The sequence below is a fragment of the Phascolarctos cinereus genome, unplaced genomic scaffold, assembly GCF_003287225.1.
Source record: "Phascolarctos cinereus isolate Bilbo 61053 unplaced genomic scaffold, phaCin_HiC Scaffold_4;HRSCAF=312, whole genome shotgun sequence".
NCBI lineage: Eukaryota > Metazoa > Chordata > Mammalia > Diprotodontia > Phascolarctidae > Phascolarctos > Phascolarctos cinereus.
The window spans coordinates 139,374,146-139,518,324 of NW_027555847.1; the positions used below are offsets into that span (position 1 = coordinate 139,374,146).

General features: G+C 38.3%; 1 protein-coding gene across 6 annotated transcripts; it reads right to left on the minus strand.

Annotated features, from left to right (window-relative positions):
• Positions 1–57,321: 57,321 nt before the first annotated feature.
• On the minus strand, positions 57,322–96,377 carry RBBP6 (RB binding protein 6, ubiquitin ligase). Of its 6 annotated transcripts, XM_020995682.2 has the most exons (19): positions 95,077–96,377; positions 87,506–87,605; positions 85,929–85,967; positions 85,004–85,040; positions 80,606–80,650; positions 78,365–78,453; positions 78,077–78,173; positions 74,836–74,975; positions 72,827–72,940; positions 71,539–71,711; positions 68,939–69,042; positions 68,484–68,824; positions 66,297–66,393; positions 66,055–66,133; positions 65,911–65,965; positions 64,400–64,762; positions 64,009–64,110; positions 61,216–62,973; positions 57,322–59,328 (listed from the first exon to the last, which is right to left on the minus strand). In XM_020995682.2, exons 1-19 carry the CDS (start codon positions 95,240–95,242, stop codon positions 57,744–57,746), a joined length of 5,484 nt encoding a protein of 1,827 aa, XP_020851341.1. In that variant the 5' UTR covers positions 95,243–96,377; the 3' UTR covers positions 57,322–57,743. The 6 variants fall into 6 exon arrangements, with proteins under 6 accessions (XP_020851341.1, XP_020851343.1, XP_020851342.1 ...); XM_020995684.2 differs by lacking the exon at positions 64,009–64,110; XM_020995683.2 differs by lacking the exon at positions 85,929–85,967 and having other exon boundaries at positions 95,077–96,376.
• Positions 96,378–144,179: the final 47,802 nt, after the last annotated feature.

Consider the following 144,179-nt stretch of genomic DNA (forward strand, 5'->3'; position numbering starts at 1 on the left):
CTCTTAATACCAGTGCTGTCCTTCTGTTGATTACCTGAAATTTAACCTAGATCTTATTGGCACATAGTTGTTTGCATGTTGTCTCCCTCATTAGACCATGAGCTCCTTGAAAATAGGGACTATTTTTTACCTTTCTTTCTATCTATCCCCAGTACTTAGCATAGTTACAGGCACATAGATAATACTTAATAAATGTCTGTTGCTTGCTTGCCTGCAGTCTAGACTATGTGATTTTCTATTATATGGACAGTCTACTGAGTGGTCTGTGAGTACAAAAATACTGGATGGATATTGTAAATGGAAAATAAAAGGAAGAAGCGTCTGATATTAAAGCTTCCCCAAAAGGGGAAGGCCACGGGTTAAGAAAGGAATAGAAAGGGAGCATGTATGTGTTGATGGGATGAATGACAGGATGGGTATATTTAGATATGCTTCCTAGAGGATTTCAATGTATTCTACTTTGAAATCAGAGTAGCTTCTCATTGCCACATTCCAAAGCTCTGTGCCTATTCCACATAGAAGACAGAATCTGTATTCTTCCTCAAGGGTTCCAGGACCTGAGACAGCCTCCAATCTCCTCCCTCCATAAAAGGCAGAGTTAGGTTTAGGAATGGGCAAGGATTGTATCTTAAATATCTACTGAATTGCCTACCTACCCCTCCCTAACCCTGAACTTAACACAGTATTATTCATATAGCATGCAATCAATAAATACGTAGTGAATAATGAATAACATCTCCCTGGACCTCAGTTGACTCATTTGTAAAATGGAGATGATTACTCTTTAAGCATCAAATAGGGAAGTTGTAAGGATGGATAATAATAGAACTCATATTTACCTTGTGCTTTGTAGGTTAAAAAGCCTTTTTCTCACAACAATCCAGAAAGGTAAGTAATAAAAATATTATTATTACTATTATTATTGCCATTTTAGAGGAAAAAGAAACTGAAGCTCTGAGCCATTAAATTTTTTGCCCATAGATAGATCTAGATCATAAGTATCCTGACTCCAGGTACATTGCTCTTTGAAATGAGAAAACAGATGTGAAAGCACTTTGGAAAAGTGTGTTTTTGGTTTTTTTTAAAACACTAAGCACCCATATACAGATGTTAGAAGACATCATCAGGACAGCATGGTTCAATGTAGAAACTTGGATCTGGATTTCAAAGATATAGGTTAAAATCCTAGCTCTGATGTTTACTGCCTGTGTGACCTTGAATGGAGTCATGTAACTTCCTCTGGCATCAGTTTCCTCATGCGTAAAATGAAGGGGCTGGAATAGGTGTTCTTTGAGGTCCCTTCCAATTCTAAACCTATGCTGCTGATCTGAGGATCTCTCTGGGCCTCAGTTTCCTTATTTTCAAAATGAGGGCCTTGGACTGTATGACCTTTGAGATACCTCCCAGATCTAAGTCTAGGCTCCTAACATCACATAATTCATAATAATATTCTGTTAGACTTCTTCTCTACTGTTTTACCATAGTATGGATGTGACCTTGAGATTTTGAAAGATGTTCCCCTGGAACATGAGCAGATCCTGCCAAGCTATAAAGGCTTTGACTTTCTATTAAACTCACCAGTTTCTCTAAGGTGAGCTGCAAGATACCCAAGAGCCTTTTTATGAAGACTCCACAAAGGACAGCGTGTCCAATTGCAGATTTTATGTCTTGCTACCTAGGGCTCAGTTTTGTTAAATGTAGAGAGGTTCATCAATATAAGGCTGACCTTTTTATTTCAGCCGTAGCATTTCATGATGACCATCTACTTAAAGGACAAGAGGTTATGATCTATATCAATGAAAGGAGGACCACCATCAATGAAATAATAGATAATTAGTTATAACCATATTCATTCTTGCCTTTGTAGATTTTGCTGCAAACCATAATCCTATATACAATGACCTCTTCTTTCTACCTGTCTATATCCTACCATACTTTGAGGACCAGCCCAGGGGGCCTAATGTGATCATACTTTTGTTTAGAGCCATGTTTTCTTCTGAAAACCTGTATCTGAGACTGGCAGGCTTATAAAAACTGATAAAAAATCAACTGATTACTATCAACTTATGTCAGTTCATGTGAAAACAAATGAAACTTGAAGTGTATCAATAGTATTACTATTTGGAGTCCTAGATAGGAATATGAAAGCTTTATGATGGATGGGAGCATTTTCATCTCTTCTTCCAGTTGAAGTGATAGCTTTGGAAAATAAATGAAGTTATATAAAGTGAAGAACTGGCTATGTAGATGGTGTCAAAGGATTTGATTTTTGGACCATGGCTTAAAATATTTCTGGCAAGGAAGTGATAGCATCTCACAGAGCAAATGGGGTATAGAGACTGTCTGACCTGATCAAGAAGACTTAAGAAATTTGAGAAGGGCAGAGTGAGAGAGACAACTATCCAGATAAAACTCAACCCAGATATCTATTTTGGAGAACAATGGTTACAATAGAAAGAAAAATAACAGTTGCAGAACTGCCTAATAATTCTTAGGAGGAAACAGCAGAAAAGAGAGGTAAGAATAATTCCTAATGCCTTAGATAGCCGAATACAAAGCATAGCATATGAGTAATTAAGCTAAATGTTAACACAGGGAGATAAATATGAGTTATCACTGAGCCTTGGTAAAATGGGATTGATGACTGGAAGAAAGCAATGGAAAGATATGTATGCCTTCTTCAAAAGAAATAGATCTAATCAAAGAGGGAGTGGTACTGATTGACAAAAAGTATATATACCTATGCCCTGAGGCAAATATCATTTGAGTAAAGATTTAAAAATTAGAGAAATAGATATGACCTGTTGTGGGACTATAGTAACACCATGGTGAGAGTAGAGATGTGGGTGCTTCAATAACACAATTCCCTCTTTACCCAAAACCGGCACAAAGGTAAAATGTAGAAGTGATGGGTGACTTCAACTATTTGGACATTCCCTGAAGCATTTTTCCACTGAAAGCAGAGCAACTAATGAATCCTTGACCTTCATTGTGGAGAATTTTATTACTCAGAAAACAAAGGAAGACATGAAGGGAAATGTCTGACCAACAGAGAAAAATTGAAAGCGGAGAGAAAATGATGGAGACTGGAGAGAGACTAGCCAAGGTGGTGGAGTAGCAGAAAGAAGTACAGCCAAGCTTTCCTCCAGAACCACTGCACAAAGATCTGGGAAATGTGCTAGACTGAATCCTGACTGCAAAATCCAAGAAGAAAATTCACAATGAACTTTTTTTTCCATCCCAGGTTAGCATAGGGAGATACTCAGAGAAGACTGCTGATACTGGGGATAGATGTAGCCAGGAGTGGCCGTCTTCCACCATGTGGACTGAACCAGAGCCTTCTGAGGGCTGTGCACCAGGGCAGAGAATATCAAACACACATCGAGGGGCCTGACCTCATGCAGGGAGCAGAAATGCATGCTAACTGGATGCTCTGTTGCTAACTACTCAGTACTGGAGTCAAAGATCCAGGGTGGACTGAGAAAGGGATGTGTGCTTAGGGGTGGTGTTCAGGTCAAGGAGTTATTGACCGCTCTTGGTACAAGGAGGAGTAGTTGACCAGATAAGATAGTCAAGATGAAGTGTCCTGCAACAAGAGAGGGACTTACTTCTGGTGCCAAGATGGCAGAGTGAGGAAGGAATCCTGTGAACCCCTCCCAAATTCCCCTCCAAATAACTAGGCAACCACCTCAGAATTGATCTAGGAACAGGGAAGCAGCTTACCAGCACAGCAGGAAAGGTCTGTCTCACTGGAGTGGGATGGGAGTGAGGTCCCAGAACAGCAGCAGCAGTAGCCAGTCTCGCAGCAGGGGCCCTGCAGTAAGGCTCCAAGCCTGAGGCAATCCACCAGTGAGGCTTGCCCTCCTGTGAACCAGCAGACCCCTAGGCAAGTGAGCAGGCTGTGCAGTCAGATAGGCCCATCCCAGCAACCCTATCCCCAGCACAAGCCACCAGTGAGGTGGCTTGACACCGTTGCTTATCAGAAGCAAAGTCGTGCCCTGGGGCCTACCAACAGAGAGCCCCTGTCTCCATAGCAACCTAGCATCAGGCCCCCCCCCCCCTTGGAGCAGGTTGGTAGCCAAACACCACACCCAGGGGAGGTCAATGCCCCACCACCCAGTACAAGCCAGAAGGGAAACTTACTCTGCAGAGAAACCAAGCAGCTAAGCTCTGAAGCCCAGTGAAAGCCAGCAGTAACACCCAGAGCCCCAGCACAAAAAGCTTGGGACAGTGCAGGGCCAGAGCCCAACTCTTGCATGAAAACACCAGATCACAAAAAAAGGCAGAAAAAAATGAGTAAAAAAAAAAGCTTAACTACAAAAAATTACTATGGTGATAGGGAGGATCAAGGCATAAACTTAGAAGAGGACAATACTGTCAAAATGGTTACATGTGAAGCTTCAAAGAAAAATGTAATTTGGCTTCAGGCTCAAAAAGAATTTCTGGAAGAGCTTAAAAAGGATTTTAAAAAGCAAATTACAGAAGTAGAAGAAAAATTGGGAAAAGAAATGAGAGTGATGCAAGAGAATCATGAAAAAAGAGCCAATGGCATGGGAAAACATATACAAAAATTTAACAAGGGGGGTGGCTAGGTGGCACAGTAGATAGTGCTCCGGCCTTAGAGTCAGGAGGATCTGAGTTCAAATATGGCCTCAGGCACAGGACACTTACTAGCTGTGTGACCCTGGGCAAGTCACTTAACCCCAACTGCCACACACACACACACACACACACACACACACACACACACACACACACATTAACAAGGAAAATCACTCCCTAAAAGATAGAATTGGCCAAATGGAAAAGGAAATACAAAAACTCACTGAAAACAATTCCTTAAAAATTAGAATTGAACAAATGGAAATTAATGATTGTATGAGACATGAAAACACTATAAAATAAAATTTTTAAAAAATAGAAGAAAATGTGAAATTTCTCATTGCAAAACAACTAGGAAATAAATTCAGGAGAAATAATATAAGAATTATTGGACTACCTGAAAGTCATGATAAAAAAAAAAGAAGAAATTATCAAACTGCCCTGATATGTTAGAACCAGAGGGCAAAATAGAAATTGAAAGAGTCCACTGAAAGAAATCCCAAAATGAAAACTCCCAGGAATATCATAGCCAAATTCCTGAGCTCACAGATTAAGGAGAAAGTATTGCAAACAGCCAAAAAGAAACAATTCAAATATTGTGGATTGTAAGGATTACATAGGATTTAGTAGCTCCCACATTAAAGAATTGGAGGGCTTAGAATATGATATATTGGAAGGCAAAGGTGTTAGGATTACAACTAAGAATCACCTACCTCGCAAAGTTGAATAGAATCTTTCTGGGAGAAAATGGACATTTAACAAAGTAGAGGACTTTCAAGCATTTCTGATTAAAAGACCAGAGCTGAATAAAAAATTTGACCTCCAAATAGAAGACTCAAGGGAAAGATAAAAAGTTGAAAATGAAACAAGAAAGAGAAAACATAAGAAAGTCAATGAGGTTAAACTGTTTATATTTCTATATGGCAAGATAATATTTATAATTCTTAACAAGTTTATTATTATAAGAGCAATTAGAAGGAGTGTATGTAGACAGATAGTGTGGACATGAGGTGACTTTGATAGGATGATACCCTCCCCCCAAAAAAAACATAATAAAGGGGTGAGAAAAAAAATTGCACTGTAAGAAGAAGGAGGGGGAGATTGAATGGGGTAAATTATCTCATGAAAGAGGCATGAAAGAGCTATTATAATGAAAGGGAAGATGGGCTGGAGGCTAGAGGTGGTGGGGAAAGCTTAAACCTTACTCTAATCAAAATTGGCTCAATCTATCTTAAAGGGTAACCTTTAAGGTGGGGACTGATAAAAGGGAGGATATATTGGGGAAGGTGGTGATCAGAAATAAAATGCTTTTGAGGAGAGGAAGGGTGGGAGATAAGAGAGAGAGGGGGATAAAGAAGTAAAAATAGCATGGAGGGAAATACACAGTTGTTATAACTATAAATGTGAATGGGATGAATTCACTCATAAAATAGAAGCGGATAGCAGAATGGATTAAAAAATGGATTAAAAAACAGAATGCTACAATATGTTGTTTATAAGAAACACATTTGAAGCAGAAAGATATGTACAGGGTAAAGTTAAGGACTAGAGCAGAATCTGTTGTGCTTCAGCTGAAACAAAGAAAGCAGGGGTAGCAATTATGATCTCAGACAAAGCAAAAGCAGAAATGGATCTAATCAAAAGAGATAAGGAGGTACAGCTAGGTGGTGCGGTGGGTAGAGCACCGGCCCGGAAGTCAGGAGGACCTGAGTTCAAATCTGACCTCAGATCAAACACTTGACACTTACTAGCTGTGTGACGTTGGGAAAGTCACTTAACCCCAATTGCCTAAAATAATAATAATTTGGAAAAAGAGATAAGGAAACTATATCTTGCTGAAAGGTACCTAAGACAATGAAGTTTTATCTGTCCTAAATATATATGCACCAAATGGTATAGCATCTAAGTTTTTGAAGGAGAAGTTGAATGAGTTATAGGAGAAATAGATAATGAAACTATACTAGTGGGAGACCTTAACTTTCCCCTCTCAGAACTAGATAAATCTAACAAAAAAGTAAACAAGAAAGAAGTTAAGGAGGTAAATAAAATTCTGGAAAAGTTAGATACGATAGATCTCTGGAGAAAATTGAATGGGAATAGAAAGGAATATACCTTTTTCCTCAGCAGTACATGATGGCACCTACATAAAAAATGACCATGTATTAGGACATAAAAACCTTACAATCAAATGCAGAAAAGCAGAAATAGTAATCGCACCCTTTTCAGATCACAATGCAATAAAAATTATATTCAATAATGGAAAAAGGAAAGAGAGACTAAAAATTAATTGGAAATTAAATAATCTAATCTTAAAAACCAAGTGGGTCAAAGAGCAAATCATAGAAACAATCTATAATTTCATTAAAGAAAATGACAATGAGGCAACATGCCAAAATATATGGGATGTAGCCAAAGCAGTACTTAGGGGAAAATTTATATTTTTAATTGCTTACATTAATAAAATAGAGAAAAAGCAGATCAATGTATTGGGCATGTGACTGAAAAAGCTAGGAAAAGAACAAATTAAAAATCCCTAATCAAATACCAAATTTGAAATCCTGAAAATCAAAGGAGAGATTAATAAAATTGTAAGAAAACCATTGAACTAAAAATAAAAGCAATAAAATATATAAACCATTGGTTAATTTGATTAAAAAAGCAAAGAAGAAAACAAAAACACTAGTATAAAAAATGAAAGGGGTGAATTCACCACCAAGTGAAGAGGAAGTTAAGACAATTGTTGGGAGTATTTTGCTCAATTATATGTCAATAAATTTGACAATCTAAATAAAATGAATGAATTTCTACAAAAATATGAATTACCCAGATTAACAGAAGAAGAAATAAAATACTTAAATCTTAGAAAAAGAAATTGAAGAAGCCATCAGTGAACTAAGGAAAAATCCCTGGGACCAGATGGATTCACAAGCAAATTCTACCAAACATTTAAAGAACAATTAATTCCAATACTGTATGAACTATTTGGAAAAATAAGCAAAGAAGGAGTCCCACCAAATTCTTTTTGTGGCACAAATATGGTGCTGATAACCCCTACCAGGTAGAGTCAAAACAGAGAAAGAAAATTGTAGACCAATTTTTGTACTGAATGTTGATGCAAAAATTTAAAATAAAATACTAACAAGGTGATTACAGCAGTATATCACAAGGATCATATACTATGACCAGGTAGGACTTATTCTTGAGCTTTTGTTCTTCCAGATGAATTCTGGTATTATTTTTTTAGCTCTATAAAATAATTTTTAATAATTTGATTTGTATGGTACAGAACAAATAGATTAATTTAGATAGAGTCATGTTTATTACATTGGCTCAGGAAAGCAGGACTGGTTTGACATTAGGAAAACTATCAGCATAATTGAACATATCAATAACAAAGCCAATAGAAATCATATGATTATCTCAATAGATACAGAAAAAGCCTTTGACAAAATACAGCACCCATTCCTATTAAAAACACTAGAGAACAAAGGAATAAATGGAGCTTACCTTAAAATGATAAGAAATATTTATCTAAAACCATCAGCAAGCATTATCTGTAATGAGGATAAGTTAGAAGCCTTCCCAATACAATCAGGGGTGAAGCAAGAATGCCCATTATTATTACCTTTATTATTTAACATTGTACTAGAAGGGTTAGCCATCGCAATAAGAGAACAAAAGGAAATTAAAGGAATTAGAATAGACAATGAAGAAACAAAACTATTATTCTTTGCAGGTGATGTGATGCTATTCTTAGAAAATCCTAGAGAATCAACTAAAAAGCTATGTGAAATTATTAACAATTTTAGTAAAGTTGCCAGTAAACCCACATAAATGATCAGCAATTTTATATATTACCAACAAAGTCCAGGAGCAAGAGATAGAAAGAGAAATTCAATTTAAAATACTTGGGAGTCTACCTGCCAAGACAAACCTAGGAACTAGATGAACACAACTATGAAACACTTTTTTTTTTCCACACAAATAAAGTCAGATCTAAACAACTGGAAACATATTAATTGCTGATGGGTAGGCTGAGCCAATATAATAAACATGACTCTATCTAAATTAATCTATTTATTCAGTGCCCTACCAATCAAATTATCAAAAAATAATTTTATAGAGCTAGAAAAAATAATATCAAAATTCATCTGGAAGAACAAAAACTCACGAACATCAAGGGAATCAATGAAAAAAAAATGTTAAAGAAGGTGGTCTAACCATACCAGATCTCAAACTGTATTATAAAGTGGTAATTATCAAAACAATCTGGTACTGACTAAGAAATAGAGTGGTGTATTGGTGGAATAGATTAGGTAAAAATTACATTATAGTAAATAGCTATAGTAATCTGGTATGTGATAAACCCAAAGATCTAAGCTTTTGGAACAAAAACTCATTATTTGACAAAAACTGCTGGGAAAACTGGAAAACAGTATGGCAGAAACTAAGTATAGACCAACAATCTCGCATTGTATACCAAGGTAGGGTCAAAATGCGTATGTGATTTACACATAAAGGGTGATACCATAAACAAATTAAGAGAGCATGGAATAGTTTATCTGTCAAATATATGGATGGGGAAGAATTTAGGGCCAAAGAAGATATAGAGAATATTACAAAATGTAAAATAATATTTATTATATAAAATTAAAATTGTTTTGCACAAACAAAACCAATGCAACCAAAATTATAAGGAAAGCAGAAAACGGGGGGATTTTGCAACAAGTATCTCTGATATAGGCCTCATTTCTCAAATATATAGAGAACTGAGTCAAATTTAAAAAATGCAAGTAATTTCCTAATTGATAAGTTGTCAAAGGATATGAACAGGCAGTTTTCAGATAAAGGAATCAAAGCTATCTATAGTCATATGAAAACATTCTCTAAATCACTATTGATTAGAGAGATGCAAATTAAAATAACTTTGAAATATCATATGACAAAAAAGGAAAATGTTGCATGTTGGAGGGGATGTCAGAAAACTGGGACACTAATGCACTGTTGGTGGAGTTGTGAATGGATTCAACCATTCTGGAGAGGAATTTGGAGCTATGCTTACCCTTTGATCCAGCAATACCATTTTGAGGTCTACATCTGTGTATACCCTTTGTTCCAGCAATACTACTGTGAAGTCTATATCCCAAAGACAAGTGAAAAGAGGGGAAAGGACCTATTTGTACAAAAATATTTATAGCAGCTCTTTTTGAAGTGGCTAAGAATTAGAAACTAAAGAGATGCTCATCAATTGGGGAATGGCTAAGCAAGCTGTGGTATATGATTGTAATGGAATATTTTTGTGCTATAAGAAATGACAAGCAGGATAATTTCAGAAAAACCTGGAAAGACTTACATGAACCAATGCATAGAGAAGTGAACAGTACCAGGAGAACGTTGTACATAGTAACAGCAATATTGTTCTACGAAGAATTGTAAATAACTTAGCAATTCTCAGCAATATGATGATCCAAGACAAACCCAAAGGACTAATGATGAAGCATACTATCTAATTCCAGAAAAAGAAATGATATTGTTTGAATACAGACCAAAGAATGCTATTTTCACTTTTTCTTTCATTTTTTCTTTTATTCCAGTCTTTTTGTACAAAATTAATAATATGGAAATGTCTTACATAATTGCACATATATAACCAATATCTGATTGTTTTCCATCTAAGAGAGGGAAGGATAGAATTTAGAACTCAAAACTTTAAATAAAAATGTTAAAAAATTAAAAAATAAAACCAAGAGAGGGACTTGTCTAGCAGCAATGTCAAATTGGGAAGTGAACCTGGTGAGGAGATGCTTTGCAGCATCTGCTTTAAGTTTGAACCCACTCTATAACAGAAAACAGTCACAGGATACCTATACATGTTCTGAAGTGGAAAGCTGGGCCTCTCCGTTCCATACCATCACAAACTTCTGGAAACAGGCTTACCAAACATCCATGTGTTGGCAGAATATCATTGCGCATGCTCTTAGAACTAAGCCCTCACTGGACAGAATCCCATTACACTTAAACTAATTTGATGTAACCCTATTCCCACAGGCTCCTCTCTACACAACCTCCCCACATTGTCCTCTCTCATCAACTTTTCCCTAGTTTTGAGCTTTTACTTACGTATGTTTTCTTTTTCTTTATTTTCTTTACTTAGGTATGAATTTCCCCCTCTTCCCTGTCTTCTTTTCCCTTTCTCAATTAAGTGGTTAACTACCTTCTCTTTTCCTTCGCCACAACTTCTTTTGTTCATGAGATTTTTTTGGTGCCTTTTTCTAAGAATTTCTTTGCTCCATATTCTTTTCTTTTTCTTTCTATGCAGAACTTCAATTCTCTGACTTATGGTCTATATCCTTATTAGTTACTTTTTAAAATCTCTTTGTGTTCCTCATGGGGTTATACTTTCTGAAGTTCCAGGTTTGAATTCCTTTTTCTAACCAATTTTTATATGAAGAAATATGACGTAGTTGCTGACCTTAATAGATCTTGCCTTATAATTCCTTTTTTTCTGTTGTCCCTCACTCCAGAAGAAGTATTATGAATATAAAATATGTGGCTAGAAAGTGTTTGGTGGCTAGAAAGTATCAGGTATATGAAAACATGTAGTCCAATTCTATACTTTCACCTACTGCTCTCCTCATGATCAATCTCCTTTCTGTTGGTTGTGCCATTTCATTTTTTGGTATATCAAAGCCTTGCCTCACCACCCTTTAATAGTACCCCTTAAGACTGAGCATTTTCCTTCTATCCTGAGCCAGGATGTTAATGGAGGCACCACACTCTCTCAGGGAAGGTGATCTCCAAGTATGCTAACTTCCCCCATTTAAGCCCATCATAATGTCCTCATCTCTAATCATTGGCATTCTTCCCCTATAGGAATGTTTTTCATGTGATATCCTCTCTCTTTTGTGTTGAGACATCTCCCTTTTATTTAGCTCAGTTCCAGTTCTTTCTATCACCTCTCTTATTTACCTGACACCTTTCTTATTACTGAAAGACTATAAGAGTTAACATCTCTTTGTGGTGCATCCATACCAGTTGAAAGCTATTGATAAAGGGACATCACAGTCCCCCACATTCTCTACCTCCTCTGCTCCTCATTTATGTATCCTCCCGCTCTGCAATTTTATCCCACAAAATATATTGATTCACCCATAGGGAAGGTGATTGGTCTAGTCCATAATTCTTTAGTTTTGCTCATCTATCTTTACTTCCCTTAATTCTTTAGATTCTGCTTATGTCTGTATGCATTTTTGTATGCTTCTCCCCCCCAAGCCCTGCTGGCAAACAGGGTTAAAAAAATTGGTAAATGAAAATAACAGATAAAGTACAAGCTTGTCCACACAGCTACTTTAACTAATGACCAGAAAGGGGACAAGTAACACTGATTGGGGAGGAATCTCTTGTGTACTTAAAAAACAAACAAACCAAAAAACCCCTCTTTTAAAATTTTATTATGATTCTTCCATTTTAAAAGATTAAATTAATTAAAATTAATTTTAAAAATTAAAAAAAGATAAAATTCTCTTTTTTGTTTCTAGACATAGGTAATTTATTTCATTACTTATTCTTTCCTTGGTAGTTACATGTATTTATACTTTTCTTGCATTTATGTTTTTGGGGTATTTGAAAGTTGGATATTCTGTTCACTTTTAAAAAATGCCTTAAACATCTCTCTGTTGTAAAGTCTTCGTCTATTTTCATTGATGATTAGGCTTATATTTATTTGCAGGTTATGTCATTTTGGGCTGTATCAGGAGCTCTTTTTTTTTTTTCAGAACGCATTGTTCTATTTCCTCCAGCAGTCTCTAATGGGTGTAAAATAGTCTTGTAATATTTTAATTTCTTTCCTTTGTATTTGAAGGTCTTTCTTCTGGCCTCCTGTAGAATCTGTTGCTTGTCATTAGAGTTGTTAAGTTTAACCATTATGTGCCTTAGAGTCTGAAGCATAGGATTTTTTTTTTCCTGGGTGTGACTTATGGATTCTCCTGATTGTTACTTTGTTTTTGTTTTATAAAACTGTGAACATCTCTCATATACGATTTCCTGCATGAGATATTTCAAGTTTTTTTTTTTAATTTGTAGATCTGAGAGATCTATGATCAGTAAGTTGTCTGTACATTTTATCTTTGAGGTCAATGACTTTGGCTTGTGTAGAGATCATATGTGCTTTTGATAGTGTTGCTTTTTGCCTCTTTTCTATCAACTTTTCCTCTAATTTGTCATTTTTAAATTCATTATTTTATTTATTAAATTTATTAAAATATATTCATTAAATCATTATTCATTTATTTGCTCTCTTGCTACATTGGAGGAACATCACCATGGATTCAATTTTTTCTAAGCTTTTTTTTTTTCTCATGTGAAAGGTATAAATTCTGACCTATATTCCAGCTTAGTTTCTTTTCTTATAGATTTTAATTTCTCTTTTGGACTATTCTAGAATTTCTTTTTGATCGACAGGCTTCTACATTTCATCAGGTATTGAATCACTTTTTTGGGGGGATCTTGTAATATTTATTAAGAGCTTTGTATCCTCTTCAAGAGTTTAGTAATCATTTTCCTTCCAGTTTTAGGATCTTCTCCGTTGGTTTATGTTGGTTCAGGTTTTTAAATTGAATTTTCTTCTTGAAACCTTCGATGTTTCAGTCTTTTCCCCTCTACATTACCCCAACACTCACTTCCCACTTGACCCTATTTGGTAGTTGGTTTTAAATCTCTAGTGACCATTTTAATTCTCTTCTCAGTCTTAAAATCATTCCCCTTGGCAGAGAAGACAGAATTAAATTAAGAGTTGAGGAGTTTTGCCTTATTTTTGTAATCCTTTTTGTTTCCCTTACTCTAAGTAGTAGTTACATGCTTTGAGTTTCATCTTGTACCCAACATAGCAAGTAAAACACTTTTTATTGTTATTAGCAGAGAGACTCTACATAGTTTGAGTTTTCTTGCCCTTGATATTATTCTTACTAGACCATATTATGCTTTTGCTTTATATATCCTGTTACCTGTCTTTGTCTCAGTCTTCTATGTGTCTTTTATTTATTTATTTTTAGGCAATTGGGGTTAAGTGACTTGCCCAGGGTCACACAGCTAGTAAGTGTCACGTGTTTGGTCTGAGACCAGATTTGAACTCAGGTCCTCCTGACTTCAGGGCTGGTACTCTATCCCCTGCATCACCTAGGTGCCTCCTCTATGTCTTAAGAATCTAAAATGGTCAATTAGCTTCCTGTACATATACATCAGCCTCTTTTCACAGCTTTCCCTTTTTATTCTCATTAGAATAGTTTGTTTTGTGTCTTCAGAATATCATTCTTGAGAGTTTCACATTCTTTCTGGGTTAAGGGTTCCCTGTAGAAAGGACCCTTAGAATCCTTTATCTGAACTCTTTAAAGTCTGGTTTCCCCAAATCTCCAATGTATGCGGCTAGACTATGCTCCATTTTCTTCTCTTTTACTGTAATGAATTTTAAGATGGAGTGGTCTTCTCTCCTGAAGTTTCCACCATTTCTATTTCAATAATCTGTTTCTCTTTCTTGGTCAGAATCAAGTTTAGAATAGCCATTCTCCCTTTTAATTCCTCTACCTTTTGAAGAATGAAGCCATCCTTAAGATACTTCAAGAATTTATCAGCTCTTCTGTTTTTGACAAAAAAAACCACAACAAAACAAAACCCTTTAGGCAATGTTCAGATAATTAACAACCCTAATCAATATTATGCCAAGTTTTATGCCAGGTTTATGCTTTGTTCTCTTAATTCCTCATTGATTTTTTTCCTTTAGTTCAAGTGGTCTGCAGTATTCTCCTAAGATAAGACTGCTTCAGTTTCTCACTCTGTTTATCTTCACTGAAATACTATGCTTTCTCTCTATAGTAGGAACTGGATTTCCTCATAAGTACATATTTGTTCTTGATATATAATGTCCTTACACCACCTCCTTTTCCCATCCTGCTCCTTTCGAAAAAAGCTGTATGCTTTCACAGCAGTATTTTAGTCATGAGTTCCATCCCACCAAGCCTCAGTAAAAACTTGGAGGCAGAATTTGCCTTCTTGAATGAAAATCTCTCATATTTTGTGCGTTTGTGCACAGATATCTAAGACCAGGGGCTGTTTCTCTTCCTTGATATTGTTTTCTATGCAATGGACGACTGGCCAATGGGCTTCAGTCCTTAGAACATAGGCAATATACTTTGCCTGGTATCAACCTGCACGGAAGCTTGATAAGCCTACTTCTGGAAGCGTGTGATGGAGGCCTTTACTTCCCTGATTCAGGCTATGTGCAGGTATTTGATTATTGTTTTCTGTTAGCTTACTGTGTGATCATGAAAACCTTTTAAAAACTGGCTGTTGAGCTGGATCTGAATATGCATGCAAAAGGCACGGACAAAATCTCTGTTTCCTGGTTGTTTTGGGGGTGAAAACATTTTCCCACTATCATGTTTTTCTCCCCATCCAGGCCACCACATGGCCATGAATGCTTGACACCTAGGCTTCTTCTGTCCCTGTTGTGGTCCTTCCCTCATCTTAGGTAAATTAGTATCAGAGATGGCTAGGACCAGATTACAACCCTGTGAATTGCAAAATAGTTTCAAAAGACATCTGAAGTCCAGCAACTGGAGGCTACCACAACAGAATTTGTTAGTAACCTCAGCAGCCAAACAAGATGAGGAGACAAACCAGGAGAAATAACCTGCGTTGACCCAGCACAATAGCAGCTAAGAGTTGGTGTCCTGAAAACAAGACAGTAATTCATCCATCAACTCTGCCACCACCTAGTAGGGAACTTGGTGGGGTAAATGGTAGTTATGACTTTAAGTTTGAGTTAGTCTACTCTCCCCAGGTATGGAATAGTGGAGAAAAGGGAGAGTGTGCCCAAGTTAGGGTGGAATATCTCATAGCAACTACTTTGAGTTAGAGCCCACTCTCATGGGAACCGAATGGGTGTATAGATGAGAGGGTACTCCAGGTTTTTTTTTTCTTGGGGTGGGGAAGGAGGGGTTGTATTTGTACTTCTGTCCTTGCTGTATGTTCTTAGAAAATATCTCTTTGTAAAAACTTATTGATGTTACTTGGTTATGTTGAGATAATAACTGCCAATTGATATTGGGGAAATATTAACTGACCAAATGGTACTGGAAGGACTTCACCAGATTCACTAGCTATAGTATTAGAAAGACAATTCCACAGCTCCTCAGGCTTAATTCTACAATCTTGAGGGGCAGTAGTAGTTTTCTTCTGGGACCTGCTCTGCCCATGCAAGTGGAAATCAGAGCATGCATTTGCTACACCCATGTGATTTGCCACTATTCTTCTTTCTATGTCATACCTGCTACTCTTTGTGGCTTCTGGCTTGACAGAATTTGACAATTTTCTCCTTCCTTCTCTCTTTTTAACTCTCTTTTAAGTTCTCCTGATCAGCTTAACAAGATTCTGGACAAATAGATTTTTACTAGTCTTTGTTAGATATATTCCTTTTCTGGCCAAGAGTCCATCACTCTTCTATTTTACATCATGATACAGAAATCAGGTCCCATTTTTAGATACCATCTCAGCCAACCATTCACCTCTACCTTCTGAAGCCCTTGCCTTCTGAAATTTGGAGCAGGGATAAAAATACAACTTGTGTCTCTTTTCCTAGGGCTTTATAATCACTAGCCATACTTTCTAGGTTTCTTCTAGAATTATCATTTGACCTCAGATGAATCACAGGAATGGGAAGTGGTTATTAGGTCTAACAAGTCTTCAGATGCTCCCCAGCGTGTCTTAGATGTGTGCCTCAGGAAGACAGCAGGCTTCTCTTTCATTCACCTCTGCATGGAGTTGCCAGCTACCCCCACTTGTCTCTTCTTTCCCTAAATCGGCTTAGTGATGGACTAGTCATGACTTCCTTAACTGAGAGAACTGCTCCTGAATACAGAGCCTGCAAGATTAATCTGGGAGGGAAATTATTTCTGATCTGTTCAAATAGCCACATAGACAGCTAGGTGACTCAGTGGTTAGAGCATTAGGCCCGGAATCAGACAGACTCGAGTTCAAATGCAGCCTCAGACACTTCTAAGCTGTGTGAGCTCGGGTAAAACAGTTAACCTTTGTCTGTCTCGGTTTCCTCAATTGTAAAACGGGGATCATAATAGATTCTACCATCCAGGGTTATTGTAAAGATCAAGTGATATATTTGTAAAGCACTGTGCTAAGTGCCCTGGCACACAGTAGGTGCTTAATAAATCCTTATTCCTTCTGATATATCGGCATGGGATCAAACAGAGGTGCCAGCTCATGTGGTAATATCTCCACTATGCAGTTTCTGCAGTCACAGAGTGAGAGAATTAGGAAGAATGTTAGAACACAGGGTATCAGACTTTCCAGACTAGCTGGTCCAACCCCCTCATTTTAGAGATGAGGTCAATTTCCCCACCTGTAAAATCAAGTGTTTGGACTAGAGGGTTGATGTCTGGGGCAGCTGGGTGGTCCAGTGGATAGAGCACCGGCCCTGGAGTCAGGAGGACCTGAGTTCAAATTCAGCCTCAGACACATAACACTTACTAGCTGTGTGACCCTGGGCAAGTCACTTAACCCCATTGTCTAGCCAAAAAAAAAAAAAGCAAATTAGAGGGTTGATTCCTTTCAACTCTACCATCCTAGGAGCCTATCAGTCTATGAAGATTCGGGTCCAGAAAGGTTTTGGCTGAGACTTTAGACAAGGGAAAGAGATGGAGGGAAGGAGGGAGCAGGCATTTCTTAAGTGCCTACTGTGTGTCAGACATTGCACTAAATGCTTTACAAATATCTCATTTGAGCCTCACAACAACCCTGGGAGGGTAGGTGCGATCATAATTTCTCTTTAAGACTCAGTGAAACGGAGGCATACAGACGTAAATAACTTGCTCAGAATCACACAGCTAAGGAGTATCTGAGGCTATTTGAACTCAGGTATTTAATGGCTATAGACCCAGAGCTCTATCCACTCACTGCACGTGCCTAGGAGTTGTGTGCACGTTGGAATTCTAGCAATTCATAAGAGTTGAGTGCTGCCCAGTCTGTATCTATAATAGGTTTAGTGTCCCTTGCCCAGTGGTCGGCTTTTTTACAATCCAGCCAGGTTTCCTCCACCTCCTAGGCTATTGCAGTGGACGAGAACAGACACAAGGGGGCACTGTTGTAAGATACGAAATTACATTCTGGGAAGGAAGTTTTTGACGGGGGAAAAAAAACCCCAACGAAATTCTCTAAGAGATCTCTTTCCCAAGGATTTCTGTCTCTAGGGACCAACTCGGGGAGAAGATGGATAACGGGCAGGATGGAGTAACTACTCTCCTTCCCAGAGTTTGCCTTGGGATTACAGTTAGGTGGGAGGAGATGAGCTATGGCTCCTAGCATCATGTCTCTTCGTTGTTAGGAGCTCACCTATATTTCCCTAGCTTAGTCCTTGATGATCCTGGGGGCAGGGATACTCATGAGACCCTGATGATCAGAAGGGTGACTCCACATGACAAGGGAAGTGCTGAAGATGAGACATGTGGGGATTGGCTTAGAAAGTGGAAAGAAGGGCGCAGCTAGGTCGCAGGGTGGATAGAGCACTGGCCCTGGATTCAGAAGGACCTGAGTTCAAATCCGCCTCAGACACATAACACTCACTAGCTATGTGTGACTCTGGGCAAATCACTTAACCCCAATTGCCTCACCAAAAAAAGAAAAGTAGAAAGAAATTCTGGATTGGTTGTTCAATAATATAATGGGAAATTTTCTCTCTGGAGAATGACTTCATATACAGAAGGCTAGTCTAAATGACATCTAAGTCCCTTTTAGCCTGAGGAGTATGTGATTTACAAGAACACTCTCCCCCACCCCTGCTAGCCTTCATTGCTCTTGTTGTTATTTGGAAGGAAATATCTCTAAACGGGCCGTCTTGAAATTACTATCCAGCAGAGAAACTATGTTCTAGGCAAACGAGAATACCTTCTGTCTTCAATCACTTTTGCTGATTTCTTCTGCAGCCTCGACCTGCTTACATAGATCCCTAAGCTTGGATTTTTTCTCTTTTTCTCCCCTCATCTCCCCTGATTTCTCCCTGTTAGCATCCTGCCATCCTTTGGGCTCAGTTCAGACGTCATCTCCTCCATGAAGCCTTCCTGACCCAGTCAGAAGTGTTATCTCTTTCATTAATCTCACAGCACTTTATACTTCCATCATGTTCTAGCCTCTGTCCTATTTACCTTTGTACGCCTTATCGCCTGTGAAATCATGTCTGATTTATTTTTGCATATACATTCCATTCCCACTAGTGCTTGGCACAGTGCATTCCACGTAATGAGTGTTTAATAAATGCTTATTAGATGAATGAATGAATGAATGAAGAAATAAATTGGGGATCCGAGGGCAGAAGTAGATACCAAAGCACAGAGAGAGCACTTTTAACGTAGTGCCTAGGGGCGGTATCTTGGGCCACAGCTTTTTGACCCATAATAGCAGGACCAGGCATCAATCCTACCTGTTTTTCTGATTCTAGATGCAGCTTTCCATTCACTTGCTCCTGAGCCCAGGAAGACTCTTCCATCACCTAGAAGGGAGAGGCATTATTACTACCAGGAGAGTGGGACAGGGGGTATAGGGGAAGTGTGTGTTTGGTATGTGGGAGGGGGGATACCTTCCATGGAAGCTTTGTAGGAAAAATTCGAATTTCCCCTTAAAATACTTGTCCTACAACGGAATTTAGGCCAAATTAAGCTAAAACCTTGTGTGCTATTTCTCAAGGAAACCCTGCAAACTGCTTCTCCAAGGTGGATAGATCTGTTGCAAACATAGAGTTAGGGAACAGTTTTCTGATAGACATAGCCCCCCAGAACAGGCCCTCCACCTGCTTTCATTATAAAATCCTTCCCTTTCTCCCTCTTGGCAGCAGACACAATCAGTTGCCCAGCAGACTTGGCAACAACCTCAAATTCTTCCTCCCTGACTCTCACCCCTCCCATGTGCAAATGAAACTTCAGCATCTTCCCTGGAGTACTCAGAATGTACCAGCGCAAGCAAAGAGGCTGTAACTCCAGGAGCAACCCTGGGTTAGAGAAGGACATTGTACAGAATATGGTCTTTAAATCAAGAACTTTGGCATAACCTGGGTGTTTAGTGAGGGAGGGTCACCAAACCTGCTCTTCCTCCTCCTCCTCCTCCTCCTCACTGCTGCTGCCCCTGGATTCTTTCTTCTTCATCTGCCAAGACTTGGGTGGCCTGGTGCCCAGTCTGCTTGGGAGTCTATGCTCTTGCTGCCCTCTATAAACGATAAACTCAGTTCTTGACCTTGCAATAATTCCTAATCACAGCAGTGTAACCTTGAAGCTCTAAGAAGGTTGTGGATATTGCTAGCCTACTTCTCACCTAAATCTTCTGGGATAAATGGCTTTGAGGGGTCCCCTGGTTGGTAACTACCCTCCAGGATGGTAACTACAACGGGGTTTCTTAAACTGGAGTTCAGGAATTTCTAAAAGTATTTTAATAACTATTTAATATAATTTTTTGTGATCTGATATATTTTATTTTATGCTTTAAAAACATGATTCTAAAAGGGGTTCATAGGCTTCACCAGACATATATGACACAAAAATCTCCTAGACTATAGTGAACACCATCAGAAGACTGGGTGCTGTTATGGGGGGAGGATGGATAGGATCACTGCTTCCAAAAATCTAAAGAGTTTTAGATGGAAAATGGAGTAGATTCATTCCGTGTCGATCCTGGGAGCAGGACAAAGATGAATGAGTAGAATTACAAGGAGATAGACTTTGGCTCAGTATAAAGGATTAACAATTAGTTGTTATTGTTAAGTTATTTTAGACTCAACTGACCTCAACTTACTTAGCACGACTCTTCATGACCCCATTTGGGGTTTCCTTGGCAGAGACACTGCAATGGTTTGCCATTGCCTTCTCCAGCTCATTTTACAGATGAGGAAACTGAGGCAAACAGGGTTAAATGACTTGCCCAGGGTCACACAGCTAGTAAGTGTCTGAGGCAGGATGAGTTTTTCTGATGCCAAGCCTAGTGCTCTATGCACTTTGCTATCTATGTGCCCTATAATAATTAGAACAGCTAGAACTACCCCCAAGTAGAATGAACTTCATTATTGAGCAGCCTGGTTACCCAGGGCTGGTGAGTTTCTCTGTCACCACCTGATGCAGAAAAGATTCCTGCATTAGATGAGAGGTTGAACTAGATAATTTTTTTTTTTTGCTTTTTGGTGAGGCAATTGGGGTTTTTGGCAACTGGGGTTAAGTGACTTGCCCAGGGTCACACAGCTAAGGTCAACTGTCTGAGGCTAGATTTGAACTCAGGTCCTCCTGACTCCAAGGCCGGAGCTCTATCCACTTGGCCACCTAGTTGCCCCAAACTAGACGATCTTTAAAGCCTCTTACAATATTGAGGTTCAATCAGCAGAATTATCTGGGTCCACTGAGAATCACTCAGCAAAGTATTCCTGGAGTTACTTATTGTTGTGTTCCCCAGGTCTCTATCCTAGGTCGGCTTCTTTTCTCTCTATATTCCCACACTTGGTGATCTCATCAGTTGTTGTTGTTGTTGACAACCTCATTTGGGGTTTTCTTGGCAAAGATCCAGGAGTGGTTTGCCTTTTCCTTCTCCAGCTCATTTTACAGATGTGGAAACTGAGGCAAACAGGGTTAAGTGACTTATGCAGCTAGTAAGTGTCTAAGGCCAGATTTGAACTCAGGAAGATGAATGAGTATTCCTGCCTCCAGGCCCAGCACCCTGTGCACTAGGGCACCACCTAGCAGCCCCACCAGATCTCTTTATCTAGCTTTAATCTCTCTGCTGAGCTCCAATGCCATATCATTAACTGCCTACCTATTGGACATTTCAGACTGGATGGCCCATAAGTATCTCAAACTCAGCATGTCTGAAACAGAACTCAGTATCTCTTTCTTTTCTTTTCTTTCTTTCCTTTCTCTTTCTTTCCTCTTTCTCTTCCCAAGTTCCCTGTTACTCTGAAGAGCACTATTACCCTTCCAGTCACAATGGTTCAAAAGTTCTGTATTATCTTTGGCTCCTCTCTCTGACAGCATCTAGAATTTCCCCCAGGGACTGTGTCATTAGTGGAAGTAAATAATGCAGCTCCAAGCCAGTGCAAGATGAAGCTTGATGAGTAATGACATTGGCCAAAAGGGAGGGATGTGATCTTCCAGGAATTAGAGGTAGGCCCTTTAAGGATCATAGTTTTAGAGCTGGACAGGATCTTTGAGGCCATTGAATTTAACCGTCCCTTTTCTTTTACAGATGAGGAAACTGAGGCCCATAGAGGGGAAGTGAATTGTGAGGTTCTTATAGGGAGTAAAAGTCTGAGGTAAGCTTTGAACCCATGTCTTTCTAAATTCAAGTCCAGCACTCTATCCATTATGGCATGCTGCCTCCATTGTAAGAGTGGCAGAAGCTAGAACTCTGGCATTGAATGTTCTATCAGACTATGAAAGATCCTGCCTGCAGTGGGAGGTTATTGATACTGCCTGAAGCTCAAAGATGTCTCTGAATACTGTCCATGATGATTTTGGACACTTTTAGGTTTGGTGTGGGCAGGTAGTACTATCTCTGAATGGCAGTGGGTGTATAAAAGAAAGGTAGTACCCCATGACCAATGGACCACCAAGGACAGTGCTATGTCACAAGCAGCTTGCCTGGAGATCTTTGGGGTAGGTGTGCCTACACTTCTTGTCTCTGGAAGGGAGTTGGTCATGACAGGCATGGCAGACCATTTCGTCCAGTATGTAGAGACCTACCTAATCAGTAGCTTCCACAATGGCTAAAGTGTTGTGGGAGAAGTATATATTAATCTATAGCTTCCAGGACAGAATTCATCCCAATCAGGATCAGGATGTTTGAGAGCAAGTGGTTCAAAGAGGTCTTATACCTGGCAGGATTAAGTAGTCTGGAAATGTGTTGTGCCATTCCAAAGGAGACCCACAACCTGCTGAACGTGCTAAGAGCACCGAGCCCTGAGCAGAAAGACTTGTTAAGCCAAGAAGTGATTTTTTAAAAGTGTATTTTTGTAATAATTGTCCCAGGGATTGACTTTCCACATGTGGATAACATGTATAGTAAGCCTTACACTGTTACATACTACAACTGTCTAGTGACTGGTGCTTTGCAGGTTTAGGGGAAGGTGGAATCCATTAGATTGTGAGCTCCTTGAAGCCAGGAAGTGTCTTTGCCATTCTTAGCATCCCTAAATGCTTAGCACAGTGCCTGGCCCATTTTAAGTGCTTCATAAATATTTGTTGACTTGATTTGACCATTTTAAGAGAGATTTATTGCCTAGTCAGGGCTTCAGACCAGAAAGGAAGAACAAATTAGTCAAGGAAGAGAACCCTGCTAAAAAATCTTGGTGTATTTAGAAAACATGAAATATTGAAGCAGGTTGCAAGAAACCCTACTGGGCCTGGGGTGGGGAGCCTGTGGACTCAAGGCCACATGTGGCCTTCCAGGTCCTTGAGTGGGACCTTTTGACTGAGTCCAAGTTTTATAGAACAAATCCTTTTATTAAGGGGATTTATTCTGTAAAGTTTGGATTCAGTCAAAGGGCTGTACTTGAGGACCTAGAGGGCCATATATGGCCTCAAGACCAAAGGCTCTCCACCCCTGTGGCCTATACTGAAGAACTGAGAGACTCAGGTAAGACTCTTTAAGATAACTCCAGAGAATGGTCTGAAAAATGACCTTGTATAGCTACCATTTGTTGCCCATGGTGGGGGACAGGACTGAAAAAGGGATGGAAGCATCAGCCCTATGAAGAAAGGCACTGTCTACCAATTATACCTGGACAGGTGGTGTTGGAAGATGGCCCACAGAAGACAAGCTGGGTCAAAATCTGGTTGAGTTTGAGTACAGCATCAGAGAATGAGGGACATTGCCAAGGCAGCCTAATATGGGGTAGACCCCGTCTAAGCTGGGGAGAAAGGCTGTCACTGTATGCTATGTTCTCTTTGCCTGTTTCTCCATCTTTGGCTATCCCAAGGAGATGGAGTTCACTTTCAGGGTCTTACCCCTTGGGGTGAGAAGATAGCTCTGTTTGCCCTGAGCCATCCATGGAGCCAGTATTGTTCCCTCTTAGTGGATAGAGAGACCAAGTATTCATAATTGGCTGGGAGTCTGAGCAGAGGTTCTCTGGACCATTATGATACCCTGAGGCAAAGGGTGAAGATTTTAGCCATATAACTTTGCTGTCTGCTGGTGCAGGGTAGGGTATTGCTTTGAGGAGGAGTGCATATCAGATAAAAGAAAGTACTTGCAAGGCCTATTGTACATGTGATCCATGGATGTAGTATGATATGTACTTGTACTGTACATATGCTACTTGGTATAATTTTTGGGGAGTGAACACTTTTGACTGGGAGGTGAATGTCAAGGGAGACTTCTTTTGTAGTGAGTACATGGGCTACAAGGAGATGGCTTTACCCTTTCCTCACTCTCTGCTCTATTTTGCACAGAGGTTCTAATAGGGGTGAGGAATCTGCCACCCCAAGGCCACATGTGACCCTCTAGGTCCTCGGGTGTGGCCTTTTGACTGAGTCCAAGTTTTACAGAACAAATCCTTTTGGTAAAGAGATTTGTTCTGTGAAGAAGAAATGGAGAAGAGCAAACCTCAACTTCCCCCTTTGCTGGGATTCAGTTAGGGCAGGAGGTAAGTTGCGGTAGGAGCACTATCCTAACCCTAACCCCCATGCAAGTTAGGCTCGTTTTAAAGGCACAGGTTGCTGACATCACTTCCTGGTTGTCTGTATACAAAACAGCCAGGAAGAACTCTAGGTATTCTCTCTGATACATGGCTGGCCAAAAAAAGATGGGTAACTTAGGCAAAGGTGCTTTGTGTAGGTGAATCAATCTGAGGTGTCCTCAATGCCTACCCTTTTGAAAAATATGTATTTAAAAACATTTAAAAATAATATTTTATTTTGTCTCAGTTAAATATAAATTTTTAACAGCCATTTAAAAAAAAAGTTGAGTTCCAAATTTTCTCCCTGCCTCCCTTGCCTCCCACTCCCTGGTATGGTAAGCAACTTGATATAGGTTATACATGTGCAATCAGGCAAAATATATTTCCATATTAGTCATGCTGTATAAATATTATTATCATTAAACATTAAATATTTTTCTCCTGTTCTGGCTAGGTGAATTTTTTTTTAACTGCTTGACCGAATTTTGTTAACTATTAGATGACCTATGACTATCCCATTTTATTCCAACATTGAACCTAAACTACCAGGAGACTGATAAAACCCTATATTTGATACATTGCAAACCAGAGTCCTTGTAAGAGAATGAATTGTAGATAGATGTTCCCAGTTATCACCTAATTGATCTGGCAAACATGCCAGATTAGTGAGATGAGTGAATTTCCTTTTTTGGGGGAATGTCTTAGACCAATGTTCCCAGGTTTCACCTGGGTAGGGGTAAGTGAACCAGAGAGCTTTTGAAAGACAACAAAGTGTACTTGAGGCTTCTGTGTCAAGAGGAAGGTGCTTACATAAAGGGTCACACTTATAAATATTAATGTATAATGGGCCAGTGATGGACAGAACCATAGGAGAGGAGGAAAGATAAAGGACAAAGCAGATAATGTCATCCCTAGAGAACTGTGGAAAGAATGGTATGAAAAAAAAAAGAATGGTATGAAGTAAAGACAGTGAGTGATTGATGAAAATAAAATAACAATTAGGAAATAACAGAAGTAATTTTGTGAAAAGGCAGGTAGGGTGCTGTTTAAATAAGAAAGGATTAAATTAATTAAGAATAGAAGTCTGGATCATGGAATTAAAAGGTTAGAGCTGGAAAGGATCTTGTTATCTAGTCCAACCTACTTATCTTATGAATGAGGAATCTGGGGAAGACATCAATGGATAGAGACTTTGGTGAGCAGAATTGAACTGGAGAACCCAGACAGAAAAGTCCTCATGTGCTCAATATTCCAGGAGTGGTGAGAACAGCACTGGCCTGGATAGGAATTAGGAGAATGACAAGTATGAAAAATAGATTGAACTAGGCACTGTGCAATGGAAAGAAGCTTGGGATCTCGAGTTCAGAGAATCTGAATTCATGTCTCACCTCTAAACCTTACCACCTATGTCTCTTAGCCTCTCTGGGCTATAGTTTCTTCATCTGTAAAGTGAAGGGATTGGGCTTATCAGGGATTCTTAACCTTTTTTTTTGTATTAAAGACCCCTTTCATGGTCATGGATCCCTTCTCAAAGTCTTGTTTTTAAATGCATAAAATAAAATGCATAGGATTACAAAGGAAACCAATTACATACATTGAGATGCAATTATCAAAAAATTTATATTTTTAAAATTTTAGTCAACCTGGAGTCAACCTCTGGCCAATTCCCTGTACTAGATGGCCTCTGAGGACTGTTCTAGTTCTAATTCAGTCTACTATTCTTAATTAATCTGTCCTTTTAGGTCTTTACTCCCTACCCACCTCCTCACAAAATTATTTTTGCCATTTCCTAATTGTTATTTCACTTTCCTTGTTTATTTAAAATTTTATTTTCCCCCAATTACATGTAAAAACAATTTTTAACACACATTTAAAAAAATTTTTGAGTTCCAAATTCTCTTCCTTGATCCTTCCATCCCCCTCCCATTGAGAAGGTAAGCAATTTGACATAGGTTATACATGTACAGTCATGCAAAACATATTTTCATGTTAATCATGTTGTGAAAGAAGAGACAAAAAAACACAAGAAAAATGAAAGAAGTAAAGAAAAAGTATGCTTCAATTTGTATTCAGACTCCATACACTCTTTCTCTGGAGATGGATAGCATTTTTCATCATAAATCTTTTAGAATTGTCTTGGATCATTGTATTGCTGAGAATAGCTAACTCATTCATAATTGATCATTACACAATATTGCTGTATACAGTGTTCTCCTGGTTCTGTTTATTTCACTTTACATCAGTTCATGTAAAGTCTTTCTTGGTTTTTTTTCTGAGAGCATCCTGCTTGTCATTTCTTATAGCACAATAGTATTCCATCACAATCATATACAACAACTTGTTAAGCCTTGTTAAGCCACTTACCAATTGATGGGCATCCCCTCCATTTCCAATTCTTGGCCACCACAAAAAGATCAGCTATAAATATTTTTGTACATATAGGTCTTTTCCTTTTCGTTTTTTATTTCTTTGGGATACAGACCTAGTAGTGGTATTACTGGGTCAAAAGGTACGCATGATTTTATAGCCCGTTGGGCATAGTTCCAACAGAACATTAGTGTCTCAATTTTCCCACATCCCCTCCAACATTTGTCATTTTCCTATTAAGAAAATGTCATATTAATTGTGGGGTGTTTTAATTTGCATTTCTCTAATCATCAGTGATTTAGAGATTTTTCAAAAAGACTATAGATAGCTTTGATTACTTCATCTGAAAACTGCTTATTCATATCTTTTGGCCTTTTATCAATTGAAGAATGACTCTAATTTCTATAAATTTGATTCAGTTCTCTATATATTTGAGAAATGAGTTCTTTATTCAGAGAAACTTGCTATAAATTTTTTTACAGTTATTATTACTATGTATTGCCCTCCATCTATTTTCTCCCTGTTTATCCTACTCTCTCCTTTCACACCGTCCATTCTCAAAAGTGTTTCACTTCTGACTTTTACCTCCCCCATCCACCCTCCCTTCTATCAGCCCCACTCCTTCTCTTAACCCCTTCCCTTCCTACTTTCCTATATAATCTATGATATAAATTTCTATATTCAATTGAAATCAATTCAAAAGAGTTCTATATTCAATTCAATTCATTTTATTTTGTATTTTATTCCCTCTTTTAGCCAATTCTGATGAGAGTAAGGGCCACATGCTCCCTCCCACATCCCTTATCTTCCCCTCCACTGTAAAAGCTTTCACACCTCTTTTATGTCAGATAATTTACCCCGCCTTCAACCTCTCCTTTCCCCTTCTCCCACAGCATTCCTCTTCTCACCCCTTAATTTTATTTTAAAAAATTTTTCCCTTAATTTTATTTTTTAAAGCTAATTGTCTTATCATATTCAACTCACACCCATGCTCTCTGTCTACAGATACTCCTAACTGCCCTAATAATGAGAAAGTTTTAGGAGTTACAAATATTATTTTTCCATGTAGGAATGTAAACAGCTTAACCTTATTGAATCCCTTATGATTTCTCTTTTCTGTTTCCCTTTTTATGCTTCTCTTGAGTCTTGTATTTGAAAGTCAAATTTTCTATTGAGCTCTGGCCTTCTCATCAGGAATGTTTGAAAATCTATTTCATTGAATATCCTTTTTTTTTCTGAAGGATTATAGTCAGTTTTTCTGGGTAGGTGATTCTTGCTTGTACTCCTAGCTTTTTGTCCTCTGGAATATAATATTCTAAGTCCTCCAGTCCTTTAATATAGAAACTGCTAAATCTTGTGTTATTCTGACTGTGACTCCATGATGTTTGATTTTTTTTCTTTTTGGCTGCTTGTAATATTTTCTCCTTGACTTGGAAGCTCTGGAATTTGGCTATAATTCCTGGGAGTTTTCATTTTGGGATCTCTTTCAGGAAGTGATCCTGGATTCTTTTAATTTGCATTTCCCCCTCTCATTCTAGAGTATCAGAGCAGTTTTCCTTTATAATTTCTTAAAAGATGGTCTAGGACCCTTTCCTGATCATGGCTTTCAGGTAGTTCAGCAATTCTTAAATTATCTCTTGTGGATCCATTTTCCAGGTCAGTTGTTTTTCCAATGAGGCATTTCACATTTTCTTCTATTTCTTCATTCTTTTGATTTTGTTTTATTCTTTTTTGATGTCTCACAAAGTCATTAGCTTCCATTTGCTCCATTCTAATTTTTAAAGAATTATTTTCTTCAGTGGGCTTTTGGACTTCCTTTTTCATTTAACCAGTTTTGAATTTTTTTAAGGAGTTCTCTTCAGTGAATTTTTGTATCTTTTTCTATTTGGTGAATTCTGCTTTTCTTTTTTTTAATTTTTAAAAGTTTTAAAATTTTTTAAAAAATTTTAATTTATTTTTAGTTTTCAACATTCACTTCCACAAGTTTTTGCGTTCCAAATTTTCACCCCATCTCCCCCTCCCCCACCTCAAGATGGCATGCATTCTGAATACCCCTTCCCCTAGTCTGTCCTCTCTTCTATCTCTCTCCCTTTCTCTTATCCCCTTCCCCTTCTATTTTCCTGTAGGACAGGATAGACTTCTGTAACCCATTTCCTGTATTTCTTATTTCCCAGTAGCATGTGAAAACATTTTTTAAACATATGTTTTTAAAACTTTGGGTTTCAAATTTTCTCTCTTCCTCCCTCCCCACCCACAATCATTGAAAAGGCAAGCAACTCAATATAGGTTGTACGTGTACAAAACACATCCATAGCAGACATGTTGTGAAAAACTAACTCTATTTCCCTTAATCCTATCCTGCCCTCCCATTTATTCTATTCTTTCTTTTGACCCTGTCCTCCTCAGAAGTATTTACTTCTGATTACCCCTTTCCCAATCTGCCCTCTCTCTATCATCCCCCTGCTCTTGTCCTTCTCCCCTATTTTCCTGTAGGGTAAGACAGATTTCCATACCCAATTGAATGTGTATGTTATTCCTCCTTAAGCCAAATCCTATGAGAATAAGATTCACTCATTCCCTCTCACCTTCCCCCATTTCCCCTCCACCATAAGAGACTTTTGGTTTTTTTTGTGAGATAATTTACCCCATTCTACCTCTCCCTTTCTTCTTCTCTGAGTATAATCCTCTCTCATCCCTTAATTTTATTCTCCAGATATGACCCCTTAATCTTCAACTCACCCTGTGCCCTCTATCTATCTATCTATCTACATATACATACATATAATTTTTTTCCTCCAACTACCCTAATACTGACAAAGGTCTCATGAGTTATAAATACCATCTTTCCATGCAGGAATGTAAACAGTTCAATCTTAATAAGTCTCTTATGATTTCTCTTTCCTGTTTACCTCTTCATGTTCCACTTGAGTCCTGTATTTGAAAGTCAAATTTTCTATTCAGCTCTGGTCTTTTCATCAAGAATGCTTGAAAGTCCTCTATTTCACTGAATGACCATTTTTTCCCCTGAAGGATTATACTCGGTTTTGCTGGGTAGGTGATTCTTGATTGTAATCCTATCTTCTTTGCCCTCCAGAATATTATATTCCATGCCCTGCTAAATCTTGTGTTATCCTGATTGTGTTTCCACAGTACTTGAATTGTTTCCTTCTGGCAGCTTGTAATATTTTCTCCTTGACCTGGGAACTCTGGAATTTGGCTACAATATTCCTAGGAGTTTTCCTTTGGGGATCTCTTTCAGGAGGAGATCTGTGGATTCTTTCAATTTCTATTTTGCCCTCTGGTTCTAATATATCAGGGCAGTTTTCCTTGATAATTTCTTGAAAGATGATGTCTAGGCTCTTTTTTTGATCATGGCTTTCAGATAGTCCAATAATTTTTAAATTCTCTCCTGGATCTATTTTCCAGGTCAGTTGTTTTTCCAATGAGATATTTCACATTGTTTTCTAATTTTTCATTCTTTTGGATTTGTTCTACTGTGTCATGATTTCTCATAAAGTCACTATCTTCCAATTGCTCTATTCTAATTTTTAAGGAAGTATTTTCTTCAGTAAGCTTTTGGACTTCCTTTTCCATTTGGCCAATTTTTTTTTTAGGGCATTCTTCTCCTCATTGGCTTTTTGGACCTCTTTCGCCATTTGGGTTAGGCTATTTTTTAAGGTGTTATTTTCTTCAGTATTTTTTGGGTCTCCTTTAGCAAGCTGTTGACTTGTTTTTCATGATTTTCTTGCATCACTCTCATTTTTCCTCTACTTCCCTTACTTGCTTCTCAAATCCCTTTTGAGCTCTTCCAAGGCCTGGGACTGATTCATATTTTTCTTGGAGGCTTTGGATGTAGGAGCTTTGATTTTGTTGTCTTCTTCTGGTTGTATATTTTGATCTTCTTTGTCACCAAAGTAAGATAATATAGTCTGACTTTTTTTGCACTGCTTGCTCATGATCCCAGCCAATTACTTGAGTTTTAAACTCTTTGTTAAGGTAAGAGTCTGCTTCCAATGTGGAGAATGTACTGTCCCAAGCTTCAGGGGTTTGTATAGCTGTTTTCAGAGATACTTGTAGGGACCTGTAAATTTTCAGTTCTTCCAAGGTGGTATGATAAGGGGCAGGTGTTTACTCCTTTCCTGGCCTGTGACTACAAGTATCCTTTCTGTCCTGTAACTGTGAGGAGGGTTCCTCTCCACAGTCACTACAAGCTCCACCAAGCCAGCACTCCTCCTCACCCCAGGACTGCCACCCAGAACTGTGAGCCAGATCCAAACACGGGCAAAGCAAGAGATTCCTGCCTCAGCACTGGCAAAGAGATCCCTGTAATCCCTCTCTGATCAGCCACTGGATTCCCCCTCATTCTGTGGGCCGGAAGCTCGGGAAGCAGCTGCCCTCCCACGGCCACGCTCTTGGGGAATGGAGCTGAGACCCCGCCTTCCTTTCTCAGCACCAACAGAAACAGACTTTTCCCACTGACCTTCTAAGTTGTCTTTGGCATTGGTGGATTGAGGAGTCTGGAAACCTCCACAGCTGCTGGCGATTGAGTCCTCTGAGGCCTGCTCCAGGTTCACTGTGGCCTGCGTGCTGTGCTGTGCTCCCAGCCTGGCACAATACACCTTTCTGATCAATCATCCAGGTTGTCTTGGTCTGGAAATTTGTTTCACTCTGTCTTTTTGTGGGTTCTGCTGCTTCAGAATTTGTTTAGAGCCATTTTTTTAATGGGTATTTGGAGGGGTTTGGGGGAGAGCTCAAGCAAGTCACTGCTTTCACTCTGCCATCTTGGCTCCGCCCACCGTGAATTGTTTATTGGATCTTTGTGCCTCTTTTACCATTTGGCCTATTCTATTTTTTAAGGTGTTGTTTTCTTCAATTTTTTTTTGTGTGCTTCCTTTACCAAGCTGTTGACTCTTTTTTCATGATTTTTTTTTGCATCACTCTCATTTCTTTTGCCAATTTTTCCTCTAGTTCTTTAAAATCCTTTTTGAGCTCTTCAGTGGCTTAAGACCAATTCATGTAGCAGTTTTGACTTTGTTGTCATCTTCTGAGTTTATGTTTTGATCTTCCCTGTCACCAGAGTAACTTTCTATAGTGGGATCTTTTTCTGCTATTTGCTCATTTTCACAATCTATTTCTTGACTTTTAAGTCTATGTTAAAGTGGGGTTCTGCTTCTGGAGTGGAGGGGGTACTGTCCCAAGCTTCAGTGCAGCTGTTTCAGAGATAATTCTGGGGACCTGTAAGTTTTTAGTTCTTCCAAGGTGGTTGATCTAGGGAGAGGTGTGTTTACTACTCTCCTGGCCTGTGCTCTGGTCTGTGAGTGACCTTAGGCATGTGTTTCTGTCCTAGAACTGACCAAGGTCTCAGCTCCCTTGTGGCCACAAGCTCTTTTGTGCTAGTAGTCCTCTTTACCCTGGGACTGAGACCCAGGACTGCCACCCTGATCCAAATGTGGATGATGGAACAGAGTTCTGCCTCTAGTGCCAGCAAAGGGACCCCTGTAATCTCCTTTTGATCAGTGGTCTGACTTCTTTATCATCTGTGGACTGAGAGGTCGGGAAACCACCACTGCCCCCAAGGATTCGGTCATACCTAAGGCCTACTTCTGATTTCCTGGGGTATAACCTGCTCTGGACAGCACTCTACTCTTACCATGGTTCAAGAAACCTTTCCTACTGGTCTTCTAAGGTGTTTTGGGCTGAAAAATTATTCACTTTGTCTTTTTGTGGGTTCCGCCACTCCGGAATTTGTTTTGAGGCATAAAGTTTTTTGGAGGGGTTTTGGGGAGAGCTTAGGCAAATCTCCACCTTTTCTCCTCCATCTTGGTTCCATTCCTTGTTATTTCACTTTCACCGTTCACCATCTTTATTTCATCTCTCTGATTCTGTCTCTGTTCTCTCTGTCTCCATCTCTCTGTCTCTCTCTTTCTCCCCCCCCCCCACATTGGGGCCAGATTGCCAGAAATACCTTTACTCTCTCCCATTATATAGTCTCAGCTCCAGAAAAGAGTGATAGAGGCTAGCCAGGACTGCTTTGTGCCCAAGGACCCTTGTTTCTTTCTTTCTCAGCACATAAGATGGAAGGTTAAATATTAATAACAATAATGATAATGAAAATAATAAAATAACAGCTAGCATTTATGTAGCACTCTAAGATTTGCAAAGCACTTTACAAAATATTAGCTCATTTTTATCCTCACAACAAGCCTGGGAGGTAAATGCTTTTGTTATTTCCATTTTACAGATGAGGAAATTGAGGCAGATAAAAGATAAGTTACCTGCCCAGGATCACACAGCTAGTAAATGCCTGAGGCAGGACTCAAACTCAAGTTGCTTCTTATACCAAGACCCACTTGCCATCTACTGTACCATCTGCCTATGATCCTATATTCCCATGACTTACCTATGATTATAGAGCCAATAAGTATCTGGGGTGGGATTCAAGTCCACTGTTCTATCCACTATTCTGTACTCTTTTTCATTCAAGGAACAGAATTGAGTTGGATCTGTTTCCTCAAGGAGGCACAATGGCACATTGGAAAGAGTCAGAGGCCCTGGGTTCAAATCCCAGCTCTATCACTCACACAAGCCCTCTCTGGACTTCAGTGTCTTCATCTGTAAAAACGAAGTGGTTAGTAGACTATTAGATGACTTCTGAAAAATCCTTTCTAGCTTTAAATTTATAATCTTAAGATAGGGACACAGATTATACCTGCCTTCAGCACACCAACCTTGGACTTGAACAAACCCTGTCCGTGATCTCATATGTGTACAGTTTCCTTGAACCTATCCTCCTTTGGGCTGGAACTAGTACTGAATTCCTAAGACCTTTTCCATTATGCCCTTTCTCTTCTTCCAAGCAAGGCGTCATGTATAATGCCTCAGACCATGGAACTAAGTTCTACCACCTGCTGTCCCAATAACATTTGCCACAAATGAATTCTTGATGTCAAATCAAATTCTACATACTGGTTTTAGACAATCAATCATAGCAAAGACATCAAAAAAAGAACCCAACAGGTATAGTAGTGACCTCCTGTATTTTCCCACAACATTTTCAGGGTCAAGAGGTTTCTTGTGAAGAAACAGAAGCAAAATTGTCCTGTTCTTCACTGGCTTTACATTTAAACTGCCAATAAGACTAGGTATGACTCAAAGAGGAATCTACTAGAGTAGGACCAAGCTCAGTTACCTAGAAGTGCTAGCGTGATGCATATTCACCCTATACCAAGTCCAAATACTTTACCTTGCCACCACCTCCAAAAAGAAGTCAGTACCACTACCCTTCCATTTTGGAAGCTATCCGCAGGAGTGAAGATATGAAAACAATTCACAACAACCTAGTATTGAAGAGACTACTCCTGATCTTTTGTTTTCATAGACTGAGCTGGTTGGTTCAGAAATAAACATATACTCTACATGATATTTTTAAAAATTATTAAAAAAATAAAGAACATAAACCTTTCCTCATTTTCAGAGGTTGACATCGTCCAAAATGACTCATAAATGTGGGCTGAATTGGACACAAGATATAGGAGACAACAGGGAAGGAGGAGAAAGGAAAGGAGAGGAATGAAAGGAAGGATAAGGGGATAAAAAGAAAGGGCAAAGAAAGAAAAAAACTTAGAGAACACCATTCCCAGGCATGTCTGCCTCTGAGTTCTATCTGCCCCTCCTGAAGAAGGGGAGACTGCTCTTTTTCCTCCCCCAAGAGTCTTCACTTTGGGGATGGCCTATCTCATTCTGAAGCAATTTCATTGGTTTGGGATCCTTGTAAATATCCTTGGACCTACTCCCTTCCTCATGCTCCCAAGTAACCATGAACTCCCTGTATGTCCAGAGAAAGATCAAATCCCATTATGACCCTGACACCTTAGCTCTTAGGGTCATGATGTTCAGAGTCAGTGGGACATAGTTTTTGCTCCTGCCCTTTCAGACTGGGAGGATAGGGGTTGGCTTGCTTGGTGAATGGGTCACAGATGATGAGCCTGTATCCACTTGGTAGCCACATGCACTCGCCCCTTGCACAATCGACTTGTCTTTCAGAAGAGGGGCACAAGTCACATTCCTTTGGAGTATACAAGGTATGAAAGCTGAACAGAGAGTAAAGACAAAACGCACAGTTTGGCAATATTTGCATTGGACAGAGTTATTAAGCCTGGTACATTGTTACATAGTGACAAGGCTGGCTTTAGGGAAGACTCCTGTCTGTGGTGGTAACAAAGTGTCTGCTCATTAAAGAACTGGATTAAATTATACCAGCTCCATTCCTGGGCCAAGTCAAATGATGGCAAGGAAGTCAGTCCTTTGGGCTTTCCTCAGCCTTAAAATTTCAATTTGTCTGCCAAATAACCAGGGTGGAGGAGGGTAGGGTAGTGGTGCTACTGCTCTTGAAGTTATTTTTGGCTGCATGACAAAGAACTGCAAACCTCCCCTTTTTCCATTTTGACCTTGCCCTTGAGATCTCAATCCCTAGCTTTGAGCAAGGGAGAGACATTCCAGAGAGAGCTTCCACTGATTAAATGACTACTCATACCTCATGATAACCCTAACAAAAATTCATAGGCATTCTTTCTCTCTCTCAGTTGGGGTTAGGTGACTTGCCCACGGTCACATAGCTGCCATGTGTCTGAAGCCAGATTTGAACTCAGGTCCTCCTGACTCCAGGACCACTGCTGTATCCACTGCACCACCTAGCTCCTCCTCCCTTCCATAGGCACAGTCACTGCCCACTGCAGGCCCTTGGTGAAGATGTCACCAAAGCAGAGAGCTTTAGAGCTAGAAGGAACCTTAGAGATCATCAGGTCTAAGTTTCTCATTTTACAGATGAAGAAATAGAGGCCCACAGAAATGATGAGTAGGTTTATGGCAGTTAGGTGGTGCAGTGGATAGAGTGTGGGGCCTGGAATCAGGAAGACTCATCTTCCTGAGTTCAAATTCAGCCTCAGACACTTACTAGTTTACTAATGGTGTGACCCTAAGCAAGTCACTTAACCCTCGGTTTCTCATCTGTAAAATGAGCTGGACAAGGAAATAACAAACCACTCCAGTATCTTTGCCAAGGAAACCTCAAATGGGGTCATGAAGAGTTGGATATGACTGGTGCCTGAACAACAACAACAATTATGTAATGTGATTTGTCCAGGGTCATATGGCTAAATGGTGGCACAGTAAATGGCAGAGAAGGGAACTGACTCCAGGTCTGGGGATTCCAAGCCCCAGAAGGAGAATTCCTCTTCTTTCCTTCTGGCAGAAATAGAACAAATAGTTTTTCAATGGAAAAGGAAAAGTTGGGGAGGGGGGAAGAAGGAGGGGAAGAGATTCATGTGAAACATTAACAGGCTCTCTGGAGCAAACTTGTGCTCCCAATCCTTGTTTCTCTGAGCATTTCTCATGCATTCAAATTTGTATCTATTTGCAAAATAAAAACTTTGCCAGAGAAGAGAGAATATCCCGGTAAAAATTCCCAGATGCCCCTCGAGGCAACTTTACTGCAACATTGGTAGCACATTGCCAGGGCATTTGCTATGATGTGGGCAAAGGCACCTGGGTGTTGTAGTGGATTACAGCACTGGACTTGGAATCAGGAAGACTTGAATTCAAATTCTGTCTTGGTTACTTAGTTGTGACCTGGGGCAAATAATATCACCTCTCTCACCCTCAGTTTCTCCATCTGCAAAATGGGGTTTGTAATAGCCCTACTCCACAGGGTTGTTGTGAGGATCAACTGAGGCAGCATTTGTAAAGGGCTTTGAGAACCATAAAGTGCTATTTTAATGATCGCCATTACTGTCGTTGTTGTTGCTGTTGTTATTAGGAGTACCTCCTTCTGTAAACCCCATTACCATGAGCCACAAAGATGCCCCCAGAACACCCAAAGGCACATCTCAAGCTCATAGCCCCTATTCCCTTTCTTATTCACTCCTGAGCCAACACTAACGCCCTTCCTTGCTGCCAGCCTGGGGTCACCAACATAGTTCTCCTTTCTAAAAACTGGAACTTTATGACAATTGAATTGACCCCACAGATTTGGGGAATGGTGGGCAGGGAAAGGTGTTACAATAGATTTTCAGCAACAAATTCAATAAGCTAAGTGATGCACTGACTAGAGTGCCTGCCCTGAGGTCAGGAGAACCAGAGTTCAAATCTAGCTACTAACTGTGTAACCCTGGGCAAGTCACTTAGCCCCATTTGCCTCAGTTTCCTCATCTGTAAAATGAGCTGGACAAGGAACAACAGTATCGTTGCCAAGGGACCTCCCCCCCCCCCAAATGGAGTCGTGAAGAGTTGGATATGAATAATCTACTCAACAAGAGCAACAATTCAATAAGATTCACAGAATGACAGAGCTGGGGATCTCCTCATTATGTAGATAGAGAAATTGAGGCCTGGGAAAGTTAAATGAGAGAGTGATAAATCTAGCTAGTTTTCACATAGATTTTGACATTTACTACCTGTGTGGGGAATAGAATAAGCATTTATATAGCACCTATTACATGTTAGATGCTTTGCAAATAATTTCTCATTGGATTCTCATAACAACCCTGTGAGGTTGTTGATGTTGTTATCCCCACTTTACAGCTGAGGAAACTGAGGCAAACAAGTGAAGTGACTTGCAGTCATACAGTTAGTTAAGTCTCTGAGGCTGGTTTTGAACTCAGGTCTTCCTGACTCTAGGCCCAGTGAGCCACTCAGATGCCTCACAACTATATGAATCCACCTAGTCAAGTCATTTCTTTGGACCTTGGTTCTCTTAGCTGTAAAACAAAGGGGCTAGACTACACATGGTAACATACTTAATGAATGTCGATTGACTGATTGATTGACCAATGCCTCTGAAGTCCCTTCTAGCTTTATTTAGCTCTATGACCATCTATGAGCCTCCTAGCTCTGAGTCTATGGGCCTATGATTTCTGGATCTGAACCTTCTTTGGCTAACAATTTAGGGAAAGCTGATGCAAATGACCATCTCAAAGACAAAGGATACTAGGACAGATTTTTGGAATAGCTCTTTCCTCATTCATTCTCTTACAAGGAAATCAGAGAATATTCAGAATATACCTATAACCACTCATTCTTATGGGATTTCCCCCTAGTTCCTATTGTTGAGGGGTTCTAAATAAGGGGTCCATGAACTTAAAAATATATTTTGATAATGATATTTCAATATAATCAGTTTCCTTTGTAATTCTACAGTTTTAACTATTTTATTTTATTTATATATTTAATTGTATTTTATTTTATACATTTAAAAACACTACTCTGGGAAGGGGTGATGGGTTTTACCAGACTGCCCAAGGGGCCCATGTCACACAAAAAAGGCCAACAACTCCCATTTCAATCATTTTCCCTTCAGGAAAGATCACCCAAATTACACCTTTTCTCCTTTGAATGTCAAAGTTCACATTAGATTCCCCTACCTACGCAGTCAGAGACCAAAGCTTGGTTCAAAAAAACGTGGCATCTTCAAGAGGTGAGACATGTTTGAATCGATGCCTCTCCCCACGACCATCCAGACCGCAACATAGAAACAGAAAGGGAATAAACCCACACTCTCTTTTGGTCTTCCACTTCACCAATCAACAATCAGGGAGCATGACAAATAACTGTTTGCAGCTGTCAGCCAAAAACAAGGCAAATCTGCATATGCTTAATTGTAATTAGGCAGACTTGGCAAGGAGCCCTCGCCCTGCTACCGAACAACCATCTCTCTTGCAACAGGGCAACAAAAGCAGACATATACACACGTTTGTGTGCGCGTGCATGTGCATAAACATGGAGGATACAAATGTTGCTCAAAAACCAAACTGATAGCAAATAACTGACCAACAAAGGAAAAAGAAGAAGAGGCAGGGCAAACAAGAAAATAGGCTCAGGAATAAGGAGAATCGAGCGGCCATCAAGCATGGCCGAGTTTGGCAGAGGGCTGCTCCATACCTGTGCCACTGCCTTCGGGTTTCTCATGGGGGATGCCTGGGCTACTAGTGAAGGTGTGGGATGCCAATGAGAGTCCTGGGTTAAGGATTCCATGGCTCTTTTGTTTACTTCTTACATGATTAAGAGCCCTGGACTTTGGGAAGACATTCAGGTTGAAGGGTAAAAGGTTCTGGTTTGGGAGTTCAAGTTTTGGAGAAAGGAAGGAAAGGGGGGGAAAGCAGGGAATGAAATTGAATGCAATATTATGTCTTTCTTCTCTTCCCCTTCTACTTTCCCAACAGGACTTGTTCTCGTGCAAATACTCTGGAGAGCCATTGGGAGATTGTCTGGGAGGATCAGTGCATTTTGCCTCATGCTTGGGGGAAAAGAGAAACAGGTCTCCTTCTCTGCTCGGACTGAGCCATCACCCCCTTTTTTTTTTTTTTTTTGCATTGGCGGTAGCATGACGTCAGCAGACACACAATGGAACTTGGGATGAAGCAATATCTGATTTGGCTTCTTGCTGCTTTTTTTCCCCCTTCTGACAGAATTCAAAACCTTGTCAAGGGGCATCTCCTGGGCTGCCAAGCTCTGCCTCTCTAGTCGTTTGGGTTGATTGGATGGTTTTCCCTCTGTGTTATCCCACCTAGTAACGCTCAACAAGACATGCTGTAGTTGTTAACCAGGATTTAAATAAAAGCAATGATGGCTTTGGAAGACTGCCATTTTCTAACTACTTTGGGGCCAAGACCATCTCCAAGGGCTCCCAGGTCACACAGCATCTGGGCTTCTGGCACATGCACATCTTGCTAGCCTGCCTGACATCCTACCCCCGCCCCTTAGACTCAGCTCTCTCTGTTCTCCCATTCCTTTTACTTTATATCCAGCGATGCAAATTCCCTGCAGCATTGCAACACCTTTAACAATGCTTATGTGCATAAAACAAAATCCTTTCTGTGAGAGTTGCACAGATGCTTACGAAAACCCAAAGAATATTCCATGCCTTACCTGGCAGCTCAAACAGGGGAGATGGGAGTGGAGCATCCGAGAGACACCGTCTCCTGCATCAAAACACACACAGCATAGACAAGGCAGGAATAACTTGTCAACGGTGGAAGAAAGCCAAGAGTTGAGGTGATTTAAAATGTCAGCGTGTACTGTCTGGTTGGCCACAAATAAAGGGGGGAGGGAGGAGGAGGAGATTGGATTAGGAAGGAAAAGTGTGGCCATAGGAAAATGACATTCCACAATGCGATGTTTCTGAGAGACCACATGGGACATGGGCAACATCAGACTACAAATGTACTGGGGGCGGGGGTGGGGAGAGGAGATTTGGAATAAAAAGATCATTTGAATATGGGCAATCATAAACAAACCATTATATTAAGCGTGGAAGAATTCAGAGCTGGAATGGGGAATTAAACATCTCAGAAATGTTGTGATAAGTCTTCATTTCAGTTTCTTAAAGGAGGTGTGTGTGTGTGTGTGTGTGTCTGTGTGTGTGTGTAGGAGTGTGGCAGCGGACATTTGACCATTCTTTGCTTTAAAAGAAGAAAAAGCTTGAAGAGATACTACATCCTGTCTTGAAGCCACTAAGCCAGTTTCCAGAAAGGAAGAAGCATAAAAGAAGAATGCAGATGTATTATGGGATCATTTACTTGGAGGCAGAGGCTGGAAAAAAAATTTGTTTTTTGGAAATGAATAAATGAATCTTTTTTTTTTTTTTTGGTTAGGCAGAAAAAATAGGTTTCTTACATTTCTTGTTTTCCCTTTTTTTTTGATAACTTTTTTTTTCATTTATGAGAATTTATTTTCTCTCCCTCTCACCTACTCCCACCCCATCAGAAAAGGGAGGGAGAACAAAACCCTTACAACAAGCAAAAGCAAATTCCCTCATTGCCTAGTCACCCCCCAAATGTATGTCTCCTTCTACATCTTGAGTCCATCACTTCTCAGTGAAGAGGTGGGTAGCAAAGATCATCCTCTAGGATCATAGTTGGTAATTGCATTGATCAGAGGTCTTAAGTCTTTCAAATGGGTTCGTTTTTACAATGGCATTATTATTGCATAAATTTTCTCCTGGTACTACTCACTTCATTCTATATCAGTTCATGTCAGTCTTTCTAGGTTCCCATGAAACCACTCTTCCATCATTCCATCACATTCATATGCTATAATTTGTTCAGCCATTCACCGATTGATGGGTACTTCCTTTATTTCCAGTTCTTTGCTACCAGAAAAAGAGCTACTTCAAATATTTTTGTACATATAGATCCTTTTCCTCTTTCTTTGGTCACTTTGGGGTATCATCTTCCCCCTTTTAAACAAGGACTAAAGCAATATTATAAAAAGGAACTAAACAATGACAGGAGAAGAATTGCTTACACTCCTGAAATAGCTATCTAAAACTGCTAGCCTTAGGAATGATGTATTTAAAGTAGAATAATAGCTCATATTTATATAGTCCTTCAAGATTGCAAAACAACTTTATACAATCAATTTATCTCTGACCAAGGCAATACCAACTGTGTTTAACTTGGAAGTTGGATCAAAACTTAACAAGTGAAAATATGATCATCGCTATCATGGTGGTGGTAACAATTTACATTTATGTAATAGCTTGATCTTGATCTTGATCAACCCAACAATTTTGTGAGGTAGGTAGTACAAGTATTATTATTTCCATTTTATAATTAAGGAAATAGAAGTTGAAAAAGGTGTTACTTGTCCAAAGTCACCCTGCTAATACGCTTGGGACTTGAACCCAGATGCCTCAAATCTACCAAGAAGAATGTTATTTGAAATGTCTAATGATTAGACTCAGTATTGTAAAAGCCCAAATCTGAGGAATGTCAAACTTAGAAACACCCTAACTGGATGAAATGATTTTTAATACTTTTTATATTTGCAGCTTAAAATGTCAAGAACTCATGAAATGAAAGCTCTTCAAAAGCCCTATTTCCTCTCTTTTCACCCGTACATAGCAGCTGAATGAAGGTAATGCATCTGTGTGCATTATGTATACTATAGAATAAATGTGGCTATTAAAAATATTGAATGTCTTCCTTTGTAAGTGAAGTTCTTGATCAGGGAAGTTCCGTGCTCCTCTGAATGAGCTCTTACAGCAGTGAGCCTTTGGGGCATCTCACAGACATGTTGGTGAGGTGATAACATGCTTATCAGAGGCCCAAAGGCTCCCTGCTCATCCAAATGATCAGAAAATTTCCTTGCACTTAGCAAAGCTGATCCTTAGATGATGCCTTCCTGCTGCCTTGTATGAAGCCTTGGATGGCTTTCCTAGAACAGGACAATTGAATCATTCTTCCTCTGGCCCTTCTGATGGGGAATGGTTTTTCAGGCATAAAGTCTTCCTATTGCTTGCAGCTTACCTTTGGCTTAGAAGTAACCGTTTCTATCTTGAAAGGAGAGAAAACCAGCCTGCTCATTCAGCCTTGTGGCATGGTTGCTCTAAGAACACTTTTGGGAAACTTTGTTTTTTTTTCCTTTTATTTTTATATCATATGCATATTTATTACTGAGCCAATCAACTTCATCTATGCAAAAAGAAAAAGGCAGGAACAATCTCTTCAACAATAAGTTTTTGGGTTTTTAAAAAATGCCTATACCTTTGCAGAAATGGGAGAGCATTGGCCTTTACTTCTTAACGGAGTTTGTAGCAGGGTAAGGTGTTTGGACTCGATATGGAATAAGTAGACATGTCATTGTGCTGGCAGTTCTATATAAACTTAGCGTGATCTTTGTCGTGCCCCACTGTCTCCTCTTTGAGTTGTAGCTGATCTTAATGCCAGTTTTCATGCAAATCTTATTTTGCTTTAGCTTCTTTTCAAGGAATCTCTTGATTCTGAAAATCTCGTGGGAAGAGGTGGCCACCTCCACTCCTGTATCAGAATGGCCAGATAAGCTAAAAAGTTGTTTTGCTTTTTTCACACAGCCCTTTCGTGTCCTTTCCAAAGCCCTAGGACTCCAAGGTTGCATCACTGGATGATTAGTTCTCTAAGGCCATGTAAGCAGAGGGCAAATTCTGAAGGATACTACCATGCTGAAAAAATAAATGTTTGTTGAACATTTGATTGATTGATGGTATGCACCAAATGTTAAAAGACTTTGAGGAAGGCCTCCAACATTCAGGGGTGGGGAACCTGTGGCCTTCTAGGTCCTTGGGTGTGGCCTTTTCACTGAGTCCAAGTTTTACAAAACAAATCCTTTTATTAAGGGGATTTCTTCTGTGAAGTTTGGATTCAGTCAAAAGGCTGCACTTGAGGACCTAGAGGGCCACATGTGGCCTTGAGACTGCAGATTCCCCACCTCATATGTTAGGTAAATCTACTGTGGAACATTTCTGGGTGGTGTGTGGCCCCAGCAACAGATTGTGTCTGCTTTCTGACAACTGGACTTACTAAGTACAGCGAGGCTAATCAGTAGTCAGCCGATAACTTGGTGATGAATTCTTTGGCTGTGGTGACCTATGAAACAAATAAAAATGCAAAATGGCCCTTAATATGTCCCCCTTTTTGCTTCTGCAATGATCATATCAGAGTGGTGGAAAAGGAGGCAGAGGGTGTCAAGAATTGCCCATTTCTGAGACCATCCACACGTAAACTTTGACTTGGCATTGGTGCTCCAAATGTAATATCATTGTCCAATGACCTTTATGTATTGGAAGAATTGAATGGTATCAATCTTAATATTCTTGATATAAATGAAACTAGAAGTAAGAAGTTGCAAGTAAATGGAAGGAGGGCACACTGGCTCTCCTCTGAAAGAAGAAAGGAATTGGTAAAGTTAGTTTTTTCATCTGTCCCAAACAAGGTATTTCATTACATGATGTATTTGGTCATCTTGAATTATAGTGTTTATAATAAGTATTTTCAAAAGACCACCATGAAAATAATTTCAGCTTATGCACCAACATTGGATGATGTTGAGGATGAAATGGAGAGAAGGCCTATGAAGAGCTTCAAAAAGCTCTCCAATTTAAATAAAAAAACCCAAAAACTTTGGTACTTCATGAAGTCAAAGACATTATCATGAATACTTTATTTTAGAAAAAAACCTGTAGACACTGAACATGAATAACATCATAAAAATGAAATCAATTCTGTGTATTTTGACAAGAAATGACTCACTTTTGTTAATTAAAAAATTAACAAGCATTCATTTTTTTCTACCTCTCATCTCCACTCATTAAAAAAGGAAAGAAAAATGAGACCCTCATTAAAAATATACACAGTTAAGCAAAACAAATTTCCACACTGGGTACATCAAAAATATATGTCTCATTCTCCATCTTGAATCCATCATCTATCTGTCAAGAGGTGGGTAGCAATGTTTCATTGCCTGTCTCCTAGAAACATGGTTGACAATTGTGATGGCATTCTCAAATCTTTCGAAGTTGTTTAGAAATGACTAAATTCTGCAGTTGTTCTAATGTGACAACCATTCCTGAATTAGCTGCCTGTGTACACTTAGACTATCAGCTTATTAAAACAAAGATCAAAATTAGTACAAAGCAAGAATGTGAGAAAAATATGGCATGCAAATAAAACAATTCAATATTGATCTATTCAGTCAAATAACTGATAATGAAAAATGGTTGATGAGTGAAAGACGAACCATTATTGAGAGCTATATACAAAGCTCTGTGCTAAGTGCTGGGGATACAGATAGAAAAGTCAGATAGCCCCTTCTCTCATTGAGCTTACATTCTAATGGATGAGACAACACATAAGTTTTAGCTTCAAGTCTGCAGGAGAGGCCCCAAGGTCCTTAGGGTATAGCAGCAAAGTAGATGGTAATGCCTCTTCTTTAATGTCACTTCCATTGATGACATGATATCAGTTTCTGATGCTGAGCCATTTGCCAATGCCAGGGACTTAAGTGGCAAAAACTTTCTTTTCTGGGTCTTCAGTAGTTGTGGCTGCAACATTTGCAAAAGCATTTTCCAGTCTTCATCTCCACAGCGGTTGCTTCTCTGAATGATGGCTGTAAAGGCCGGCCTGGATGTATGACCACTCCCGAGGCTCTTGGGCTTACCTGTCTATCAGTGATAGTTGTTCAGCCCTTCGTGTTACTGATGGTAAGGTAGGTGGGACCCTTCTCCACAGTGATTTTTCCCCTTGTTGATGAATGCAGGGTTTGGGCTGGAATCAGGACCCAGTTGTCTGAAGGGCACTGCGCTTTCCTAAGTTATTGGGTTCAGGGCCCTAGGTTGAAGAAGCTGCCACAGTCAGGGTGGTGGTGGCAGTTTGATTTACCTGGCATAGGCTGCCATGGGGGGAAACTGCTTGGCAGTTGGTGGAAATGGCTGACCCCTCCATAGGAGCTGCTTCTCTGGATAATGGCTGTGGAGAATGGTTATGAGGGCTGGACTTAAAACAGGACTGGTGGTCTGGGGCACTCTGCTATTCTCAAGTCAGGGCCTAGGCTGTTTCCATTCTGATCTTGGGGATGGTGGTGATTAGTCAAGGTGGTAGGAGTGGCTTGACTCAGTTGTACAAGCTGCCTCCTTTCTCTCAGGAAGAAAGAATACAGATATGAACTATAATAATTTCATATACAAGTTTAATCAAAGTAAATCAATGGCCATAATAAGGAGATTGAAAGAGTGAAAGAATATAATTTAAGTGTTCCAATGTACATGTAAGCGCTCAAGATTCACCCTTCACACGTAGGCTTACAGAGAAGCTACCCAATGCTTTTTTTTAAACTGACAATTTTGATTTTTAAAATTTATTTTTAGCTTTCACCATTCACTTTTGTAAGATTTTGAATTCCAATTTTTTTCCTCTTCCCCCCTCCCCAAGACAGAATGCAAACTGATATAGGCTATATTTGTACGATCATATGAAACAGATTTCCACATTAGTCATGTTGTGAAAGAAGAATCAGAACAAAAGGGAAAAACCATGAGAAAGAAGAAACAAAAAAAAGGGAGAGAGAGAGAGACAGAGAGAAAATAGTATGCTTCAATCTGCATTCAGACTCCATTAGGTTTTTCTCTGGATGTGGATGGATAGCATTTTCCATCATGAGTCTTTTGGAGTTGTCTTGGATCACTGTAGTGCTGAGAAGAGCCAAGTCTATCATAGTTGATCCTCATACAATGTTGCTGTTACTGTGTACAACGTTCTCCTGGTCCTTCTCACTTCACTCAGCATCCGTTCATGTAAGTTTTTCCAGGTTTTTCTGAAATCTGCCTGCTCATCATTTCTTACAGCACAATAGTATTCCATTATACTAATATACCACAACTTGTTCAGCCATTCCCCAACTGATGGGCATCCCCTCAGTTTCCAACTCTTTGCCACCACAAAAAAGCTGCTATGAATATCTTTGTGCATGTGGGTCCTCTTCCCTCTTTTATGATATCTTTGGGATACAGACTTAGTAGTGTTATTGCTGGGGCAAAGAGTATGCACAGTTTTATAGCCCTTTGGGTATAGTTCCAAATTGTTCTCCAGAATGTTTGGATCAGTTCACAACTCCACAAAAATGCATTAATGTTCCAATTTTCTCATATCTTCTTCAAAATTTGTTATTTTCCCTTTTTTTTGGGTCATATTAGCCAATCTGATAGGTGTGAGGTGGTACCTCAGAGTTGTTTTAATTTGCATTTCTCTAATCAATAGTGATTTACAGAAGCTACTCAATGTTTGAGACACTAAATGGGTCAGCACCCACTCAAACTATAGCTCGTCATCCTCCAGCAATATGTTTCCTCTTACAAATCAGCCATTAAGACACATTACTTTTTTTTTTTAAAAAGACATTTAATCAAGTATCATAGCAAATAAAGTCATGATAACATGAAGTACGTCCTTCACAGGCTGCCACACCATTAGTGAAGGAAGCCACACATGCACACACAGAAGGCATATGGACAACACACATACTTACAAGCAGAGGATGAAAATAAAGGTTACATATATTGAATACATATGGTTGGGGAATATGCATGAAAGGGCATGTGCCAAGGATCCATGTGGCTAGAATACTCACGTGGCTCAAGTAATTCATGCCTTCAACCTAAGAGCTGCCAGCATCTTCTGTTCATACTGTTGGGCTGCTTTCTGCCAGGTGTGTCATCTCTGTTGTGTATATCATCTTTGTGCTGGGTGTCTCATCTGTGCTCTCCATCATGTCATCTCTGCTGGGTGCCTCTGTTGGTTTGGGGGTCACTAAATAGCTGAGCAGCTACCATTGCTGGGTGTTAGCTGTTTCTTCTATTATCATCAGGATGCGTGTCTAGAAAGCGTCTACTTATGAGCAAGGGCTATAGCATTTTTTTTTTTGGTGACGCAATTGGCATTAAGTGACTTGCCCAGAGTCACATAGCTAGTGAGCGTTATGTGTCTGAGGCTGGATTTGAACTCAGGTCCTCCTGACTCCAGGGCAAGTGCTTTATCCACTGTGCCATCTAACTGCCCCTCTTTTTGTTTTAAATATCATAACTGAGGACTATGAAATATCACATGTGGTTGGGCTACAGCTAACAAAGTCTAGCAGAAGCCCAAGGTTAAGATGAGCTATAATTGTAACTATCTATTTTGGATGCTGATTCAGTCTGTGGTCCCAGAAAACAATCTGACTTCATTAGGAACTTTCTTGTAACTCCTGTTACATCCATGAGAGGGATTCTCAAAACCCACTTTGGGGACTCTGCTGAAAAAACAATAGTAATCTCACGGTAGCTGGGTGGAGGTTGGAGCATCAAAATGAACCTCTAACCAATCTCTCTTCTATCCCTTCACTGTCCTCCTACGATCCTTTTTGATCAGCAGACAAATGAAGACAGATTAAGAAGAAAAGCTAGGTGAAGATGGCAGGGCCATCTACCCCTATACAACTTTGGTACCTATTCCTTTCTTTGTTATGCATATCCAGCAACAAACAAAACCTTCTTGTTCCTCTTTTATTTACTGAGTACCTATACAGTACAGACAATAATATTCTTAGTGGAGTTTGTAGTGGCAAGAGTATAAGATTTTGGAGTTATAGAGCCTGGGTTTGAATCTCAGGTTTGCCATTTACTACTTGTGTGACCTAGGATAGCCCCTCTCGGAGCCTCTTCTCTTTTCTTTAAAAGAAAGGATTAGACTTGATCTGTAGGGTTTCTGCCAGGCCTAAAGACAGGATGCTATGAACTTTGGAGAGCCAGGATCCTATGGTCAAAGCCACCTATGAGTATGGCGTCAGCCCTGTGAATCTCAATCCCAACAGTTAGAGCTATCTGGGCACATTGGGCTAGCCATGGACACCATAACTCTAGCTATTGGTCCATATGATTAAAGGACTACAAAGTTAGGACTTGCTTTGTGTCCTATGCCCAGGAGACCCAAATCTCTCAAGGATAAATGAACAACTGGTTGACATGAATAAAAGTGAAAATAACTAAATGTAAGTAAAAAATGTAGAGAAGAGGGACTTGTAGAGATGATTTAATAATCATTGATATGACTAGTTCCTTTCCATCTCCACCTGGGACTGAAGAAATGGGATTAGGCAGAAACAAAATTAGGGATTTAGCTGTCCACAAATGAAACATTGTGTAATCTTGAACAAGTGCTATATATGCAGCCACCTTAATATTATTGCCTTCCATTCAGGAGATAGGGCTAATAAGAAACATAATTGTGTATCTTCTGGAAGAAGAAGGTTGGGGTGGATTGGTAGCCAAGATGGTGGAGGATAGGAGGCAACTCAGATGAACTCTCCCAACATTCCCCTCCAAACAAGTTTAAAATAACGTCTCAAATAAAATTCTAGAGTGGCAGCACCAACAAAAGGTCAGAGTGAGCAGAGGTCTGTGACAGTGGGGGCCTTAAAGGCAGCTGCAACAGCAAATTCTGGAGCTCCCAGCCCAGAGATGGTCAGGGGGTCAGACAACTTGTCAAAAAGAGATTAGAGGAGACCCTTTTTGCTAGCACTGGGTGCAGCTGGCACTGATTGACAACTTTATTGTCCATATGCAGTTCTAGGGCAGCTGGAAAGAAACAATTTAAATATTATGGAGCCACAGTCAGGATCACACAAGATTTAGCAGCTTCCACATTAAAAAAGTGGAAGACTTGGAATATGATATTCCAGAGGGCAAAAGAGCTAGGATTGCAACCAAGAATAACCTACCCAGTAAAACTGAGTATACTCCTTCAGTGGGAAAATGGATATTTAATGAAATAGAAGACTTTCAAGCATTTCTGATGGAAAGACCAAAACTGAATAGAAAATCTGACATTTAAACAGAAGACTAAAGAGAAGCATGAAAAGGTAAACATGAAATAGTAATCATAAGGACCTTAATAAATTTAAACTGTTTACATTCCTATAGGGGAAGATGATACATGTAACTCCTAGCACACTTAGAAGGAGTCTACATAGACAGAGGGTGTGAGTATGAGTCAATTATGTTGGGATGATCTAAAAAAAAAGTGAAGGGAAGAGAAGAAGGATGTATTGGGAGAAGGGGGAAGGGAGAGGTAGAATAAAGAAAATTTTTTTTTATCACATCAAAAAGTCATGCAGGGAAGAGGCAAAAATGGAGAGTGGTGGTGGCAGACAATGCTTGAATCTCACTCTCATTGCAACTGGTTCAGAGGAAGAACACATACACATTCTCTCTCTGTCTCTCTGTCTCTGTCTCTGTCTCTGTCTCTCTCTCTCTCTCTCTCTCTCTCTCTCTCTCTCTCTCTCTCTTTCCTTCCCATCCCTGCCCCCCTCTCTGCTGCCAGAATCTATCTTACCTAATAGCAAAAAAGGAGGGGAAGGAGCTAAAAGATATTTGTGGAGGAAATGATAAGGCGGGTTAAGGGGGTCAGTGGTTAGAAGCAAAACAGATTTTTGAGGAGGGACAGGATAAAAAGAGAGAAAAGGATAAACAGAAGAAAATAGGATGAAAGGAAATACACAGTAATCACAACTAAATATAGGCGCAGCTAGGCGGCACAGTGTATAAAGCACTGACCCTGGAGGACCTGAATTCAAATCCGACCTCAGAAACTGCCTCTAACCACTCCCCACCCCCCACCCCCCACCCCCCAAAAGAACAAAAACAAAATGTGAATTGGATAAGCTAACCCATAAAAGGGAAGCAAATAGCAGAATGGATTAGAAACCAGAATTCAACAACATGTTTACAAGAAACACACTTGAATCAGAAAGATACAGGGGTAAAATAAAGGGCTGGAGCAGAATCTGTTCATGCTTCATTCAGCTGAAGTAAAAAAGGCAAGGGTAACAATCATGATCTCAGACAAAGCAAAAGCAAAAATAGATCTAATTAAAAGAGAAAAGCACATTAAAAGAGAAAACACATTTTGGTAAAAGGTACCCTAGACAATGAAGTAAAGCCAAAAATTTATACAGCAAATTTCTCTGATAAAGGCCACATTACTCCAATACATGGCAAGCTGAGTCAAATTGATAAAAATAAGACCCATTCCTCAACTGATAAATGATCACGGGATATGAACGGTTTTCAGAAGAAGAAATCAAAGCTATTTATACTCATGTGAAAAAAAATGCTCTAAACTATGGTCAATTAGAGAAATGCAAATGAAACAACTCTGAAGTACCGCTTCATACTCATCAGAAATGACATATGCTAGAGGGGATGAGGGAAAATAGGTACACTAATAAACTGTTGGTAGAGTTGTGAACTGATCCAACCATTCTGTAGAACAACTTTGAACTATACCCAAAGGGCTATAAAACTGTATATCCTTTGATGCAGAAATACCACTACTAGGTCTATACCCCAAAGAGATCAAAGAAAAAAGAAAAGGATTTACGTACAAAAATATCTGTAGCAGCTCTTTTTGGGGTGGCAAAGACTTGGAAATTGAAGATCCCTTTACCAACTGGGGAATGGTTAAACACGTTGTGGCATATGCTTGTGACGGAGTGCTATTGTGCTATAATAAATGACCAGGGGACGGTTCAGAAAAACATGGCAAGACCTATAGGAACTGTTGCAAAATGAAGTGAGAACCAGGAGATCATTGTGCACAGTAACAGCAATGTTGTAATGATGATCAACTATAAAAGACTTGGGTACTCTGATCAATACAATGATCAAAGACAATTCCAAAGGACTCATGTTGAAAAAATGCTATCCACCTCTAGAGAGAGAACTAATGAACTGCGTGCAAATCGAGGTATAGCCATGCCTTGGAGATATTGTGGCTTCAGTTCCAGACCACTGCAATTAAAGCAAGTCAGACAGACTTTTTTGGTTTCCCGGTGTATATAAAAGTTATGTTTACACTATACTATTATTATTATTATATAATACATACTATTATTAAGTGTGCAATAGTATATCTAAAAAACCAATACATGTACCTTAATTAAAAATATTGTTAAAAAATGCTAACCATTATCTGAGTCTTTGGTGATTAGCAATATTTTTGCTGGTTAAGAGACTTGCCTCATGTTGATATTTGCTGAATGGTGGTTGCTGAAGGCTGTAGTGGCTATGGCAATTTCTTAAAATATGACAGAAATGAAGTTTGCCACATAGATTGAATCTTCCTTTCACTTGAACACTTAGAGGCCATTGTACAGTTATTAGCTGGTCTAATTTCAATATTGTATTTCAGGGAATAGGGAATGGGATGGAGAAGAGATGAGGAACAGCTGGTTGATGGAACAGTCAAAACACACACAACATTTAAGTTCACCATCTTATATGGGCATGGTTCATGGCACTCCAAAACAATTGCAATAGTAACATCAAAGATCACTGATCACAGATCACCGTAGCAAATATAATTATAATGAAAAAGTCTGAAATATTGTGAGAATTGCCAAATGTGACATGTGAGCCTATGCTATTGGCAAAATGGTGCTGACAGACTTGCTTGACATAGGGCTGCAGTTTTGAGAAACACATCTGCAAAGTACAATTAAGTGAAGTGCAATAAAATGAGATATGCCTGTATAGTTTTGTCTTTTTTTTTTTCTTTTTGCTCTTTTTGTGATATGGCTAATATGGAAATGTTCTGCATGATTTCACATGTATAATTGAAATATTGCTTGCCTTCTCAGTGAGCGAGGGAGGGATTTTGGGGAGGGAGAGAATTTGGAACTCAAAATTTATAAAAAGAAATACATAATAACCCCCCCCCCCAAAAAAACAAACCTCAGGACCCTGTTTAGCTTATTGAATATGACAAAATATACAAACTCTTTGCTCATTTCATTTGATCTGCCTGGCATCCGCTTGTGGATTACAACTCCCTGTGACTTCAGAATCCCAATACTGTCTGTTCCCTTGCCCACTGAATAAATGACCTCCTTGACTAACCAACCTTCTCTCCCTTGCCTCTGGTCCCTTGTACTGGGACTGTACCATACCATTCTAGATCATTCTATCCTTTTCCAGCACCACACACCAGGTCTCATGTGTAGAACCATGAAGGACTACTTCCCACCTGCCACAAGGGGACTGCAGCGTACTTAATCAGTAAGGAGCTGCTAGTAGACATTGCTGGTGATTTCCTCAAACCAGCCTCATAATTCTGCCAAGGTGGATGGAGTGAATGCACAATAGACAAAAGAATAAAAGGATTACGTTCCTTTGTAGCTGGGCAGCAAACCCACGAGGATGCAGATGCCTTTCTTCCCATGGTGGGGGAAGGAATACAGGTGAGCATGACTTGTATGTGTTCCCTTCTTGTGTTGCCATGTCTTTTTCACACCAGTGGCTGGTTACCTGGAGGTCACAGAAAGCATAAATACTTTTTGAACTGGTTCTGAGAATTGATGGTTAAATTCTCAGTGTGAGCATTTTATCTCAGAAATCAGCAAAAACTACAAATCAGGGTTTGATTGTTTTGATTGTCTAGACAAGAAAGTGAGGGAGAAAATGTTAGTAGTGCGGATTAAATTTAAAAGCATGTTGACTACATTTTCGCCTCCAGAGAACCAGCTGTTAAAATTTACCAGCATACCACTGCCTCAATTCTTGGCTTCACCTCTTAAATCTGCTCTTCACCCTTATCAAAACTTCCAGGAACAACTAAAGGAATAGTCATCTTAGCTAGCAAAGAGAACACTTGACTTTTTTTTTCTTCTGGTGGATGCGAAGCCAGTTGAGAGGTTCCCCTCAAAAGCCATATAAAATTTTTTGTAGAGCAGGGCTATGGGATCTGAGTGAAAGAGCACAAATTGGATACCTCTGGGGTTGTCTGAAAGCTAAGTGTGGCCAATAGCTCAAATGCTTTCTAGCTCTACCTCATTCTAAGGGAGCTGTAACTCTTCCTTGAAGAACTCAGCAGATAGTGGCAATGAAATGGCAATGAAACAATGGGAGTCCTGATGGAAGAGACTGGAGGTAGGGATGTTCAAGGTGTAATGAGGCATAGGACTCTAAGCACGTGTTTGTTCAGAACTTTGTACCTCACTTTGCCTCATTCAAAGTAGTACTGTGAGTCTTATGGACCGCATAGACCCAAAGGGTAGGGTTTGAAACTAGTGAACCCCAAATTTGTCCCCTATAGGGTACATAGGACAATGATAAAAAAATGACAGAGGTAGAACTATTCAAGTTTATTTTGCTTCTTTTTTTTTTTCTGCCAAGGACAATGACTTTTGAATTGGAAAGGTTAGATAAAAAAATAGTCAAAGGAAACCCAAGATAAGTACAAAGATATAAAAGAGCTGCACGCAGATGCTTTAGATGAGTTCAACTCCCCAGGTCCAGATGAATTGCATCCCAGGGTATTGAAAGAAGAGACAGATACAAGTGCTGGGCCTGTCAGTAATCTTTGAAAGATCATGGAGAAAAAGAGAGTTGCCACAGAATTGACAAGGGACAAATGATGTCATCATTTTAAACAAATCTTGCAGACTGTAAGCTAATGAGCTCAACTTTGTTCCCTTGAAAGGTTGTACAGAATGTATTATAAAGTGGTGGTTAACGAACATCTAAAAAGGAATAGGTCATGCTAAGTCAGGGGTGGGGAACCTGTGGCCTCCAGGCCCTCCAGGTCCTCAAGTGCAGCCCTTTGATTGAATCCAAACTTCACAGAACAAATCCCTTTAAAAAAAAAGATCTGTTCTGTAAAACTTTGACTCAGTCAAAAGGCTGTACCCAAGGACCTAGAAGTCTCCATGTGGCCTCAGGGCTGTAAGTTCCCCACCCCTGTGCTAACTTCATTTTTAAAAACAGGTTATTAGATTGAAGATGAGGGAAATGTTATACGTATAGTTAGTATACATATACCTAGGTTTTAATAAAGCCTTTGACACAAAAGTCTCATGCTATTTCTGCAGTTAAGATGTGAGATTAAAGGCTAGAAAATTGTACCATTAAGTAGATTCAGGACTGACTGAATTCAGAAGTAGTTACAGAAGGCAGTATGGTATAGTGAAAAGTATCTTGTCTTTGGAGTCAGAGGACTCAAGTTCAAATCCCGGTATGGTCACTAGTACTACCCATGTAACTTTGGGCCATTCATGTAACCTCTTTGGGCTGGTATTTCTTAATTGCAAAGTTAGGGGGTTGGACTAAATAACCTTTATGATCCATTCTAGGTATAAACTTATGATCCTCTAAATTGCTAGATCAAAAGAGTGGTAATTATTGGTATGTCAACTTGGAAGTTTAGTGGAGAATATTACCATGATCTGTGCTTGGCTCTTTATGGGGGGGGGGTTCTCCTTCAAGTTCAATTTGAATAATCATATCCTGAGGTGTCTCCCAACTCCAAGACTCTGTAGGAGACTTAAGGTGGGAAGAACTTTCAGAGGCTATTGAAAATAGTTTGGGCATGAATGCTTTCACAGAGTAGTAAGGAAAAGAAGAGGTTGTTGAGACAGAATAGGTAACCTAGCAACTGATTGGCTTCATGAGATAAGAGACAGAGGAGTCAGAGGATTTTGAAGTTAAAATCATGACTAGCTAAGAAAATAGTATTACTACTGAGGTCAAAAAAAGGAGCAGGTTTAAGAGGGAAAGATAAGTCTTATATAATCATACACACACACACACACACACACACACACACACTAAATGAGACATCCAGCTCTCAATATTCAGTAGGCAATCCCTGGGTGCTATTGACCTTGGGTTTTGGAAGGCTATGACAAGAGTGCAAATTCTGGCTGGACTTTCCAAATTTGAAAAGGTTTGAATATGGCAACAGACTGTGTCTATTATCCAAGGATTACCCTTGCTAAGTTTGGAGAGGTTTATTACTAAAAGTTTGTCCCACAAGTGATGAATGTGAAGTGTAGCAAGGGTAGCAATCCATGAAATACATCTAAGACTTGGAAAGGAATTCCCATGGATCTTATGTATACTTGGAAGTTTCATGACTGTGGGGGAAAATGTTAAAAAGTATTGGTTAAGGCATTAGTAAATTCACACACATCTGTATGAATTTATATATATGTGTATATATATACATATACATAAGCTAAAAATCATATATACATGTGTATGTAAATTTATACACACACAAGCTGAAAAATCACAGTACCTACAGGTAGAATTTGAATAGTTCCCACTCCTCTACATAGCAATTTATATTTTCAATACTTCAAAATATCTGTTATTTCAATGATATGGGTACTCACTACTTTCAGAATTGGATTGCAAACTTTCCATAGCTTTGAATTTAAGAAGCTGCCATAACCAACTGAAATTTCTAACACGATTAGATAGTTTTTTGGTGATGAATCAAAGCTAAAATGGTTTTTGCTAGACTAGGCCACAGTTCAGTTAGGTTCATATTCAAGTATTTGTGTGACCTGCCAGAGATTGTGTTCTGCAAGCATAGCTTTGGAGAACTCAGGCTCAACTCCACACTACAAGGTACACATTGTAAAATGAAAAAGGAGGAGGTTGTTCTGTGAAGTGCCAACCCTCCACAATAGAAGAAATTTTTACAATGTGAGAAAGAACAGATTGTAGAATAAGGGTGAGAAGGTAGTAATAGGGAAAATGGGACAAGTCAGATGTTTTAAAACACCACAGAACACTCACCTTAAACCACTTGTCTAACAAGGTTGTTTACTGGGGATTTTTTCCATAGCAATACAGCTACAATCTTATTTTAAAATTTAACGGGGGAAGATAAAATTCTGTATTAGCTTAATTTCTTAGAATATGTCTGCTTTAATAACAAATACCTTAATAGCTCAAGGTTGATAGCCCTTTACTTCCTACTTTGATGTTCCAATGTTAGTCCTTGAAGGCTATACTTGCAGTGCACAAGTTCCAACAGGCCCTAGACTAAGCTTTAAGTAAGGTGCCTACGACAGACTAAATGTACTACTTGAGGACCAACATAGAAAAATGTAGAAAGGCATACTATTAGTAAATTGGTTACTAGATGGTAAATTTTTGAAAATCTTTTTCTAGTACTAAGTACTTCTTAAAGTTCTCTGAAAAAAGCTTCCATTACAAATATATCAAGGAGCCAACCAAAATTCCAGGACTCTTTTTAAGTAACTCATTTTCAAGCTGGCTGCTACTATGTAGGACCTCTCTCATGTCTGCCAGGATTCATGGAACAATTGGCAGCTTTGCTACTCTACGTTCTTGACTCATAGGATCAAGTTCAAATTCCTAAATTCCTCATTCTAATTTCATCTCTTTTCCCCAGCATAAACCTTTTACTCCAGATTTACTCTCCTCATGGTACTGTTCCCACCTGTAATATTTTTTTTCCAAATTCTGACCATCCTTTTGAATCCTGCTTGGACCCTTGTTAAATTTTGTTTGCTCCGGTCCACATTATCTTCATTGCTAATGTACTCTTATGTTCTGTCATTGATTTTTTCTGTTTTACCACAATGTGAAGTTAATTCTAGGTTCTTATAGGATATGCCAGAGGCATGTACTCTGGCAAGTTGGAAAGAGTACAGGTAAAGTAATGACTGTTTATTATAGAGGATGAGAGTAGATAATTGCGGAGTGGCTTGTTGCCAGGGTATTGGACACAGCAATTCATGAAAACTACATTAGGGCATGGAAGAGCAGCAATCTGTCGGTAAAGGAATGCCCATCTTTTGAAGGATTTAAATGGTGTGCAACAAAGGAAAAAGTCAAATGACCTTTAAATTGTGTTGCCCCAATACTAGTATTAGATTGTTAAATCTCTAGGGTTTCATTTCATATAAAGATGCAATTCAATTTAAGTAGAAGATGCATTTACCTTTTATCCATGGTATTGTACCTTAAGACTGGAACTACAACCTCATTAAAACAATTTTCCTTATTTTTAATGAGTATCTGGGTAAAGAAAGGTCTGATTTCTTCACATCAGACACTTTTAAAAGGAAAAACTTGTGAATATGGCCATGTCAGTGATGAAATGGTGATGACCAAACAACTTATAAAATAACAATAGAATAAAACAGTTAAATTATCCTTTGCTATGATGTGAAAATAGCTGAAAAGCTATACAGCTGAATAAATATGGAAGATGCTCTGAACTCAAGTCAAACAGTGTACATTTTTTGGTTCAGAACTTTATTATTTCCTCCTAAAATATGGAATAAAGATTAAATTATATTGTTGAGTAATAAAAGTTTGGTGTTTTGTTTTCCCATTTGCATTTTACTACTAAAAGGATAATACATACACATTCAGGAAAAATATTCTTGGGTAAAGTCAACCTCAAAATTGATAAAAAGAATCTATACCATAGACTCAAGGGTACTTTTTGGGATTTTTTTTTGCACTTTATGCAAATACAACACAATTGAAAAGTTTACTGAAAACTTTTATTGTAATCAAAAAGTGACATAACAGGGCTGTAATGAATTCTGCAAATCATTCTGCTGATATTTTAGAACGGATACCAGCTTTTTCTGCCAGGCAATTAAAAAAATTCAAATGTGAAAATTTCACAGTACAGTAAACTCCACCCAAACTAATTAATGGTGGTTAAAAATAAGATGCCCCAGGCAAAACCTCTCATGTTACATGGTCACAACTCACAATTCTGTACAAAAAGTTCGTGTTATAAAGCTCTGATGTAAAAATCAAATAATCAAGCAGCAATATTTTAAGTGCAGCACAGGGTCTTCCATGTCATTATTTACAAAGCTTGAATCTGTTTACATTATAACAAAATTTAATACAGATGACTTAGTAATTAAGTCAATTTTTTAATCTGTCATTTTATACTGTGACAGATTTAACTTTTTGGTCATCCTTTTCCTTTTCCTTTTCCTTTTCTTTATCTTTGCTTTTCTTGGATTTTTTCTTCTTATGCTTGTGTTTTTGGCTCTTTTCCAATTCTAATTCAGTGCCCGTGTGTTTCTTATGTTTCTTATGTTTCTTATGTTTCTTGTGCTTCTTTTTTTCCTTTTTCTTTTTCTTCTTCTTGCTGTCCTGACTTTCTGCTGAGCTAGCGCTGCTGCTGTGGCTTCGTGTTTGGCTTCCAGAAGGACTATGACTTCGACTTCGGCTAACACTAGGACTACTTTGACTCTGACTTCTTACGCCTATTTGGCCAACTACTGTTGCCTCCAGGATCTCTTTAGCTTTCTCTGTCACCTTATCTTTCAGTTCCTTAGGATTTTTTCCTAGAGTTTCTTCCTCTTTTGCAGACACATTACTCTCACTATCACTTTCATTATAGTCTGGTACAAAAGCAGCCTCATCAGTTTCTCTTGTTAGGTCAGAAGAAAGTCGAGAAGAGTGGCTTAACTGGGGCTTAGGTTTGACAACAGTCTTATCATTCTGTCCAGTAACATGCTCTTTTTCAATTTGTATATCTGGTGAGCTATGTTTACAAAATAATTTATTTCCACTTAACTCTTTCTCTTTGTTGTTCTTTGTTTCTGATATATGCTTCTCTCGCTCTTTAACTGGATTTTTGTCTATAGATTTGTTGTCATCATTCGAACGTTTGGAATCATGAGCAGCTTTATGATCATATGGTCTTCTGTCCTTTGAAGGACTGGAGTTGCTTCTTTTTGATTCCCCTACTCCCTTTTTAGGTATATCTGTCCTTTCATCCTTTAGTTTATTTTTCTGACCCAATGAAGATTCTAATTTAGTTCGAGAAGGAGAATCTTTTCTTCTTGTTAAGTCACTCCTTTCATCTCTCCGTTTGGAACCAGAGTGATCCCTGTTATCGTACTCTACTTTTTTGTCTCTATTAGGGGTAAAATCTTTACTTGAGGAACCACGCCCAGAATCATGCTTATCTGAAGTTCTACTGTCTTTGGATGATTGAGAAAGACTTTTAAAGTTTCCTTGTTCATTTAGTCGATCTACACTAGTATCTTTTTCTGTCTGAACGCTGCTTTTCCTTTTTTCAGAGTTTTCCTTATCTGACACGGAATGATCCCGATCTTTGGTTTTTCCTTTTTCACTGGATGAACAAGTTTTTGAACTTTTGGCCTCATGCTGTACACCTTCGTGGCTTACTTCTTTTGTGGGCTTCTGAATTTTCTCTGATGGCTCGCTTTCTTTTTCAATATGCTTAACAGGATTTGATGGCTTAGTGCTAACATTTTTTATAACACTAGCAGGCTTTCCTACACTTGACAAAGCTTGTGTAGATTTAATGTCTTCCTCTTCAGATTCAAAGTCGTCTTTGTCCCATTTTGACTGAGGAACCTGAATCATAATAATAACATCTTCAGCAGGAGCTGTATTATCATTATTATATTCTTCCATGGTCTTAATGACAGTTCGCTTTGTGTCTGTTTTTTCTTCAGACTTCCTTACAGGGCTGCCTCCGGTTGAGCTTGTACTAAAGAAAATTAAAACATTAATTGGTACACTTAAAATTTAAATGCTTTCATAGACCAGTAAAACTGATCAATGAAATATTAACTTTTACTTAAAGACTTATTTCAAAAACATTTCAAATATTGGCCTTTTGAGGAATACACAGATAAGGGATATTTAAAAATTAAATGTTAATTGAGGATTAAACAATCCTGGTTCAATGTTCAACTCCTGAAGTACAGAGAATTTTTTCTTTCTCAGCAGTGTCATTTCACTGCTTACTCTTGTTCTGAGTAGATGGACTAGGCTACACCCTCATGGTTTTTATGACAGGTAGGATCCCACTTAAATAAATATCAATATAGGATTTGTTTTTATATAAGGCAGTAACTATGGGCAGACAGACAAGCCTCAGTAATGGTAGAGGATACTTACTTAATTTTGCCCTGATCAATATAGCTTTCACAATAACACTGATACATAATAAAATCCTATATGACATGAAATCCTGTTGTGATAGTTACCTTTATAACATATTTTCTAAGGAACTAAACTGCTTCATTTTAAAAACTGACCCTTCTAAAATATTGCTTTCTCAGGTATCAAAAGAATGATATTAAACAAGATATTTCTTTCCTCCATTAAATTAAAAAGCCTTGAATATTTGATAACTGGTAATGCCTATGCTTGTTAACACAGAATACTAGTTTGATGATCTACTCCAAGCTGTCTGTCACTGCTTTAACATAAGCTATCAGTGGCAGGCACACTGGAGCACCTAAATTCTCAACGGATTTTTTCCACTCTCTGCATCATACAAATCAATTCTTTTTCTTTTTCTTCTTTATTCTTTTTCTTCTGTTTTAATTGAAAATCTGGATTCTATTACAAAACCTGCAGTGCAGGGTAGAGGGATAAGCATGGACAATATACAGCAACACAAGGAGCATTAAGCGGAGTAGTGTGGTATGACTGCTCTGAGTTATCTTATTGTTCACTTAGTTTAACTTAATTTCATTAATTTAAACTAAATGGGGAAAATCTAATCAATTAGTGAATTATTATCAAAGCCTGAATTGAAGAACATACAAAGAAATAGTTTTATTACACTAAGTAACTCAAACTGTTTGGTCTCTAGACCCATTTATAGCCTTAAAAATTATTAGACAAGCACCTCCTTCCCCCTCAAAAGAGGTTTAATGTGGGTTTAGCTATCAATACCTACCATGTATTTGAAATTATAACATCTTAGTATACTAATTATGAAAATAGTTTTGACCTTCCTGCAAGGGTCTCAAGGACAGTAAAAGGAACTATTTTAATGAATAGAAAAGGATGATTTGACATGAATTTTAAGACTGAAAAAGAGAATAAAGATTTGTAAAAACAAATGCTTAGAAATGTTTTTGTCTCTTTGGGAATGTAGCCCAAATTACCTAACATCCTCAATGAATAGTCATCTAGTTTCTGACTTAAGCACCTCCAATATTAGGGAAATTGCAACTTCCTGAAACAGTTCATTCTACTTTTGATCAGATCTGTTAACAAGCTTTACACTAAGTACAGGTTGGCCTCCCTCCTTCATTCACTGGTCCTGGTTCTATTCTCCAGGATGAAGCAGAAAATCTCTTTTCCATACATCATCACTTAGATGCTACATGGAATCAAGAAGATTAGTTGCTCATCAGCAAAACATTTATATTTCCAAATAGGATACATGAACTCTATGGGAACATGCCCCTCAAAGTTTACATTTTTCCTAAAATGTTATTTGCATTTTCTTAGCAAATCTGTTTCCCCAGAGATAGCACAAAAGCAAGCCCAAATTACCACAAATTCTGTATTAGTAGAATTTTTATATATGAAATTGAATTGCATTACAAAATTGTAGTGAAGAAAAAAAAATTACCTGGCATAATCCACAAGAGTTGAGCTAGATCCTTCAGTGGCTGTCACTTTTCTTCTTACTTTTCCTTTAACTTTTTCTTGTTTAATTTTACTGGATGTTGGCTCCAATTTTTCAGTGAGTTCTTTTGCATTGGGTGGATTTTCTCCACTTCCAATTTTTTTCCCTGTTTCTCTGTTCAGCTTTATCTTTTTGGCTGGGGCAGTTAATGCAGCTTTGTCTTTTTCTGGGGTCCTATCTGTTTTCTCAACATCTGGCTCAATTTTGCGCTTTGGTGATGGCTTCATCATTTCGGCAACTTCTGGTTTAGAGTTTTTCAATGACAAAATCTCATGTTCTTTATCTACACCCTTTTCTTCAGCTTTTCTTTTTCTTTTTTCTGGCTTTGCATCAGCTGGTTTACTTTTCTCATTAGTCTTTTTTGACTTTTCCTCCTTGTTAGCTAGCTTTTCTTGTTTGGCATCTTTTGAATATTCCTTTTTAATTTTTTCTTCCTTGGTGGATTTAGTTTCTTGATGCTCTTTTGTCATCTTGGGGTGAGCTTTTCTGGGTGTACTAATGGTCTTTTCATCTTTCTGGGAGGAGGATTTACTACTCTCTGTCTTTGGCACCTCCTCTTTGGCTTTTTTGGATGGTGGTTCTGATCTTGGAGACTTTTCACGTTCTACATCTATTTTTTCCTGGGATGCTTTAACAGGTTTTGCAGTGCTCTCCTTTTTGGAACCAGCAGTGCCTTCATTTTTACGTTTAGTCTTGTCACCTTTTGCTTTTGGTTTGTCTTTTTCTTTCTTTTCCTTTTCTGATAGAGGTTTAAAAGTGATTGACTCTGCCTCCATTGGTTCATCTCTAACAGGGGTGGCATCATCTCTACTGGGGAGAATGAACAAGGAGTCTGTTTTAATATCTTCCCCCCCACCTACAGGTTCTCTTTGTTTTCTAGAACTCTCTAATAACTCTGTGTTAGGAAAGCCTTCGTTTTCTTCCCCCTTTCTTCTTTTTCGATGCTTCTTATGCTTGTTTCCCTTTCCATCTCCTGGTGGGTTTTCACTCTCTTTCTCTTTTGACTTGGCATTATCCTTCATGGCGTGACCATCTCTTGCTGAAAGCTTTTCTGGGTAATTGCCACCTATGTTGCGACTTCGATGACCCTGTACACTAGAATAATCTTCCCTACGACCTCGAGCAAAGGGAGAATTCTCTCTTCTGTTGCCCAATGGTCCAAATCTCTCTGGAGAAAAGTTCTCCCTATTTGCTGGAGGTCTAGGCTGTGCTCCAGCAGCATAACCTTTGTAATATTTTTCATACCATTCTCTGTAATTTCTTTCCCATTCTCTGTAGCGTTCTTTTTCAAACGGGTCTCTAAAGTCAACATTCCTACCATAGTAAGCTTTTATATCATAAGGTGGTGGAACTTCTCTGTATCTGTTAAAGTATTCACGTTCTGTTTCTCCTTGAGGTATATTTCGTTTATTAGGAGACTGTCCCCTAAAAACCGGAGGAGACCTTGATCGTGAATGGTATCGCCGATATGGGGGTGACCTTGATCTGGAGCGGTGATATCCATGAGACCTGGATCTTGAACGATAATTTCGACTTTTCCCTCTACCTCTTCTGGGATATGGAGGTGATCGTGAATAAGAACGAGAGTGTGAACGACTAAAGGATCGAGAATAGGAACGTGAACGTGAGGAACCAGATCTTGATTTAGAATAGGTGTAAGAACTTCTTGAATAAGAGGAGCCACTATATGGGGATTTAGACCTGAAAACAAAACAAAACCCAGTATTGAGGAATACAAATTAAATGTAGCTTTTACAACTTCTAAGACCTCTCTCTTTTCAGTTTTCTGCTTTTTCTATAACTGTCATATTTTAGTTTATCTAAGGAGATAGAGACCTCTACTGGTATGTGGATGGTAAGCACACAAGAGTGGTCCATAGAAAATCTGTTCAATGAAGGCAAATTCCAACCAAATGGAATATAGCGTACTAAGCAGTAACATCCTGTGACGTGCCTGAGAGGACATAATTTTTTAACACCACACAAGAATGATAACTCTATTTAGCTTTATTCTCCATTTGTTAAGTTCAATATTTGTGACAATATTTTGTCCAATAATATTACAGAAAGAATAAAGTACCAAAATATCAAATAGCTAGTGCTAGCTTTTAAAAATAATCAAATCACAATCAGTTATGAATTTTAAAGATAAAATGCCTTTAAATAAACTTTTAGGGGAATGCTAACTCTGTGCTGCTATTAATAAAAAGTACCAAAATATCAAATAGCTAGTGCTAGCTTTTAAAAATAATCAAATCACAATCAGTTATGAATTTTAAAGATAAAATGCCTTTAAATAAACTTTTAGGGGAATGCTAACTCTGTGCTGCTATTAATAAAACAATCTGAAGTATACTGCAGCTTCATAATTACTGAAGTTAACGTTCCAGCAAAAAGCCATAAAACCTTGCGTTGAAATATTGCTCAAAGATTTAACTACTTCACCATATAATCAACTTCTACAGGGAGCAACTCTATGGAAGAGTAATTGAATTCCTGTGATCTCTTATTCTGGAAAACAGGATTTACAACGAAAAATTTAAATGAATCAACAGATGACAAGAAATGTTAGTTTTCCATTTCTATCAATCTAAATTGAATTATAAAGACAAAAGTACAATCTTGTATTCAGGTATTTCCTTGAATATCCAGTCCCATTATTTTTTTTTTATCTCCTATCTTGTTGTCCTGCTAGATTACTTTTTATTCTATCATGAAGGCTTACAAAACACTAACCTTGAAAATGAGCGCCTACGCTCCTTTTGAATCTTTTTGTATTCCATCAATTCCTTAGCAAAATCATTTGTAAACTCATCTAGTTTGGACTTTTTCTTTTCCCTAGTAAAATAAAGTTAAAGAGTAAATGTTAACAAAAAACTGTGTAAGAACTAACAAGACAAATATAATTAGATCATGAAGCAAATGAATGAAATAGTCAAGTTCTTCATTTTAAAACAGTAACTAGGAATCCCTATTAAGTTTCTTGGATGCCTTATTTTAAATCTTTATGTGGTTTACCTTTTTTCTAAAGAGAACACTGGAAAATGTTTCCACAAGCACCCATTTTAATATATGCTTATCATCATTAAAATGAAAAAATATATATAACTGCAAATTAAATACTCACTCCTCTTTCAGTCGTCTCTGCTCTCTGTAGAACTCTTCCCTGGATAAGGGTGGAGCTTGTGTTGTTGGGATAGTATTTGAATGAGCTGTTTGTACTGCTGTTGATACCCAAGGTGTTGATAAATTTGCAGGTGCTGGAGGGAAACCTGGAGGAGGGACACTGTAGCCAGCTGGTGGTGGTTGCCCAGGTGGAAACTGTGGAGGGAACTGTGGTGGAGGAACACCTGGAGGGAGAGGAAGTGTGTGGGGAGGTGGTGGATACAAAGGAGGTGGTGGTACAGGTACAAAGACGGGTGTTGCTGGTAGTGATGGGCCTTGAGTCCTCTGTGAGCGTTCACCATGGTGTCGTCCTCGATTTATGCTTCTAAAGAAAAAAAAAACTCTTAAGTCATGATTAATTCACATTCACTTTGAGAGCACAATGTAAAATTCCCTACATTTTTAGGGATAAAAAAACCAACCCATTCTTTAGATTTTAGTATATACTTTGAATTCCACTCAATCAGAATTGAATAGATTTCTTTATGTTACCAATTTACTCAGCAAACCCAATTTTGTTAGTGCAATTAAGACAGAGAAAATAAGCCTACTTGGGAAAATAAATGCTTATAAAAGTGTGAAAGATATTCAGTCAATCAATTAAGTATTTATTAAACACCTATTATGTACCATCACTGGGGATACAGAGACAATAATGAAGCAATCCCTGCTCTCAAGGAACTCACAGTCTCTAGATAGGAGAAGACAGTAAGTATTCCTATATACAAAATACACATGGTATATTAAGGTTACAAGGTAGTTTGGGGGGGGAAAGGCATTATCAGCTAGGAGGACTGGAAATGGCATCATGTAGAAGGCAGCATTTAAGGTGGTGAGTCTTGAAGAAAACTAAGAATTCTAAGAGGTGGATGTGAAAAAGGAATTCCAGGCATGGGGGGAGGGATGGGGAGTCTATGAGAAGGAACAGAGATGGGATATTGAGTTTCACATATGAGGAATGGTAAGAAGGCCAGTTTATGCTGACAATGACCTTAGACATTTATCTTCTTGTCCAATCCCCTCATTTTATAAATGAGGCAAATGAGTCCCAGAAAACGGCATTGACTTGATCAAGGTCATTATACCTCATTAGCCAACAGAGCTGGGACTTGACCAGGTATTTTGGCTCCTAGTTTAATGCTCTTTCTACTGAAGATTCTTATTCACTAAAGCAGCTCTTGACAATCTTTGTCCACACATCCAATCACAATTTGAAAATAAAATTATGTCCTCATAAGTAATAAAATTGTACATTTAGCATATCCAATAACATTTTACCAACTCAGATGAGGCATTGATATATATTCTCAATCAGTGAGGTCTAATTAAATTTAATTTTATTTAAATTGAGCTGGATCAAACTAAACATTTATAATGAACACTCAACAAATAAGTAACTGATTAAGTTTATATGTTCAATTACCTAATTTAAATGTATTTATTTGGAGACAATTTCTTTGCAAATATACTTACGGTTCCCAACCAGGCCTACCACCAGCAGAACGAGCAGCATTTATTCTTACTGGACCTTTGAATAGATAAATAACAAAGTATGCATTAAGTGAAGATAAAAATAGATTTTCAAAAATGACTGTAAACTAATGTTATATTACTCACCAGTTGTAGGTATCAACTGTCCATGCAAAAGGGACTGTCCGAGCAAAGAAGGTGTTCCAAGTACAGGCACCTGATAGCCCTTGTGGAAAATCAAGAAGGGGACAGAACAGCAAAAAACAAAATAAAAAAAGCCAGAATTGTCAAATATTATTATTGGGGGAAAAAACCAAACCAAAAGGAAAAAAAAACACCAAACCAAAACTCTAATAGCTTTAAAAAGTCTATTACTCAAATAAATTTACCTTTTCTTCCATCAGTGCACTAATTGCTATTGATGAAGAAGCTTTAGGATGGTCCGATACCAAGGCTGCAGCAGGTATAATTTTATTATCAGGATCACTGGAAAACATAAGATAATTTGTGACAATATAAAGATCAATAGTAGTGGTTCAGGTAACAGCTTAATTAATATTTTAAGCTTTCAAAATGTGCAATGTTTTATTTTGCTATATCAATCTATGTTCCTATAAGTGCACTGGGAAAGGTTCAGAGCTAACTGAGACTCTCAGAGTTAACTTAATAGTGTAACATTAATTACCACATTATACAGGTAATAATTCAGGTAACTCAGGTAACTCACAGTACACTTCACTGATATGCTACATATTATGCACAATATAATCTCTGTCTTCAAAAAGCTTACGATGAACGACTATTAACTTTAAGAAACAACCATGTTGGATATAACATTACCAATGTTACCATGTAAAAAACCAACTATGGATTTATGCTATTTGCTCAGGCAAGGAGGTTTTCAAATAATATTCTCCCAGAACTTACGATGCCAAAAAATGTAAAAGCAAGATTATAAATGTTATAATGTCATAAATGTTATAATATAAATGTTAATATTATTTTAAAACAATATAAAATTTACTAGAAAATCAGCATGTCCTTCAATCTTAAATCAGCACTTAACACTGTGCAGAACAGTATGTACCAGTTAGAGGTCTTTGAAAGACAGTGACATAGCTATTGCAGAGACAAGCAACATGTAAAAGGAAAAAATTTTGGTTTGGAAATCAGAAGACTTGAATTCTTGTCATGACTTTGCTACTAGTTATATGACTTTAGACAAGCTAATTTCTCTTGGTTTCTGTTCACTCACTTATAAAATGAGGTTAGATTAGGTGATCTAAGGTCCTTTTTATTTGAAAAAAAATCTGCTGTTTAATAGTAGCTGAAAAAGATATATTTACAGTATGCTAAATAAAGCCACTCATTGTAAAAGCTAGAGGGAAACTTAGAAATCATCTGTGATAGTGGGAGATTAACGTACCTAGATTGGTTCACTGAAAATTACTGACGTAAAGAAAAAATATCTAACCTTGGGAAGAGAAAAATAGGCATATAAACAATGATTTAAAAATTCTACATGGTAGATAAGTAAAGGGATAGATGTCATTCCTCAACAGTGATGGAAAATCTAGATGGGGCAGACTTCCAATGAGGGATACAAAGAAGTAACAGACTCATTTCCTTGACCTCTAAGAAATTACTAGGTGTCTAGTTAAGCATGGATGCAAATAAAGGTGATAGTCAAAAACAGAGACAGGGATGTGTTTCAACTTCATATGAAAAGAAAGAAGAAATCAAGGTTAGGACAGAAAAGATGGATGGAATTTGCTGCACTGTGAGAGTCAAAGAAAGGAACAGATAAAATCTCCTAGGACCAGAATACAGACAGAGAACAGAAGAATCAGGTATGGGGATACCCCACAGTTAACAGGGGAAGTAAAGAAAAGAAACAACCTTTATTTGTTTTTTTGTTTGTTTTGTTTTTTGCTTTTTTTTTTTCCTGGATAGGCAATGGGGTTAAGTGGACTTGCCCAGGGTCACACAGCTAGTGTTATGTGTCTGAGACTGGATTTGAACTCGGGTCCTCCTGAATCCAAGGCCAGTGCTCTATCCACTGTGCCATCTAGCTGCCCCAAGAAACAACCTTTAGATACAAGAGTTACAACCCCTTGTCCCTGTCTTAAATAGGGAAAAGCACTAGACTAGGAGCCAAGACATTTTGGTGCTTCCCTATTACTCCATTCTACTACTCGAACTGCTTCTCTAAGTCCATCAGGGACAAGTTTAATCTATGAAATACTCCCTTGAGAACCTCAGCTATATGTAACTTCAACCTTCTCTGAACTTCCACAGTATTTATTATCTGTACAACTAGCTTGATACTTAATGTTAACCAGGGTATTACAAGTTCTTTTTATGTTTTGCTTTTTCATGGCTGTACTCCTTGTGGGGCTGGACAAAGTCTCATATTTCCTTTTAACTTCAATTGGCTTTAGCAATGCCCTACACATACCAAAAATTAGTAACAATGACCAATGTGGAGTCAAAAAGGGAAGCAAAAACAAGGCAAAGAAAAATGATTACATTAACATTTTTAGTTGTTTTCTAATATATTAAACACAAACACTTACCGGAAAGGTCCATCTGGTTTTTCTGAATGGACAGAAATAGACACTGTAGCAGTTATATCAGGAACTGGCGCTGGAGTAGAAGGCTGATTTATAGGTACAGCAGATGATAGGGAAGACTGATTAGGAGTCATGGATGATGATATAGAAGTAGCAGCATGAGTAGATGCAGACGTCACCGGAATCATTAAAGGGTCCTGCTGTCTTGAGATTGGAGGTCTCATTAAGGGTTGTAGGTTCCGCTGAATTAGTGGTCTTGGAGGTGGAATTGGAGGAGGTGGTGGGGGTATTTGTTTTCGAAGCCTTTTAGTATAGCCAGTTTCATTTTTGAAGTTATTAACAGCCTAAAGAAACCAAACAGTTTATGTTAAAAAACAAAATTTAATAGGCTTTCTTAGCAGTCAATGGTAAGACGTCCTTTTATATTGAAGAAAATATACAAGACAGGATATATTTACCTGGCGTAAAAATTTGTTGGCAATTAAAGCATCAGGAGATACATCATTCTGATGACAAGTTGGACATGTATGTTCATCTGATTCTAGCAATGCTGTTCTTATACCTGTGTTTCAAGACAATTTGAGTTATAGAAAGGATAACTAAACTTTGGTTCACGATTATACCACTGACTGTACAAACACACTTATCAAACAAGCCCTTTCATAATTCTATGTTGACAAATTCTTTATCTAAAAACCCTATCCAGAGTGCTAATCTAAATCAGTTTTTCCTTTTAGATTTTCTATAATAAACTCTTCACTCTAGGATTCAGATGAAGCAGTTGATACTAACCATTATTGAGATGTGTGGATAAATTGATGAAAATAGGAAAGAAACAATAGTGTTGACTAGTTTACCGCATTACTCTAGAAGGCTGACCATGGTGATAATTTTTTTGGGTCACATCTATGGAAGAAAATCACAAAACTTCTGAAAAGCTAATCCCTGACACAGCTATTAAAATGTTCACTATTTGAGGAAACTGGTCAAAGGTGCTGGATGACAATACAGGATTTAGTGCCGAAAGGGTTCTTTAAAGGTCATCTAGTCCTAACTCCTACATTTTACAAATAAGGAAACTAAGACCAAAGGAGGTTAAGTGACTTGCCCAAGCTTATACAGATAACAAATGGCAGAAGTGGGATTCAAACTCACATCTTCTGACCCCAAATCCAACATTCTATTACCCATGAAAGTTACCTTACCTGTCGATATGAAAAACAAAAAAGAGACTCTCATGAAGGAACCCCCCCCCACCAAACAAGACCCCTGCCTCCCCATTCCATACATATATATTTAAAGTAAAGAATAAAACAAGCAAGAAAACCATGGTGGTACACAGCATGACTATCAGTTACTAACTAGAAATTATGGCCAAAAAAGAATCTGGGGATTACCTTGCAAAAAGTTTCAAAAAGCCAGTAAGAAGTTAAATCTACTAAATGGAGGAAACCATGGAGCCACATTAGGGGAATTCCTTACAATCACAAGAGAAATCTAGGAATTAAAGATAAGAATAACACTGCTTTCAACTTTTCTAAGGAAAATGTTAATGAGATTTCCACCTGCAAAATGTCTTCTAAAATAAATAAGCCAGAATGGTTTTTGGAATGCACAAGATATTCTAGATCTAATCTAGAAATTAGTTGTTAATCAGTAGAACTAGGTGATATTTACTCAAGACTTTCAAAGCAACCCAAGGATGAAAATGGGAATGATAGGTTAACTGTTGTTAGCTTTTTCTTTGGCCACTGTGCTAGAAAACTGGCAGACTGCCACATAACTCTCATGCAGAAGAGAAGATGAATAATAGACCAGGGAGTCTTTCTTCTATGTTAGATAAGCCAAAAGAAAGGATAATAAAGGATATAATTTCTGAATAATGTTGGGCAAATAGTCTATGGGGGAGAGAGAACAAAAATCACATCTTTATTAAGGAAATCCCACTTAATCTGCTAAAGTGCTTCAAGTAAGCAAATCAGCTTTCTGATTAGAAGGAAACAGTTGTATGCAATTTAGGCCATTTGAAATACTTGTAATAAGGTTCCACAAAGCCTTTTAAGAAAAAAAAAACAACTGAGTCATCCTAAGATTGGGTTACTGTTTTTTATTATGGACAAAGAAATGGCTTAAGAGACAATTAAAGTATAGAGAATAAATAGATATCTCTGTGGATTAGTATGAAAACTACTTGTTGTTTCTGACCTATGATAAACTAATTCCTATCATCTCCCAGGTAGCATTGCTGGGACTAGTTTATAAATGGTACTATGGTCTTTGGATAATGAAACTGCAGTAAGAGACTCAGAGATGAGATGAATGGTTGAACAGACAAACCACGTGGTAAACTGTAGGTAGTGGGTATTTTTTCATTATAGTGTGGGGTGAAGGTGTGAAGGAGAAAGGGGACTACTGGATGTCTCTTTTAACTAGAAAGAGGTATTTTTAGATTAAAAAGAAGGTGTTTTAAATAACATAGGTAAAAGAATTATCATCTCTGAAGGCTTAGTTCAATTAATAGATAAGACGTGCCAGCCAATTAAAAGAAAAGTAGTATGATGTATCACCACCTATCCCTAACTTTTTGAAGCTGACACTAGGAATGACAATTATTCAGCTTCCTACAACATTGTCCAAGAGTGGGTAAGACTAGCTGGGACAAATGACAGTCTTGACTTATGACTATGGCAAGTCATTCTTACAAACCAGAATCCCCACCTGTTGTCATAATTAAATCACAAAAATGTTACATTCATTTTTAGGTAAAACAGTGATAATTATACCTGGTTCTATTACCACTGCAAAGACATACAAAGAAAACTTGGAGAAAATGGAAGTCCAAACAAATGTAGTTAATGCTCATGAACGTAGGTTTTACTTTGCTGAATATTTATCCACTCAACACTTAATTTCTTACCTGTGATAAAAGACAGTATTTCCCATTTCCTCATTTTTATTAACATATTCAGTTGCAACATTTGGGAAATAAAATGGCATGGGCACATCCTGGTAAGAGTATTTTGAAATATATACCACTTCTAGGGTTAACTGAACTTACATTCATCACAATAACTGTTTCCACAGCAAGGTATGACAACTGCATCAGTCATTATATCTTTGCAGATTAGACATAACAATTCATCTGGGATAGGGTCATCCTCTTCTGATGAAGAGGATGGTTCCTCTGGTAGGAAAGGTGGTTTTTCTTTCTTCCCTATGGCATATGCCTCTCTGAAATAAAAGAATTTAGACCTTTAAAAAGACTTTTGTCAATAAGGTATAGCATTACCTAAATCATGCCACATATTCCATTACATAATGGAGAGCAAATGTAATACCAAGCAATGAATTATAGCCACTTGAGTCATTCAACAGAAGAAATTAGACAAATACCATATGTTCAAAATGATCAGGGAAACAATTTCTTTACGTAGACTCTCTGTAAACTATGCAAAAATGTTCTGGGGCAGTAATTAATGGTAAGTAAATCAAAATTTAAAAAAAAAATTTTTTTGGGGGGAACAACGACAACTTTAGAGGGCCTCTAGTAATTTTCACAAATGAGGAAATTGAAGTCCAGAGACATTAAGCTATGTCTAAGATCATAAAGTCTGTTAGTGATAAAACATGGATTAAAACTCTCTGGAAATATAGTCCAATCTATCACACTTTTTATTTTTTTTTCCTAATTTTTATTAATTTTCTTTGAAATTTTTTTCTATAGCCTTCATCATGTTACCATTACCAGTCTTTGTCAAGTTAACACAAATAAGATGAAAAACTACAATTAGTATTTATATCACAATACACAAGAAGTGACAGTTTTAAGGGAAATATTTATATCATCACCATGCATATCTATTCATAGTAAGCAGCAGCAGATTTCAAGACAAGTCTATATTATGATCAGTGTTGAAAGAATGTATTCATCTATTCATAGTCAGCATCATGGAATATTATTGCTTTATAACTGATTAAATGATTGGGATTTTGAACATGTGCTACAAAGAGATGAAATGACACTCCACCAGACATTCCTTGACAGTCTCATCTGAGTGTACAATGTGTTTAGTAGAAATGTATTATATTAAAATGTGCTACAGAAATGGAAACCCTTCTGGTAAATTTTAAATGATCACCAAAAAGCCATTAGATTCCAAATATTGCTATCCCCTCCCCTGCAACCACCCTTCTTTCCCTTGTACAAATCTAGCAAATTTGTAGAACAGGAATGTCAGGCCTTAAGTTTTTAAAGAAATGCCTTTCCATTTCATTTAAGGAACAGTGTGTAGCTCTCAATGCGGAAAATGAAAGAATCTGAGCTGTACGTATTGGTAGTAGGGTACCTTAGGTGTGTTATTTGTGTTGCAGCTGCTCCATAGACATCACCACGATTCCAGAAATAAGTATCAATTTGCTTATGCCCCATTGTTCCCAATTTGTGAAAGAGGAGTCTCCCACTGCCCAAGAGAGAGAAAAAAAAAAGAAAAAAAAAAGAAGAGAAGAGGAGGAGAGGATAGAAAAAAGAAAGAAACAGAAGAGTCTGAGTTGCTTACCAGCGGTGTTAGTGGAGAGGGTGAAGGTTTCATTTAAAAATATTTTGGTCTCCCATCTCTCCCCAATATATCTGTTGTGTGTTTGGCACAAAGGGGTTTTGTATTTCAGCATTCAAGAGGGGTTTCAAAAGCAGAGGTTAATTATTAGTTGGGGTTCACAGGCAATGTTAATTTTTCCACCACAACTTATATTCTTTTAACCCATTTAAGTAAAATATAACTGAATAGGTCTGCTCTTAAAATATATAGTGTCTGGGCTGAAAAAGCAATTTTAGCTTAAATTTGTTTGGAAATTTCTATATAATGTCTTTGAAGTAGAGACAGTATATATGCTCAAGCTGCTTTGATATGAAACCACAAAAACACAGGACAGTGATTGATATAAAGTGGATGGTATGGGTAAGTGAGCAGGGTACAAGTGGGAAGGGGAGGTGAATTTGAGAAAAATTAAAAAAACAAACAAACAAAACTTCATTTAAAGCTCTACATAATCTAATTCTTATCTGTGAACTAAAACAAAACAATAGTATTTTCAATGTCTTCTTTACTATTTTAGGCTTTTCATTCCACTTTAAATGTGTACATCACTTTCTCTCTTACTGGCTCACTCACTGGACTCTCATAACAAATATTTGTTGAATGTAATATTAAGAAGTGTTTCATTTCTGCACATTAACACTGTATAGGACCAAAAAAACATCTGGAGATCAAGGGTTATCCACATTCTGTATTTCTCATATAGTATTTATTTTCATACAGCCTTTCATAGTTTTAAGAGACACCTTATAGAGCATTAAGGTCAACCTCAACCCGACCCTTAAATTCCCTCTCCAACATCCTTGACAAGGGAGTGATCCAACCTCTATTTCAATATCTCCAAAGATAGGGAATTTGGTTAACTCTCAGAGAAGTCCATTTGGCCAAGTTCTACATGTTAGGCAATGTTTCTTTATATCTAACCAAAGTCTGCCTCCCTGTAGATTCCCACTCCCAGTCTGCCTTTCAGCGCAAAGCAGAATAAATCTAATTCATCTTCTATGTGTGACAATTCAGATGCCAAATGGAATAAAGAGAGCAATAAATAATAACTTGTTAACCACTGGAGAAAATATTTTAGTTTACCAGATGATAAAACTAATTTTATGGCCCTTGATACTGTCCTCCTTTATCTTCTTAAGAGTACATGACACTAAAACAAAGTAATCATCAATCAACTTTTAACAATACAACCAATTTCGCCTAATATTTAACCTTCCTGAAGCTGAGATTTTCAAACTTACAATATACTTAAACCTACAACTAACATGAAATCTGCTGTATGTATTACTCAGCACATTTATCTTTTAACCCCTAATACATAACTTTGATCCAAATTCATTAGAACTAAAATAATTATCTCAGATTTCATGATGATATGTAAACTCCCTCACTCTCAAAATAAACTGCCTATAACAGAAAATAAATCTAGGGGAACATGTGCAAGTATGTATGTGAATGAGGAAAAAGGCAGGGAATGCCAGGAAAAGAAAAATTAGAAGACTACAAGGGAAGGGGCACCCACATGGACAATTTTACAAAATTCCAAAACCCACTTAAAATTTGCTTAAAATGGAGCAGACTGCAGCCTCTCATCCTTAATATAGAAATGCAACTTGTGGAGACCAGAGGTCTTAGCATACAATGTTCCCTACCGGGTATAAATAGCCAACTCACAAGCAACAAAACAATAGCATTGCACCCTGGGACCTATAGTCTCCACAGGTCACATTTTTTGCCCCACCTCTAACCTGAGTACTTACGCATCTATAGTTGGGATTGCATATTTTCCAGTGTTGGTAAGCATGGCACCTTTCATGTTAGGATCTTTCACCTCCATCATAAAACTTCTAGGAATTCCAGTACTCTTTTTAATCCTGGGAACTGATTCAAAGTTTTTATCCTAGTCAAAAAAAAACCACAAATGTTTTCATTTGTGAAAATAACACAAAATACTTAAACAGCCAAATTTTTACTAACGATGATCACTCAACATTTATATAGCTTTATGGTTTACATAACACTTTAAAGGTAGGAAGTGTATAGGGGCAGCTAGGTGGTGCTGTGGATAGAGCACCAGCCCTGGATTCAGGAGGACCTGAGTTCAAATCCGACCTCAGACACATAACACTTACTTAGCTGTGTGACCCTGGGCAAGTCACTAAACCCCACTGCCTAACCAAACCAAAACAAAAAAACGAAAAACAAAAAAAGGTAGGAAGTATAAATTATTTATACTTAATGAGATTAAATAATCTGCCCCAAATTCACACAGCTAGTTAAAAACAAAAGCCAAATTCTAGTCTTTTCATTCCACTCTCAGAATGAAGCTATAACAAAAATTCTACCTAGAAAAAAAATTTTCAACTTTAAAATGTTAAAAGTCCTTATATATAGTATTCTGGTTAAACAAAAAGTTGTTTCAGTGTGATAATCCTGGGACCCCTCCAGTAAGAAGTAAAATAGAGCTAAAATATCTGTAACAGACTAAAATATCCTTTTATGATCAATTATCTTATGTAGTTCTTGATTTACTCATTTAAGTTAAAAGGCTTCTTTACTGGTCTTCATATAATCTTACTTGAAAACAAACACACCCACAAATATAAACTGACTTCAGAGTACACACATTGCTTCTGAAAGTAAGATTCTGAATGGGAGAGATTATCTTGTCCAAGTCCTTAATTTTACAGATGATGAAACTGAGACCCAGAAAGGTTAAATGACTTGCTCAAGGTCACACAAGTATCAAGAGAACCAGGATGCCAAACTCAGTGCTTTTTTCATTACTAAACGCTTCCTTGGCATTACAATTTCAGTTGGATTACTAGGATTAATCGAATTAAAAAGTAATTTTCTTATAATTTTATGCTCTTTTTACTGAAATGTTAACTCAAATGACATAGAAAAGACTCTGAAATTGAATTACTAGAAGCTTAAGAATGAACAAGAAAATGCAGGCAGCTCAGTACTACCTACCATTATTTGTACTTCAAGGTCCTCTTATTACTAGGAAATACTAAGGAAGACATTAGACTTCTAGGAAAAAAAGCACAGGTCAGTAGGAAGGACTGTAGTCAGATGTGATTTATTAGGGTCAATATGACATAGTAAAGAGAGTGTAGGACTTATCCTGCCTCTCATATTCAGTGGCTGGGCAAGTCTGTTAACTTTTTGAGCCTATAGTTTTCATCTGCAAAATGAGGTTAAATAACATGTTTAAGTTAACTTCTTTAGAAGGCTGTTGAAAGGACCAAGTGAAATGATGTATATAAAGCCTTTTGAAAACATGAGGGTGCTATCTAAAGGCCAGTAATTTTTATCTGATAAAGTATGAAAATAGTATAGAATTAAGAATTTGACAACATGGGGTTATTACTGAATTTTCCCATTCATGTTTTTTCCCATGTAACTTGATTCCTTGCAAAGCTTTGAAAGATAAAAATGTCTGATAAAAAGCAATCTTCTATTTGTTTCAATATAGCTAACATATAAAATTATTCTTTAAAAAGGTAAAATTTGAAATGATGAAAAATATAGGACTGCATTCCATTTTAAATGTAAATGGAAAGCAATTAACTCTAACTTAGTGACTTTAATAAACACAGACCACTGACCTTATTGGGGTAGCTACGTGGTACATTGGATAATGCGCCGGGCCTATAGTCAGGGAGACTCATTTTCCTGAGTTCAAATCTGGCCTTAGACACTTCCTAACTGTGTGACCCTGAGTGAGTCACTTAATCCTGTTTGCCTCAGCTTCCTCATCTGTAAAATGAGCTGGAGAAGAAAATGGCAAACCACTCCAGTCCCTTTGCCAAGAAAACCCCAAATAGGGTCAGAAAGAGTCAGACACAACTGAAAATGACTGAACAACTTTACTGCCTCTCACTATACACTGGTGGATCACTAAACTGAGGCAAAAGAAGTTGTTTAGCTCTTTCAATTAATTATTTGGATTTATGGAACGTGCAAAAGTCTCATCAAAGTTAAAATACCAATGAATGTTGTCAGTGAAGAGGCAACATGAAAGAGTACCATATTATGAAACTGAAGACCTGGATTGTAGGCCTAGCTTGGACTCTCCCTGTCTAACTAGCCTGTGACCCTGGACAAGTCACTTAACCTCACTGACCCTCACTCACATTTTCTTCAACATTAGGGAGTCAGATAAGAGTAAATGTTATGTCATTCACAACTCTGTTAATGTCATAAAAAAGAAAGCACATCAGACTTTGAAATTCTTTAATTTATTGTTTTAAATTTTCTGCATTTGAACATAATTGAAGACTCAAAACAAATAGCATGAGTTAGGAGGCTATGAAAAAAAATTAATGAAAACTACACCTTGGATTTAAAAATTTTAACCATTTAACTATTTTCTTCCCCGCTAGGGAAAATACAAAAAAATCGTATTAACTTCAATTGTATTAAGAGCTAACATTATTACACTCATATTTGGTTACATACAGTTCCAAGGAAGTTTACCCAATACTCAATGAAAAAAATTAATGTTCGTTAAGGAGGGTAATTTTGAATCCCAGCTCTGCCACTTAACTACTACCTACGTAACCCTGAGAAGGTAATTTCTCTTCTCTGGGCTCATTTTCTCATTTGCAAATGGAAGATGAGACTGGATGAACTTAAGTCTCCCCCAACTTTAAGTCTATGATCCTATGATCTCTAAATGCAGACAAGAGATGCCTAAAGACCTTTTATTTTTCTTGTTAGTGACTATTGGTTTTTTTTTTTAACATATTTACCTTGGATGTTAAAAATTCTTCTAACATTAGCCACTGATCTTTTTTTAAGTCAACTGAATTTATAGTATTTGAAGCTGAATGTAAGACTGAACTTCTCATTAGCTGCTAATTACCCCACATTAGGAACTATTTCACTCTATAATTCAAAGAATAATTAGTTTTCATACTATAGTAATGTTTTTGGATTTGGAAAAGACTGTATGTTTATAAAACAAATATCTGTTTGATTCATAGAACTTACCCCATTTGTTGGGCAATTCTTTATGTAATGACCAGGTTTACCACAGCGAAAACAGGTATAGGATGGTGGAGGGGGACCCAGAGGTTTCTTCATGTAACTGAAAGTTAAAAATAAGATATATAGACACACGGATATATGTGTACACACACACACACACACACACACACACACACACACACAAATGCACACACGCACATATACACAAGATCAACTACATTTTCCCCCCTTTCAATGCAAAGAAAATCCCCACCCATTTTACTATTACAAAGGATCAACTTATGAACTTACTTGATTGGATCATATTCGTGGCCAGACTGTGACATCATTGCTTTAATTTTATCTTCTTCAGAAGCATTGGCTTCAGCCAGATTGGCAGTCTGTTTAACAGGTAATTATTTGACACACACATTAGAAACACATTTAAGTCCACACAGCCAAAGACAACACCACTCACCCAATCCTGTAAAGAGCAGCATCTAACTAAAGTTGCATCAAAAAAGCTACTTATATATACTCCTGAAGATGCTCTGGGGAGTTCCTTAAGCCATTACATGATGTTTGGGTGTCTGTTTACTTGAGAAATATTTCTTGGGGGCACCCAAAACCTTAGGCCCTGTTTGTACTTTATAATAAGACTGTGTATCTTCTCTAAACTTAGACTGATGTTAGGTGCAGGAAAAAAAACCCCCACTCTTTTGGATGTTCTCTTATTCTTAGATGAAATCTCAAATTTCATGTTATAACTATAATTAATTGGATTATAGCTTCAGTATAGAAATCTGAGTATGTTGTAGAAGGAATTAGAAATTAATATTTAGATTTTGATTTTACATGACTACAAGTTATGATAGATTATTCAAAATTTTAATTTAAGTAGGTCTAAAACTTATGTCAAGCTACCTTTCAAATATTAAAGATGCTTAATTTAGAAAAGATTTACCATGTTAATAATTCATTATACACTAGTCCAGATACAAGCAGGGTCTAAGGGAGTGACTCTTCAAGCATCTACTAGCATTCAGATCAGCCATTCATTGGGTTTTACCTTTTTACATTCATTCACAAAACAAGCAACCAGTTTCAATGTTTTATTGTCAATTTCATATACAATACTTTTCTTAACATTAACACAGCTTAAAATGACAGTAACATTTACAGAAAATTTGATTACAGATGTTTAACAACTAATTTGTTTGAACCCAAACATTAGTTTACAAACAACCAAAAAAAAAAGAAAAAAAGAAAAAAGAAAAACCAAAAATCCTCCCAAACCTCCCCCTGCAAAACATTAGTAGGAATAAACCAAAACTCAAATATGGCATTTGTAATACATAAGAATAAAACAGTAAACTGTTAAAGACATTGCCTCTATGCTAAACCACACTGCATTAAGAGGTTAAAGTAAGTAACAGTTTTAACCTGCTTTATGTTATGAGGTTATCTGAATCTTTATTCTTCAAAAACAGTAACTTAAAAGATGTTCACTATTAGGACAGTTTTCACATTTTTTTGAAAAAAAAATGGACACAAGCTAAAACAAAACCAAGGACAGGATAGGGACAGCACTAATGGAAAATTTATCTTTTCACCTCACTTTCATGTTAATTTTGGCTTGCCTAAAGCATGTAAGATTGTGAAAATTCTTGATAGTTGGTGGGGTCGGGGTGAGGGGAAAGAAGAGAAGCTATAAGCTGGAGAACTCCTAACTTCACCTCCAAAGTACATCTGTCTACTCTGAGATGAGTTTTACTTATTGAAAAGTTGATAACTCTATTTGTCCAGTATAGTCAAGTCACTAGTGCTTTCCCAAACAAAAGGTACACATTATTGAGCAGAATATATATGCAAGCAATCTTATAGCAAAACATGGCATATACAACAGTTTCAAGAAGTGACATTTTGCCCATATGCCAAACATTATACATTGGTATATTCCTATAAACAGTTATATACACTTACACAATTTACATAGTCTGTGTTCAAACAAATTAGGTTGCTTAACTTGTCTACTGCAGACAGACCACAAGTCTATAATTTTAAAAAAACCCCAAAAAACAAAGAAACCAAGCAACTGAAACATTCAAAATATTGGCCATCAGGTCAATTCAGAAATCCAAGAAATAATCATGTGATTGTCCATGTATTAAGGAAAAGCTTCTATTTTGGCTGTCTAAATAAGTCCACATAATATACAGCCAAACAGGAAATTCCTCCCGAACTTTGTTAGTTTCCAATGTAAAATTAAGCAAAAATGCATGAGGTAAAAACTGCTAAATGTAGCTTCATGTGCTTCTTCTTTCTGTCTTGAAGATGAGCAATACTCCAACATTATGTTGAGGCTGATAAGGTACTCCCCTATCTTCCCAAAATTGGAACTACTCTTTACAGGATAGTAAAAAATAAATGTACATTTTTTTGCAAATAAAATTAATTCCCCCCTTTGAAAAATTTGCACCAAATACAAAGTTATTCATAAGAAAATACAAGTGGTTCAAGAATATATATATATATATATATATGTATATATACCTTTGTAAGCTGGGCCAGAGAAATAGACGCAGAAGAGTCATCAATCTGTTCATAAAAAATTAAACACACATTCAAGTTCCACACTGAAAACATCTGTAAGTGATAATTAAGCCCTAATGCTGTTTAAAATCAAGTACTGGGCATTTCCTTAAAGTTTTCTAAAGAGCATGTTTTCTATTATATGCCATGTGAACTTAAAGTGTAATTGATCCTACTTTATTCCTCTCATAAATGTGTCTGTATATCTATGCTGATATATATCAAACACAAGATAACATGTGAGGGTTTCAGTTACAGTAAAGAGATTGGGGATAGGAAAGAATATCAAATAGAAGGCTTATAATAAAAAGTACTAGAAAAATTCCACACCTTTCAATCCTCTATCTTTAACTGATGATGTTCATGATTGATTGATTGCACACTGCAATCTTTGTCAGTGCAGACTTTCACACTGCCAAAATTGAGTTTTAAAATAAAAGGTAGTCTAAGAACCAGAAAAGTGTTTTTAATATTTCAAGATTGCTCCCATCTAAAATGTCACTGTTATTGTGAATACATGTGCCTAGTCTCCTGAAAAGTCTAACATAGCTTCTTGTTTTAAAAAGGAAAAAAAGAAATAAGGAAAAAAAAAAGCAAAGCTATGTTAAGGCAAAGATTTCAAACGAAATGTAGGAGGCAGGGAAGGGAGTAAAAATAAGGCATCCTGTAGAGGTGAGGAAAATAGTCACTATGAGGCATGAACCTTTTCATTTTCACCCTTGAAGGAAAGGTAGTCAGTAAGATTTTCACCCTGTCTCTAAGAAAGCCACTATACTGGCCAAATAGAATTAAGGTGTACACTGCTAGGAAATAAGGGACCTTGACCCTAATGTATTTCAATTTTTCAAAAATTACCTTCAATATTCAACCACCTAAAATGATATTTTTAGTACCAGGTAGGAGGAACTACATCTCCACGATATATACTAAAGTTAACTTTGATATGAGCTCACTGTAAGTGTATGTATACAATGACCTGCTTATGTATAAAATACATGTTAACTGAATTCAGCCACACAGAGTAACTGATTTAAAATGTCAAAAAAAAAAGAACTATGTAAGTTATCTGCCTAAAACAAATATTCCAATGAGTAAATAGGAGAAAATAGTTCTTTATTAAATGTCTTGCTTATATTTTTTCAAAATATTAAGTTTCGACCTATTATACTTCAATATTTAAAGTGATCAAAATCTAAAACCTTTTGAATCTGACATCAGTTTTGGAGGAAATTTAAAGCAAGGAACATTGTCAGCCACCACCTATGTTCCGTTTTTAATGGGAAAGTAAAAAAAAAAATGAACAGCTTTTAAAAAATTGATTCATATTGTCTCTGATTGGACCTAAATCGGCAATACAAATTTTGTCGATACTGACCTGATTTCCTTGGGAGGGAGGAGGGTTGTAAGGAATAATAATTTTCTTACCTCCAGAGGTTGTAAATAAAATGAGTGACTATTAATTTCAAGAATTAATTCCTTGGTATATTTCCTACCCCCAATACATCTGAAGATATGGCTATCTTTTCCCTTTTATACCATATCTCACCTTCATTCTAGTTTCCACTTTAGCCTCCCACTGAACACTACTATGCATATCAAACTGTCTTCTCAATGAATTAGATAGGGTTTGGTTTGTATGAAAAGAAACCCAAATTATTAAACAGTGACTTATTTTTATGGAGGTGTTGTGACACCTAAGTAGACTGTAATCCACAAAAGCCAAGTTTATCATAAATTAAGTACTTGGAACTTTAAAAAACCCAACTTAGTTTGCCACATACTTCAAAGGCTTTAAGAGTGGAAAATGGCAAAGTGTTTAAAAAAAAAAGTTAGGGATTCACAAGTATTAGGTAACAAACAACCAAGTAGCTACTGTCAAAGTATCTGAGTTAATGAAGACTACTGCTTAAAGTCCTCCCAAAAGTGACAATGATTCATGTTACAGACTCATTCTTGCTTTATATGTAAACTGCTGAAATGAAAAGAACCCAACCTCTGCATCTAGTCAGTGGTCTTGATTCTGTGAGCAATGGTTTAAATCAGAATATACACACCATTTTACTGGCTTGAGGAGACATTTGTTCTCAGTTTTAAAAGACTATAAAATTCATTTCTCACTGTTTAATATCAGCATATAGACAGCTAGTTTTCATATCATTAACATGGAAGGATGACTAAACGAAATAAAGGCAATTTAGAAAATTATCTCTTAACTAGAGAATTGGTTTAAAGCATAAAGATGATATATCTCTTTTTACCAACCAGATGAATGAATCTAGTCTATGATGCTTATGCCTTAAATTTTGTGTATGACTTCCATCCATGTAATTCTTAGTCTTAGAAATTCAGGCAGCAACTTATAATAGTAATGCCCAATGAATACATACTTATGTACTCTCCCTACCTATGGTCCAGACTTGTTAAGCTTTAATGTCAGAAAATATACCCCAAGTATACATTGGGGATAAAAAGTTAACTAATGACTCCATTTTAGCTCACTTTTACCTACTGTTAAGTGGCTATTCTTTAAAGAATGTTTCTTTTTAATAAAACAAATGAAAACCTAAAAAATTGCTCAAAATAAACTACTACTTAGAAGTATAATACAGACATGCCAGGGAACACACGAGGCTAAAAGAATGTTAACTTTATTTATGAACATGTGATTTTGTGTTTATACACATGCTAGTAAACAAAAAAAGGAAAAGAATTCTGTTTTCAAGAAATAAAAGTTTCATCTGAATTAGTTCATTTACTGTAAATGTGGTTTATACAAATGCATTACATTAACTACTACAGTCACCGGGACAGTTAGGCTAATTTGCACTAGCATTTGGATACACACTGATGCATTAAAAATCAATTTTAAACCAATCACCAGCAAAAAACAGAAATCTGGACAATTTTTACAGATTTATGCTTCAAAATAAAAACCAAAAAAAAAAAAGGAAAAAGAAAAAAAAGTAAAGTACTCTGAATGTAGGAATTGTGAGCTTCGAATAAGAGAATAAGTATGTCTAGTTCCACGAGAACTAAAGGCTATATTCTTTATAGAATACAAGCCCAAAACTCATAAACCTTTAAGTTAAAATATATTTGAGAACACAATGATATAGGGTTAGTGCAATGACTCATACATCATTCTAGATGAAGATCAGCAGTCCTTAAAATGGATAAATAAACTAGCAAGGAATCTGGATTCTGTACAAGTATGAGAAATAGAACATCTAGAGAACCAATTACTATAGCCTTGTGTTTTGTTTGAATCAGATCAAGTTACTTTTCACAACTAAAAGAATATTGCTGCCTTTTTTACCCAAGCTGTTGTCAAACTGGTGGTATACTAAGTAGGGTTTAACCTGTGATATAGTTGACCTAAAAAAACATTAACCAGGTTAAGAAAAACCACTGCTGACAAAATTACTACAGCTGGGGATCCCACCTACAGTTGTGTAGCACCTTAATGTCTTCACACCTCCAAACCTCCTTTCCCCCATTCCCCATAAAAAAAAAAGAATAATTTTTGAAATCTAAATATTTAAGTCTACTTGCTTACTTCAGTGGGAGATCCAAATAATTAAAACCTCAGAAAACTATTTTGCATACCCAGTAAAACCATTAACCATTTTAAGACCTGTTTGTACTAGGGGCACAATTTCAAGGTTTATTTCATAGCACAGTTTTAAACAAAGAAAAAGAGCTCAAATTTCCAAATGCAGAAGATGAATAATTTAACTGCATCAAATGCTCCTGGAGAGCTCTTTGCACGAGTGTTTAAGTTCTAGGTTAGGAAGAAACATCAAACTTTTAACAATATAAAACTTCACAGAAGTTTCTATCGCATTTTTCAAGCCATCTGGCAGGCAGAAAAAAAAAATCTAACAAAAACTAAGTGATACAACGTGAAAATGGCAAGGTATACACTCCAAACATTTTTTATTGCAAAAAACAAGAAGCACACAACAGCCTATACATACATACAAAATACTAACTATAGACAGACAGATGTAGAACATGGCATCATGTTCATTTAGTGCAAACCTTAAACCTACATGATCTAAAAAGGATCATACATTATCTGTACAACACAGAGTCATACAGGAAGTAAATCTATCATATTCAATATGAAATACAGTGCTTTTCCTGGCACAAGTTATCAGTTTCTACAATAGAAGTGTGCAAGTTATGGTATAAATATAATATTCAACTAAACTGTAAGCAAATACATTGTATTTACAAGATGTACTGCAGTGGGAAAAATGAAAAGTTCTAAAACGGATTCACATTTCACTGCTACATTAAACGTTTTAAAGTTAAATGCAATGTGTAGAAAAAGTGTGAGATTGTGTTTTTACATACTGCTTTTGAGGTTCCACTCACTGGTTCAGTTCGACTTCTAAAAAACAAAACAAGCCCTGTTAGAATATCCAATGGATTTTTTCAGTGTCAAATATTTCATGAATATCTGTGCTGATAAAGTCTTAATACATACATAAATACTGCACATACGCAAAAATACAATTCTCCTTTGATGCTATGAGCAACAACCACCAATTAATCTTTGCAGTTACAAATGTACCATCTAATTTGATTAAATGCTTTCAACCTCTGTGAAATTAAGGTATAAATTACATGTAAAGAAAAAAAGTCTTGCTCTGGAATTATAATACAGTTGTACCTTGCTTTTTTTTTTAAAGTATTATACCTAGAAGACTGTAATTTCAGTATTACTTTAAAAGCTATAATAAAAATTTGCTATATGGAAGCCTGTATTTGAGAGTTTTTCACACTGAAGAATACAAGGTTAGTTTTTTGTTTAGCTTTTCCTAAATAAATCTTGATTTTCACTTTTTTTTTTTAAAACAGCAGGGCACACTTGTAGTAAAGATTTAGGTTTTGGGTCCGTGAGGAACTGCTATGCTGCACATATTCTTAAATCAGCAATATGCATTCAGGCCCAAACTTGGTTTTCTGTTTAATTTTCCAAAGCAGTGACAAAGTAGTAAATGAAAGGTTAAAACAAGTTAAGCTAAAATTCTAATCTTGAAATGAGAGCATACACAGTTGGACAAAGTACTTCAGTTAAAAAGAATGAGTAAAATGTGCTTTACTGAGAACTGGATAGAACACTGGAAGAGAGATCAAGAGTACTCGTAAGCCCAAGCAGAAATTCCTTTAAAGAGTCCCACACACCAGGGGGTATACTAAACATAAACCTTACATGTTCAGTCTTATTTTTAACAATTTAAGCTATGTTGACTATAAAGTAGTGTTAGAATATCACCTGAAAGGAGTTTCTAGGATTGTGCGCGATTTGGAAGTCCTGTGACAAAAGAAAGTTTTCATTTTCCAATATTTGCTTAACAAAAAATTCAGAAGCATTTTTACAGATGTTAGAAGTTTTACTACAAATGAAATCTTATGTTCCATAAAAACTATTTTGCATGTTATATTTAGTGAACTGACATGCAAGTTTTAGTGTTAAAGGCATGTGCTCATTTGCTATGCGCTTCCTTTTAGAAGTTTCCCTGACGGTTGGTGTAGATTGCATTATTTACTCAGAAACAATGTTCACTACTCTGGGAGAAGAAAAAAAAAAGTTAAACAATAAATTTATACCATTTATAACACTACAATAATTAGTTGTACAATAATTATAGTACAATAAATAAGTTTTCTACTTGCAATTTCTCAAAAACTCAAGTTTTGCCACCAAGAAGGATCAAAATAGATAATGTCCACAAGGCTCTTGGTAAGCTTTAAATCAGTAGTTATGTGTCAGCTTATTATTATGTAGCAGACTAATATACAATGCTAGGTCTTAAAACACTTTTGGACTATGATTTGTTTGGCTGCTATAAATATAAGATAGTGTCATGCCTTTTATACTAAAATGATCTCCCAATGTAAAAGATCTAGACCTAATCTTTTAAGAGTAGTTTCTAAGAAATACTATTAGCTATGTGTTAGAGTTTCAAAAATGTTTTTAATTTGTTTTGCCTTATGCTCATCATTAGTATCTTATTTCCAAAATTATCAAGTTTGAGTTTATTTCACTGAAACATTTTGGTTAACAGTTAAAAACAAAATAAAATAAAACCTATTCCCCACCATTCAAAGTAGAAACCCCTATCTGGCACTTATGTACTTACGACTCCTTTCTAGGTCATTATCATTCTGCTGCCAGTTATGCCTATTCTGCTCTCTTCTCTGAATTTTCTAAATTTTAAACTGCTGTTCCCATTTTTTGCTCCATCTAGCCCCACAGCCCTTACTGGTATGGGGAGTAAGGAATAAAACAAATGCTTGGGACTGTTAGCAAATTATATTGCTTAAATACTCTTGATGCTGATACAATAATTCCCAGCATAAATCTCTTGAACTTTTCCACATCATAAGGAAAATCCTACTTTTTAACTGTGAAAGCAGAAAACATGTAGCTATAACATATAGGGCCTATGATTTCAATGAGTCTCTTATGCCAAAGACAGTTATGAATCAATAGCTGGGGGGGGGTAGGAGTTAGTAGGTACATGGGTACATAGAGCAAAATGGATGTGGGTGAGGAAAAGACAATTTTAATTAAAGCAGGGGAAAAAAATCCTTTTTAAAATATAAACCAGTAACCTTTATAGGGTTTGAATAACATTTCCTATAGTTATTAAATAGTAATTAAGACAAAAGAAGGCAACCTGTTTAAAAAAGGGGAAAAAAACTCAGAAGAAACTGGGACTAACCTATGGGATAATAATAAAGGAAAACAACCTACAATATGAATTTAACTTTTGGTATGCTCTCTCTCAACCCCATACCACTGCCAAAATATTCTATATGAATATACAAAATTTGATAACTACTTACATAACATATGTCTTGCTTGTAGATTTAACACCTCCAATAGGAATTCTTCTTACAATAACTGATGAATTCTTGGGAATCAGGGCATTGTCATCTGTGTATTCTGAAAATAAAACAGGAACTTTTAAAAACCCCATTTTTCGATTTTGATATATCATGACCCATTCAGCCAAAAAAATAAAAAGAAAGCATTCTTATTATTCAAAGATTTTAAAATCTGATTTATCTATTACAGATGAAGGATGAAAAAAATCTTAAAATATCTCAAGGCTGGGTATGGTGATATACACTTGTAGTCCTCACTAGTAGGATGGCTGAGACTGGTGGATCACCCGAACTCAGGAGTTCTGGGGTAGAGTAAGGCTAAATCAAGCCTACAGGGGTGGGGCCAGGTGAGCCATTAGGCTGTCTAAGGAGGGGAAGTTGAGTTGTCAAAGCTTCTATGCTGATCAGCAGGGCGATCAATCTGTGATCTGCTGGCAGCCACTCTAACTCCAAGCTGGTAAGGAGACCTACTTCTTTCCTCCCTCTTAAATCTTATTATTCTTCGCATTATCAAAATTAAAATACTAAATTGTTTTAGATTCAGTAAAACACGAATTTAGGGAATTTGTGGTTACCCATCTGAGTCACAACCAAGTTCTTTTGAATTTTAACTACCTTTTTTGCCAAGGTCTGTGAAAGTGTTTCATATAAATATTTATGGGTTTGTATATGTATGTCTATATTCATGCTCTATACGCTAAATAGAGACTCCTACATCAATGGAAATTGCCAGCTTTTGTTTCTTGATTGGCAGTTACACTTATGTGGTAGTGAGAATCTGTGTCTGAGTGAGGTAATGTGTCTCTCTAATTCATAATCCCAGATCACTAATATTGTACATATTGGGGTTTCTAAAACATGTAATTCCACAAAAAGAAAACTGTGCCCATCTAACATAAAGTGCTGTATGTCCCCTACAATTCTGATATGCTTGATTCTTGAAATATTTAAAAAAAATTTTTTTAGTTTAAAAAATTAAGATACTATTCAATTAAGCCAATATACATATTTTAAAATCTAAAAATTGGATACTAGGTCTCTAAACATTTAAATTATGTGCTTTTTCCATCGCCAATCTGGTGATTTTATGTCTTATTTATTCTACTAGATGAACTAAGTAAATAAAGGAAATCAACTCAAAACATTCATTTTGGCTACTTAAACAGCTAGCTATAATATTTAAAGATCTGATGAGGAAGGAGATATATAAAGCAATTTAAAAAACCAAATCTCATGATATTGATTACATACTTCCCCTTAACTCCATGATCAACTCAATTAACATTTCTGAGTGCCTACTTTATACAAAAAGCTCTATGCCAGGAGTTAAGGGGCACAAAGATAAAAATGAAAGTCACTATCCTCAAGGAACATAATTATGTTTTATTGATCAAAAAAAACAGGTTGACTTAGTGTTGTGTGGCTTACTTAGAATCATTTAAATTACATTACGTAGTCCCGTTCAGGAGTATTAGACAGTAAATAAAGGACATTTGAATTTGTTTTTACCATATTAGTTGCCAAAGATATATAGTTCTAATTTGAGAAGGCACACCACTTCCACAATTATTATGTATTAGTAAATTGCTATTTAAATAATAATGGTTTACTCAATGCTTTAAACAGAAATTTAAGAATTTTTAGGGGAAGTAAGACTAAATTTTGACAATTAACTCAGAGTATGGATAGAAATATATCACCAAGTCTCAATCTAAAAGGTGAAGTAATTAAGTCCAGCCACATCATGACTATCTGTCTATGATCCTGGAACTTCGGGTTTATTCACAAGCCTTAAAGTCCCTGACAGAGTTTGAGAAGTGATGGCAAAACCTGATAAAAGTCCTGGCATTTTCAAGATGAAATTTAACAGGCAGCATTTCACCAATAACTTTAGTCATTGGTAACCACAATTCATTTTACTTATCTTCGCTCCACTCCTCCAATTCTACTGATGGCAGACCTAGGGTTAGGAGCTGGCTACAGAGATACTTGTCAAAATAACTATTGCTTTTTGGATGGAGTGGGAAAACTCTTTCTTGAAGAGCAGTGTGGTTATCATAAGAAACCTAGACTTAGTGTTAAGAGAAGTAGGTTTAAGTCCTAGCTCTGTCACTTAGCTATGGTATTTTGAGCAAAAAACTTCTCTGGGTCTCAGTTTCTAATTTTTAAAATGAGGAATGAATTAAATAATATCTAAGACCTCTTCTAACACTAATATTCTATGAATTTTTCAGTCTCATGCAGTTAACATTCCTAAATTCCATTATGATATAAAACTGCTGTTTCAAGTTTGAAACCACTGTAAAGCCTCACTTGAAATCAACTTTTTTTTGTGGGGGGGGTGGGGGGAGAAGGAGAAAGGAATCCTAAAAATAGACCTTAGTATCCACACATTTGGCAGGAAGTTCCTGTACGCCTCCTGCATCACTCAGTTGTTCTCCTAATGGAAGTCCAATTGTAAATTTGAATGGCATGATATTATATAAAAGGCTATGCAACCATACAACAAAATTAAATATCCAGCTGTGTGCATGTCTGAATTACTAGTACTTCAAACATTTGATGACATATACAAAAAAACTTAAAACATTTATCATATGCTTATTCTGTACTTGTAACTAAGAGGTTGGTTTCACACTTGATATTTCAGTAACAAGGAAGGATCAATTAAAAAAACTGAGAATCCATACTTCAAAACTAAAACTGAGTCTTGTTTCAGCTCTAGAAAAGAACAGAAACTGACTCAGGCAGTTATGCTTCCTTGAACAGAGCAAAAATATTAAGAATTTCATGAGTTTAGCACATATATATTTTTTTTTCTCCAAGGGGTGGTGAAGATACAGAATGGAAAGCAAAATATGTGCCCAACATATATTTTGTCTGTATTTCATGCCTTTTCCCCTCCAAGAGCTCATGGGTTCTCAAAATAGTTTTGTTTGAATTCTAGGATATTCCACAGGAAGCATGATCACTTAGGTCAAGTAAGTCATTACTCTTCTGTTTGCCTCAATTTCCTCATTTGCAAAACAAAGGGCTTGGACTAAGCGGATTTTTAATGTTGCTTATATTTTGTTTTTCTAATTGTTACAGAAATATGGTGGCTTCTAATGTCCTGAACATACTTAGACAACATCTCCAAACAAAAAAGTATATACCCTTTCCAGGATTACTCTCCTATTAACTGAGGTAAACAATATTTTAATCTGTACACTGTCATTCCATGGGTGATAGGTTCCACAATTCAGAGACTACCTTGTACACATGACTGATTAATATTGGACACAATATAATTAATAAAAACAAAAAACCAAACAGTAATGGTGAACATTTTAAAAACACGATTTGTGTTGCCAGCTCAAAATTTTCTTTTGAAGTCTGTATCATATCCACTTATTGATAAACAGGGTGAAAAAAGGAAATGAACCACAATTTTTCTATTTTCCTGAATAGATAAGCCTTAAGAACTCTCAAAAAAAAGAACTCTCCAAGATGGGGATGGGGGGGGGCAGAGAGGGTGTAGCTCTCTATCCCTTGAGGACTTTAAAATAGAAACTAAGTTGTTTCACAGGATATCCTCTCCCACATGATTCTGGTCCATCTCTTATCTTGGGAAAAGTAGCCTAGATGAAGTAGAAAACAAACCAAACAAAGTCTATCTCAGACTTATTACACTATATGATCAAAGATAAATCATACCTGTTAGGAGTTTGGGAACTTCTTTAAAAATTATTTTTGATGAATGGGTTTTAGTATCATTGGGTTTTTTTTGGTAATATAATGTATTTTACGCATTTAAAAATGTTATTCTGAAAAGGGGTCCATGATTCAAAAAAGGTTAATAGGCCCCTCAGTTTATCTGTAAAATGGGGATAAAAATACTTACCTCACATCACTGTTGTGAGGAAAGCACCTTGCAAACCTTAAAGTGCTTAAAAAATGCAAGTTATTAGGAACTATTTACAAAGCTAATTTTTTTAAAAAAAGCTTTAAAAAAATTAGGCAGCTATGTGGCTCAGTGGATAGAGTGCTGGGCCTGGAGTCATGAAGACCTCAGTTCAAATCTAACCTTAGACCCTTAATAGCTGTGTTACCCTAGGAAAGTCACGTAACTCTAGCTTTAATCTAAGGAAAAGAAAATTGCAACCCACTCTAGTACCTTTGCCAAGAAAACCCCATGGACTACATGGTCCATGGGGATTACAAAGAGTCAGATGTGACTGAACAACAATGAATGCTAACTGGGCATCTAGTCTGCTGGACAAGAATAGTTGCTTCAAATTGTGTGCTATTTGCAATGCTATCTTAAGGTGTTGCTTACACAATATCCTTTAACAAAATCTACTGAAAATAAATTCAAATTTGTGATGGGTGGCCAAATAAATAATGAAGTCTCATTTTAACAACCCAAGTAAGAAAAGGTTTACCTGTGCAATTAAAATTTAATTTTCTAAATTAATTTTTTTGAATTAATTGGACTAATCAGCACTATCTGGACTACTCATGCCCTCTGAACTATTCTTATTCTTTCAAAAGCACTCGATAATATTTGAATATTCGTATATAAAAAAACTTTCATAAATCCACTGTCAAGTATAACATTACTTTCATCATTCCTCCTTGGTCTTTATATAAACCAGAGACACAGATTATACATACAGTGTTTCATACATAATATGTATGGCCCACTACTGTTTTACTAAATGACAGACCATGGTACTTACCATGGCACTGCAAACTTAAAACAAAAATGTAGGATGCAGTCTAGAAAATCTGACTGTAACAATTTTAAGACTGACTGCCACTGCCCAATGTAATTCTCACATTATCTTGACACTGAAACTTTTACTCAGTACCTATCAATTCCAAATTTATGGGGCTCAAATATAACTTGGCCTGAAATTTACATACTCACATGCAAGATAGAAAAGAAAAAGAATGCACGGAAAATTGTTTGAACAACTTTTTCTTAAACAGATTAAATGCCATAGAAAAACTTATTAATACCCAAACATCACCACTCACTTATTTAAGTGGGTTCCCAAAGTACATTTAGCAATAGCACTGGCCTAGGTGAACTATTACTTAGAAATACATTAAAAATAATACTTAAGATTAAACAACAACAACAATGAAACACCAACCCTAAGAAGCATAACAAATATGCCAATGTAGGAAGGTCTCTTATAGTAATCCAGTGTAACTTCAAATTTGGTGTGAATTTTGAACAAATGATGGATCCTAATGGATTCTCTACATTGGAAATTATACATTTTAGCTTTGAAACCTGTTTTGGCTGTTCCAGTTAAAAACAGAAATCTGCATCAGCACTAATGAACTAGAGGTGAGATATTATCAGTGTATTAGTTTTATAAAAGTCAGTATTTAGAAGATAATTCCAGTCTCAAAATAAAATTGAGTGGCACAATTCTCATACTTTATAAGGCTCACAAAAATGGCCACTGTTTTTATATTAACATTGCTGTTAAAATCATTTGGGGGCATTAATAGATTAAATCTATACCCAAAGAGTTTGAATATCTGCAAACTACATACCAGTATGGGCTATCATTTACCAATGTAAGAATTTGTCAAATGCCTTGTACACTATCTTCCTACAAGTGAATATTGATTTAAGCATGCTACATCCAAATGTATTATTTATCCCAATAAAAAAATACTTAGAGAAGTCTTGTTATAAAGCTTCAAGGAACACAAAGGAAGTTAGGAAACTTAAAGTTCTCAAGGGCTATTTGTGAAGTCTAAGATTACAAACCACTTTCAAACTGTATTCTCATTTGCTTCTTTATGAGAGTTCAAATTGATGGCTGGAATAAGGTTTTTGGATCTGTGAGCTTTAATTATCTGTACCTAGTACCCAAAATAAAATTAATTTGAATATAGTTATATCCACAGTGCCTGCCACATAGGAGGTGCTTAATAAATGATTGGTGACATCCTAATTTTATGAAGAAATAACAAATATTTTTACAAAAATTTTACAATAAATCCCATAGAATTTGTTCACTTCAGTATAGTGATGAAAGGCATAACTCCTTTCCTTTTCCTATCGAATACTCTAAATGTTGCTGAATATGGTGACTGATATGAATTGCAATCAATTAATCAAAAAACTTTTTAACCTTAAAGCAAAACAGTTTTGGTTAAAACAAGCAAAAAAGTAAAAATATTTCTTGTAAATATAGAATATGTTTTGCAAAGGGGCAAAATTCTCCTTTACTTAAAACCTTCAGATCATAATATTGCAATGTTGTGCAAATAAAATTGTCACTGGTCATTGGTGCTAAAAAAAAACCAAACAACCAAACAACCCAAACAACCAAACCCCAAAAAACTCTAGCCAATAGTGCTATGCTCTAACAAAACTGTAAGACAGCAATAGATTCATTGGAGAAATGGAACCTACCATTTTACAATTAAGATCAACTAAAAGAGATATTTTAAAGGAACGAATTTGTTAACATTTCCCAGAATAATTAAAAATGAACATTAAAAAATTTACTTTCAGCATCTCTACCTAGAGAATCCTACCAAAGAGAAGGTTACTTTGATGTTGTATAACTTCTAGGAACTCAAAATCCGAAATGTTCTAACTACATAAGGAAACAACTCCCTTTAAAAAATTTTAACCCCCACTAAATGTGATTTAAAACAAAACAAACAACTATTTCAACTCCTTTGAATCTATCACAACTCTTTATCGTTTAAGTTAATGATTACTTTAAAATTTTCAAATTGTCCATTCAAGCTAATAGCTTTCAAAAAGCTTAATCTGTGCTAATATGGAAACTTCTGGCTTCTTTGCAGCAGGTTCAAAAATCACTAAACGTCTCCTGAGTATTAATTTTAAAATCAGTACTCAATATTCTAAGTAATTATCAAATTTTAAGGAGAATTTTATAAAACTGAGCACCTCTTATGATAGCCACTGATTAAGGACTCTAAAAACACACAAAACCACAAACATTTTCAATTCCAATACTGAAGAATGGTGGAAGAAATTCTTAAAAGTCAGTTAATAAGGAGAACCCTCACCTTAGCATAGCATACAACTATTTTGGGGTATGGGGAGGAGGGAGAGGAGATAAAGGCAGTTTAAAAAAAAAAGACTGAGGAACCCTACCATCTTATTATATTTGGGGGAAACCGAAGCAGTTGGTCATCCAAAAAAAATCCTTTTAACAGGACTTGCAGTTGAAGCAGTTTTCCCCTCCCTCTCCACTTCATGCAAGTGTTAATAAGGAGCCAAATGGCTAAGGGGCAGCAGGTAGCCTAAGAACTAACCTATAATTCATTTATTTCAGTTAATCTGCAAAGGAAGAGGAAATAAGAGATCCAGAACTGGATTAAACACCTCACGTTTTCTAGTCACATTTTACTTTAAGTTGTTCTAAGAGTAAGGCTTACAAAAAAAAAAATAACTTTCACAACACATATACCCTCTGCAAAGCAAAATTACAGATAAAGTTCCCAAATGGAAAACAAATATTAGGCGCCTGCGGGGCTCATACCTTCTTTCGTTTGTGCATTGGTGATCTGTAGATCGCAGTCAGCAGCCTTGAGCTTCTCTCTCCCCATGATTTGCTTCTTCAAATCACACAGGGAGATGTGCAGTCCATCAAAGGTAACGGTATCATAGTTGAGTTTGGAGGAAAATTTATAATGCACACAGGACATGGTGCCAAAAGTTCCCTAAGGCTCAGCGATGAGACGTGACACTCTGAATTATATGTATATTTATAAACTTAAGAGATATGTACACACACAGAAACACTCAAACTGAGGGAACCTTAGGCCTTATTGCCCCCCCCGACCACGAGTGGGGTTCTGAACCAAGAACCCCCCCCCAAAATAATCAAATCACTTCATGGATAGACGGGAGCGGGAGGGTATGGGGGAAGGGAATTTGGAGGGAGGGACTGGGTAGGGAGGAGGGAGAAGAGGGAAAGGAGAGGAAAGGGATCCAACGGGTATAAGCCGTACAATGTCACCCAGCGGGGCCCCCCTCGCTCATGCTAAGGGATTGCAGGAGACAGGCAAGCGGGCGGCGCAATCAGCAGCAGTCCAGGGAAACAGTTCGAGTCCCCCCCAGAGGGATCAGGGGTCCATCGCGCCGCCACCTCCCCTCTGTCTCTTTCCGGCAACGAGGGCGACCCCAGGCCCCGGGAGGAGGGGGAGGACGGGGCAGAGTCCGCCAAGGCCACAGGCCTCCTGTTTGCCTGCCTGTCTGTCTGTCTCCTCCTGGGGCGGCCGCCCGGCCGAGCTCAGCTCCCGGCGACTGCAGCTTTCTTCCCGATCGGCGTCAGCTCCCGGGCCCGGGCCCCCGCCCCGGCCCCCTTCCCCCCTCCTCCTCCTCCCCGTACACGGAGTCCCGCTGGGAGGAGACACGAGCACCCCGCAAACCTAGGGGAAGCGGGGCAGAGAGGCCTCCCTGACGGGGTCGCCGCCGCCTCCGGCTCCGGCTCCTTCTCCCCCTCGGCCGCGGAGACCGCCGCCGCCTCCTCACAGACAAAGCTGGGGGGACTAGGCCGCACTAGGCCCGGGGCCTCGCCTCACCCCAGCCCCGAGCCAGCACAGGGACGCTGTGCGCGCCCCCGGCCGCCGCGGCCACCTTCCTCCTCTTCCTCTTCCGCTTCCCTGGGCCGGGAACGCCAGTAACCTCGGGCTCCGAAATCGACGATGGCGACGTCTCCTTCCTCAGCCGGTTAGCCCTTCAGCAGCGACAACTCCGGCCAGTCACATGGCGGCCGCTGCTCTACTCAGCCTGAGCGCCCCAGTGCGGGGTCTCTTAAGCAGGGGCTGCACGGGCTCCGCGCGAAAGGCGGGGACAGGGGGAGGGGGCGGAGCTTCGGCGCGTCACAAAGCTCGCTGTCCCCTGCCACGTGACCCGGCGCATTATGACAAGCGAGGGCAGAGGCTGTTTGGAAAAAGGAAGAGACCATCTGGCTCGGAGTCGGGTGGGAAAGAGGGAAAGGGGAGTGGCTCACTGGCGGGGAAGGGGTGGTGGTGAGGAGAAACGAAAGAGAAAAAGATACATTCATTGGTGAACAGAAACAAAACCTGAGGGGCTTCTAGGGGCCACTGGGGACCGAAATGACTGACTGCATTTGCGGCAGCGCAGTCAACAAGCATTTAAGTCCTTGTTAAGTTGTGTCCGACTCGAAGTGAGCCTGTGGGCCATGCTGTCCATGGGGTTTGGTTTACCATTTCCTTCACCAGCAGATTAAGGCAAACACAAGATAAGTGAGTTTCCGAAGGTCACACAGCTATTGAGTGTCTGAAGGAAGATTTGAACTCAGGTCTTCTTGACTCCAGGCCTAGCACTCCATCCACTTAGCTGCCTCTTGGTTACTAGATGCTAACTTGGGGATAGAAAGAAACAACAAACTAAAAAAAAAAAACCAAACCAGTTCCTGCTTACAAGGAGTTTACAATCTATGTAAATAATTTCTGGAGTCAGGAAGATATGAGTTCAAATCTAACCTTAGACATTTGACTAGCTGTGCGACGATGGGCAAGTCACTTAATCTCAGTTTCCTCATCTGTAAAATGGGTATTATAATAATAGCACCAACCTTCCAGGGTTGTTTTAAAGATAGGATGAGATTGTTTCTGTAATACTGTGGTGCTTTAAGGTTTGCAAAATGCTTTACAAATATCTCATTTTATCCCCAGAAGGTAGATAGGTGCAATTATTATTCCTATTTTACAAGATGAGGAACTGAGGTTCAGAGAGGTTAATTAAGCAACTTGCCTAGGGTCACACAGGTAATATAGCTTAGTTCATACTCAGTTCAGTCAGATTGATTCGAACAAGAAGTGTACTCCCTTAGTAAAGGCATCAAAACCAAATGGAGTGGTTTCAGTCTCACCCTTAAAACTAGGTTTCTCACCTTTTATCCTCTTGACTCTGTTCTCTCTCAGCCCAATCATTGCTAAATCTTGACATTTCCACCTCAACGATCTCTCTCACATCAGCCTTCTTCTTGAGTGGTTGCATCAAAGAAGTGAGAGTCAAGAATGACTCTCAGCATGCAGATCTGGGTTACTAGGAGGATGGAGGCACTTTTTACAGAAACAGGTGGGTTTAGAGGAGGGACATTTTGACCATGTTGAGATTCAGAAGGCAGTGGAACATCCAGGTGGAGATGGCCAGCAGGGAGTTCAGAACTGGAATTCAGAAGAGTTTGAAGGCTTGAAGGGACAGACTTTTGGAGTCACGTGTATAGAGGTGATGACTCATGGAAGTGGATGAGATTAGGAAAAGAGTATAGAGGGGAAAAAAGAGGACCACAGACAGACTTAGGGGGCAAAAGATAAATGATGATATCGCAGAGGAGAATGATAAGGTATGGGCAGACAGGTAGGAAGAGAAACAGGAGAGAACAATGCCACAGAAGACAAGGAAGGACAAAGAACACAGGAGGAGAGGCTGGTTCACATTATCAAAGGCTACAATGGAGGAAATGCCTTTGGATGTAGCAGTTGAGAGACTGTTAAGAAGTTTGGAGAGAGAAATTTCAATCAGTAGTGGGATTGGAAGTATATTACAAGGGTTTTAAAATGAGAAAGGCAATAAAAGTGGATGGCATTCCGGCAGGGGTGAGGAAGCTACGGTCTCGAGGTCATCCCTGTCTAGGAGGAGACTGGCTGTTCAAGGGGAAAAAATATGTAATAAATAGTTTTAGGAGATAGTAGGGGCTACTCAGGAGGGTTGGTTTTTTTTTTTAAGGATAGAGTCAATAACTCTTGTAGTCAAGAACCTATAGATAAGGAGGGATTACTCATAAGAAGGAATTATCAAAAGTGTAAACTTTCAGAACACATAGGTAGAGTGCTTGGCCTTAGCAAGACAAAGGGTCACCTCATCCTCAGAGAATGTAGTAAAGAAAGAGAAAACAGGGGTGATATAGAGGAATTCTGAGATATACAGAAAAAGAGAGAGCTCATCATAAATGGCCTTGATTTCTTCAGTAAAACAAGAGGCAAGATTATCTGCTCAGAGGAAGTGGGTTGGGGAGAGAAGATGGTTTGGAATATCAACTGAGGAGTGTGATAGGGAAAAATAAAAGGATTTCAATGCCAAAGTGAGGGCCTAGTTGAGATTACATAATATAGACTTTTAGTGAGATTACATAATATAGACTTTATGCTACATAATATAGACTTTTAGTGAGATTCCATAATATAGGTTTTATATTACATAATATAGACTTTTCTCCAGTTCTTCTAGCAGAACTCTAGCATGGGGTTGGCTGTGTAGGGTATTGGGTAATCCAGGTTTTTTATTTGGCAAGAATTGAACTGGTCAGTTGTTAGATCAAGACAGTGACAGAATGAGAGATGAGAGCAACAATGACCTAGAGGTTAGTAGTTGACCATAACAAAGATTTGCCAGCTCTAGATCCTAGCTAGCAATTTCCTAGACCTGTGATTTTATTGGTATAGGGAATTCTTAATGAGGAAACTCCTTAGTCTAAGGCTACTCAGTAAATTATAACGCTCAACAGAGTGGCTTGGGGCACTGAGAGGTTGGGTAACTTGTCAAAGGTGACTCAGTCTATGGGTGCCAGACTTGACCCCAGGTCTTCTTGACTGTGAGGCTGGCTCTGCATCCATTATGCCAGGCACACTGATGTAGCCTTAGAACCCAGGGTCATCCATGCCACAGTGTGTCACTAGAATAGGACTTTGAGGAGGTTTCTTCTGATACCAAAACAAGATAAAGTTGTTGGTCTGTGACCCTGAAGAGGAAGAAAGTTTGCCTGCTTTTTTTTTGAACCTTAAAAAAAACCATAAACATGGTATATCGGAGCCAATGAACATCTATTAAGTTCTACTGTTAAGCCTTGGGGATTAAAAGAAAGTCGTAAGGCAGTCATACTCGCAATCTAAAAGGAGAAGACAACACATAAAAAGAAGCTGAAAGGGCTAGGTGGATGGGGGTATGGATGGGCATGATGAAGTCCTGTAGCCAGTGTGGGAGATGATCTGAGGAGCTGTGAATTACAGCTGATTTCCTCTTGTAGGATTATGAGTTTCTGGATCTCATCAAGTCCAGGAGAACAGCCAGTTGAGAAACTGCATATATTCAATTTTCCTTTTTATATTTTATAACATGATATATTCTTGCACATGAAGTTACAGATCTAGAATGAGAAAGAATTCCAGAGGTCATCTAGTGCTGCCCCTGAATATCATAGCTGAGGATCAGAGGAAAGAAGTTAGGTAATTCCTGGGTCACACAAGTAATGAATATCAGTCAGTCAATAAGCATTTATGAAGCACCTACCAGTGCCAGGTATTATGCTAAGTGCTAGGGACACAAAGAAAGGCAAAAGACATTCCCTGTTCCCAAGGAATTCACAATTTAATGGGGAAGGCAACAAAGCAAACAGATATGTACAAACAAGTCATATATAGGATAAATAGGAGATAATAGAGGGAAGGCACTAGAATTAAGAAGGATTGGGAAAAACTTCCTGTAGAAAATGAGATTTTAACTGGGACTTGAAGGAAGCATCAGGAGAAGAGTTGGGAGGGAGGAGGGGGAGAAAGAGGGAGGGGGGGAGTGAGAGAGAGAGAGAAAGAGAAAGAGAGAGAGAGAGAGAAAAAAGAGAGAGAAAGAGAGAGGGAGAAAAAGAGAGAGAGAGAAAGAGAGAGGGAGAGAGATTGAGAGCAAGCAGGAGAGAGAGAGTGGGCATTCCTGGCAGGGGGGATAAGCAGAGAAAATAAATGCCAGGAATGGAGCAATCTAGGGTCATGTTAGGGAAACTGCAAGAGAGCCAATGTCACTGGATTGAAATCTATGTTGGGAGAGGGAAGGATGTAAGAAGACTGGAAAGATAGGGGAATAGGGTTAGGTTATGAAAGGCTTTGAATACCAAACAGAGGATTTTGTAGGGAGCCCTTGGAGTTTATTGAATATGGGGTGACACGGACAGATTGGTGAGTAGAATTTGAACTCAGGTCCTCTGACTAAAGCCAGATCTTGTTCCTTTATATCGTGACAACCTCCCTCCCTATGACATTAAAGACAGAGCTCGAATGGACCTCAGCAGTGGACTAGTCCAACCTCCTCAACTTAGAGGTGAGGAAAATTACACTTATGGATCAATGCTGCCTTTATGGGTCTCAAAATGGTTTTTGTGATGAACAGAATCATGATTTGGAGAATATAAATTAAAAACATAATTCCCTTTGATTCTCTAGGTATACATCCTTTTCTACCTATCCATTTTTTTTTAAAGACAGAAACTGCTTCTGTCTCTTATTTTATTTTTTTTTAGGCAATTGCGGCTAAGTTGCTTCTAATTTTAACAATGGTAATGGAACTAACTAGACATTTGGTTTCCAGTATATGTTTAGCATATGTGTTTGGCCATATTTAAGGTCAGAAAGGTCATATGGCCCAACCACCTCATTTTATAGACCAGGAAAGAGACCCTTAGGGAGGAAAAATGACTCATTCAAAGGAACATAGGTAATAAATAGCTAAAATGGGATTTGAACCTCCACCTCTATTTCTGTTGCACTACACTGCCTTCTAGTGATCAAGAAGCAGTCTACTAAGTACAATGATTGGCCTTGCCTGGGGCCACTATGGGAATCAGTATCAGAGCCAACCTCCAAGGCCACAATCACCAGCCCAAGTTCTCCACCCACCTGCTTTGTCTCCTTAAACTTCAGTACCTGAGTCATTGGTTTAGGGAATTTGGACATTGGAATGTCCCCATCCAGCTTTGTGGAAGCAGTTCAAACCTGGTGAGGAGCTCAGTGAGCTCCTGAGAGCTTGTTTTTTTTTGGGGGGGGTGGGGAAAAGGGAAGCTTCATCAGTAATTATAGGTTATAATTAAATGATATAATTCCTTACTAATTATTACTCAAATTATTTAAAGTATATGTGGCATGTAGAATGATTAGGGAGAATGGCATGTTGGAAATAGACAATTACAGTCCAAGGTGCTTCAGTCTAAAGCGACCTAATGAAGCCAGAACACCCTATTTTAGCAAAACTCCATTAAAAAGTATTTAGTATGTTTTATCATCCAATCTCTACCCATCACTGGTTTCTTTTAGTGCTATTCCTTAAATGTTTTTTAAATGTTGTATGGTCTGCCTTTAAAAAAAATTATCAGTCACTTTCCTAAATGTGGTTGTTGTTCAGTAATGTCCAACTCTTTGTGACCCCATGGACAACAGCACACCAGGCCCTTCTGTCTTCCACTATCTCTAGACGTCTGTCCAAGTTCATGTTCATTGTTTCCATGACACTATCTATCCATCTCATCCCTGGCTGCCCCCTATTCCTTTTGCCTTCGATCTTTCCCAATATCAGGGTCTTTTCCAGTGAGTCCAGTCTTCTTATTATGTGGCCAAAGGATTTAAGCTTGAGCTTCAGTATCTGACCTTTCAGTGAGTAGCTTGAATTAAGTTCTTTAAATATTGATTGATTTGATCTTTATGCTGTCCAAAGGACTCTCAAAAGTCTTCTTCAGCACCACAATTCAAATGGCACTCAGCTTTCCTTATAGTTTACTTCTCACACTCACACATTGCTACTTGAAAAACCATATCTTTGACTATAGTGACCTTTGTCAGCAAGGTAATGTCTCTGCTTTTTATTATACTGTCCAGATTTGCCACGGCTTTCCTTCCAAGCAGCAAGCATCTTTTAATTTTATGGCTGCAAGTCACCATCTGCAGTGATCTTTGAGCCTAAGAATATAAAACCTGACACTGCTTCCATTTTTTTTCTCCTACTTTCCAGAAAGTGATGGGACCAGTTGCCAAGATCTTAGCTTTTTGGTGTTAAGCCTCAAGGCAGCTTTTATACTCTCCTCTTTTACCCTGACCAAGAAGCTTCTTTACTTCCTCTTCACTTTTTGCTATCAGAATGGCATCCTCTGCATATCTGAGATTGTTGATATTTCTTCCAGCAACCTTAATTCCAGCTTTTGATTCATCCAGTCTGGCATTTTGCATGCTGTACTCTGCATATAAGTTAAATAAATAAGGTGACAACACACAGCCTTGTAGGACTCCTTTTCCAATCTAAAACCAATCAGTTGTTTCATGTTTGGTTCCAACTGTTGCTTCTTGGCCCACATACAGGTTCTTCAGGAGACAGGTAAGGTGATCTGGTACTCCCATCTCTTTGAGGACTTACCACATTGTACTGTAATCCACAGAATCAAAGGCTTTTTAGCATAGAAGCTTTATTTTTCCTTTCTGGAACTCTTTTGCTTTCTCCATAATCCAGAAAATGTTGGCAATTTGGTCTCCAGTTCTTCTGCCTCTTTGAAAATCAGCCTGCTCTTCTGGTAATTCTTGGTTTACATATTGCTGAAGCCTAGCTTGCAGATTCTTAACCTTGCTGGCATGTGAAATGAGTACAATTGCTTATTAATTTGAACATTCCTTGGAATTGCCCTTCTTTGGGATTGGGACATAAACTGATTTTTTCCAATCTAGTGAGCACTGTTGAGTTTTCCAAATTTGCTGGTATATTGAGTGCAGTATATCATTTCCTTTTAGGATTTTAAATAGCTCTGCTGGAATTCCATCACCTCCATTAGCCTACTTGTTAGCAATGTTTCCTAAGGTCCACTTGACTTCATTCTCCAGTATGTCTGACTGTAGATCAGTAATCACACTATTGTGGTTATTGGTGATGTTAAGATATTTCTTGTATAGTTCCTTCTGTATTCTTGCCACCTTTTCTTAATCTCTTCAGCTTGTGTTAAGTCCCTACCATTTTTTTTTTGTCTTTTATCATGCCCATTTTTACATGAAACTTTCCCTTGATAGTCCTAATTTTCTTGAAGAGATCCCTTGTCTTTCCCATTCTATTGTTTTCTTCTATTTCTTTGCATTGCTTAATTAAGAAAACCTTCTTATCTTTCCTTGCTATTCTTTAGGATTCAGCATTCAGTTCGGCATATCCTTTACTTTTTGCTTTTCTTCTTTCCTCGCTATTTGTAAAGCCTCATCAGACAGACTTTTGCTTTCTTGCTCTTCTTTTTATTTGGTATTTTTTTTTGTTGCTTCCTTTTGTATAATATTGTGAACCTCTGTCCATAGTTCTTCAGACGCTCTATCAGATCTAATCCTTTAAATCTATTCATCACTTCTACTTCATATTCATAAGGGATGTTATTTAGGTTGTACCTATATGGTCTGATGGTTTTCTCTACTTTCTTCAATTTAAGTCTGAATTTTGCAATAAGAAACTCATGATCTGAGCCACAGTTAGCTCCAGATCTTGTTTTAACCAATTGTATAGAGCTTTCCACCTTTGGCTGCAAAGTATATAATCAATCTGATTTCTATATTGACCATCTGGTGAGGGCCATGTGGAGAGTTGCCTTTCAGGTTGTTGAAAAGGATGTTTGACCAGTGAGTTATCTTGAGAAAACTCTATTAGTCTCTATACCCATTCATTTTGTGTTCTAAGGCCAAACTTGCCTATTATTCCAATTATCTTTTTTTTTTTTTGGCTAGCCAACGGGGTTAAGTGACTTGCCCAGGGTCATATAGCTAGTAAGTGTTAAGTACCTGAGGCCAGATTTGAACTCAGGTCCTCCTGACTCTGGGGCTGGTGTTCTATCCACTGTGCCACCTAGCTGCCCCTCAATTATCTTTTGAGTTTCTACTTCAGCATTCCAATTCTTTATGATGAATGTGACATTTTTGGAAGGTATTATTTCTAGAAGATGTTGTAGTTCTTCATAGAACTGATCAACTTTGGCCTCTTCAGCATCAGTGATTAGAGCACAGACTTGTATTGCTGTGATGCTGAACAGTTTAAATGACTTGCCCAGCATTACACAGCTAGTAAGTATCTGAGGCCAGATTTGAACTCAGGAAGACAAGTCTTCTTGATATCTTCTAAATATCCCTTTCCTGTCTAACTCTTCCTGCAACAAAGAAAAACAGGTAAACAAATCTGACTCGCAAAACCACCATAACTGACACTATATACAACCTTTCATAGCCAATGCTCTCCTACCTGTCTACAGACAAGAGGAAAATATCTGGTAAAGATTAGCAGCTACTCTGAGAGATCTGCATTTGCAATGAAGAATGGAAATTTGGAACTAGCAAAGTCATCGTAATCATAAAATTGTAACGAGATTGCTGTTTACACTTCCAAAGGACAAAACTTAGGTCATAGGATTTAACACTTTGTCAGATGAGGAAACTGAGTGTCAGTGAGGTTAAATCGTTTCTCCCAGACTCACACAGGTAATAAATAGTAAAGCTTGGATTGAAACTCAGGTTTTCTGACACCAAATCCAGGCATCTTTTAATAAGCTCCACATTGCTGATATGGTCACTGTAATCCTTTAGTGTCAAATAAAAATAGAAAGAATAATTATATACCAATATATTGTGAGACTACTTTCCCAAGGATTTCTCTTCCAGACTAAAATTGTGGATTTCAAACAATAAGTAGTATTTGCATGATACCTAAACATGTGGAATTAAAGGCTATCCTGAAGGTGGTGTTTTTATATTTTAGGGCACCAATTTTTTTTTTACATAAAGGAATAGTTACATTATAGTTATATAAGTATCTGAAGGTGTGAAATACACACCTTTCAAAAGAGTGATCACACAGAAGCTTGATTATTTTGGGTAGCAGGAAGTACATGGCAGGGGAGAGGAGGAAGGAAAGACTTCCTTTGATGGTCTGTGAATTGTTTCGGTTTTAGAAACAAAATTTTTGAGCTTAGACCTCATAGCTGTTTTGGCTCTGACATGGTGGTTGTGCCCTCTGAGAATCTACTTCATGAGGTATCCATGATGTTATTCTTTAAACTGCAAGTCAGAGTTGGACCATAGACCAAATCCTAGATGGAAAGATAGATAATAGATAGGCAGATATTTAATATTTAATTTGCTTTAATTTAATTGCAGATATTTAATAATCACTTGATAGTTGTCAGGTACTGTGCTAAGTTCTAAGATTACGAATAAAAGCAAAAAGGGGCAGCTAGGTGGTGCAGTGGATAGAGCACCAGCCCTGAAGTCAGGAGGACCTGAGTTCAAATCCGACCTCAGACTAAACACTTGACACTAGCTGTGTGAGCTGGGGCAAGTCACTTAACCCCAATTGCCTAAAACCCTCCCCCAAAAAACCAACAAATAAAAGCAACCCCCCCAAAAAACAACACCCTAAATAAATACAGTGCTTACAGTCCAGTATACTAATGGGGGAAGACAAACCACCAAGGAGAATTGGAAAGTGTGTGTGTGTGTGTGTGTGTGTGTGTGTGTGTGTGTGTGTGTGTGTGTGTGTGTGGACCCCTGTTGGGGCAAGGCGGCTGGCAGGAAGGCGGAAAAGCCCAGAGTAGATCAAGGAGCAGAGGATTAGCAATACTGATATCCCCAAAAGGGCCATTGAAATTTTTTTCATGCACAGAAGAGAACAGAAGTAAATTCAGAAGGAAGAATAGATAAGCAGGACAGTTTTTAAAGTAATATATGGAATTTATAGGCTTAAAAAAATCCCCCAAGTATGAAATCCATAGTTTCTTATGTAATCTTCATTTCGGATTCCATTACACATATGGAAATGCTAGATATTCCTTAATACCCTTTTCCACTTTCTTCTCAGAGGTTTTACCGAAAAGCCACATTTGTTCCAACTTCTTGAAATTGGAACAAAATTTGTCTATCAAGTAGTTTTCAGGTTTCAGTTTCAGTTATCATACCTCATCTAAAGCCTTTAATAGATTGAATGATTAGTTCTTAATAAATATATCAGGGCTAAAATGGGTAGGTTCTTTTTGATCCCAAAGGAATTTTTCCAGCTCAAAGCCTTTTATCATGGTATACTATTTATTGGCAGAGATTAATAACTCAATCTCCCTGACTGGATGAGGAGTTGGTGGGAATTGGTGACAGCTGGGTACTGGTACCGCTACAATCAGCTGTTTCTTCCCAGAGTCTCTCTCTCTCCCTTCAGGAACATCTTTGTGAAAGAATCTGGACCTGTGTCTTCTCTCTTCTCCCAAGCTCTGCCAACTCTGCCCCTCAGGAGAGTCTTAAGCAAATATACTTTTAACCTTTGGGTGACATTCCTCCTCTGAGTGAAACTCTTTGTAGTTCCTCGCAAAAGTCAGCTGAGGCAAACTTGAAATTAATGACTAACTATTCAAGCTATGGCAAGGTTGAAGCTAACATAAAGCAAATGTACATTAACAGTACATGTAATAGACATGGCATACAGAGCATTACCTGAGAGGGTATCACAGTGACAACATGCCTAACTATATGTAGGACACAACACATGCACATTTCAAAAGTACATGCCTATCTATACTATGCAGCAATTAACCATAAGTAATAAAGCATAGCTAACTAGCATGAAACAATAATTCTATCAACAGGCCTATGGGGGGAAAACACTTTAAAAGTAAGTATTAGCATATATACAAACCAATTAATAGATATCGCTATAGCACTAACACAACAGAAAACATAAATTAGATGAACATAACAGCAAAATTAGAAACAAATTCACTCAAATATGGAGTAATTTACATGTGTAGTAACCAATAAATGCAATTATAAGCAAAGCACATTTCATACGGTCAGTCTCTAGTATTGTAGTCTAGATACTTATGTAACTATATCTTCAGGTTTATCTGTAACATCGTAACTTACCCTAATGACTGGTCTGATGAGTCTAGTTCTTGTTACTAACTCCTTTCTCTTCTCCTATACCTGAGCCAGTCTTTGGTATGGAATGGCCATCTGGATCATTATAGATTTACATAAATACAAAGTAGTTAAAAAAAAAAGGTGGTTTGTTATGGGATGACCATTCAGGTCATTATTGGCTTACATCAATATAAAGTTGTTTAAAAAAAATAAAAAAGTGGTTTAAGAGGGAGGGCACTGGAAATTGCAGAAGGAAGTTGCTTGAGCTGAGAACTAGAGGAAGATGTGTTGGAGGTGAGGAGAGAATGCATTCAGCTGTCCATGGGGGATAGGCAGAGGAAAAGGCAAAGGAGACGAGAGGTAGAGTGTTGTGTGAGACCAGAGAGAAAGCTAGTTTTCTGAAAGGCTTTAGATAGATAGATAATGTCTTAATTAAGCACATATTAAAGCTAAACAGGGGAGTTTATATTGTCAGTTGGTCAACAGACATTTATGGAGCACTTACTACGTACTAGGCATGTGCTAAGTTAGAGAAACAAATACAAGCAGACAAAAAACAGTCCCTGCCCTCAAGGATTTTACAATCTAAGGGAGAGATGACACATGGGGGGGGCAGCTGAAAAGTGGTGGTGGGTGCTCAAGAGGAATGGATATTGAATATGGAAATGACAGAAGCAGATTGAAAGCACGAATGAAAAGCATTTATTAAGTTCTTACTAACTGCTAATCACTGAGGTAAGGAGTAAGGATACAAGAGCAGCCAAGTAAACCTGTAGGATCATGAGCTGTCAGATCCATGGAGTCTAATCACCAAGTAGGTATTTCCTGACAGAGCCTGGACCTCTTCTTCTGGACCTGCCTCCACCTCCTGATCTTTGGTGTTTGGAAAGAAAGAATAGGTTGACACTATTTTCCATTATTACAGGATTCATAGTAGGTGGGGGCCCAGTCGACTGGTACTTCCCCAGTCCTCTGGATAGCAAGTTTCTTCCTTCTCTCTTATACTGGTGATTCACAGTTGCAGTAGATGAGGCATCAACCTCCCAAGGCAAAAAGCTCCTCCCCTTGCTACCACTCCCTGTTCTCCCACATCTATTTATCTCAGCTCAGCCTTTCACTCCCTGGCCACTGTCCTCTTCTGGCCTTCTTTTTCAGCTTTTCTTCTGGATCACCCCCTCCCCCAGCCCTCCATTTTATCATTAATGAAATTCCTGTCATCCCATGTCTCTTCTTGTTCTTTTCATCTTCCTACATTCTCAGAAACTTGAAACTCCTTAAAAGATACTGAATCCCAGACACCATCTTAGACTCTAGGGCCTCTGTCTCTAATGCCCTGCAACACACTGGGCCAGAAAGAGGAGTAGGTCTCTTACCCACATGGCTGAGGGTGGTTCACTTCAGGGGAGGGAGGAGGTTTCTGTTGAGACTGGGCACAGTTGGGATAGGGAAGCATTGCCTGGAAGCATGATTATGAGAAGGGTGAGAGTGTCACACACTCTCGGAGGGCCAGGTATTTGCAGTCTACCTTGCGTGGAAGAAAGAAAGGAGAAAGGGCGGGTGATAGCTAGTTAGGTCAGTGCTCTCTTCTCTCTCTTGTCATCTGAATCCTTTACCCTGGCAGGAGATTGCATCCCACAGAGGCAGAAGGTTCCCCTGTGCAGGCTCAGAGGCAAAAAACAAGAGACAACTTGACCTGGAGCAGTCAGAGGGAGGAAGATAACCAGGTACTTCTATCTTATGCTTTTTCTTTTCTCCCCATCACTTTTCTTTCTCCTTACTTTCCCTCCTCCTGTATCTCTGCTATAGCCCTCATCTTTTATCTCGATCTTCTACCATTAGCCTCTTCTTTCTCCTCCTCCTGACTAATGGAAGGAAACTATTTTCATCGAGCGTACGACAAGCTTGAACATATGTTGCTAATATGCTGACATTCCATGACTCTCATTAATGTTTAATTTCATTAACACAGTTTCAGGGGCTGAAGGGAGCTCTGAGGATACCCGGTCCAGTCCCCTGATTCTGTAGGTGAGGAAGCTGAGGTAGAGAGATAGGAAGTGACTTGACCGAGATCACAGTAAGTGTTGGAGCTGGGATCTGAATCCAGGTCCTTTCTTGATCCCTCTTCATTTTAGTGCCTCCCTCAATTATCCTGTATATAGCATGTTTGTCCATAGTCCTTTGTATGTTGCTTCCCTTGTTAGACTGAGCTCCTGGAGGGCAGAGATTGTCTTTTTCCTTTCTTTGTTTCTCCAGCACTCAGCACAGTCCTGGGACATAGTTGACATTTAATAAATGCTTGCCGACTGATTAATTTTGATTGCCCATCCAAGACTCTTTCTATTGCATCATTGTGTCTCCCATTAGAGGACCTTTGACCTATATTGTCCTTCAGGCCACTGATGAAAACAGACCCAAGCCTGACTACTACTTATGGAATGTCTTCTGCAGGTTAAATTCAACCTGTTGGTCAATTCTCTGGCAGGGAATACTGGTTACTCTAGGGTTTTGTTTTTAATCGAAAGATAACATGATGCAGCAAATAAAGTGCCAAATTTGTCACTGAAGGATCTAGGTTTGAATCCTGGCTCCACTATTTGCTACTTATGTGACCTTGGTCAAGTCACAACTTTTCTAAGTCTTAGTTTCCTCCTCTGTGCAATGTTGTAGTACACTGGAAAGCGTAACTGATTTGGAGTCAGAGCACTTGGCATTAAACTCTGCCTCTGAAGCCTGTGTAACCTTGGACAGCTTGTTTAACTTTCTGGGTCACTATTGTGACTACCTTGTCTGTAAAATGATGGGGGTTGTACTAGATGACCTTGAAGTTTCTTTCTGGTTCTAAATTTAAAACCTTAATAATCATGTGGTCTGAATGATATTTTTCTAGTTTATTGAAATAGATTTGAAGGCCTTGTTACAAGAAAATTGTTCTGCTCTATTACCCCTAGACCCATTGAGACTGCTACTTTTTTCTTATTAATTTTTTTCAGTTAATGAGCATTTGTTTTCTAATCCTCTCACTTCCCTCCTCCCACTGAGGGAAAAAAAAAGCAAAACAAAGCTCTTGTAACAAATATGCTTGGTTAAACCAAATAAGTTCCTGTGTTGTCTATGTCCAAAAATGTGGATCTCATTCCATATAATGAGCCCATTACCTACCTCTCTGTCAGCAGGTAGGTAGCATCTGTTACTTTTCCAGTAAATATTAGATTTGTCTAATAGGACTTAGTCTTTTTGAAACCAGCTCTGGTCCAGCCTTGTTCAAGATATTTACAAATTAAGTTGGTGGTTGTTTTTCCAAGACCTTTATAGATAAACATTTTACAACTAGCTGCTCATATCTGTCATCTTTCTTTTTAAAAATTCTAGCTCTTGAATATGCAAAAAAGGGTGGAAGGGATGAATTGCTTATTAGGATAGTGTCCAAAAAAGCTTATTTAAAATTTCTTGAAGAAGAATTTTGGGGCAAAAAACCACAGCATTTGCTTAGGTTAGGTCAGCTACTAGAGACGCTTCAGATATCTCTCTTCTGCATTTGCAAAGCACTTTGTATTTATATCACCCACAATGACATTTGTTATAGATAATTTTTTTCACCTACTAGAGAGTAAGCTCCTTTAGGAGAGGAATTTCATCTTATCAACTTGATATGTACCCAATGATATCTTTTAGTATCTTGTACGTAACACTACAGTCTGTGCTATATATTGTTCCCTCTAATCTGTGTGGGTACATAGCCATGCAGTGACTAAGATACTCCTGCACACATTAATTATTGCTGTGTAGCTGAAAATTTCTTTTAAAAACATTGCGGTTTCTAAGTCACAATTTACATGGTTGTTTTTGCTCTCCCCCCACCCCATGCTCTACATATGCTAATTGGTTTATCAACTGCCAGTGGCCTGGACCAGCCAGTTGGGTCATATCATTTCGGCTGGCCTCTGGGACTAGTTAGAAATGAAATAGGTAGCCTTCCTATTTTCAAATGGATGGGGAAGTAATGGTTTGCTGGAGCCATCATTGCTTAACTAGAGTCATTTAGCTGTAGAAACCTGAAATTATGTGAGATAGATTCAAAGCCCAGGATGAAGGTGACATAACTACCAAGAGAGGAAAGGAAAAACAACTTTGTAAATAGAAACTGATGAGATGAACATTCCAATATAATTGTACTAAAGCCTCTCTCTACTCCAATCCATTCTCCATTCAGCCACCAAAGCGATTTTCCTAAAGCACAAGTCTGACCATGTTACCTCTCTACTCAATAAACTCCAATGGTTCTTTGTTTCCTACAGGATCAAATGTAAACTCCTCTGTTTGGAGCTCTTTATAACCTGGAACCTTCCTATATGTTGTGTTTTAAATGTTAGTCCTCTACACAAACTATGTGTCCCAGCCATATTGGCCTTCTTGACCTTCTACTCATGTGATATTCTATGCACTGGAATATTCTCCTTCATCATCTAATCCCTGCCTCCTGGCATCCCTAGTTTCCTTCAAGAAATCAGTTTAAGGGTCAACTGCTTTCAGAGGCCTCTCCTGGTCCTCCAAGTCTTCCTCACCAGTTTTGTTTTATTAGGTTTGTTTATGTCCTTTATGTGTCTATATTTGTGCTTATTGTTTCCAATAAAGGAATGTAAGTTTCCTGAGATCAAAGACTGTTTTGCTTTTGTCTTTGGGTGTCCAAGCCTTAGTATAGTACATCAATGATTATGATGATGATAATGTTAATAATAATAATAATAATAATAATAATAATAATAATAATAATAATAATAATAATAATGAAATAAGGGAAGTGAAACGACTCCAGATAACAAGTCTAATACAATGAGTTATGGGATTTCTTTATGCCTTTTGGGTGCTGTATAAAAGCATTGATTCCTCTAGGGAAGCTTTTCTAGAAATTAAAATATTTGACTTTCTAGCACACCATTGAGGAGAACCACCTGATTAGGAAAGAGACCTGGCCAAGATCTCTCTCCATTTTGAAGAGATGAGGATCCTTCATCTTTAAAGGGTCTGGAAGATGTTGGACTTCCCGCCTTCCCACTGGGGTCCTTAATAATGTCCCAGGATCAGCTGGTAGCAGTGGGGAACCAAGGATAGATGGACACAGATTCTTCATCTTGGGGGATCTTCACAAACTCCAGAACTGGAGAAAAGGACTGTTAGCAACTGGCAGTTATCAGTGACCTCTACCCCATGTGCTCTCTAAGAATAAGCCCACTTTTCCCTGGATTCTATATGTACTTGCAGAATAATGTGTCACTGACTTTTGGTGGGGGATGTTTTGAACCCTCATTCTTATTATACCCCCTTAGACTACAGCCCTTTAGAAAAGCCATTTAAAGCTGGTTTACTGAATGATTCTCAGCTGTTAGTGTTGGGGGCAGCATATTCATAGGGGTCTCAAGCAATGGCACTATAAAATTGATAATGGAGGTACCTTTTTTATTTGGAGAGGAAGATGTCAGCCAAGCTCTGGAGGCCTGATTCATCAGTGAGAATGAGAATTGAGACAAGGATACTCAAAGCTTATAGGGGCTATGCACATATTTGTGATTTTACTTCCTCAATGACAACCTTATGAGGTAAATAGAAAAACTGCCTTTTCACAAAAAGACAATGCATTCCTGACTATCCTCTCCAGTTCTATATGTATTTTCTCTCATATCCTCCAACATCCTGGACCAGGAAGAGGAATAGGCTTATGTCTTGCCTTTCATAACTATTTTGTGACACTTTTTAAGCTGCCATCAACTTCTTCTTTGAGATTTATGCTATGTATCTGCATCACCCTAACCATATTTTTGTGGTAGTTACCTGTATACCTCCAGGTTTTTCTTCCTTCTTTCTCAAGTAGTTCAGCCTTTGGCTTAAAGTCTTCCCTTCCACTTCAATTCTGTTCTCATGCTTGGGGATTTTAGTACACATGCTGATGTCCCCTCAAACATCCTGACTCCCTACTCATCAGCTTCCTCAAATTATGATCTGCACCATTACTGCACCTCAGCCACATGCAGAGATCATACTTAATCTCACTACTACTGATAACTCAACCTCCATATCATAGTTTCTCTGTCTTATCATTATATCTCTCCCTCTGCCTTACTCCTCCTAAACCTGTTCGATGTGCTTATTATGAAATGCAGTCACTCCACTCATCTTACTTTCTTAAGGCATTACCTCTGCTCTGTCCTCACTTTTCTCTCTTCACAATCTTGACCCTATAATCGACGAGTTCAAATTTGTTTCCTTGACCCATTGTCCTACCACTGCTTATCCATTTACAAACCCTTATTCTGGATTACCCTTATCACTGACCTCCCCTCTTACTCATGAGCTGCTGAACACCCCCAGAAGAAGTAAAAAGTGAACAAACACACTGACTTATTTCACTACTAATTTTTAAAAATAAAATTTCATCTGGGCCCTCACCGCTGCATCTCAATCCTTCTTATTTTCCTTGATTGACTTGCTATCATGTTCTTCATAGATTTTGCTCCAAAATTTCTCTCTTCTCCTTAAGCCATTTAGATTGACCCTTCTTTTCTTCTCAGAAGACAACTGTGCCTCATACTATATTAAGAAAATCAAGGTTATCTCTTCAACAACAACAGTAATAGCTAGCATGCGTATGGTACAAAATAATCTCATTTTATCCTCAAAACAACCCCAGGGGGGGAAAAAGTTATTGTTATTCCCATTTTACAGATGAGGAAATTGAGGCACACTGAGGTTATGAGACTTGCCCAAAGTCACAAAGCTAGTATCAGAGGCAGGATTTGAACTCAGTTCTTCCTTGCTCTAATTCCTAGGTGAATAACTGTGCCTAATCTATGTTGAGCTCCCTATTCTACCTACCTTAAAACTTCTTAACACCACCTCCTTTTCTCTCCTCCTTAGTTCCAGTCTCTGGTGAAGGGGTGGCCCTTATCATCAAGGCTAATTCCTTGACTTGTGCACTTAATCCTCTCCTCTTCCATTTGGCCTAGTAGCTTTTCCTTCAATTACTCCACCTCATATTTTGGCTTATCTCCATGCTCCTTCCATATTGCATATATACACAGCCAGGCTGCCATTATCCTACACAAAACAAAACAAAGAAATCCCAAACAAAGACAAATATAAACAAAAAAAAAGCACCCCCCCTTGACCCTTTCATCTTCTGAAAGTGTTGTCCTTGATCTCTCCTTTGCTTCATAGCCAAATTCCTAGAAAAAACCATACTCACTCATTTCCTCTCCTTTCTTACCTCCAGCTTACTTTTTAGCCTCTGTAATCTGGCTTCTAGCCCCATCACTAGTTAGAAATTGCTCTCTACAAGGTTACCAATGAGCTATTCAATTCAAATGTTTTTTCTCAGTCTTTTTCCTTTTAGATATCTTTGCTGTTTTTGATACTGTTGACCACTCTATCCCCCTGGCTACTCTCTTCTCCCTGAATTGTTGCAACACTCTCTTGGTTCCCTTCTTACTTGTCTAGATGCTTTTTCTCAATATCTTGTGTTGGGTTATTACGCATGTCCTATCCACTAATGAGTTGGAGCTTCCTAGGTTTTGTTCTGGTCCATCTTCTCTTCTCTCCACACTCTTTCTCTTAGTGATATTACCAAATCATATGGATTCAATTTTCATCTCTGTGTGGATGACCCTAATCTACATACCCAGCCCTTCATTCTCTCTCCTGGTCCCCCAGGACTATACCACCAACTTCCTGCAAGTCATTTCCACTTGGAGGTGCAATATCAATGTCAATATGTCTAAAGAGAATTCATTGGTCCCCCCCCCCAAACTTGCTGACTTCCCTATTTATTTTGAGGACGCCATTATCTTTCCGGTTATGTGTTTGAAACCTCAGAGTCAATCACAACTTTTCGTTCTTCTTCCTTTTTGGCAGTGTCATAGTATAATAAGGGCCCTGATTCAGAAGTCAGAAGACTTAGGCTTAAATCCTGCCTCAGACACTTACCAGCTGTGTGACCCTGGACAAGTCACATAAGTCTCTCTGGGCTTTAGTTTCCTCAATAATACAATGAGGGTTGGATTATCAATAAATATTTATTAAGCACCTACCTTGTACCAGGCACTGTGCTAAGTACCAGGGGTACAAAAAGAGGCAAAAGATAGTGCCTGTCCTCAAGGAGCATCGATCTAATGAAAAAAAAAATGATCTCATTTGAGCCTCACAACAACCCTTTGAGGTGTTTGTTGTTCAGTCATGTCCGACTCTTTCTGATCCCAAGGACCATAGCACGGCAGACCCATATCATACTTCATTATCTCTTAAAGTCTGTCTGAGTTCATGTTCATTGTTTCCACAACATTAGCTATCCATCTCATCCTTGGCCATATCCTTTTCCTTTTGCCTTCAACCTTTCCCAACATTAGGATCTTTTCCAGTCAGTCCAGTCTTCACCTTTATGTGATAAAAGAACTTAAGCTTCAGCTTTAGTATTTGACTTTTCAGTGAATAGCCTGAATTAATTTCTTTAAGTATTGATTGATTTGATCTCCTTGCTATCCATGGGACTCTCAAAAGTCTTCTCTGGCACCCCAGTTCGAAAGCGTAGATTCTATGGTACTCAGCTTTCCTTATAGTCCAACTCATACCCATATATCGCTACTGGAAATACCATAGCTTTGACTATACAGTCCTTTGTTGGTGAGGTGATGTCTGTGCTTTTTAGTATGCTTTCCAGATTTGCCACAGTTTTCCTTCCAAGGAGCACGCATCTTTTAATTTCATGGCTGTAGTCGCCATCTGCAGTGATCTTTGAGCCCAAGAATATGAAATCTGATACTACTTCCATTTTATCTCCTTCTATGTGCCAGGAAGTGATGGGACCAGTTGCCAAGATCTTAGGGTTTTTTTTTATATTAAGCTTCAAGCCAGCTTTTACACTCTCTTCTTTCACCCCGATTTTTCATTATCTCCATTTTACAACTAAGAAAGCTAAATCAAATGGAGGTTAAGTGACTTGCCTAAGTATCTAAGTCTGGATTTGAATTCAGGTCTTCTTGACCACAGGCCCAGGACTCTATCTACCGTGCCACCTCATTGTCTTGGGGCAAGGGTCCCAAGAATTACTTGGGGTTTCTAGGCAAGTAGACAAACCTTACGTTCTGGACTTACAGTGTGTAAAGATTTCATAATAAGGCAAGCAGTCTAGGTCTGTTTAAATACGAAAAGAAAAATATAAACGTTTCTCAACTTGTCCCTAGCATTTTAGTAACACAGAGTCTATTTGCATTAGCCTCAAGAGCAGTACTTGGAGAGAATTCAGTAATATAAAAGTAGCAGTTCTTAAACACTCAATGAATCAATAAATGCAAAAATCTGTAAAAATCATCTCAAAAGGAACTGATTTGTAAGAGAAGTACATTCTGGAAAAATTATACAATTCTACAATTGTATACTAATTGTACAATTATAGACTAAAACAGAGAAGAAAAAAATAACTAGCTTCTCTAGGATGTCACCAACTAGGGTATTCAAAAATGAAAGTCCTGGATGGGGGAATCTCTTGAGAAATCCCTGCAAATTTGAAGGGTCTAATTTTATCTTGGAAGAGATTGTAAGACGTGTGCTGCTGTGTGAGATGTGTACATTCAGGTAGATTGTCTAAATGTGGCTTGAGGAGAGGAATGGATAGATACCTCTGAAATGTCACTTCTACTTCTCCAAGGGACATTTTGATTCTTGCCTGGAGGTGAGCAGGAGAAAAGGATGTGTGTGGCCATTCTGTTCTTCTTTAAAGGGAGACTAGACTAGAATTATATCTGCCTGCCTTACCGCCTAAATATTTCCTTCCCTGAAATAAGCCTTAGTGGCATGATTTTTAGATTAAAAAACAACAAAACTACTTTCTGGGTATATATTAAAAAGGGTGGGAGATGGGGGAGTGGGAATGGGGTGGAGGGTACTCCAAGCTTAGAGACCTGCAGGTTTGACTCCTTCCCACCAAATTCCAGTTACACAAAAGACTGTCACAAATTTCATTTTATCCAAGCATATAGAAAACAGAATCAGGTTAAGCTCTACAGAAAAACATATACTAGAAAACACACAAGAACGAATGAGTTGTAGATGGAAGTGAGATAATCTCATTCAATCAAGAGAGAGGCCCTTATCTCATCTAAGGGGAAATTCCCCTAGGTCTCTATGGAGGTGACCTGGAAATCAGGGACATGTTGAGGATCTGGCTTCCCCTTAAAGGTCTGTAAGAGTCTTTGTCTTTCTTTTGCTTGGAGTCCGTCCCCTGGAGAGTCTGGAACTGTGTTTTTGCTCTAGTCCTCTCTGTCTCTGTCTGTCTGTCTGTCTCTCTCTCTCCCCCTCCCCGTCCCACCACATCCTCTCTTGAAATAATCCATGTAGTATTACTATCAATCCAGAATCATGCCTAAGCATCAGTGTGTAAAATGCTTAGGCTTGAAACCCAAGTAATATACACATCTAGGAATCTCTACCTTCCTTTAGGGTTTAATTCAAGTATTATCACCCACATGAAGCATTTCATGACCTTTCCCCCTTCTCCCTCCCCCATATCCTAATTCCTCTGTATTTGCCTTGTATTTATTTATCTGTATATATGTTGTTTGCCCTGGTAAAATGGAAGCTTCATTCAGACAGCGACTGGATCCTTTGTGTCTTGTGCACAGTGGGCATTTACTAAGTGCTCTTTGGATTGTATTGAAGTATTAACATTTCCATTTTACAGATGAAGAAACTGAGAGGTGTAAGAGGTGAAATGACTTGTCCACAGTCACTTGACTAGTAAGTTAGAGAGCAAGCCAAATCATTTGACTCTGAACCCAGCCTTCTTTCCTCTTCATCATGCTACCTCACTGGAAGAATGAATGAAAACAATTTTAGGTTAACTAGTAGGTAGTTAAAGGGAACACGGTATGCACATGTTAGAAATTTTGGAATACCTTTACAAAGGGGACAGGACATGGGACAGATCACTAGATGGTTTCCAGGTTCTCTAGGAACCTATTTTCCAACCAGGAAGCCAATATGCGCTAAATTTAAATTATTACTGGTCCACAAAACTTCTACCATTGAAGATCCTTATTTCTCCCCCTCCCCAAACTAGGCAATGGGGTTAAGTGACTTGCCCAGGGTCACACAGCTAGTAAGTGTTATGTGTCTGAGGCTAGATTTGAACTCAAGTCCTCCTGACTTCAGGGCCGCTGATCTATCCACTGCACCACCTAACTGCCCCTGAAGACCTTTATTTCTTAAAAACCTGTATTAAAATCAAACAAACACCCACCTCCTTCTCCCTGTGTCCTATTTCTCCCACCCACAACTCCCTTCTTTGCCCTTGTCTTAGTCACTACACTGAGGGCAAAGGGTTCTGTGGTGTTCCATGTTGTCAAGAATTAGATAGTTTACTGCTCCCCAGTAGGATCTGGTTTGGGAGACACAGCTAAGATTCCGTTCCTGGCATAATCCTTTTCTCCTCTGCAAACTACCGAATTCTGACTTAAGGGAAAGACCTACTTGTTCCCTGGTGAAATCTTCCCCCTCCCCCTGTTGCCTTCAGTTCCATGCTCTCTACTCCTTTTGCAATTTTTGCTGTGCTTGAATCAGAAATGAATATGAAGAAACTTAGAAATCAGGCCTAGTCCTGCATTCATTCACATCTAAAAGCATTAAAAATGGGGGCAGCTAGGCGGCGCAGTGGATAGAGCACCGGTCCTGAAGTCAGGAGGATCCGAGTGCAAATTGGACCTCAGACAAAATACTTGACACTTAACTAGCTGTGTGACCTTGGGTAAGTCACTTAACCCCAATTGCCTAAAAAGAAAAAAGCATTATAAATGACAGAAGATGGGATCCAGTGGAGAAAATAGGGGATATGAAATGAAAAAAGGCATATTAGTTTTTAGTCCGGTTATCCTAGTGACCTATGTGGCTTTCCTCGTTGAATATTTGAGGGTTCATGTGATCTCATTGGTCATCAGGCAGCATTATTTAACAGGGAAGGGGCCCATCTTAGGCCTTAACCTTCCTGACCTACTTTATAAGACTGTCCTGAAAGAATGTCTAATAATAGACACTGTACATTTATTTTGGGATCAAAGCATTCTCTATAAACAGTCATATGCAAATACTAAACATTAATCTGGAGGACAATGGTTAGCTGAGCAAAATTGGCGTGCAGAATCATGTGTTAGGAATGATGGAATGTACCACAAGCAGAGTTCCTTGGGGAAATACCATAAGACTCTTCATGATCATGACCTTGGGCAAATCACTCCCCCTCTTTTGGGCCTCGGCTTTTTCACTTGTAAAATGTTGAGTTGGCTAGATGATCTTTAAAGCATCCCTCCTATGCACCTGTCATACAGCTTACTGTATTATAGTTACTTGCATATGTGACATCCCTGCTTATTAGATTGTGAGCTCCATGAAGAGAACTGTTATATTTAATCTTCCATGGTGCTATGTGTATGGAAGGTGCTTAATAAATGTTTGTTGACATTGGTGATGACTTGTCTTCTAGATTCCTAATACCTGAAAAAATGCTGGTACATATCTAAAAGTCAATCTGCCTGCAAGTAGATCACGGGTAAAAGAGAGATTACAGACAGATAAAAGACAGCTTGCGGATAGATTGCAGGTAAAAATGAACATAGTTTTCTGGTCTTTCCTTCCTCTAAATTTCTATTGTAATTATTGTCAGTACAATTCATTTAGCAATTCATTATATCTGCCTGATGACAATTCTATTGTGAGAAAAGTCTGGGAAGACAGGCTGGAGCCAGAATGTGTACGGCTTTTGGAGTTTTTAGGTTCTGAGCAACAGAAAGCCATTGAAGGGCTCTGAAAAGGGGAGTGGCATGCTAAGGTGGGTGCATCCAGAAGAGTAACCTGGCAGTCATGAGGAGGATGTCTTGGATCGAGGAGAGACTGAAGTCAGGGACACTGGTTAGGAAGCAGATTGGAGAGACGTTGGGGGAGGCAAAATACAATGAATATTGTATTGAATAATCATTAATTAATTAATATTGAATAATTGGATTATGGAATAAAGGAAAGACTTAAACTATTACTTAAATCTTTTATTGTTGCTTAACTTCTGTTTGTTCATTTAGAATTTAGAATTATAATCCTTAAGGACAGAGACTTTTAAAAAAATTTGTTTTTTCCAATTACATGTAAAAACAATTTTTAATGTTCATTTTTTAAAAAATTGAGTTCCAAATTATCCCTTTCCCCTTACCCTCCTTGAGAAGGTAAGCAATTTGTGCAAGCATGTAAAACATATTTCCCTGTTGTGAAAGAAAACACAGACCAGAAAAAAGAAAGAAAAAAAGTAAAAAGAATGTGCTTCGATCTACATTCAGACTCCTTCAGTTCTTTCTCTGAAGGTGGATAGCATTTTTCATCATAAGTCCTTCAGAACTGTTTTTTTGTTTTTTAAATACATCTTAGCATCTCCCTTTAAGTTCCCTTGTATCCCTCTAGATGGGGGTGGAGAACCTGCTCCTACCATGTGTACATTATTGGTACCTTGGGAACTTGCTATTCATGAGTAAAATCTGATTGGGATTTGTCGCTCCCGGTACTAGTATTACTTTGCTGGTAGGAGTTTGTGGACCCTAGGGCTTAGAACATGCTTATATGACCCCTTGCTGCACACATTCTCAATCATATTAAGACTTTGCATATCTTCTAGGCTATAAATCCCAGCCTTAATTCACCCTGAATCTCTTCCTAACTCCCTATCTCTCTTCTCTGTCTGTCTGTCTGTTTCTGTCTCTGTGTGCTCTGTGTCTCTCTATTCTCTTATTCCACACCCATACACAATGTCTGGGGCTCTTAAGCTCCTGACACTGCCTCACACATGCCACATTGATTCTCATTCATGCTCCTGTCTTCTCACTCCCTCACTATTCTTCATTGATTCTATTGTTCTATTCATTAACTCTCGGCACACTTTCAGCCTTCACTGGATCCAGGGGCTAGCATCTAGCTTCATTAAACAAGCATTTATTTATATGCCTCTTGAGAACACCAGTAACAAGAATAGGTACTGAAGCTGCCCAAACAGGCATAGATGGCAGCTGTGGACAAATGCATGCCCTCACATGATTTGTGTGCAGAGTGATGTTTCCTTTTCAGGTAACCCCAGACTCATGCCAAGAATGGCATTCCTTATTTTCCCTCTTTTTTTTTTTTCATATTTTCCCTCTTTTCCATCCCCATCTATTGATCTTAAAAAATCCAGCTTAAGTGTCACAACCTCCCCTGATACTCTTGGTTGAAAATAAATTATTCCATCTTTGAATTTCTCATAGTACTTTATTTGGAATTCCTCATTACACTTTTGATAATACACTTTGTCTCATAACTCTCTATGCAATATCTTTTCTCTCTTTGTTTAGTTGTGTCCAACTCTTCGTGATCCCATTTGGGGTTCTCTGGGCAAAGATACTGGAGTGGTTTGCATTTCTTTCTCCAATTAATTTTTTTTAATTAAAAAAAGTTTATTTTTTGCCAGTTGGGGTTAAGTTACTTGCCCAGGGTCACATAGTTAGTAAGTATCAAGTGTTTGGTCTGAGGCTGAATTTGAACTCAGGTCCTCCTGACTTTAGGGCTGGTGCTGTATCCACTGTGCCACCTAGCTGCTTCCCCCTCCTCCAATTAATTTTATATATGAGGAAACTGTGGCAAACAAGGTTAAGTGACTTGCCCAGGGTTGCACAATTAGTTAAGTGCCTGAGGCCAGATTTGAACTCAGGAAGAGGAGTCTTCCTGACTCCAGGCCTGACACTCTACCCAATATGCCACCTAGCTGTCCTGTCTTCTCTCTCTACTAGAATATAAATTCCTTTCAGTGCTCCAGCTTTTTGACTTTTTCAGCTGGCGCCCATGATTAAAACAACAACAATAACAATAAAACCACCATCATAGCTCTCACTTGCTCTATTAGTTTCACCTTTTCATGGTCTCTCTGCCCTCCAGAGTCTACTCTTCGAATCTGCTTGGAGAGACAAACAATAAATATCTCAAATATAAATTTAAAAAAAAAAAGGCAAAGGCTGTGTGTGTGTGTGTGTGTGCGCGCTCACATATGCGTGATTTTAGTGTAGTGAAAAAAAACACTAAATTGGCAGAAAAGAGACCTGAGTTCTAGCTCAATTCTGCCATTAATAATTTACTAATTCAATGTATCACCTTGGTCAAGTCCTTTCACTTTTTTGGACCAGTTTCTTCTAAAAGTCTATGACCCTATAATTCTGAGATTAGAACTTCAATGATTGATTACCCTTTATTCTCTCCTTTCTTTGAATTCTTAACTGCATTTAAAATTTGGATCACATAGTTAAGTCTCAGATTGTTTCGCTTGTGTTAGCCATGTTTTCAACCCCCCCCCCCCAACTATGTTGTAAACCTGTTTCTCCTGCATTCTCAAATCATTTCATTTATAAAGCCCCAGTAACATTTCATGGACATCACAAATTCAATGTGTCCCCAATAGAAGTCCTTATCTCTTTGCTCCCTTCCCACCTCAAACTGACCCTTCTATTAAAATTTCCTGTTTCTGTTAAGGGCTCCTCTATCTTTCAAGTCTCTAAGGTCTGCAACATTGGCATCATCCTCAGTTCTTCCATCTCCCTCACCATGCCCTCAAATCAGTTGCTGTATCTTGCCATTTTTAACCCGTACAATACACCTCTTGCATTTGCTCCTTTCTTAGTACTCACAGTTACCACCTTACTTCAGGGTGTCATCTCTTCTCACCTGGACTGTCATAATAGCAACCTAATCAGTCTACCTGCTTCAAGCCTCCCCACTCCAATCTGTCCTCCATAAATCTGCCCAAGTGATTTTCCCACAGGGCAGGTTCTTCTCTTGCTCAATAAACTCTATGTTCTCTGTTGCTTCTAGGATGAAAGATAACTCCCCCTCTTTGGTTTTTAAAGCCCTTAATAACCTGGTCCCAACCTACCTTTCAGCCTCATTATTCAGCCTCTTCCCATACTCTGTGGTCTAGCCAAAGCAGCTTTCTCATTGTCCCTCTCACACAACACTCGTCTCCTGTCTTTTGTGTCTTTGCACAGGTTGTCCTCCATGCTTGGAACATTCTCTCTCCTTATCTGTGGCTTATAGAACCCCTTGTTTTTTCAAGACTTAGCTCAAGCATCACTTTCTATATGAGACCTTTCCTGGTTAATGCCTTCCCTAACTCCATATATTTATTTTGTATAGTCTCTCTATATGCATCTGTTGTTTCTAGCCAATTAAATCCTAGGGATGGTTTTGTCACCTTTCAAGGAAAAAACTACCCTAATCCACATGGTTGGGGTGGGGGTGGGGGGACCCTGGTCAAAAGTGATCACATCACATCCTGTCCCTTGGTGGCAAGAGCAGAGGTGTCAAACATGTTGCTTGTGAGCAACACTCCAGAGTGTGGCCCAAACCCAATTAAAATGTAATTGGGAAACATTTAACAAAATAAACAAATATATACTAGAATATAGATAATTTTTAAAAAAATCTTTTTAGGCAGTTGGGGTTAAGTGACTTGCCCAGGGTCACATAGCTAGTAAGTGTCAAGTGTTTGGTCTGAGGCTGGATTTGAACTCAGGTCCTCCTGACTTCAGGGCCAGTGCTCTATCCACTGCGCCACCTAGCTGCCCTGTAGATGATGTTAATATGTAATTTTCTAAGTCAATATATGGCCCACAAACATCCTTATGTCTGGTTTAGTGGCCCCTGTTTCTATTTGGGTTTGACACCACTGTTTTAGAGGACTTTGCAATATTTAAATAGCTTTAGGCTTTTACTGGATAATCCCAACCTTGTTAATGAAAACATCGGGGCCTGGTCAGTACTAGCAGAGAAAGACTAGTGGGGTGGAGGATGGGGATGGGTGGTGGGTAGGGGAGCTAAACCAAAAAAGACAGAAGAACAAAACAACATTTTTAAATGGCTGCCTGAAGGTGTGACCAAAAAATGTGGAAGAAAATGAAGATCAGAAATTCTGGGCTTTTCCTTCACCCTCAACAAGCTGGTCCATGTGGTGACTGATATTAAATCTTTACAATTCACAGAGGTTCTCTTGATGTAAGGTGGTGACAGTGGGTAGGAGCAGTACCAAAAAGAACAGGGCCATAGAACAACCTCTGGCATAGTCCCTAATTTATCACATAAGGGTCATCTAGAGTAAAGTGGCTAAGAGGTCTTGCATGCAACCTGTCCCAGGATCTAAACTGATAAGAAGCTTTCCCCATACCATTCTCAATGGTTTCTCTCCATCCTTGTCGCCCCACCCCATACCATCCTTCATTATTTGCTGGCTTACTTCCCAACATATCCTTCTCCCTCTGAGATTCTCATTAGAGGAATGATAATAAATATCTATTTCTTTGCTTCTGTGGAGGAGTTGCCCCACTCTTCCATAGGGATAAGGATTCCATCACCTTAACCTAGTGATTCAGGATTACCACAAAATCAATTAGGGGATCTCCTTTCTTCTAGGGAAATATTTGTTCATCATAGCTGTATGGTTTCAATTTCACTTTTGCCCTGTTGTTAGAAAGCAAGGCAGTTCCTAACAATTTTACCATTTGGTCCTCCGAAAGACCCTTTCTAGGAAGCCCTTTATGTCTGAACTATTCTAGAGGAAAGAAAACATATTAGTTGAGGGGGACCTGAATGTTCCCCCCACCCCCAGGTTATGGGGCTCTCTGAGGGATAAAGTTCTTAAGGTCCAATTGACTCTGCACTAGGGAAGGAATAAGAATGGGCCAGGGAGGGTCAGCTGGTAGTATTTCCAAAAGCAGTACATTCTTATTGAGTAAGTCTTTTTAGAGACTGGATCCAAGAAATCATTGTACAGAGAGCCTTTTCCCCTTCCCAGGGTGGCAATGATCCATCACAGACATGGCTTCTGGGAGGTTAGGCCTGAATTGGGCAGTCAGAGGCATGATGATTCAGCTGTTGATTAGTAAGGGAAAACTTCTTGTCCTTAGATGGTATGGAAAGGCCAGCTTGCCAGTTGGGGACAGGCTGAGTACCACTTGGATTAGATGGGTGCTCCAACTAACACAAGGAGTTCAGCTGGGCAGGAATAGCTGCCTTATCCTTAGGGGTATCACATGATCCCAAATTCAGCACACCATGGTACCAGAGTCCCTGCGACTCGATTAACGGTAGATCAATTCCCCAATCTCTGCTATTCTTGCAATGGCTCTGACTTGGTTGTTTATTTCAGCAGAGAGCATGTGATGTCTCTGAACGGTGCTTACAGGCTCCCCGAACAACTGCATATGAAGGGAGGTATCAGCAAAATTCCTCCATTGATCCTGTCCCCAAAGAGGAGAGACTTTATATGGTTCTGTTTTTTCTAGGCCCCAGAACACTTGGCCAGGCCCATGACTACCATCTAGGAACCAATGTAGATGAATATCTTTTGCATTCTATCCTTTAGGGCTCTCTCACAGGTCAGCCATGTAGCCTGAAACTCAGCCCACCAGGGGAACTTGTCACAACCCCTATTTCCTAAGGTATCACCTATTACTGGATATGTGGCTGCTGAAGTCCACAGACACCTCTTGTAGCAGATGGAGCATCAGTAAACCAGGTAAATCTGCATTCCTCAGAATCCAGGTCCTGCTAGCCCATTGGGTTAGCAGAAGAAGCACAGTTTCAAGGCCTGGACTAGAAGTCTTAGATTCTGGCATAGTCACGACTTGTTTGTGAAGGACACTAATGATGAAGAGACTGGAACGAGCACCATTCCAAATGCACTGTTTCCATTTAATGATGGTGCACTTCCATGCCCTCGTCTATATTATTAGAGGGGCCATCTTGCATTTACCAACTCATAATTGGCTACTCTGGACAAAGGGTGGTTGTATGACCTTGTGTCATTCATTCAATAGCAATTAGGGCCCAGTAATAGGCAAAGCATCTATTTTTCGCAAGAGATATAGTGAGTGGCCACTTTGGGGAACTCATAGGTCCAGAAGCTTAATAGTCCCTTATTCTGGCTACCCCTTGGAGACTGACAAATATTCTACTTTTTCTGGCCTTTATGGGCAGAAAGATGGGCCTCACAAGGTTGTAAAGGCCCAAGAGCAGAGACTTCCAGTCAGCCTGCTTTAGATATTTTGGGGCTATATCCTTTTCCAGGCCCCACTCAAAAGAGACAGACTGGCAGATGACTCAGTAAATTAGGCCATCAGAATACCAAGGTGGGAATGTGCGTTCTCCAAAAACTGCAGAGTCCTCTGGGCTTCTTTCTTAGGTTGTGGGAAAGTGAGTATCAGTAGCTAATTCTGGATTGCCCCCAGAATCCTCTGCATTTTTTCCCACCCACCATATTCTCCAAAACTTGACTGAGCAGACTGGGTTTTCTTATGGTTGATTTCCCACTCCTTGTCCTTAATATAGGGCAGCATCTGATCTATCTAGGGCCTCTGCTACTGTGACCCAGTGAACACTGTGTTATTACTTGTTGTGGTATACCTCAGTGCCCTCCAGAAGGGAGGATTCTTTTAGTTCTCTGCCTGCCAGAACATGGCAGTATGAAGGATAGTTCAGGTGGTTCACCTTCAAGGAGAATTGAACTGTGGCAAAGAATTTATTGATTCTATTATTTCAATTTTGTACCTGCTAATCAATACTAAGTCATAATATTCTATGTGCCTGTTAATATTTATTGAATCCAACAAATCTAATCAAGTTTTACAACTGTACCCCCATCTCAAAATTTTGTGCATACTATTAGTGGATAGTTGTAAAAGTTGGAAAGTCCAATTCCACAAATATCTGATGTTATTCCAGGAGTACTTACTGCACACTGACTGGGATCCCCTGGGGGTTTGAATTCCTACACATCAAGCCAGACCACTCAATGCCACCTTCACTTGTGGGACATTCCAAGGTCCTTGAACCAGGACCCAGAATCTTCAGGGGGTGCACTGTGAGTGACTGGGCTCCTAACGTGAGAACCTTCTGGCATAATTCCATGTCCATAGATCAGAAGGAATTCTTGAATCCTTGAACTGTCCAGTTAACATTTATAAGTGAAGTCACCATGTATGGGCCATAGTTGGTCCTTAAAGAAATTCTGGTCCTCAGAGCATTGCTCTGTCCTATTGGAATGTGTCAGCCTGTTAGATCATCTTACTAATTAATGAGGAGAAGAGAGTTCTTATGTGTTTGCCCAATGCGAAATATTTTGTGGAGCATTCCCCGAAACATTTGGAGCTGATTGAATAGGTCCCTGTCATAAGAAGAGTAGCTTTTCTAATTATACTAATTAGTAGTCTCTTTCTAGGCCTTTATATACATTCCAGACTGAAACTACAGTGTTGGCTTTATCTAAAAGTATACAATTAAAACTTGCCTGTATTAGGTAGTAAGAGCACTCAGGTGCTAGTGAAGTCTAATCAAACTGTGACAATTAGACAGCTGTGGTATTGGGAAGCAACAAGTTGTTTTAAACAGTGTATAACATACAATTTACAACCATTTACTTTTGTCCTCAAGTTTAGATCCTGTAATAAGATAGCAGTATGTCTCACTCAGATACTCGGTCATGGGTGTTAACAATTTGCACATCAGACATTACAGATATTGGGTGTACCAGTGTGCATACTTAATAAATTAAAGAGTACATTACTGTCTACTAAGGTAGGAAGTTTTAGGTAAAGTCTTAAAACAGTAAAAGCAATTGGCCTCTCCAGTGTGACAATCCATCTCAGATTCCTTTCAGCTCCTAACAGAGAAGTGATGGTTTCAAATTGCATAGAGGGATACACATTTTGAGACATGGCTAATGTGAGTCTGTGTCTTTTGTTTGTGCTCTTTTAAATACTTACTATTTTCTTTCTTTATGGTGTATAAAAGATGTTTTTATTATTTCTGCCTTTTTACATTTATTTGCAGTATTTCTGCACCCTAATAACATTGTACCTTCAGCTTGGGTCCTCAGAAACAGAAGACACTATAAGATGCCTGTGTAGCCATTTACCTCTCCTCAATGTGTGATCCTGGGCAAATTTAACCTCTCTGTGCCTCAATTTCCTCACCTGTAATTGGAGAAAATGGACAGGCCTGCCTCAGGTTGGTAGCCTGTTGTTCAGGTTAATTTTTGTAATGAAATGAGACATTGGTAGGTCATTTAACATTCAACGAAAAGAGATTTTCTTAGCCATAGTATAGAAGGAATATTTAACAAAGACACTCCACTTGAGTAGACTTGGCCTCTCTCACCTCCATATGGAGACATGTCTGTCTAGCAGGGCAGCATATGGTGACTCACTGGTCTTGAGATAATTTCCAATCTGAAGGGCCCTAGTCTCTTCCTGCAGCCTCCCTTTAGAGGATTCAAAATCACAGTCATCTTTTCATGTGTTACCAGCTGCCCTGCTTGGTTTAAGCTCATCATCAGGGAATTCATCTTCATGGGGACTGCTTCAGCTTTGGTACTCATACCTCCTCAGTACCCTCAGCTGCCTCTGCCCCTCTGATTGGAGAGCTGGAGGGCAAAGCAAAGGACTCCTCCTGTAGCCTCTCTTTATAGGGGCCTCAAAAGCACAGACATCTCTTCATTTGCCAGGCTTGGTTTTGACTCTAGGTCTTCCTGATTCCAGGCCCAACGCTCTCTCCACCATGTCACCAGCTGCCTTAAATGCAAAATGTGGAGTAAAATGTAAACTCCTTGAAGGAGGGAACTTTTTTTTTTTTGTATCTAGCACAGTTGCCTTGAATATGCTAGGTTAGTTACACAATAAATCTTATTGAATTGAATTGTGAGGACATTGGGAAGGGGGAATAATTGAAATTCTAGGGAGGGTATTTAAGAGCATCAGGAAGTGGGCAGATTTGCTGGTATGTGTGACACAGGATGGGTAGCTCTGGTTACAGGGGATGCTAGAGTGTGAAATGAGGTAGTAGCTGTAATAAATGTGTGTTTCAGGTGTGAGTTTTGGCACAATAGTAGAGTGAATGTGGGCCAGGACAGAGGCTGACAGCTCATGCTGGTGAATTTTGGGAATTATATAGTCACCATGGTATGTTAGGGGAGTGTCTGTGGTTTGTGACCTACTTGCTAGTTCTCTCCCCGCCCCACTTCTCCCAGCATGTGTCATTATAGAATGAGCATGATGAGAGCTGTAAAACCATACTCTGTGCTCCTATCTGAATTATGAACATCTGAGCTCACACTGGTAGGGTAAGAAACCAGGCAACCTAATGTAATGGGGGTTGATCGGGAAGCCCAAGACAAATTTGACGAGTTCCCTCCATCAACTTGGACCTTTGTCAGAAGTAATCACCTTTCCTGGAGTGATGTGCTCTAGCCCCTAGTGAAGAAGACACAGGGAGCTTCTCTGATTGGTCTCCAGTGAATGGGGCTGCCTCCAGAAGGATTGGTGATTAAGCAGGAGAAGGGAATGTATTCTAGTTAGAGGAGCCATCCTCTTTGTGATCTAAATGAATGAGTTGTAAAATAGCTCCTTTATGAAGGCTTTCTCTCATGAACTTCTAGATTAAAATGCAGTAAAGGTGAGGGATAGAATGTTTTTATATCCTTGCCCCACTCCCCTCAAAAGCAGATAATGGCAACTTTCAGGAGAAGTCGATTACAAGTTAGGTGAGTCTGAGAGAGGAGTCCCTGAACCTCTAATTTCTGGCTGCTTTCTTCTATCTTTTCATTTCCTTTTCTGAGTGTACCTAAGAAACTGTCAATCATGAAGAATAGACCTCATGGGTCGTCTTGAGTTTGAGAATTCTTGATTTGTGACTTGGGTTCCAGTCTCCTGTAGGAAGAAGATTTCATTAATGGCATGTTTTTTTTAAAGGAGCTTAAAGATGAGGAAGGCTACCAAAAAGATCCCATTATAACTGAAGGACTAAAGCTGTGCCATGAGAGGAGAGGGGCATCATGGGATACTGTGAATTGCTTAGATACTTCAAGTTTGAGATGAGTGAGGAATATCTGTTCAGCAGTCCAACATTGGGACTTTACCTTTTAGAAAGGAGTTTAATGAGTCTGATAGTGCATTTGAGTGTTTTATGCTGCTTGTACTTTTCTTTTTTTCAGATTCACATTCTTTCCCTCCTCCCACCCCCAATGCTGTTGAGAAAGTGAGAAAAACAAACCCCCTGTTACAAACATGCATAGTCAAGAAAAATAAATTCATGCATTAACTAGGTCTAGAAAAAATGTATCTTAATTTGAACTCTGAGCTCATCACTTCTGTATTATGAGGTAGGTAGAATGTTTCATCTTGAGTACTCTGGAACTGTGACTGGTCATTGTGTTGATCAGAGTTTCTAAGGCTTTCAAAGTTGTTCGTCTTTACAATATTGTTGTTATTGGATAAATTGTTTTCCTGGTTGTGCTCACTTCACTCTAAATCAGTTCATACAAATCTTTGCATGCTTCTCTGAAATAATAATAATGATGACAGCCAGCATTAATATAATGTATTTGGGCTTGCAAAGCATTTTACATATGTTAACTGATTTCATTCTCATAACAACTCTGTGGTAGGGGCTGTTATCTCCATTTACAGGTGAGGAAACTGAGGCACAGAGAGGTTAAGTGATTTGCCCAGGATCACACAGCTAGTATCTGAGACAGAATTTGAACTTGTATCTTCTTGATTCTATATCCTGTGTTTTGTCTACTGCACCATCTAGCTGCTTATTCCTCTGAAACTATTCCCTTTATTATTTCTTATGGTACGATAGTATTCCATCACGTACATACCTTGTTCAGCCATTCCCCTATTTATGGGCACCCCCTTGAGTTCCAATTCTTTGTCACCACAAAACGAGCTGCTCTAAAGGTCACTGGTATTTGTTCATGTGTGCCTACTAGTCTTTTGTGTTGTACATTTTCTGCAGCAGGTCAAGTAAAAGCTGTATCAGGACGTGGCGAACCTGTGACTTCAAGGCCACATGTGGCCCTCTAGGTCCTTGAGCGCAGCCCTAAATGCACATTTGGATTCAGTCAAAGGTCCGCACTCAAGAACCTGTGGCCTCGAGGTCACAGGTTCCCCACCTCTGAGCTATACCATACCTGATACCATACCTGAGTACCTTTGTTAGAGAGAACCCTGTAACTTACATCTGGGGATACCTAGCCAGAAACTTACTTATTTTATAGGTTTTTCTGGAGAAATCAATTGGCAGTATAATGAGCCCCACTTTCTTTCAGTTTTTAAAAATTGGGGTGGGGGAAGTGGGAAAGGGAAAAGATAAATGCTTATTAATTGAAAAAATATTTTTAAAAAGGGAACAAACTGGGGCAGCTAGGTGGTGTAGTGGATAGAGCACCAGCCCTGAAGTCAGGAGGACCTGAGTTCAAATCTGGCCTCAGACCAAACATTTATTAGCTGTGTGACTCTGGGCAAGTCACTTAACCCCCATTGCCTAGAAAAAAAAAAGGGAAAAAAGGGAACAAACTACTCCTCCTTTGGGGGTCAGCCCCCAAGATTGCTTTTAGTCCCATGTGAGCCCAAAGTCCTAAGCCATGGGTGACATTAACAATATTTTTACATGCTGCTTATGCAATAAAAACTGTCTGCGACTAATGTTGAGTTTTTTCTTTCACTAGTTTTTCTATCCTTTGCATAATGGGGAGTCTCCAAAACCAAATCTCTCAGGACCCATCAGGAACGCTGACAGCTTAAATTTTGTCAGCCTTGAAGTTCCAGAGGACTTATGCATGGATGCCGTCAACTCTGCCTTCTATTCCCTTGTAAATTGTAGTAGAAGAAGTAGGGTAGGCCATGAGCTCCTGCTTGCTGACTATAGTACTCCCCAGATACTGTGACAAGGATTGAATTTCTCCTGGTCAAAAAAGGAAACTCCAGAAATACTGATGCAATTAGGGCTCAGCAAAGCAGCTGTGTCTGTGTCTTCCCTAATACTCATGTCCTCTCTTGGAAATTCTAAATATGCCACTATACATTAGTGATATGGGTGGTACCTTTAAAGGTCATGGAGGTGTGTGCTTCAAGTTTTGCTCACAAAATGACTCTGATATAGTAAGTACAGCTGAACACTGTGACACTTTATAGTGACTCTGCTTTTTGGCCCAGTGGGTCCTGGAGGGGAATAGATCCAGGGAGAGTAATTGAGCAAACTGCCTTCTATGCTCAGTTTGGTTTCCCTTCGTTACTTCCTAAAGTCTGTCTATCACACCTTAGTTTCTGGTATGCCAAGGGCCCTGACACTTAGCACAGTGCCTGGAACATAATAGGTGCCTAATAAATGCTGGATTGATTGATTGGGTATAAGGTACATTTTATAGACAGATATCTTTCTGGGTACACTCAATATGCAAATGTCTATCCTGCCCATACTGTTTGGAAAAAAGCTACACCATACCTGATACCTATATTATACACCGAATACCTTTGTGGGAGAGAAGCCCGTTACCTCCCTGATGCCCATGTTGCACATTGAGTACCTTTGTAGGAGGGAAGCCCACTACCCCCTGATGCCCAAGTCGTACACTGAATATCTTTGTAGAAGGAAAACCCATTGCCCCACTGAGGCATGGTGTGCATTGAGTACCTTTGTGAGAAGGAACTCTGTTATCTACATGTGGGGAGACCTAGGCAGAAACATATCTAAGCTGTATTTTATAAATTTTTTTTCTAAAGAAACCCAGGTAGGAATATAATGAGTCAAAGAAAGAAATGATGAGGGTTTTTTTTTCTTTTTCTCAACTTTTCTTTAATGGGAGAGAGAGAGATAAGAAAAGTGAGAGGGCTTGGTAGAGTTCCAGGAGCTAACCTTCAACCTTTCAAATTCCAGGAGTGGAGATTTAACTTCTTTTGATTTAGCTCCTCCTTCACACTGGTTACCAATATCTAAATATCTGGGTAGGTAGCAAGAAAGTCTTTTGGTCTGACCTTTGCTTCTTTTGGTAACTCCCTTTGACTTTTTGCCTTTCTTCTCTGATAATTCCTATCACTTGTGAGACATTGGGAATCATCTTCTGTTTTTGAGACAAGTATAGGTGCCACAAAGACTGTCCATTATCTGGGGTCCCCTGATCATATGAGCAAGCCTAACATGATTAATTCATTTTAACATCTTTGTGCCTGTTTTTTTTTTTTAAACTGATTTCTACAGCACCTTTTCCTAACTTCTTTATGTAGTTTGAGACTTTTTCAACCTCTTCTTAGCTTGAAGTTGGGAATTTGATGTCCACGTCCTTAATATTTGCCATGCTCCCAAATGATTGTCTTATACTCTCAAGTATTCATGTACTGTAATAGATGATTTCCCATTCTTAATGCAGGGGCAGCTAAGTGGATAGAGTTCTGGGTGTGGAATCAGGAAGACTCATCTTATTGGAGCAGACATTATTCTCTGCTGATGCTGTGTTCATTTGCTGCTTTCTGCCAGTTGAAGGGATCAACAGAGTATCTTCTTCCTCTGTCCCCTTATTAGAATGTCAGTTCCTTGAGATCAAGGAGAGCCTTGCTTTTCCGTTTGTATTCCCAAGATTTAGCACAGTGCTTTGTGCATATAATTAAAAGCCTTTTCATTCATTCATCCATCCATTCATTCTACAATATCCTGTTATTACAAGAGACTTTCCCAAGGTCTATAGACCACATTTTTATCAGACAAGGTGAGAACAAGTCTCCTGGGGTTCTCCAATTAATGAATTCTAAAACCTCTAGCTTTTTTAATCTCTGTAGGTCTTCTTCATTTCCTTGCAGATGACCTTCAGATCTATAAATATTCAGCCTTATTCTTTTTTTTTTTTTTTCTGAACTCCCATCTCACATACCAAACTGCTTATTGGACATTTTAGACTGGATATGCCATAGGCATTTCGAACTTAACATGTCACAAATTGACTCCCCACCCCCCAACTTCTTTTTTATTATGGAGGGAAGGCACCAACATTCTTTCACTTACTCAGGTTCACAACTGTTCATTCTCACTCAGCCCTTTAACATAATCAGTTGCTAAAACTTTGTTTGTAGCTCCATGACATCTTTTGAACTTGTCCCCTTTGTAGAACCACCACCCTAGTTCAGACTATCACTTCTTACCTGGACTATTGCAATAGCTTCCTAATTGGTCTTCCTGCCTCAGGTCTTTCCCCTCTCCAATATATTCTCCATACAGCTGCCAAAGTGATTTCCCTAAAACACAGGAAGGATTGTGATATACCTTCCCACCCCGCCTTAACAAATTCCAGCAACTCTCTATTACCAGTAGGATTATATATAAACTTATTGGCATTTAAAACTCTTTACAACCTGGTGCCTTCCTACATTTCCAGTCTTCTTATACATTAGTCCCTTGATGCATTTTATGGTCCTGTTATACTGGCTTACTTGCTGCTCTACACTCATGATTCTTCATCTTCTGTCTTGACATTGGCTGTCCTTCATGCCTGGAATCTTCTCTCTACTTGCCTGTTGGGATATGTTATTTCCTTTAACATTCAGCTCGGGTAACACCTTCTATATAAAGCCTTTCTGAATACTTCTTTTCCCCATAGTGCCCTCCCTCCCCAATCTACCTTGTACATATATTTATATACACATATGTATATACAGAGGCAGCTAGATGGCCCAGTGGATACAGTGCTGGGCCTGGAGAAGACTTGAGTTCAAATTTGTCTTTAGACACTTTCTAGCTGTGTGATCCTAGGCAAGTCACTTAACCTCTGTTTGCCTTAATCTACTAGAGAAGGCAATGGCAAATGACTCTAGTATCTTTGCCAGAAAACCCCATGGTCAGTATTGACATGTTATGGTCCATGGAGACATGAAGAATCAGACAAAACTGAACAACAACAATGTACCTATATTCTGCATATACTTACATTTGCACGTTGTCTCGTGTCTCCTCCAATAGAATGTAAGCTCCTTGAGAGCAGGAACTATATAACTTTTTGTGTCACTAAGCACAGTGCCTGGCTCTTACAAGAGATCAATAAATGTTTGTTGCTTGCTTGATCGATCTCCATAGGTACCAATGTTTCACTCTTTCTGGCTTTTCCATTTCTTATTTATTGTTCCCTCTAGTTTCTACCACTTACTAGCCTTGTCCTCCAGTATGCAGGTCTTCTGGGTGAAATCATTGGTTGACTTGAGGCTTTCACTGAAAGTGGGAGAAGATGGAAATTCCCATCACCAGGTATACGTTCATCCATTTTATTATTTATTCATCAACAATGTAGTAAGCAAATATATGTAGTGGGAAGAGAGGGAGGAATGGATCAGGAGTAGACTCCTGATCAAAAAATTTTTTCTTTAGCCCAGTTGATAAAACCAAAGAATATAAGAAGCAGGTACTCAAATGGATCTATGATTTCGTCAAATTCAGGATTTTCCCCCAGTATGCAGAGTGAAATAGAAATCTATCCACGCCTCCTCATTCTGTATGACCCTTGTCCATATTCTCCCTTACTTTTGCAATGGGGGATATGCCTAGATGCTGGAGGCCTCCCTCCCCTTCTTCCAGTATCTCAAGGATAGCAGTGAAGCACTCTGGTGTCCCTTGCCCTTGTCATGTGAGCAGCCCATCTTCACTTGCTGTTACACAATTCCTTGATGATAACCTCCACTCCTGTTCTTCAGAGTTCCTTATTTATAAGTTGTAGCCTACCCAACCCCACCATATATTTCTTTATTGTCTTCTCTGTGTTGCTCATTTTCAGTTCTTCAGATGCAGTGGTGTTCCACATCTCATTGCAATGTAACAACACTGTTAAAATGCTAGTACTAAAAATATGAGCCTTTCTTTTTTTGTGGGAAACTTAAGGTAGTAGAAGAGCTTTGCAATTTTCTGAAAGTATTCTAGCCTGCTTGTCTCTATTTTTTGATATCTGGGGCCCTGCTCATTGCCCATCTGTCCCGTCTGACCTGACATATATACTGTTAGACAAGCTCTATGTGGTGTCCATCCAATTGCATGCGTGAATGGTGCAGTGGACAGAGTGCAGGATCCCCAACACCAGGTAAGCTGCCAGAACCTAACAGCCTCCAACTGCCAGTATCTAAGGCCCCAGCACATAAAGCCAGTGACCAGGCCCTGGGCTCCCAACAAAAGAAGCTTGGTTCAGTGGCCCCTCTCCCCAGCAGGAGAGCTCAATCTCTTTAAAGGCCAAGAAATAAGTAAATACCATGAGAAAAAAGAAACATACAATAGATTCTTATTATGGAAATAGTGAAGATCAAGGCAGAAATTCTGAAGAGGACAACATTGTCAACAAACCCACATCTGGAACCGCAAAAGGGAATATGAACTGGTTTGAAGCCCAAAAAGCCTTCTTGGGAGAGCTCAAGAAGGATTTTAAAAGTCAGATGAGAGAGGTAGAAGAAAAATTAGGAAAAGAAATGAGAGGTATGCAAGAGAGAGTCAATAGCTTGGAAAAGGAAGGACAAAAATTAACTGTAGAAAATAAGTCCTTAAAAAAAGCACAATTGGCCAACTGGGAAAAAAGTACACTGAAGAAAATAAGTCCCTAAAAAATACAATTGGCAAACTGGAGAAAGAGGTACAAAATCTAATAGAAGAAAACAATTTGTTAAAAATTAGAATTGGGCAAATGGAAACTAATGACTCTACGAGACAGCAAGAATCAGTCAAACAGAAACAAAAAAATGAAAAAATAGATGAAAATGTAAAATACCTCATGGGTAAAACAACTGACCTGGAAAATCGATCAGGAGAGACAATTTAAAAATTATTGGACTACCTGAAAATCATGATGAAAAAAAGAGCCTGGACAGTATCTTTCAGGAAATCATAAAGGAAAACTGCCCTGGTCCTAGAACCAGAAGGGAAAATAACCATAGAAAGAATCCACCATCACCTGAAAGAGATCCCAAATTGAAACCAAGGAATATAATAGCAAAATTCCAAAATTACCAGATGAAAGAGAAAATACTGCAAGCAGCCAGAAAGAAACAATTTAAATATCATGGAACCACAGTCAGGATTACACAGGACCTTGCAGCTTCTACATTAAAAGAGAGGGCATGGAACATGATATTCCATAAGGCAAAGGAGCTTGGATTAGCCAAGGATCAACTACCCAGCAAAATGAGCATGATTTTCAGGAGGAGATGGATATTCAATGAAATAGGGACTTCCAAACTTCCTGATAAAAAGACCAGAGCTCAACAAAAAATTTGATCTTCAAGTACAACTCAAGAGGACATAAAAAGGTAAATGGGACAGAAAGATACAATATGTTGTTAATAAGGGCCTGTTTAATCCCTACAAGGGAATATGACACTTGCAACTTGAGAACTGTATTGTTATTACACCATGTTAAAGGAGTATACATAAAGGGGGGTATAGTTGACTTTGATGTAATGATAAAAAAAATCTAATCAAGTGGGTTAAATGGATCCAAATAAGTGGATTAATCTGATCTAACTAGAAAATGTACTGAGAAAGGGAGGAGGCAGACAAGGGTAAATTACATTACAGGAAAAGCACAAAATCCTATTACAGCAGAGGGAAAGAAGGGAGGGTGAGCATTGTTTGAACCTTACTCTCATCAGATTAGGCTCAAGAAGGGAATAACATAATCAGTTAGGTATAGAAATCTAACTTGCACTATAGGCAGTAGGAGGGAAAAGGGGAAAGAAAAGGGAGGGGGAGAAAAGGGAGGGAAGAAGCAGTAAGGGTAAAGGAAGAAAAGGGAAAGGGTAATAAAAGGGAGGGGGACTGAAGGAGGTGGTGGTCAAAAGCAAAACACTAGTGAGGGGGAAGAAAGGAGAAAGAAAAGCATAAATGGGGGAAAAGGATGGAGAAAAACACAGATAGTAATCATAACTGTGAATGTGAATGGGATGAACTCTCCCATAAAACAGAAAGATTGCAGAATGGATTAAAAACCATAATCCTACAATATGTTGTTTACAGGAAACACATTTGAAAAAGAGTGACACATACAGGGTAAAGGTAAAAGGCTGGAGCAGAATATATTATGCTTCAGCTGAAGTAAAAAAAGCAGGGGTAGCAATCCTGATCTCAGACAAAGCAAAAGCAAAAATAGATCTTATTGAAAGAGATAAGCAAGGAAACGACATCCTGCTAAAAGGCACCATAGACAATGAAGTAATATCATTACTAAACATATATGCACCAAATGGTATAGCATCCAAATTCTTAGAGGAGAAGTTCAGGGAGTTACAGGAAGAAATAGACAGCAAAACTATACTAGTGGGGACCTGAACCTCCCCCTCTCTGCAACTAGATAAATCTAACCACAAAATAAAAAGAAAGAAGTTAAGGAGGTGAATAGAACATTAGAAAAGTTAGGTATGATAGACCTCTGGAGAAAACTGAATGGGGATAGAAAGGAATATACTTTTTCTCGTGTACATAGCACATATACAAAAATTGACCATGTACTAGGGCATAAAAACCTCACAATCCAATGCAGAAAGGCAGAAATATTAAATGCATCCTTTTCAGATCATGATGCAATAAAAATTATATGTAATAAAGGGCCATGGAAAGATAGACTAAAAAATAATTGGAAACTAATAATCTAATCCTAAAAAATGATTGGGTCAAACAACAAATCATAGAAACAATCAATAATTTCATTCAAGAGAATGACAATAATGAGACAACATACCAAAACTATGGGATGCAGCGAAAGCAGTTCTTAGGGGAAGTTTTATATCTCTAAATGCTTACATAAATAAAATAGAAAAAGAGGAGATTAATGAATTGGGCATACAACTAAAAAAACTAGAAAAAGAACAAATTAAAAATCCTCAACTAAACACCAAATTAGAAATATTGAAAACCAAAGGAAAAATTAATAAAATTGAAATTAAGAAAACTATTGAACTAATAAATAAAACTAAGAGCTGGTTTTATGAAAAAACCAATAAAATAGATAAACCTTTGGTTAATTTAATTAAAAAAAGAAAGAAGAAAACCAAATTACTAGTATCAAAATGAAAAGGGTGAATACCACCAAGGAAGAGGAAATTAAAACAATAATTAGGAATTATTTTGCCCAACTGCCAACAAATTTGACAATCTTAGTGAAATGGATACATATTTACAAAAATATAAATTGCCCAGATTAACGGAAGAGGAAGTAAAATACTTAAATAACCCCATCTCAGAAAAAGAAATTGAACAAGCCATTGATGAACTCCCTAGGAAAAAATCTCCAGGGCCAGATGGATTTACATGAATTCTATCAAACATTTAAAGAACAATTAATTCCAATACTATATAGACTATTTGGGAAAATAGGTGAAGAAGGAGTCTTACCAAATTCTTTTTATGATACAAATATGGTGTGATACCTAAACCAGGAAGAGTCAAAATAGAGAAAGAAAATTATAGACCAATTTCTCTAATGAATATAGATGCAAAAATTTTAAACAAAATATAGCAAATAGATTACAGCAACTTATCACAAGAATAATACACTATGACCAGGTAGGATTTATACCAGGAATGCAGGGTTGGTTCAATATTAGGAAAACTATCAGCATATTGAGCATATCAACAAAAACCAACAGAAACCACATGATCATCTCAATAGATGCAGAAAAAGCTTTTGATAAAATACAACACCCATTCCTATTAAAAACACTAGAAAGCATAGGTATAAATGGAGTCTTCCTTAAAATAATAAATAGCATATCTAAAACCTTCAGCAAGCATTATATGTAATGGGGACAGGCTAGAAGCATTTCCAATAAGATCGGGGTGAAACAAGGATGTCCATTATCACCACTGTTATTCAATATTGTACTGGAAACCTTAGCTTTAGCAATAAGAGAAGAAAAAGAAATTGAAGGCATTAGAATAGGCAAAGAAGAAACAAAGCTATCACTCTTTGCAGATGACATGATGATATACTTAGAGAATCCTAGAGAATCAAGTAAAAAACTACTTGAAATAATAAACAACTTTAGCAAAGTTGCAGGCTATAAAATAAACCCACATAAATCAGCATTTCTATATATTACCAACAAAGCCCAACAGCAAGAGATAGAAAGAGAAATCCATTTAAACTTACTGTAGACATTATAAAATATTTAGGAGTCTACCTCCAAACAAACCCAGGAACTCTATGAACACAATTACAAAACACTTTTCACACAAATAAAATCAGATCTAAATAATTGGAAAAACATCAGTTGCTCATGGGTAGGCCGAGCTAATATAATAAAAATGACAATCCTACCTAAGCTAATTTACTTATTCAGTGCCATACCAATCAAACTACCAAAAATTATTTTAGAGTTAGAAAAAATAATAACAAGATTCATTTGGAAAAACAAAAGGTCCAGAATATCAAAGGAACTAATGAAAAGAAATGCAGGGGAAGGTGGCCTAGCAATTCCAGATCTTAAATTGTATTATAAAGCAGCAATCATCAAAACTGCTTGGTACTGGCTAAGAAATAGGGAGGGGATCAGTGGAATAGGTTAAATATGCAAGACACAGTAGTCAATGACAATAGGAATCTATTATTTGATAAACCCAAAGACCCCAGCTTCTGGGATAAGAACCCACTCTTTGAAAAAAACTGCTGGGAAAACTGGAAAAGAGTATGGCAGAAACTAGGCATAGACCCAAATCTCACACCATATACCAAAATAAAGTCAAAATGGGTTCATGACTTAGATATAAAGGCTGATACTATAAGTAAACTGGGAGAACAAGGAATAGTTTACCTATCAGATCTATGGAGAACATGACCAAACAGGAGATAGAGAACATTATGAAAAGCAAAATGGATAATTTTGATTACATTAAATTGAAAAGTTTTTGCACAAACAAAGCCAATGCAACTAAGATTAGAAGGAAGGTAGAAAATTGGGAAAGAATTTTTACAACCAGTCTCTCTGATAAAGGCCTCATTTCTAAAATATAGAGAATTAAGACAAATTTATAAGAACAAGCCATTCCCCAATTGATAAATGGTCAAAGGATATGAACAGACAGTTCTCAGATGAAGAAATTAAAGCCATCTATAGTCATATGAAAAAATGCTCTAAATCATTATTGATTAGAGAAATGCAAATCAAAAAACTCTGAGGTACCACATCACACCTATCAGATTGGCCAACATGACAAAACAGGAAAATGATAAATGTTGGAGAAGATGTGGGAAAATTGGAACACTAATGCATTGTTGGTGGAGTTGTGAAATGATCCAACCATTTTGGAGAACAATTTGGAACTATGCCCAAAGGGCTACAAAAAGTGCATACCCTTTGATCCAGCAATAGCACTTCTAGGGCTATATCCCAAAGAGATCAAATGGGAAAAGGACCCACATGTACAAAAATATTCATAGCAGCTCTTTTTGTGGTGGCAAAGGATTGGAAATTGAGTGGATGCCTATCAATTGCGGAATGGCTAAACAAGTTGTGGTATATGAATGTAATGGAATACTATTGTGCTATAAGAAATAATGAGCAGGCAGACTTCAGAAAAACCTGGAAAGACTTATATGGTCTGATGCTGAGTGAAGTGAGCAGAACCAGGAGAACGTTGTACACAAAAACATCCACGTTGTGCGATGACTAATATTGATAAACTTAACCCTTCTCAGCAATCAAGGATCTAAGACATCTCCAGAGGCCTCATGATGGAAAATGCTGTCCACATCCAAAGAAGAACTATGGAATTAATGCATCAAGCATACTATTTGCTATTTTTTTCTTCTGTTGTTTTGTTTCCTCTTTCTGATGGTTCCTCCTATTGGTTTAATTTTACTTACAACATTCACTAATGTGAAAATATGTTTAATAGGAATGTATATGTGTAAGCTATATCAGATTTCACGCCATCTTGGGGAGGGTAATAGGGAGGGAGGGGGAGAAAAATTTAAAACTCAAAAGCTTATGGAAGTGATTGTTGATAAATCAAAATAAATTAATAAAAAAAGAAAAGGACACAGTGACCATTATGGTGCAGCTTGGTTTCATCAAGAATAAATCATGTCGGGGTCACCATTTCATTTTCTTACAGGGTTACTAGACTGGTAGTTCAGGGGAAGGTCATTGACCTACCTGAATTTCAACAAGGCATTTGATAAAGTCTCTCATTGAAATCCTTTTGGAGAACATTTAGGCTGAATGACAGCACAATTAAGTGGTTCATAAGCAATGGAATGACCAGATAGATCTAAGGATTAACAGGTCCTTGTCAATTTGGAGGAATTCATCTTTTCTTTTCAAGATTTTTAATAAATGTTTAGATGATGGTAGAGATGGCATACTTAAAAAACTGGGGATGTCATGAAACCATGAGGAATAGCTAATACCTTATATGAGAAAACTGAGGTCCAAAGGGGTAGTGACAGTAACAAGCAACTAACTGGACTTCAAAAGATGGAATTTAATGGGCAAGACAAGGCAATAGGCATTTAATAAATGCTTACTATATGTCAGAGGGAGCTAGATGGTACAGCGGCTAGAGCAGTGGGGCTTGGAATCAGGAAGACTCATTTTCATGAGTTCAAATCCAGCCTCAGACACTTATTAGATGTGTGAGCCCGGGAAATCACTTAACCCTGATTGCCTCAGTTTCCTCATCTGTAAAATGAGTTGGAGAAGGCAATGGCAAACCACTCCCCTATTTTTATCAAGAAAACCCCAAATAGAGTCACGAAGAGTGGGATATGGCTGAAATAACTCAACAACAACATTTGTCAGGCACTTTTCAGTGCTGAAAAGGTATAAAGTTCTACATGTGGGTTTATAATTATAGACATAAGTATAGTAATCGGGAGACTTATCTTGACAACATCAATTCATGTTGTTAGTGGGCTTCAAGCTCAAAATGTGTCAGCTGTGTGACATGGAAGCCACAAAAGCTAATGGGACTATAAGCTGCAGTAAGATACATAGTGACCAAAACTAGGGAAGAGATGGTCCCACTATATTTTGTTCTGGTCAGACCACATTTAGAGTATTATATTCAATCTGAGTACCACATTTTAAGAAAGGCATAACCAATTCAGATCATACCCAGAGAACGGTGATCAGAAGTTGAGGGTACTGGAAATCATGCCGTATGAGGACCAGCTAAAGGAAATCAGGTGTTTAGCTTGCAGAAGAAAAGACTTAGGAACGAGAAGGGATATGATAGCTGTCTTCAGTTATTTGAAGAGTTGTCATGTGGAAGAGAGGCTAGATTTATTTGTTTTGATCTCTGAGGGCAGGCTTATGAGCAATAGTTGGAAGGTATAGAGAGGCAGAATTCAGCTTGATATAAAGATTTATCAACAATTAGAGCTATTTACTAGTGTAATGGGTTGCTTCAGGTGGGTAGTGAGTTCCCTGTCATTATAGATCTCAAGAGGAGGCTGGATAACCACTCGTTAGGGAGCAATAGATGGGATTCCTGTTCTGGCATGGGTTGGACAAGGAAGCTTTCTAAGCTGTTCATTGTTGGGAGATTGAGACCCCGTGGGGTGGAATATTGGAGAACCATGCAGGAGCTGTTTGTGAAGCTTGGGAAAGTTTTCTCTGCAGCTTAAGGGCCATAGAAGCAAGGGAACTATTGACAGCATGTGCATTTGTACTGTTTGTCCTTTGTTTTTATTAATTAATTAATTAACTAATTAATTAATTATTTTTTTTTGGTTAGGCAATTGGGGTTAAGTGACTTGCCCAGAATCACACAGCTAGTGAGTGTTACGCCTTTGAGGTCGGATTTGAACTCAGGTCCTCCTGACTCCAGGGCTGGTACTCAACCCACTGCACCACCTAGCTGTCCCCTGCCCTTTATTTTTGAAGAGGACCAATGACATCATAGAGTGATGTCTTGACTTGTGCATAAATTGGAGTTACGTGAGACAGAGTTGCACAAAATTGTCTTCCTCACTCTCTCTTCCAGAGTCCTCGAAGTCCAGTGGTAAGACAAGAGTCAGGATAACTGTCTTAGGCCCAGGATACAGTGGATGACCATGGTG

Coding starts and splice junctions, on each gene's coding strand:
- RBBP6 (XM_020995682.2), bottom strand. CDS start 95,242: ATGTCCTGTGTGCATTATAAATTTTCCTCCAAACTCAACTATGATACC. Junction 85,968..87,505: donor ACAAGCAAGACATATGTTAT/GTAAGTAGTTAT, acceptor CTTTTGTCACAG/GACTTCCAAATCGCGCACAA. Junction 64,111..64,399: donor CAGAGACGACTGAAAGAGGA/GTGAGTATTTAA, acceptor TTATTTTACTAG/GGAAAAGAAAAAGTCCAAAC.